The 131,218-nt window shown below is 36.1% G+C and overlaps 5 protein-coding genes and 2 pseudogenes across 13 annotated transcripts; 2 read left to right on the top strand and 5 right to left on the bottom strand.

Annotated features, from left to right (window-relative positions):
• Window positions 1-65,484: 65,484 nt before the first annotated feature.
• Window positions 65,485-71,164, bottom strand: LOC114318281 (polygalacturonase QRT3-like). Its single transcript, XM_028265129.2, has 3 exons — window positions 70,859-71,164; window positions 70,500-70,730; window positions 65,485-66,655 (listed from the first exon to the last, which is right to left on the bottom strand). The coding sequence occupies exons 1-3, from the start codon at window positions 71,045-71,047 to the stop codon at window positions 65,585-65,587; spliced, it is 1,491 nt and encodes a 496-aa protein (XP_028120930.2). The 5' UTR covers window positions 71,048-71,164; the 3' UTR covers window positions 65,485-65,584.
• A 1,559-nt stretch (window positions 71,165-72,723) lies between these two features.
• LOC114318280 (protein kinase family protein / C-type lectin domain-containing protein) lies at window positions 72,724-79,131 on the bottom strand. Of its 4 annotated transcripts, none has more exons than XM_028265127.2 (6): window positions 79,026-79,131; window positions 78,786-78,888; window positions 78,637-78,700; window positions 74,860-75,258; window positions 74,105-74,672; window positions 72,724-73,487 (listed from the first exon to the last, which is right to left on the bottom strand). In XM_028265127.2, coding segments are annotated over exons 1-6 (1,668 nt in total). In that variant the 5' UTR covers window positions 79,028-79,131; the 3' UTR covers window positions 72,724-72,955. The 4 variants fall into 4 exon arrangements, with proteins under 4 accessions (XP_028120928.2, XP_028120929.2, XP_082742197.1 ...); XM_028265128.2 differs by having other exon boundaries at window positions 74,860-75,255; XM_082886071.1 differs by having other exon boundaries at window positions 74,860-75,255; window positions 79,032-79,126.
• Window positions 79,132-80,830: 1,699 nt separating this feature from the next.
• LOC114318282 (protein SUPPRESSOR OF FRI 4) lies at window positions 80,831-91,912 on the bottom strand. Of its 4 annotated transcripts, none has more exons than XM_082886069.1 (6): window positions 91,338-91,912; window positions 90,024-90,124; window positions 82,952-83,060; window positions 82,137-82,665; window positions 81,989-82,042; window positions 80,831-81,279 (listed from the first exon to the last, which is right to left on the bottom strand). In XM_082886069.1, the coding sequence occupies exons 1-6, from the start codon at window positions 91,529-91,531 to the stop codon at window positions 81,208-81,210; spliced, it is 1,059 nt and encodes a 352-aa protein (XP_082742195.1). In that variant the 5' UTR covers window positions 91,532-91,912; the 3' UTR covers window positions 80,831-81,207. The 4 variants fall into 4 exon arrangements, with proteins under 4 accessions (XP_082742195.1, XP_028120933.2, XP_028120931.2 ...); XM_028265132.2 differs by having other exon boundaries at window positions 82,952-83,063; window positions 91,338-91,897; XM_028265130.2 differs by having other exon boundaries at window positions 80,831-82,042; window positions 82,952-83,063; window positions 91,338-91,873.
• A 5,819-nt stretch (window positions 91,913-97,731) lies between these two features.
• On the bottom strand, window positions 97,732-98,967 carry LOC114318252 (protein FAR-RED IMPAIRED RESPONSE 1 pseudogene; annotated as a pseudogene).
• Window positions 98,968-109,091: 10,124 nt separating this feature from the next.
• Window positions 109,092-113,094, top strand: LOC114318285 (phosphatidylinositol N-acetylglucosaminyltransferase subunit C). Of its 2 annotated transcripts, none has more exons than XM_028265136.2 (2): window positions 109,092-109,335; window positions 111,846-113,094. In XM_028265136.2, exon 2 carries the CDS (start codon window positions 111,942-111,944, stop codon window positions 112,851-112,853), a length of 912 nt encoding a protein of 303 aa, XP_028120937.1. In that variant the 5' UTR covers window positions 109,092-109,335; window positions 111,846-111,941; the 3' UTR covers window positions 112,854-113,094. The 2 variants fall into 2 exon arrangements, with proteins under 2 accessions (XP_028120937.1, XP_028120934.1); XM_028265133.2 differs by lacking the exon at window positions 109,092-109,335 and adding an exon at window positions 110,009-111,309.
• A 681-nt stretch (window positions 113,095-113,775) lies between these two features.
• On the bottom strand, window positions 113,776-122,789 carry LOC114318283 (potassium transporter 5-like; annotated as a pseudogene). Its single transcript, XR_014339363.1, has 10 exons — window positions 122,685-122,789; window positions 121,354-121,438; window positions 120,105-120,251; window positions 118,360-118,608; window positions 117,510-117,548; window positions 116,568-116,828; window positions 116,238-116,290; window positions 115,552-115,649; window positions 115,174-115,428; window positions 113,776-115,033 (listed from the first exon to the last, which is right to left on the bottom strand). The product of XR_014339363.1 is annotated as a potassium transporter 5-like (transcript).
• A 3,557-nt stretch (window positions 122,790-126,346) lies between these two features.
• Window positions 126,347-129,894, top strand: LOC145799030 (uncharacterized). The gene is made up of 2 exons (XM_082888604.1): window positions 126,347-126,731; window positions 129,156-129,894. Exons 1-2 carry the CDS (start codon window positions 126,554-126,556, stop codon window positions 129,605-129,607), a joined length of 630 nt encoding a protein of 209 aa, XP_082744730.1. The 5' UTR covers window positions 126,347-126,553; the 3' UTR covers window positions 129,608-129,894.
• Window positions 129,895-131,218: the final 1,324 nt, after the last annotated feature.

The following is a 131,218-nucleotide window of genomic DNA, read 5'->3' as shown; positions in this document are numbered from 1 at the left end:
GTAATTTCCTTTCGTGTCTCTATTTTCCTTTCTCAAATTCTTGATACTGAGACTTAACATTACTTTGTATTTCTTCTTTTGCAGCAACAATTATTCTGTCTTCTCCTTCAATAAGGACTTCTTCAATTTCATCTGAAGTTGAAAGACGTCGAAATGTGGAGCCAATTCAAGTAATACTCCTACTCCCTAGTCCTACATTTTTCATACCTTTCTTGAGGCAAAGCATTCCTGCATCCCTATCTTTCGACTTAACTCCATACTTTCCTCTTCTATCCTTCAACTCTACCCGATTTATTCTCCCTTCAAGCCTTGCTGCTCCTTTCCCTTCCGTAGAGAAGACACCGATAGCTCACCAGTTCCTTGTCCACTATCCCTATCTAGCTCCAGTCCCTCTTCTCTTGACTTACTGGTAGCTAAGACTATAGAAACTGCTAGGGATACTTCATCTTCCTCTTCTATCCCTATGCAGCCATCTCTTCCTCTTATCAGAGCCCTTTCTACACCAACCATGTTAACAAAAGAGGTGGACATTTTTGAAGCTAGACTAGCTAGCCTTTTTGACATGCCTTCCACTATTCCAACAGCTATCAATGAAACTGAGCCATTAGTCCTAGCTGATTCTCTCTTAGAAATTTTTTAGAGCTCTTCTTCCACCAGTATAATTTCTTTGCCTTCATTAGACTTGGACAGTTGTTTGGAGTTGCTGACATTCTTCTCGAGGATCCCCTTCGAAGCCTTGCAAAGGCCTATTATCAAGAATGGCTTTCTCCAGTGCTGTAAGGTTGTTGAACAAACCAGCATGACTATTTCAAGTCATTTATCTCAGGCGGCAGCTACCATTAACTTTTACATCAACATCTGCCATGTTGCCAAAGCTGCAGAAGAGAAATTGCTGAGAGACCAGAGATTTATTTTCCAAATACATGTTGAAGTGTCAAATTGAAAGAACAACATTTCTATGTCTCTCAATTTCGAGCTCAACTATTGGAGAAAAAAGCTCAGCTTGAAGAAGAGTTATCAGCAGTCAACCTGGCTTTAGATCGAATTGCCACTAAGCTGCAGATTACTAACCAAGAACTGGCTGATCGAAAGCAGAAGATGGCTACAGCCATTCAATTGTTCCCATCTCTTAAGAGTAGAGAGTTAATTGTAAAGGAACAACTAAAACATTATACTGACTTTTGGGCCAATCTATGGCTGCATGTATTCAGCTCATTATGAAATAAGATCTTTATTTATTATTTGAGTGTTTTCATGCTCCTTTCGTTTAGCACTTATTATATTCCTTGTGTTTCCCATACAGTTGGATAATAAGGCTTCAAATATTTGCCATTAATTTTCTTAGGGTGTACATATCCATTCAAATTTCTCAAATGATATGTTCCCCAAGGCAAGACTCTATGAACTTGATATGGTCCTTCCTAGTTAGGTGACCATTTGCCAAACTTGTGGCTTTTAATCCCTATTGGGAGTATTGTCTTCTATACCAAATCACTTTCATCAAAGCTAATGTGTTTGACCTTCTTGTTATAATTTTTTGCTACTTTCTTCTTTTGAAAAAGAATGCTATTTAATGCCAGAATTCTAACTTCATCCACATTCTCTAATTCCAAGCACATACTCTGATGGTACTGCTCAAGAACTAACTGATCCTGGCATCTTACCCTTAAGGACTTGATGTTAATTTCTATAGGTAGTATTGCATCATGCCCATATACTAAGGCATAAGGAGTGACTCCTGTACTTGATCTTGGAGAAGTCCTATAAGCCCATAATACATCCAACAGTAAGTTATGCCAATCCCTGGGATTGTCTTCCATAACTTTCTGTATTCCTTTCTTCAAAGATTTATTGGATGATTCTGTCTGACCATTAGCTTGTGCATAATAGGGGGTAGAATTAACATGGCTAATTCCAAACTCCGCCACAAAAGACTTTAACATCTTCCCATCAAATACAGTTTCATTATCAACAGTTATAGTCTGTGGGATGCCAAATCTGTGGATCAGATCTTTAATAAATCCAATAATTTCAATTTGGTCTACAACCTTATACGGTTTAGCTTCGACCCACTTAGTGAAGTAATCTGTGGCCACTAAGATGAAACAACGATACTTTGAAGAGGGTGGATTTATTTTCCCTATCATATCCATAACCCATCCTCTAAACGGCCAAGGCTTCAAAACTGCATGCAGATTAGTTATGGGTACATGTCTTATTGTGCCATGCTATTGGCATGCCTGGTAACCTTTAGCATATTCTATGCAATCTTTAAGGATAGTTGGCCAATAGTAGGAATGTCTTCGAAGCAACCATCTCATTATCACACTAGGCTGATGAGCACCACAAATGCCTTCATGAACCTCAGCCGTGGCTATCAATGCTTTCTTTGGGCCTAAACAACCAATAATAACCTGTCTGCCCCCCTTTTGTAGAGAGCATTACCATACATTATGTATTGCATAGATTGCAATTTGATTTTTCTACTAGCTTTCGAAGATGGGCCAGCTAGATACTGCATTATTAGATGCCTCCAATCTTGTTCTTGTAAGTCATTATGTGTAACAACCCCGACTCATGATTAACATTAATCCATGATTAATTATGTCTAACAGTAATTAAGGAGGAATTCTAAATTAATTTGCATGTGTATGTTGCATTATTTGTGTTTATATTTGTGAATTGAAGGCCTTATCGGCATTTGATACAGAAATTGATTTGAATTATGTGTTAATTAGAATTTATAGGATTTTATGGTAGGTTTAATTGAAATTCGTTTCGAAACGATTAAATAAGATTAATTTAATCCCACTTAATTGTCTATGACTTAAACTAATTAAATACCATTTCTTTTATAAGCACACTCACCTCTTCTCATCCATTTGCATAAACCTTTGAGCCTATTCTACAAAAAAAAAAAAAAAAAAAAAACGTGAGAAAGGGAGAGTAGAGAGAAATTGAGCTCAAACAAAGAATTGGCTAGGAAATTGAAGACAATTTGAGGCCTTTAGTTGGAATCACACTTGCATTCAACCTTAGGTAAGAACTATACTCCTAAACTTTGTACTTAAGACAATTAGTATATGAATTCAAGAGAGTTAGGTGTACAATTAAGCTAAGATTGAAGAATTAAAGCTTAATACATACATGCATATATATAATCCATGGCATTTGAGGGTGTTTTTCCAAAGAATTCTTGCATGCATGTCATAATTCTAGCTTCGTTTTGGAGATTCCCTCATGCACATCTTGAATTCACTTTGATTGTGGGAAAATATCAAGTTTTATGTTGTTTGGTAACACTTGATCATGTTTTGAGAAGCTTTGGTTCAAAGAATTGCATGCATGTCATGTTCTTGGGTTATTCTTGGATTTAAGTTGAATTTTGTGCAATTGGCATGTCATTAGGCCATGATTTCTTGAAATGATCCTCTAAACATGTTGTTTTATGAGTTTCTAAGTGTTTTCTCAAGTTTTGGCCCAGAAAAATGAAGTTTGATGCTTTAATGTTTGAGTTTGAACTTGAGGATCAAATCTGGAAATTCTAGAAATTTGATCCACGCTCGAGCGGGGGACTTCACACTTGAGCGAGCACTCTGAGTACGTACACTTCCGCTCGAGCGTCGTGAGTTACGCTTGAGTGTAAAATGCATGTACCCAGAAGTTCGTATGTTTTACAGTCCACTCGAGCGAGGGACTTCACGCTGGAGCGAAGGTCTGAGTCTCACGCTCGAGCGAAGGTCGAGCGTCCGTCAAGCGTGAAATCCATGCATCTAGTACTTTTGTTAAAATTTATAGTCTGCTCAAGCGAGGGAATTAACGCTCGAGCGAAACTTCACTTCTTACATGTTCGCTCGAGCGAAGAAAGCCACGCTCAAGCGTGGACCCTGCTTTCAGCAAGTTTTGAAAAATGTTTTCAAGTGCATTTTTGCATCCTCATTCCATCCTAGGCATTCCTAAGCCATGATTAAGACTCTATAATGAGGTTAAAGGCTAGAAATACACTTAGAACAAATAAAGTAAGTTGTGTGCGTTTTAAACGTGTGTTTCAAGTGTGTGTTTGTTATATGTTCGTGTAGGTCACGTGCCATAAACTGTTGATTAGTCTGCTTTATCTGTCTGCACCTGAAACCAACTGTGAGTAATAACTTAGTAAAGCTATGTTCGACTTTATTTATTTTTTGTATGATGAATTAAGATCTGTTTTATGAAATGATATGTTCTGTACAATGAGTGATTGTCCAATTTATGACATGTATTCGTGGCATCCTTAGCAACATGTGATATCTGTTAGCTGTTACCTGGTATCAGAGGTCCTATTATGGGACTTGTTATGTCTGTCATCTGTTACCCGTACCGGAGGCTCCATCATGGAGCTCAGCATGTATATTCTCTGTTACCCGGTATCGAAGGTTCCATTATGGAACTTATTATATTTGCCATCTGTTACCCGTACCGGAGGCTCTATCATGGAGCTTAGAATGTTTATTCTCTGTTACCCGGATCCGGAGGTTCCTTTACGGAACTGATTATTCATAACCACCATGTGTCTGCATCTTTTTTGTATCTATTCTGTTAGCGCTAAGGGATGTACCACGTATGATTAAGCATGAGCTCTGACTGCCATATTTACTTTGGACAAGAATATGAATATGAATCTGTTTTTGAATTTGAACTATGATTTCTGAAGCTGTATGGACTTCATTCATTAAAACCCTTTACTCCGTTATTATTCACTAGGCTTTCGCTCACTGTTTATATTATGTATGTAGATGAGCCGATACGTGATCAAGGCCAGAGTTGATGGCCTACGTTTCAGTTTTGCCAGCCAACCCTTGCGACTTTCGAGAAGGTTCCTGATGAAGTTTGGTTTTGTGGCTATTTTTGTAATCTGTATTAGACTATGTTTGTTTGTTAAGTTGTGGGTGAGATTTTTGTCATGTACGCCTAAGTGTGTTGTGTATATATTATGTATGTTGACTTCGCTCGTATTTTATAAAAGTTTCAAGCTATTCTATCCCATTTATGTTATCACAGCTCAATGGACCTTGTCTATTTTGTATATTTGCTTCCGCAGCCCTTATCTATATGTTATTCTATCATGAGGCCTTTGGTAATCTAAGGATTACTGGCCGGTTGCGATACTAAACCTATAGGGGCGGGTTTGGGTCGTGACAGAGTGGTATCAGAGCACATGTTTAACTACACACACAGGTCCATATGAACTTAGGTTGTCCTAGTAAGAATTAGGGACATTCCATCTGCGTGTGTGAGTGTGTGGTAATCCAAATGGATATGAAAATTAAGTATAAATCTGAGCAAATGAATTGAAAGAAAAGAATGAGATTATTCCTATGTTTATTATCATTTGATGTCTCTATAACAACATAGAGAATGTAAGGGGAAATGATGTAAGTAAATATTCAGAGGCTCGCATGAGCTGAATGGAACAAATGCTTGCGGCGCTGACTGAAGCTGTGACACAACAGCAAAGACAACAACCTTTGCCCCCTCCACCCCCACCGGCACAAGCTGAAGCAGATGATAATGACATCATTAACTTGACTCAGAAATTCATGAAGATGAAACCACCAATGTTCTTTGGTGGAATTAAACCATTGAAAGCAGAAACATGGTTGCTCGAAATGGAAAAACTGTTTGAAGTATTTCCCTGTACTGAGATTCAGAAGGTTTTACTGGCCACCTATACTTTGAAAGACGAAGCTCAAAGATGGTGGTTACTAATTCAGAATACCAATGGGAACATGATGTGGAATGGATTTAGTGAGATCTTTTATGAAAAGTATTTTCCTTAATGTTTTCGGGATCGAAAAGTGTCTGAATTCCAAGAACTTAAATAAGCCAGAATGTTTGTAGCCGAGTACGAGGTAAAGTTCACCGAATTAGCCAGATTTGCTCCTCATATGGTGGACACAGACTATAAGAAAGCTTGCAAATTTGAGGGAGGATTAAACTTGGACATATTTGATCGAGTTGGGGTATTAAAGTTGCCAACATACGTGCAAGTTCTTGATAGTTCTTTAATGGCGAAAGTCACCCTAGCCCCTATGAAGCAAAGTAAGGCCCCAGCAGCAACAACTGATTGGAGAGGAAAAAGGTCTGGGTATGGTTTCAGAAAAGGCCGCTCTCACGTAAATAAGAAACAGAATACGGGATTTACAAGCAATTCGAGCTAGACCAGTGGGTCTATTCCGGTTTGTCCTGATTGCGGAAGAAGGCATAGGGGTGTATGCTACCGAGCATCCGATGCTTGTTTCCAATGTGGCAAGACGGGTCATGTGGTGAAAGATTGCCACTTGGGTCTGAGAACACCAGCCATCCTATGATGAGTTCAGCCGGGTCCGCTTCTACAGTAAAAACAAATACAAAGGCTAATACTGGGAAAGAACCTTTGAGACAAGGTCGAGTGTTTGCCTTAGTGCCTGGTGATGTATAGAACATCGAAACTATGGTGTCAGGTATACTCCCTATATGTTTTCAAAATGCATATGTATTGATAGATTCTAGTGCTATGCATTCCTTCATATCGTATGTTTTCTCTCGGAAATTAACTAGACCACTAGAGCTTATGACATATGTGTTATTTGTTTCTACACCGTTTGGGGGTTCTATGTTATGTACTTGTGTTTATCCAGCATGCGACATTATGGTTGGTGATATGATATTGTATGTTGACTTATTGCCCTTGGACATTGATCATTTTGATTGTATTCTGGGTATGGATTGGTTGACTAAATACTGTGCTACTATTGACTGTGCGAGTAAGTCTGTTGTGTTTAGACCGCCGGGTATGCTTGAATTTATTTTTACTAGAAATGGGGTAGTTCCTTCCCCGTACCTGATTTCGTCCATGAAAGCTGTGAAATTGCTTAGGAAGGGATGTAGGGGTTACCTGTGTTGTATACTGACTACACCATCTGATCATGCTAATGTGGAAACTATTCCTATTGCTTGTGAATTTCCCGATGTTTTCCCAAATGACTTACCTGGGGACTTAGTTGATAGGGAAATTAAATTCACTATTGAGGTAATTTCGGGAACACAACCTATTTCTAAGACCCCATATAGAATGTCAACCTCATAATTGAAAGAGTTAAAAACACAACTTCAAGAACTGTTAAACAAGAAATTCATTTGCCTGAGCACTTCACCTTGGGGTGCTCCCGTCCTGTTTGTCAAAAAGAAGGATGGATCTTTGAGGTTATGTATAGACTATTGGGAATTGAACAAAATAACTATCAAGAACAAATACCCTTTGCCCCGAATAAATGATTTGTTTGATCAACTTCAGGGAGCCCAAGTGTTTTCTAAGATTGACCTCAGATCTGGGTACCATCAGTTAAAAGTTAAGGCAGAAGACATAAAGAAAACTGCATTCAGGACTAGATATGGACATTATGAATTTTTAGTAATGCCGTTTGGGGTGACTAATGCCCCTGCTGCCTTTATGGACCTTATGAACAGAGTGTTTAAACCATTTATGGATGAATTCGTGGTTGTGTTTATTGACAATATTTTGATTTACTCCAGAAACAGGGAAGATCATGAAAATCACTTGAGAACTGCTCTACAGAACTTGAGAGAAAAGAAATTATATGCTAAATTGTCCAAATGTGAATTTTGGCTTAACAATGTGACATTTTTTGGACATGTAATCACCAAGGATGGTATTTCTGTTGACCCTCAGAAAATTAAAGCTATCGTGGACTGGCCAAAACCGACAAATGTGGCAGAGGTTAGAAGTTTTCTGGGACTTGCAGGTTACTACAGGAGATTTGTGAAAGACTTTTCAAAACTTGCCATGCCATTGACCCAGTTAACTTAGAAAAATGTGCCATTTAATTGGAATGAGCAACGAGAGTCAGCCTTTCAAGAGTTGAAGACCAGATTAGTGACTGCACCAATCCTGACTTTGCCTAATGATACTAATGGATTTCAGATTTACAGTGATGCTTCCTACAAAGGTTTGGGTTGTGTGCTAATGCAGAATGGAAAAGTAATTGCTTATGCCTCTCAGGAACTCCATCCACATGAAAATAATTACCCAACACATGATCTTGAACTGGCTGCTGTAGTGTTTGCCCTAAAAATTTGGCGACATTATCTGTATGGAGCAACTTGTGAAGTGTACACGGACCACAAAAGCCTCAAATATTTCTTCACTCAGAAAGAACTGAATATGAGACAAAGGAGATGGCTGGAATTGATCAAGGATTATGATCTGCAAATTCTATATCATCCGAGAAAAGCTAATACTGTAGCTGACGCTTTGAGCCAAAAGTCAATTGGAAATTGTCATGTTTGTTGTCCAGTCAAAAAGAATTACTAGATGACCTGAAAAAGAATGGGATAGAAATTGTTTTGCGAGAGCAAGGTGGGGTTTTAGCTGTCATTTCCGCTCAACCTGCAATTATTGAAGAGATCAAAGAAAAGTAACTTGAAGATGAATATTTGAAAAAGGTTGTAGAAGAACTTGATTCAAAACCGGGGTCGGGATTCGTGTTTGAGAATAATGTATTGAAATTTCATAATCGTCTTTGAGTACCTAATTGTTATGGCTTGAGAAAGCGTGTTATGACCGAAACTCACAGCACTAAGTTTGCCATGCATCCAGGAAACACGAAAATGTATCATGATTTGAAACAAAATTTCTAGTGGCCGGGAATGAAAAAGGACATTGTGGATTTTGTGGCTAGATGTTTACACTGCCAACAAGTTAAAGCCAAACATCGACGACCCGCTGGTTTGTTACAGCCGCTTCCAATATCGGAATGGAAATGGGAGCACATTACCATGGACTTCATTGTGGGATTGCCTCGCTCTACTCGAGGTATGGATTCTATCTGGGTTATAGCTGATCGTTTGACTACATCTGCCCATTTTCTACTTATCAAAACTATTTACAATGTTGACAAATTGGCCTATATTTATATGAATGAGATTGTGAAATTGCATAGGGTGCCAGTGTCTATTGTATCTGACAGAGATTCAAAGTTCGTATCGAGATTTTGGCAAAGTTTATAACAGGCTTTGGGGACAGAACTAAGATTGGGTAGTGCATATCACCCACAAACATATGGTCAAATTGAATGGACTAACCAGACTTTGGAAGATATGCTTCGAATGTGCGTATTAGATTTCCAAGGATATTGGGAAACGTATTTGCCATTGGCCAAGTTTGTATACAACAACAGCTACCATTCTAGTATTGGAATGGCTCCTTACGAAGCTTTGTATGGAAGAAAATGCCGATCTCCGATATGTTGGGCTGAAGTAGGTGATAGAACCTTGTTGGGGCCGGAACTTGTGCAGGAAACAACAAAGGAAGTGAAACTGATCCAACAGCGTTTGAAAACTACACAAAGTCGACAAAAGCGTTATGTTGATATCCGAAGAAGAGATAGAGAATACGAAGTTGGGGACCACGTGTTCATAAAAGTGACTCCTATGAAGTGTCAAACACGGTTTGGTGTTAGGGGCAAATTGGCGCCAAGGTATGTTGGGCCATATGAAATTCTTGAAAAGATCAACCCGGTAACATATCGGGTAGCCCTACCTCCTGTAATGGAGCATATGCACAATGTATTTCATGTATCGATGCTTCGAGAATATTTGAGAGACCCACTCCATGTCATTGAACCAACACATGTGCTTTTGAAAGATGATTATACTTACGAAGAAAGACCTATTCAGATTGTGAACCGCCGGATCAAAAGATTGAGGAACAAAGAAATACCACTGGTAAAAGTTGATTGGCAGAATCATGGAGGAACTTATGCTACATGGGAAACAAAAGAAGACATGATAAAGAGATATCCGGAACTGTTTCCGTTGGACCTAATGTTGCTTCGAAATGAAGGTAATTCGAGTTTGGAGGACCAAACTATTTTAAGGGGGGGAAGACTGTAATAACCCCAACTCATGATTAACATTAATCCATGATTACTTATGCCTACCAATAATTAAGGAGGAATTCTAAATTAATTTGCATGTGTGTGTTGCATTATCTGTGTTTATATCTGTTTTGCGTAGGAAGATCTGTTCGTGTCTTAGTTTCGATTTGCGAATTGAAGGCCTTATCGGCATTTGATACAGAAATTGATCTGAATTATGTGTTAATTAGAATTTATAGGATTTTATAGTAGGTTTAATTGAAATTCGTTTTGGAACGATTAAATAAGATTAATTTAATCTCACTTAATTGTCTATGACTTAAACTAATTAAACACCATTTCTTTTATGAGCACACTCACCTCTTCTCATCCATTTGCATAAACCTTTGAGCCTATTCTACAAAAAAAAAAAAAAAAAAAAAAAAAGTTAGAAAGGGAGAGTAGAGAGAAATTTAGCTCAAACAAAGAATTGGCTAGGAAATTGAAGACAATTTGAGGCCTTGAGTTGGAATCACACTTGCATTCAACCTTAGGTAAGAACTATACTCCTAAACTTTGTACTTAAGACAATTAGTATATGAATTCAAGAGAGTTAGGTGTACAATTAAGCTAATATTCAAGAATTAAAGCTCAATACATACATGCATATATATAATCCATGGCATTTGAGGGTGTTTTTCCAAAGAATTCTTGCATGCATGTCATAATTCTAGCTTCGTTTTGGAGATTCCCTCATGCATGTCTTGAATTCACTTTGATTGTGGGAAAATATCAAGTTTTATGTTGCTTGGTAACACTTGATCATGTTTTGAGAAGCTTCGGTTCAAAGAATTGCATGCATGCCATGTTCTTGGGTTATTCTTGGATTTAAGTTGAATTTTGTACAATTGGCATGTCATTGGGCCCTGATTTCTTGAAATGATCCTCTAAACAAGTTGTTTTATGAGTTTCTAAGTGTTTTCTCAAGTTTTGGCCCAGAAAAATGAAGTTTGATGCTTAATGTTTGAGTTTGAACTTGAAGATCAAATCTGAAAATTCCAGAAATTTGATCCACGCTCGAGTAGGGGACTCCACGCAAGAATGAGCACTCTGAGTACGTACACTTCCACTCGAGTGACGTGATTTACGCTCGAGCATAAAATGCATGTACCCAGAAGTTCGTATGTTTTATAGTCCGCTCGAGCGAGAGACTTCACGCTCGAGCAAAGGTCTGAGTCTCACGCTCGAGCGGAGGTTGAGCATCCGTCAAGCGTGAAATCCATGCATCTAGTACTTTTGTTAAAATTTACAGTCCGCTCGAGCGAGGGAATTCACACTCGAGTGAATCTTCATTTCTTGCATGTTCGCTCGAGCGAGGAAGCCACGCTCGAGCGTGGACCCTGTTTTCAACAAGTTTTGAAAAATGTTTTCAAATGCATTTTTGCATCCTCATTCTATCCTAGGCATTCCTAAGCCATGATTAAGACTTCATAATGAGGTTAAAGGCTAGAAACACACTAAGAACAAATAAAGTAAGTTGTGTGCGTTTTGAACGTGTGTTTCAAGTGTGTGTTTGTTATATGTTCGTGTAGGTCACGTGCCATAAACCGTTGATTAGTCTGCTTTATCTATCTGCACCTGAAGCCAACTGTGAGTAATAACTTAGTAAAGCTATGTTCGACTTTATTTATTTTTTGTATAATGAATTAAGATCTGTTTTCTGAAATGATATGTTCTGTACAATGAGTGATTGTCCAATTTATGACATGTATTTGTGGCATGCTTAGCAACATGTGATATCTGTTAGCTGTTACCCGGTATCGGAGGTCCCATTATGGGACTTATTATGTATGTCATCTGTTACCCGTACCAGAGGCTCCATTATGGAGCTCAGCATGTATATTCTCTGTTACCCGGTATCAAAGGTTCCATTATGGAACTTATTATGTCTGACATTTGTTACCCGTACCGAAGGCTCCATCATGGAGCTCTGAATGTTTATTCTCTGTTACCTAGATCCGGAGGTTCCTTTACGGGACTGGTTATTCAGAACCACTATGTGTCTGTACCTGTTCTGTTAGCGCTAAGGGATGTACTACGTATGATTAAGCATGAGCTCTGACTGCCGTATTTACTTTGGACAAGAATATGAATATTAATCTGTTTATGAATCTGAACTATGATTTTTGAAGCTGTATGGACTTCATTCATTAAAACCCTTTGCTCTGTTATTATTCACTGGGCTTCCGCTCACTGTTTATATTATGTATGTAAGTGAGCCGGTACGTGATCGGGGCCAGAGTTGACGGAGCACGTTTTAGTTTTTTCAGCCAACCCTTGCACCTCCCCAGGAGGTTCTTGATGAAGTTTGGTTTTGTGGCTGTTTTTGTAATTTGTATTAGACTATGATTGTTTGTTAAGTTGTAGGCGAGATTTTTGTCTTGTACGCCTAAGTGTGTTGTGTATATATTATGTGTGTTGACTTCGCTCTCATTTTATAACAGTTTTAAGCTATTCTGTCCCATGTATGTTATCACAGCTCATTGGACCTTATCTATTTTGTATATTTGCTTCCGCAACCCCTATCTATATGTTATTCTATCATGAGGCCTTTGGTAATCCAAGGATTACTGCCCGGTTGCGATACTAAACCTATAGGGGCGGGTTTGGGTCGTGACATTATGACTGACTTCTAAGACTACATTTCTTTTATTTAAGGGTGGTATTACCTTTTGATATGTTGTTTGGCTTATGTTCATTTGAGTGTTATTTATTCTCTTGAAATTCGAAGCTTTCTGAGCCACATCATTAGCTTTGTTATTCAAGAATCTTGGGACATAAGTCATATTTGCTATCTGAAATTGAGAAATCAAATGTAATGCAACAACATAGTATGACAACATGCTTGCACTTTGACACTTGAAAATTCCTTTCACCTGGTTAACCACCAATTGAGAATCTCCAAAAATATCAACTGCATGAGCTTGTAATCCAATAAGTATTTCCAGTCCCATTATTAAAGTTTCATATTCAGCTTGATTATTGGAATAAGTAATTTCATCCACTCTGAAACCCTGTGTGGTTTCTACCCCTTGTGGTGACTTAATCACCACACCAATTCCAGTTAGACCGTTGGCTTTTGATTCATCGAACCACATTTGCCATGGTTCAACATTAACCATACCAAACTCAATTATCTCTTGGCTTTCTGTCTGACATGCCATGGTTCAACATTAACCATACCAAACTCAATTATCTCTTGGCTTTCTGTCTGACATGGATGATCTGCCAAGAAATTAGCTAAAACTTGTCCTTTTATTGCCTTTTGGGGAACATATTCTAGATGTAATTCTGATAAAGCTAGTATCTATTTGCCAATTTTTCCTCTCAACATAGGTCTAGAAAACATATATTTAACCAAATATGTGGTTGCAATTACCAAGACAGTTATAGGCAAAAGATAGTATCTTAGTTTCATTGCAGCAAAATATAATGCAAGGCACAGCTTTTCTACAGCTGAATATTTATATTCACAAGAATTTAGAAACCTACTAAGGTAATAAACTGCTTGCTCTTTGCCTTCTTCATTGTCCTAGGCTAAGAAAACTCCCAGTGAATCTTCTGCTGCAGCAATATACAATTTCAAGGGCTTATCACCCTTTGGTGGCATCAGCACTAGAGGCTTGGCCAAGTAAGCTTTGATTCATTCAAAAGCAGTTTGATGCTCTGCTGTCCACATAAACTCCTCTTCATCTTTTCACCTTAATAAGGAAGAAAATACTTTAGTTTTCCCTGTAGTATAAGAAATAAATCTTCGAAGAAAATTAACCTATTTAAGGAATTTTTGTACTTTTTTCTTATTTGATGGAGGTTTGGCTTCAATGATAGCTTTAGCTTTGTTCTGATCAATTTGTATTCATTTTTTGTGCACTACATAGCCCAAGAAGTTTCCAGCTAATACGCCAAAAGCACATTTGAGAGGATTAAGTTTCAACTTGAACTTTCTCATTCTTTCAAAAGCTGCTTCCAAGTGAAACAAATATTCCTCTATGGATTGGGACTTCACTACAATGTCATCAATGTAACACTCTAAATATCCTCCAATGAGATCATGAAAGATAGTGTTCATAGCCCTTTGATATGTAGCCCCAACATTCTTCAGGCCAAATGACATTTTAACCCCTTCGAAGGTGCTAATGTTCCCAGGACATCTGAATGCTATCTTGTGGATATCCTCTTTTGCAATGCAGATTTGGTTATAACCAGAGTGCCCATCCATCATTGATAAAATCTTGTGCCCTGCTGAACTATCCACCAATAAATCTACTATGGGCATGGGGTACTCATCTTTTGAAGTCGTTAAATTCAGGTTTCTGAAATCGATGCATACCCTCATTTTACCATTCTTCTTAACTACAGACACAATATTGGACAGCCATTCAACATACCTGGCTGTTCTAATAAAGTCTACCTTAAGGAGCCTAAGAATTTCCTCCTTGACCTTCTGAATCACTTCAGGACTCATCTTTCTTGGTTTTTGCTTGTATGGCTTGAAATTAGGCCTCATAGGGAGTCTATGTTCTACTAATGTCTTATCCAATCCTGGTAGTTCATTATAAGACCATGTAAAACAATCTTTATATTTCTTTAAAACCAGCAACAACTGGTATCTGTTAAGGGCATTTAACCAAGCACTTATATAGGTGGACTGCTGTGTAGAACCTTCCCCTAAGTTAACTTCTTCCAACGGGTCTTGTATCTGAGAACTCACTAATGCTTCTTTCTTAATTTCTTTTGTCTTCAAAGCAATTTCTTTGTTTTGTTCTGCTTCCAGTTCCTTTAATTCAATATCTTTGCCCTTGTCCTTATAGACAAAGTTTGTCCATAAGGCTTCTTCTTCCTGTATCTCCTGGACTTTTGTTTCGATGTCCAACATACAATATTTATCAAAGGCCAAAATCCTGACCTGTTGTTACTCCTGCTTACAGCCAACTACCATGGCTTCTTTCTCTTCCTCTTGCACCTTCTGGAATATTATTTTTATGTCCAATATTGAGAACTTAATTAAAGCCAAAGATCTGGCCTCCTAGGTTCCATCTTTTTGCCTACAACCAGGCATCATTGTCATCCTTGGTGACAAATTCTTCATTAGCACTTTCCTGGACTAAGTGTTTCAGGTGTGTTAATTCCTCATTAGCCATCACTTCGGTTGATCCATCAGGTTTTCTCAGTATACTGAGTGGTGTCATTCATTCAGTATACAATTTGGCCTTTGCAAAGTCCGCACAAGCTATGAAGGGTTGAGGGTCTGCATTGATCTCCTCTGTCTCTCTATTGCACAAGGCCATCATTATTTTCTGATGTAGAGAGGAAGACACATATTTGTTGGTGTGAATCTAATCCCCACCAAGTAGAGCATTATACTTAGCATTGATGTCGATAACGAACAATGCCGTCATGCAATCCCTAGTTCCTACACTCAGGTTGATGGGCAAAATACCTTAAGCCATCTGTTTGTCTCCAACAAAACCAGCAATGGTTGTGCTAGTTGGGATTAACCTGGTGTAGACACCCCATTTTTGACCTTCCTTAAGACTTAGATGTACTTGCAGGTACATCCAATGACAAGTTTGATTGCTCGTCGAGTACTCGAATTTCGCGGTGGAATGTCATAGGCTTAAGCTTTCCAAACCCTGTATCATTTCTGCTCTATTTTTGGACCATGTGTTGGTCCTTTCAGCATGATTCTTGTGGTGCACTGCCGGCCTTTTTTTTGGCATTGCAAGCCATCAAGTTAGCCCTGCCGGTCACAGATAGGCCCTGTCGGCCATCAATGAGGCACTGTCGGCCACCACTGATGGCCGGCCAACCACCATTATTTCAACAGATATATTTTAGATATTTTTGAGCCAACTGTTTGCAGGATAGACCATCTGCTTGCACGTGGAGGGTTGGATTGCTTTGAAGGCTCCTTGTATCTCCTATATATAGAGGTCTTCTATATGCATGCAAGGGTACAACATTTTGAGCTGAGATATTTTCTTCCCTCTCTCTCTCTAGAATCCTCTCTCTTTATCTTTTAGCCTTGAAAGTGTGTTTTCTCTTCACTTTTGCACTACAACACCTAGTAAAACACCATTACCTTGTTGTTGAGATGTTTGAGGGTCTTGTTTGGACTCAAAAAGCTGGTTTTGGCTCAAAGAAGTTGTTGTTTTAAAGTTGTGCTTCAAGGGTCAGCATATTCCTCTTTTAGCTTTGTTTTTGTACCCTCTTTTAAGGCTATTTAAACTATCTTTTTTTGGCCTTTTAATCACTGAATTCCAGAGGAATTTCAGTGGTAGAAATGTGGTTTTGAGGCTTCAAAATGGGAGGGGGTGGTCCCTTCTCCTCTTGTCTTGCTTGCTTGTGTTTTTGGCCTACCAAGTGAGCATGTGTTTCTACTTCTTTGTGGCTTTGTTCAAGCATTTTTTTGTGACCTTTTAGACCTTCCATTACTCTTTTTTAGGCTGGTTTGGCTATTGCTTGCATGCTTCTTACGCTTGTGGTGTAATTTTGCTAATTGGCCTAACATGCTTGATGCTTAACCCACCATTCTAGCTTATTTTGGCTACACTCCAGCAAGCCTGTACTCATGTTTTTCCATACTTAAGCTCTGTTTTAAGTGGTTTTGGTCATGCATGCCTTGCTTTGTATAACTATAGTGTAAAGGCCTTTGACTAGCTTTAAGTTTCAAAGTCCCTAGCATGCTTTGTATGTGATGATTGCATGCCTTAGCCTCTTTTCTCACATGATTTCAATGTGTATGGTGTAGTTACACTCTCACATATTCCACTCTTTCAATGCTTTTGAGAGATGTGCCTTATGCCTTGTTTGTGAGCCAATATGTATGCATGCTTGTCTAAGCTTTTGGGCTATCATTTCAGTATGTTTTGGCCTTTGATTTGGCATAGTTAAGCTCTGTCTAAAGCTAGTTTGGTTGTTCAGGCTATGTATTACATACTTATTGTGTAGTGCTCTTTACTAGCCTTGTGCTTTAGGCCTTCTAGCATGCCTTATTTGTGATGTTTATGTAGTATGGCATCATTTAACACATAATTTCAGAGCATATAGCCTTGTTATACTCTCATGTTTATCACTCTTTAATTGTGTTTGAGAGTTGAGCCTTATGCCTTGTTTGTGAGTCAGTGCATGAACATCATTCTCTTGCCTTTCATGCTATCATTTCAGATCATCTTGGCCACTATTTTGGCATGCATTAGGTCTGTTTGGGGTTGGTTTAGTCCATTGAGCATTGCATTTCATAGTCCTAGTGGTATATCTTTCACTAGTTTTAATACTTAAGTCTCTTAACATGTTGTGCATGCATTGTTTGCATGTTAGAGTCTTGCATTTCATGCCATGATGAGCATGTGAGTTTGCATTGCATCGTGTTCAACTGGACGTTATGTTGAACACAAGGTGGATTGGCCCACTTCATACTCAAAGTGATGAAAGTGAGTCAATCCCCTTTGTCTCCATTGCCTTTGATCACTTATGATAAGGCCGTGGTCTTAGAGTCCTATTTGTATTGCATTTATTGAATTTGTGCAAGATTGGATCTTTGGCCATCATGCATTGCATGCTTGATTGATGGTTTTTTATCCAATGGTGCCTCTCCCTTGATGTTTTGAAATGATATGGAGCGGCACAGTATACACATGCCCTAGGGAGACCCTTCATTTCCTCTGTTTTTGTGCTCTGTTCCAGAATGGTATCACAGTACACCAGTGGCCGGCAGTGCCACATTGATGGCTGGCACCCTTCCATCCTTGGTCGGCAGAGGCCCACTCTTGGCCAGTAGGTGGCCGACAGCCACCTTTCATGGCTAGCAGGCCACTGGTGCACTTCCTAACTTTGGTTTGGTAAGTTTCAGCAGCTAGTTCTTGGAGACACCCTGCAAACAGAGCCTCAAGAGAGCAAACCAGAGAGCTTTTCAGGGTGAGAAACCAAATGCGAGCATGTATGTTCAACTTCTTCAACTTACTGGGGTAACATAGTTTAAAGCTTTAATTGTTAGTTAGCATCTCAATTTGTGTATGTAATTAATTTGTTAATTAATTAAGTACTGTAATAATTAGTAATTAGTTTGCTAGTTATTCGTTTAATTTGTAATAATTAGTCTAGTTAGCTTAATTAGATTAGTTGGTTAGCTTAGCTTAGATTAGCTTAGTTAATTCATTCGGACCCTCCGTCGAGAGGGCAAATGTTGTAATAAGTGTGCATGCGTGTGTGTGTGTGCATGTCTTCCAACCTCACTTCTTTCTCCCTTTTACTTACCACTTTCGATGGTTAGTTTTAGGGCACGTTTCGATTAGCATACCTTATGCTTTGCATGTTTGCATCATTCATTTATATTGCATGCACCGGGCTCGGCGCATTATTCAAACTGCATTGTATTTCAATACTTACTTGAATACGTGTTTCAAAGCATGTTATCAAGTGTTGCATTCATATGCCATCTTAGATAGCCGAGCCTATTTTAATTGCATTTTTGCATGTGTTGCATTAGGCATCTTGACATAGTTAGGATCATGCATGATTTCTAACTAGTTTTCTGTTTTGGGTTGGAGTACACTGTGAGTGTTTACGCTTTAGCATCCTTGCATGTGTGTAAGTGTTGCCATGACAGCGTGCTTGTCATGAGGCTATTTGCTTAAGTGTTTAATTGCATGAATGCCTGTGGGTGAAGGCTTCATTACTTGAATTGGAACAATTCATCAAAATGTGAGTTTTAAGCCCACTTGAGGTGGCAAAATCATGTTTTAAAGCCCACCCGAGGGTGGCAAATCTGCGCTTTAGCCTGCTTGCGAGTAGCACTTTCAAACTATTTTCGAAAACAAACATGAGTTGTTTTGTTCCAAATCGAGCGATTTAGTCTATACTTGTGTGTTGTGCGCATCACATAGTAAGTTAGCTAATTATCAAACAAGAACACATGTGTTTTCAAAATAACATATCATGTTTAGTAGAGGCCGATCCTTTGATCAGGCGAGCGGGGGTGCTCATTTCAGGACCTTCCCCTCTCGTATCCAAGTTTCTGAGCCGAGGCAACTTTGGTGATGACGGACACGTGGCCTTAGGCACGAGTCAGGGTTTCCTAAATTTTCCAAAATAAAATATTTAGATGGCAACTCTGAAATCTGCCAAAGCAGTCCATGTTTGGCGCTTTTTGATTAAAATCGATTTTCCAAAACGATTTGCCAGATTTGGACTCTTTGGTGATTTATCAGTCTTACATTGCACTTTGTGAGATTAGATTCAGAACCGTGACAGGAGTCCGAACTGTAGTAGCTAAAACCCAATCCGCACCTTCTCCGAAAGGGGGGCGTGCGGAGAGAGTTTCGGGCGGTCTACACCTGGGGTTCGTTTTTCCTAGTTTCTTCAATGAAGATTTCGGAAGCAGGTTTACTGCTGCCTCATTATCCACCAATACCCGGTTTATTTGTATCCCATCAAAGAAGGCTTTGATATATAAGGGTTTGACATGTTGTGTCATGGATGTCGTAGGATACTCAAAAGGGTATGAGAGGTTAATACTTACCTCTTTCTCACTCTCGTCTCCAGTTTCCATTGGTGTGGCCACTTCGGACTCATCTTGCACCATGCTAACCTGTGAATCTTCACTAGAAACTGGAATTGGGTCAATCTCCTGACCTTCTTGGTTTTTATCTTTAGCCTGGAACTCCTGTGATAGTATATGCACCATATTCACTGACACTGGAGGAAACGAGCCAAATTGGACCACTGGCTGTACCTGCTTTTTTTCTAGGTCAACTTGGCCAACTTGTTCAACTACTTCAGAAACATCTTCCATGCTGCATTCTAGCACATCAGTACTAGTGACTTCCTTTGAATGGTCTGTTTCTGCTGGTTTTTCGACCAAAAATATCTGTTTAACCATGAAGGCTTCAAACATTTCATCTTCAACCATCTTCTTCTTTTGGCCTAGGCCAACTTCTCCCTCTATTTCACTATCGCTTTCTATCAAAGCCCTTTCCAATCCTGCTAAACTAGATCTTTCTTTGGCTTTCAGTTCGGAGTGAACTTTGGCCAACTGCTCTTTGCCGCAACTCCTTTTGTCTTGAGGAGTCAATTTTGGACTGTGATATAACTTTGGACTTTTTCTTCCCTCTGTCTGACCCTTTGGCTGAACCAATGAAAAACTTTCCCCACTTTCTTTCGAACCCTTCTAGTACTGTGTATACCTTCGCTAGATCTTCCTCCTTTAGGATCGAGAAATCACTGGGACCATATTTGGTTCCTTTGTTTTTGGATGCTTTAGTAACACCCAATTATTTGGAGCCACCAAAGGAGGTTTAACCATCCTACCTTGGTCTCTGACAACATTTATTTGGGTAAGTATTTCCTTAGGTTTGTTCTGCATGACAAACCAATTTGGAACTCCAGGTACCCATGAATCCACTAGCTCAGTTGCCGAACTATCTCTTTCTTCTTTCGAAGCCAGTTTCGAAGCTACCTGTGAAGGCCATTGCTTGGCCCCGACTCTCTGTTTTGGGCCTAATTCAGGCTTTCCATGAAGGTGACCACTTTCCATCTTGTGTGAGGCTAGTCTAGGGAGCTAATCTCTGGCTTTGATCCCATAACTTGAGCCCACCTCAATTCTCCTCTTAGGATGATTTCCCTCCATTCTGTAATAGTTAAGTGGTCTGAACTCATGTAAAGGTCTCTTGCCCTTGGAGTGCACTCTAGTGGCTATTGGCCCAGCCAGGAATGGCTGCTGCCTAGGGCCAGTTGGATATGGCCTTTTGTTATAGGCACTGGTTAGTTTAGGACGCCTCTGCATATCCTTGTAATACTATTTCCCATCAATTAGGAGCCCTTTCAACTACGTGTAGCTTAACCTGTATCTAGGACACATTATTTGCATGACAGCTGCCTCTAAAGAGTCATCATCCAGTGCCTACTCATCAGAGTCTTCCCTTTGATCTTCAAAACCCTGTCCATCAACTAGTGAACTTCTAGCATTTTTCTTGACAGTAGTCTGGCTGGCAACATGCATTTGTATATTAACCTCTTCCAATTCCTTCAAGGATAAATTCTGGAAGTCTGGCACAATAACATTGGCTGCAACTTCTCCTATTTTTGGGAATGGATTAGTGTCAATCCCCATAGCTTTTTCTACTTTAGTCGGGAATTTTAAACTCCCCTTTTGAATTTGTTCTTGGATCCTGTCTCGAAAAATAATATAGTTTTTAATTGAGTGAGACCAAGAATTATGCTATTTACAATACACTTTTCCTTTAAATTCTTCTGGAGAAGGAATTTTAACTCATTTTGGTAACTTTAGAAAGTTTGCAGCAAGCAAATGATCAAAAATGTCATCTACCTTTGTTAAATCGAAAGAATATTTCTTATGAAGGTCTTTCTTTTTAAACTGTTGGTCTATTGTAGTGTCCTTATGAATTAATGCTTCACAGATCACAAGCTCTTTCCTTACAATCTCTGCTGCATCAATCTCATAATTAGGATCTCTATAATACGTCTCGTATAATGCATTACTTCGATCTTGTTCTTCCTCTAGTAATGATTCACACCTAGACACCTTATAGTTTAATTCCATTAAGTCTCTAAACTCAGTTGAGTCAAACTTCTTTCGAAACCTAAACTCTAAACCATTTTGAGCCAATCTCACGAATTCAGGCTCTGGTAGAATAATCCTACATTTGTTTCGTGCTCTTTTGAATGTGGTAATAAATTGAGCAGCCTTCTCATCAAGCCTTTGACTCAACCTTGCCAAGTCTACCATGGAAACTTTCGACTCCATTTGGAAGAATTGGGCATAAACGCCTCCTCCATTTGTTGCCAAGTTTGGATAGAGCCAGGTGTAAGGTTAATATACCATACAAAAGTTATCCCAGTTAGAGAATTTGGGAACAGTCTTAACTTCATGTAATCATTATTGGTAAATTCACCACATTGGGTAGTGAATCTAGCAATATGTTCTACCGTTGACTGGTTTCCATTCCCATAAAAAATAGCAAAGTCTGGTATTCTAAACCCTCTCGGGTATTCATGTATCCTATCCACCTATTCTGAATATAGTTTCCTGTACATAGGAGTTTGAACCCCCTGAGCCATAGGTCCATACATTTCTCTAACAATATTAACAATTTGGTCCCTAAGAACCATATTTTGTGCTTATTGAACCACCATTGGAGAAACAAACACAGGATTTGGTGGACAGCCTTGTGTCTAAGGTCCTTTTGCTCCATAGGGAGGTATATTTAGGACTGGTTGTCCCTATGGTGTTGGCTGCTGTTGAGGGTATAGGTGACCCCTCTAAGCCTGTCCTGTGAAAGGACCTGCGAAAGGTGTTGGAGCAGGTGTTGTGTCTCTTCCAGTCGCAGGAAATCCTTCCAATCCCCCGGGTACAAATTCGAACAAAGGATTAGTGAACCCCCTTGTGCCAGGTATGGCTTTGAACATGGGATTTGGAAACCTCCTTACGCCATTTTCTTGTGTTGGTCCAGATCCACCAATTTGCATGGTTTCATTATTAAGTAGTGAGGTATTTTGATTTGTCACAGGCCTCGAAAGAGGCTCATACCAAGACTGAGGCGATGGTCTTTCATAGTTTTGATTACTAGTTTGACCATTAGCATGTCCATTACTTTGCATAGGCTGTTTATCTCTAGCCAATCTTTGCTAAGGGACATTTGAAGTTTTCTCTATGTGCCTTGCATTAGTTGGTTGATGGGTATTCATTCGATCCATAAAGAATATTGCCCATCTTTCCATTGTGTTAATTAACTGTTGTCCCATGGCATCTACTAGGCCTCCCCATGGATTCATTGGCTGAGTAGATAGAACAGTGGATGATCCAACTCCATGGTCTCGTCCAATATTTTGAACATGTGGTACTTGCTCCGAAGTGCTAGTTTATTCGACCATAGGTTCTGATAAGACAGTTACTTCCACAGGATGTGTTATCATATTATCCTCTGGATTAGGTATTTCTACCTCTCCTTCCACACCTTCTTCCAAGCATTCATTTTCTTATTGTCTACTATGTCTAGCCATTTCAATTAGTCCCACTGGGCATGCCAAAAATATATGTTGGTTTTTTTGGCTTCCGAAGATTAGTATTGTAATTTTAAGCATGCCAGCAAGGATTAATCAGTCTTTACAGAAGATTAATTGCCAACCAATTATCAGACGATTGTGTTTCAGTTCTTTCAGCCTCAACGAAGAGAACTTTTACTGGTGGCTTTGTTTAGGAGAATTTAGCAAATAATAATTAAATGAAGAACAATTGTAGCATTTCATTAAGTAAAAATGAAAGACTTACAATGATCTAATTCAGTCTCGTAGAAGTTTACAGCAACAAGCTACTTGAAACTACTTCTATGAATGAAGTGCAGTGCAGGAATTTGAAGTACAGAAATGTAAAGAATAAGAAATGTAAAAACTGGAAGGAAAATACAGTAAATAAAATTGGTTTCTGGATCTGAATTTTGGGGCTCCTTTCTGGCGCCTTCTCTGCTATTTATACTTCTCAATGATAACCGTCGAAATGAGCTTCTATCCGTCGAATCATCCCTCCATGATTGCTGATCATGTTTCCTCACAGTTAGCTCCACTACGCCATGTCTACAGTTAGGCTTCCCTCCTGATTTTGAATTTAAATATATGAGTAACTGTTAAAGCCACATCATCTTGCATCTCTTTGCTGATCCAGTACTATGCAGATTCACAATAACCAATACTAATTGTCACGTGTATGATTACGATTGAAGATTTGAATTGTTTTCCCGTATTGCCCTCATCCTACCACGTGTTGAATTGTGATTGGCTTATACAAAATATGTAGCTAACAGGAGAGAAAACAAATAACCCTCAAGGATCAAGTGGGTTAGGCACGTGAAAAGCCACCAACACGTAAGCAATCTATCTTTCTTTGGTAATTTTGGAAACCGTTCTAGCACAAGGAAAAAAATACTGATAACATTCATAGTTGCCTAGAAGACAAACTTGAAAGTAAAATAATCACAAACACCACCATACAGAAAGACAAATGTTAGAAGAAATCATGCATCGTAGTTCAAGTACTACTATATTAACAGTGAAATTATCATCAATCATAAAAAAAAGTCCTATAAAAGCCAGTACATATATAACAATGTGTTACTCAGAGTTTAAAGTTCATAAATAAAAAGTATTATCAGTCATTTGCTACCAAAGATAATCTTGTCCTCATTTCCTTGTTATACCATTTATCTTATCAAGAATTTACAAACTTACTTTGTTTTGCAGGTGCATCAAAAACAAAATACCAGAAAACAAACCAAAAAAATCCACAAGTTCTATTTTCACAAAACTAATGAGAATGCACGTCCTAAAACATTGAGCAAGCATCTGGCTGCATCACCATGAAACAATGCCATCGCCTCATGAACACACACCAGGAGGTCAATGTGGATGCCTTAGCAACTGTGATCTGAGGCCCTCCAAGCCACTACTACAATTCTATGTTGTGTGCACCCAAACATATTGACACCTACCCAAGGTCCATGTTAGTGCATATAAAACTCTAAGGACGTGTTTGATTCAGGTATTAAAAAGGGAAATGCAGAGGAAACATGTGGGGCTTATTGGATTATTAATTCAGTGTTTGATGATGGGATAAGGAAGAACGGATTGGAGGTGGAAAACATGTGGTACCACTAGATAATCCAATTTGGTATTTATTTTACATGGTACTAAATTTTGGATTATTTTAATACTGACACAAAGATTAAATAGAGAAAAAATAGAAAAATAAGTAATAACATAGGTGGTGTGAGAATAAAAGGATGAGCCTCTCTGAATTATTTTTGTTTTTTATTCAACAGTCAAAAATAATTATATATTTTTATTTCATTCTAATCAAATATAAGACCTCACATATTTTATCCAATCATTCATCTAATCTATTATCTTTTGGTATAACTTATCCTTCGTAATTCTATCTATAATTTTATCAGAAATTCAATTCTTTATCACATCTAATCTCATGATACAACTTATCCCAGCAATTCTAACAATAATCCTGTCATATCTACTCTTATGAAAAAATAGTCCAACAATCAAATCAACAGTGTGACAATAAAATCAAAAGATCAACAACTTCAAGAGACCCTTGGGTCAACAATGTTATATAATGCTTGTTAGTTAAATACTTAATATGATTTAAATTTTCAATTCTAATACATTAGATATTTTATCTTAATTCACATTCACTTGCTATATATAGTGGATTACAAAAAATAAAAAAACCACAGTAGTTAGCCTCTAAAGTGTTGGGAAAAACTACTCACATTATATAATTTCACATTGCATATCGCAAAATTATGAATGAACAAAACAAACCTTCAATCCCAGGAAAAATAACATGCTGAATAAAATACAGATAAAATATAAAATGGTTAAGGGAAGCAAACCGAAGCCTATGTGATACCACAGCCTCCTTAAAATAGATTCGCCGCCTCACCGTTGGGTGTTGGAGGTACGCCGGCGTCTACTTCCCAGGATACGACGATTTTTATCAGCTACAACAAAAGCACCTTCTGATTAGCTTAGCGAACGGACAACGGCAGCACTCTCTCTCAGGAAGAAAAATTATAGGAGAAATAGACTGACAATGTATGGATGTCAAGGAAAAATTCTATATCTTTTTCCAAGGAATAGGACCTCCTTTTATACACCATGGGGGAGTGGGGAGGAGCCTCTAGCCATCAAGGCTGGCAACTAATGCTAGCAAAACTGCCCAATCAATTTTGTAAAACTGATGAGCCTTAAATGTGTGAGTTATATACACATTTATGAGGTAATTCCTTATTCAACCATTTTTCTCCAACAATCCCCCACATGAATAAAAATTGACCGAATACAGCAAACGCTCAACGTTTATCAACAAAGACTCGGAAAGAGAGAGAGCACATAGACTAACCCTGCATCAGAAAAGGTAGCTGTTGGCCTTAAACCTTTCGTAGTGAAAGCCTATCGTATTTACTGGCTGACCAGTGAACGCGATGTCTTGAACTGTTCTGCCGTTTATGTAAACCGAGACAATAGACCTCACACAGGAGTTAGTCCAACCATTATTCTTGTTCTCACTGGTGTGTCCGGTATGGCCCTGGAACACTAGCCTAGTTCTGTGAGTGTTTTTAAAGAATTTGGCCTTAGGAATTCTTAAAAAAGCGGCCCCACTTCGCACTCACATAGGTGACCTAGATACGGTATTTCATTATACCACATCACTAAGGTCATTAAAAGCATTAGCTTAACCTTCCACCCCCACAGGGCATCACTGTATAAAGGAATGGGCAAGAGGATTTACCTCTTCAGTGACTCACCCGTTACTCGAAGTTAGGTTGTCCCTTTGAACCTAGATCTTGGGATCTCCAATCAACTAGGTTGGGTTTTCCGTTCCGGTAACCTTTACTAAAAGCCTTAACCCCATTCCTCTTGACGACTTTTCTACTAACTCTCAAGTTAACCCTTTGGTTAGCAGATCCGCAATGTTGTCCTTAGACTTGACATAGTCTAGAGAGACAACTCCATTTGAGAGTAGTTGTCGTATGGAATTATGTCTACGACGAATATGTCTAGATTTTCCATTATACATATTACTTTGTGCCCGACCAATCGCTGATTGGCTATCGCAATGAATACTGATAGCTGGCACAGGTTTCGGCCAACGCGGAATATCCTCAACAAATTGGCAAAGCCATTCAGCTTCTTTAGTTGCTTTATCTAAAGCAATAAACTCAGATTCCATCGTTGATCTCGAGATACACGTTTGTTTGGCAGATTTCCAAGACACGGCTGCCCCTCCGAGGGTAAACACATAACCACTAGTGGATTTGGAATCTTTTATATCAGATATCCAATTTGCGTCACTATACCCTTCTAGTACCGCTGGGTATCTGGTATAATGTAGCCCATAATCCAGGGTGTAATGGATATACCCCAACACCCGCATAATGCCCTTCCAATGAGTAGCATTAGGATTACTCGTGTATCTACTCAGCCTACTAATAGCGTAGGCGATATCTGGCCTTGTACAACTCATCAGATACATCAAACTCCCAATGACCCGAGAATATTCTAGTTGAGAGACACTCTCACCATTATTCTTGGTCAAATATAGACTTAAGTCTACCGGTGTCCTAAACATACTTGTATCTGACTTTCCAAATTTCTCAAGTATCTTATTAACATAATGAGCTTGAGAAAGTACAATACCACCAGATGTTCTGGTGATCTTAACACCCAGAATGACGTCTGCAAGGCCCATATCCTTCATGTCAAACTTAGAGTTTAACAATCTTTTGGTAGCTTTAATCATTTCATCATTGCTACCAACAATGAGTATGTTATCAACGTATAAATACAAAATGACATAACCTTTGTCAGTGTCTTTAACATATACGCACTTATCACACTCATTGATTCAAAACCCATTTGACAACATAGCATTGTCAAACTTCTCATGCCATTGTTTGGAAGCTTGCTTCAAACTATACACTGACTTGACAAGCTTACAGACTTTCTTACTTTTTCCTGAAGCTGAAAACCCCTCGGGTTGCTCCATGTAGATTTCTTCATCTAAATCTCCATTTAAGAAAGTTGTCTTTACATCCATCTGATGTATTTCTAAACCACGTAAAGCTGCTATTGCAATCACCATGCGAATGGATGTAATCCTTGTCACAGGTGAATACGTATCAAAGTAATCCAAGCCTTCTCGCTGTCTGTATCCTTTGATAACTAGCCGAGCTTTATATTTGTCAATTGACCCATCCGCTTTTATCTTTCTTCGAAAGATCCACTTACTCCCCAAGGCCTTACTGCTTGGGGGTAGATCAACCAACTCCCAAGTATGGTTCTGTAAGATGGAGTCAATCTCACTCTTAATTGCTTCTTTCCATAAAGGACTTTCAGGTGAAGTCACAGCTTCATGGAACGTTCGAGGTTCTCCCTCTAACATATAAGTCAAGAAGTCTGGACCAAAAGACTTTGTGGTTCTAGCCCTTTTACTCCTTCTTGGCTCATCTACTTCATCAGCTTGATCATCTACTTGATCAGTTATATGATCAGCTGTTTGATCATCCATGTGATCAGCTATGTGATCGTCGTCGTGATCATCTATTTCTTTCATGGAACTCGGAACCCTGTCTTAGGGACGACACGGAAATACATCTTCAAAGAAAGATGCATTTCTAGATTCCATGATAGTATTCTTGTGTATATCTGAAATATCAGACTTGTGCACAAGAAATCTATATGCACTACTATTTTGTGCATAACCAATGAAAATATAGTCCACGGTTTTCGGACCTATCCTAACCCACTTGGGTGTAGGTACCGCCACTTTTGCAAGACACCCCTACATTCGTAGGTATTTATATGAAGGCTTGTGACCCTTCCATAACTCATATGGAGTCTTGTCCACTTTCTTCCGTGGTATTCTATTAAGAATATAATTCGCGGAGAGAATTGCTTCCCCCCATAAGTTCTGTGGCAACCCAAAACTTATCAACATTGCATTCATCATCGCTTTCAGCGTCCTGTTCTTCCGCTCAGCAACACCATTTGACTGAGGCGAATAAGGCGTTGTGGTTTGGTGAATAATCCAAAATTGAGCACAAGTCTCGGCAAATGGGGATTCATACTCACCACCACGATCACTTCTCAATGCCTTGATTTTCCAGCTTAATTGATTCTCAACTTCATTCTTAAAAAGAATAAATTTATCAATAGCCTCGTCTTTGCTTTTAAGCAAATACACATAACAGTATTTAGTGCAATCATCAACAAAAGTAATGAAGTACTTGTTGCCACCACGTGATTGTACAACTTTCAAGTCACACACATCACTATGCACTAAACCCAAAGGCTGGGTACTTCTTTCAATAGAATGAAAGGAAGACCTTGTCAATTTTGCTTCTACACAAGTTTCACACTTGTGTTGTGGATTAATCTTGAAAGATGGTATGTGATCTAACTTGATTAATCTACGTAAAGAGTCAAAATTTACATGACCCAATATACCATGCCATAAATTAGGGGACTCAAGCATATAAGCAGAAGAAGAAGCTTTCTCATTAATCTTAGGGATAAGTGTCATTACATTTAATTTAAACATACCACCTGACATATATCCCTTCTCCACATAGACCCCGCCCTTGGTCAACACGACCTTGTCTGATTTAAACACCATGCGGAAGCCATGCTTGCTTAGGGGAGACCCCGAGACAAAGTTCTTACGAATGTCCGGCACAAAAAGGACATCGTTCAAAGTCAGTTCTTTTCCTGAAGTCATCTTTAGGATCACCTTGCCTTTACCCTCAACAGCTGAGGTTGCAGAGTTTCCCATAAACAACTTCTCCCCGTTTGAAACTAGTTCGAAAGTTATGAACATTCTCTTCTCTGCACAAATATGGCGAGTGGCCCCAGTGTCCACCCATCACTCCCTCGGGTTTGACCCCACCATGTTCACTTCTGACACGACGGCTGACAGATGCATGTCATCCACATCGTGTGACAATTCCTCCATTTCAGCCATATGTGCCTAGTTTTTGTGTTGGGGAGGGTTTTTCTTGTAGGGCTTCTTCTTCAAACAATCAACTGCCCGATGCCTGTCACTTCCACAGTTAAAGCATTTGCCATCGAACCTAAAAGTAGGCTCCTTTGGCTTGTAGGCTGGCCTTTTGGAGATTCTTCCTCTAGCCCCCAACTTTGAGCTTTTGCTTGTCGGTGGTTTTTTCCTCGCCCCCGAGGACTCGCCATGCTCAACCATGCTGGCTTTGACAGTGGAGGTACTCCCTCCTTTCTTCCTGTTGTCCTCTTCAATCCGAAGCCTAACAATGAGCTCTTCGACTGTCATCTCCTTTCGTTTGTGCTTCAAGTAGTTCTTGAAGTCTTTCCAGCCGTTAGGCAGCTTCTCAATCAAAGCAGCTGCCTGGAATGACTTACTTAGGATCATCCCTTCTGCATGTATCTCGTGCAGAATCATTTGGAACTCTTGGACTTGACTCAGGACAGTTTTAGAGTCCACCATCTTGAAGTCCAGGAACCGGCCGACAATAAATTTCTTTACCCCAGCATCCTCGGTATTGTACTTTTTGTCCAAGGCATCCCACAACTCCTTAGCCGATTTCTTGGCATAGAACACGTTGAAAAGTGGATCCGCCAAGCCGTTCAGAATGTAATTCCGGCATAAGAAGTCTGCTTGTTTCCAAGCGTCCAAAGCCATGAGCTTTTGTTTATCTTGCTCATTCTCCTCTACGGCTGGTAAATCTTCACTCAAAAACCTGGCAAGGCTTAGAGTAGTCAAATAAAACAGCATCTTCTGCTGCCATCTCTTGAAATTCACTCCCGTAAACTTCTCCGGGCGCTCGTGATGATTGAGCGGTCCTCCCGGAACAGCCGGAGTAACAACAGGAGGATTGACCACAGAGGTCACAGCAGAGGTTGGCAAGCCAATCGCCCCAGGGTTCGGATCCCCACCAACATTAGCAGTAGCAGTAGCAGCATCAGAGACAGTTGCCATTTCTGAAAAATTACAGCAGAATTTTCACTATTCTGTATTTCCAGAAATCAAAATTAACACTAGAAAATCCCACAATTGGAAATTTAATTCAAAACTAGTCTCACCACGCAACCTAGAATCGAACATGGTCAGGAAAGTTTCTAGGAAGACTGGAGGGGTCACACCGGTCCCACTTAAAACCCAGTTAACCTTAGACAAAACTTTCAAGAGCATGTTGACTCCTAGTCCATGGGAAACAACTTTAAGAATTAAATTTTCCAAGGGATGAACTAGGTTAAACACACCAAGTTCCAAACTGTACAAGCAATTACAACAAAATTGCTACAATAATTACAAGCAAATAAAACGTGCTTTACATATTGGTGAATAACTGCAAATGAACACTCAAGCAAACAATTGCTTCAAATATTTAGTCCAAATTAATCATTTTTCCCATTTCCATTGGTATTCCTGCAATAAAGAGTTAGCAGCAAAATACAACAAAACCTCCCTCAGCTTTTCTTTGCTTTTGGCAAAGCAGTGATTGAAGGGGAGGGTACTAGCAAACAAACTAATAAATAACTGTAAGTAAAGATTAAAACCAACCCTTAAGTTACACATCTAGAATTTAAACTAAAAAAAAATTGTAAAAAATTAATTACATAATAAACATGTAATTAACTATATAAGTTACAGACCTAAATTAAATATAATTAAACCATATTTTAAATTGGTAAAGGTTACATATGAACTTATGGTACACTAAACATGTAATTAATTGAGGCAAGTTACAAACATTTTATAACTCCTAAATACTTAAATCACATTACTAGGCAAGAATTGCAAATGACATGATTAACATGCAAATAATTCTAGAGAAATTAACATGAATTTAAATATAGGCAAGTTCTAAACTTTACAACTCCACACCTAAATTAAAGATTAATAGCTACAAGTTACATGAAAATTTACTACCTAATAAACATGCTAGAAATGTAAATTACACTAAAAATTCAACCCGAATGAACATATAATTTATATTGTAAACTAGAAGCATGTGAACTAGAAGCATGTAAATCTAGAAATACAAGGCATGAACCGGTATACCATAAATTAATAAATTAATTAGAAAATACAGTGAATTAACGTTGCACCAATGGAACTCTTCTTCCCTATTGATAACAGTGGCCTATTCCATGCCATGGGAAGACCAAACAGTAGCATACACAAAATGGCAAAATCAAAAGCTTAACCCTGTGTACATGCATCTAATAAACCAATTAACTCGCTAGTATTACCAGTGGCCAATTACATGCAAAATTATTACACACACCTATGAATCTATTAATCTAATTCTATGATAAACATCGAATCTATTTTAAGCTTGTTGGGAAAAACTACTCACATTACATAATTTCACATTGCATATCGCAAAATTATGAGATGAACAAAACAAACCTTCAATCCCAGGAAAAATAACATGCTGAATAAAATACAGATAAAATATAAAATGGTTAAAGGAAGCAAATCGAAACCTGTGTGATACCACAGTCTCCTTAAAATAGATTCGCCGCCTCACTGTTGGGTGCTGAAGGTACGGCGGCGTCTACGTCCCAGGATACGACGGTTTTTACCAGCTACAACAGAAGCACCTTCTGATTAGCTTAGCGAACGGACAACGGTAGCACTCTCTCTTAGGAAGAAAAATTATAGGAGAAGTAGACTGACAGTGTATGGATGTCAAGGAAAAATTCTATATCTCTTTCCAAGGAATAGGGCCTCCTTTTATACACCATGGGGGAGAGGGGAGGAGCCTCTAGCCATCAAGGCTGGCAACTAATGCTAGCAAAACTGCCCAATCAATTTTGTAAAACTGATGAGCCTTAAATGTGTGAGTTATATACACATTTATGAGGCAATTTGTTATTCAACCATTTTTCTCCAACATAAAGTTAGGCAAAATTTATTTGATCCTTCCGATCATTTTCCTCCATTTTTGTGAGTGATATGACATTTCATAAAATAAATAATAATTGGAGGAATAGTTAAAATAAAAAACAGAACTAGACTGAAAACATTAAAAAAAAAAAGTTGATAAGTAACATAAAATATATACATTATTTTTAGATAGTTGCCTAATAGCATTGGAGCAGATTGTTCTCCAAAAGACAGTTAATTTCAAAGCTTTTGATTGAGCAGAGCAAAGCACTCAACACTTGTTTCTGCAAGATGAAGATTCGAAGACTAGTGGGCGAAGAACCAAAACATTACTATATAAGAGCTTTAAAAAAAAAAAATCCAAGGTTTTTAAGGCTGTGTTCAAATCTTAAATTGGATTTTAAATAGATTTGTGCGTGAACATTTTCTTTTTTCCTCCAGAAATTCCTATGATCCAAACAGAGGCTAAAATTAGTAGTGGAACGAAAGAAATACAAGAGAGGAAGTAGAGGAGGGAGACGAGGAGGAGAGAAGAGAGGCCATAGACGCTGAAAATGGTGGACTAAGAAAGGAAGCCAGGGACGACACCTGACAAATTCAAATCCTTGGGAAGGTATGGGTGAGGAGCTATGAAGCACGGGTGTGATTATGGATATTGATACGAGTATGTTGATACGGTAACATTTTAAAATAATAGAATCGAGTATGGCTGGAGTACATTAATAATTTTTTTATTTTTTTTAATTTATAGTTTGAGATTCAATTTATAGATCAAAGTTCAATACCAAAACTAAAATGAGGAATTACAAAATCAGAAGAAAAATTATAGTTTAACAGCACTAATAGCAAAGCAAAGTCTATAAGTTATTTTTTTTAAGGATAAACTATCAAAGATACTAATAGTTAGATTTAATTCTCATCAAGTCCTATTTAAAATAAAGTCTTACTAAAATTGTGGCTAAAATTATTTTTTTGTGACAATTTTTTGCATATGTCGTTAAAAATTGACAATTTATGACTTTTTGTCATGGCTTTTATTAATTGTCGCTAAAACTTATAATTAGTGACGTTTTTCAATAATAAATTTTTCAAATTGTCACTAAAAGTTGAAATTAGTGATTTTTTTTGTAACCATTTTTTAAAACTGTTACTAAAACTTATAATTAGTGACATTTTTGTGACAATTTTTAAATTGTGCTAAAATTAACCATTAGTGATACTTTTTGATAGTGTTTGATAAAAATGCTATTAATTATCATAGGACCTATTGAAAAATAAATTCACTTACTAGGATGTGCACGTAAGTCTTCCCTATTTTAATGTTATTAAATAGGAGAAATTACAAAATAAAGTTTCATTCCAAAAGTAAATTAAATGAAATTTGAAAACTTAAATTTCAGTTTTCACTTCCATCAATTTCATTATTGAATAATGCATTTTTTTATTTCTGACACATCAAATAAAGAATTTATAATTTCAAGTAAATTAGAACTTTCTAATAAATTAAATGCACTAATGTCCTATAGCTTGGTATAACTTTGATGTACCAATCACATATCCATGAAGTACCTAACTGCTAAAAAATGTATAAAAAATATCCGACACGCATATAACCTTATGCGTACAAGTACTAATACCCAATATAGTAACATTTTCGAACTATCCGTGCTGCATAAGTGAAGAGGGTGAAGATGAGCGTGAGGATCCTTTAGAGTTTCTTCTCTAGAGTGATCTCTCTACAGTTAGATCCAATGGTTGATATTAAGGAATAGAAAACGACATCGTTTTTTATATTGAAAAAAAAAATCAAAAACAACAATAACAACAATCCATACGTTTGTCTCTGTTCTCTTCTTATTTTTCTTTCCCCAAAACCCAGTTGCAGAATACAAATTGGTGCCTTAAAATCATGGGTTATCTTCTAAAAGCTAAATCATCAGCAATCAATGAGGAGATTTATGTATGAAACGAGAAGGATGACCAAAAACTACAAAGCAATCTCACAAGGCAAACCCACTTCTGTTTTGATTTTTTTTTTGATTAAATTTTGAATCAAATAAAAATAAATTTTGATCTGTGAGATTTAAATAAAAAAGAAGATTAAATTAACACAAGCATCCTTCAATTTCTTCAAGTGCTCTTGCATTCTCTGCACAATCGACACAAACGTATACGAATATGTATCTCTATATGCATATATGTATATTTACAGACCTCATGTATATTTTTTTTTTTTGATCAACAACAGACCCCATGTATATATGTATATCTATATGTATATTTACAGATTGAATCAAATGAAAATGGATTTTGATCCGTGAGATTTGAATAAATAAAAAAAAAAGATTAAATCAACACAAGCATCATTCAATTTCTTCAAGACAGAATCAAAGACGATGGAGATCGGCAGTCATGGAAATCGGCGAAGGAGATCAAAGACGACGGTGCGACTAAAGTTCAGAGCGTCGACGGATCGAAGACGAAAGCAACGATAGAAACTCTTCCAGATCTCCGCGGCAGCGGTGGAGCCATGCCGGCGACGCCCTCTTCTTCTCTCCTTCTCTCAGCCCTTCTCTCTCTCTATCTCTCTCTCTCTCTCTCTCTCTTCTCTCAGCCCTTCTCTCTGTTTTGAAATTTGAGTTTTTTTTTTCTTTTTTTTTTTCAAATTACATACCAAAACGACGTCGTTTTGGTGAAGGAGAATCTCAGCCCTTTGATTGTTCACTCTAGGAGATCACTCTAGAGAAGAAACTCTAGAGGATCCTCACGCTGAAGATGAAGCTCACTCTGCCATGCTTTTTCTTCACTCTCCCTTTTTACTGCTTCGACCTAATCAAATCCAAACGACCACCCCAAAACTCAAATTGTAACAATCTAGATTTTTAATTGTTCTGTAGAATTTATACTAATATTATTTAATCTTAGTTCGGAAAATATATAATTTATTATATATTATTATGCGTGATTTTGTAAAATAATATAATTATTAAAAGTTTAGGGGTCAAAATATAAATAATAATAATATAGATAATATAAATAACAATAATAATGGGTGTGGTACTAAAATAAATAATTAATTTTTCATTGGTATATGATAATGTGTAATTTAATTAAAAATTAATTAATTTATATAATTATATTAAAATATTAGATCAAAGGGTAATTATCTTAAATATCTATTAAGGATAAAGATAAATCTATATAATTATTAATCAAATCTTTCGAAGGCCACGTACGCGCTCTCTCCTCCTTATAAAAGGGAGGCGTGTCACCTGAAGAAAGAAAGGAAAGAAAGGAAGGAAAGAAAGAAGAAAGAAAGAAAAGAGAGGAAGAAGAAAAAAATGGTGGAAGTTAAAAGGGCCTTTGACAGTGGAAAGAAAGAGTAAGGTATTAAAGTTAAGGTGAGTTATATTATACCTTGAGTCACCTAAAAATATTTTACATATGTTTTGACTTACTAAAATCTGTTTTACACAAGTTATTTTTATTAATATATTAATAAACGTTATGTTTTATAAAGGTTTCAGTTACGTGGTTTTATTTCTGAACCCTATTTGCTTAAAAAGAAATTTATGGATATGTTTGTTTTACTTTGAAAGAATATTTGATTATGACCTTATAAACAATTATGTTTTGTAAGTACCACCAAGGGAGTCCCATGCCTTGGGGGACTTAAATAACCATTGGCCTCTGTTTGGCCACTTTGTGGTCCTCTGTTTGTCATGGATCCATTGACCTCTGTTCTGTGCGGACCAAAGTGCTACACTATTGTGGGAGCCACCTCTAGAATCCGTACGAGCCACCTCTTGAATCCGTGCCTCTGTTCTGACTGTCACTTCTGTGACCTCTGTTCTGTACCGTGGTTATGGTTATATATTTACATAATATATGTATTCCAGTTTCTGCTACTTAAATGATTTGGTTACTAATGATTTATGTACCAAACTGAGTTATACAAATGTTTTGGCTATATAACTATCCATGGTTATTTCGTGTCTCTTATACTCTTGGTATAATATTTCTCACTCTGCCATGTGCTTATAACTGTTTACCAATTTTCAGGAAACATGCAATTCAGAAATATCTTTTGAAAAGTCTTAGATGCAGGGCTGCGGAATAGACACACACAACACTTTTATGATATTTTTATATATAAATATCGGCCTTTTTGGTCAATAAATTTTGTAATAAAAATAGAAGCTCCGATGATTATTTTGGTACCATTACTTAAATATTTCTTCCGCTTGTGTTTATTAATTTGTTTAAGAATTGGTCGGAGGTAATTTCGGTTACTGGCCATCACGCTACTTAACCCTTGGATACGGGGAGCGGGTCATGACACAGATAGTCGTTGAACAATAGTCAAACAGTGAGCCCAAAACGGAAAAAAAAAAAAAAAAAAAAAGACTCCTCTCCATTGGCGGATTATTATTATTTTTAAAATTTTGAGAAAATTACAACATAAAAAAAAAATCATAGAAATTGTCTCTTGTAAGAATATCTCCAATGCTTCATCAAATTTGAGTAAAAACTTGTTAAAAAGTTTGATTTGATATGATATATTCCACTATTTTCATCAAATATGGCTGATTGTCTGGCGGATTATTTGGTCTAGAGTAAATTTTCATTAAATTCATTTCAAAACTGGTTGTTCAAGAGGATGTCCGAGCGGACGTTCGGCCTAAGGGTCACTTACAAATTTGATGAAAAGATAAAACTCCCTTGATTTGATGAAAAAAGTAACTTTCTCTGTATTTGATATCAGTTTGATGAAATGGTTGGAGCTCAAGCATTTTTCATCGAATTTAAATTTGATAACAGATTTGATGAAGGATTGGAGATGGCCTAACAAAATAGAGGTTGACCTTTATGACAAAATAAAATCTAAAATTTTAATTTTATCAATTTAATTATTAATTCGTTAATTAAAACGGACAAAAAATAATATTTAAGCTATTGAACTCAATGTAGGTATATTTAAAATAATCTTTTTCGTTGAATTTAATAATTAAAAAATACTTTTTTTGTCAATTTTATTTAATAAAAATAGGCAAATACTTTAAATTGAAAATAAATCAAAAGATTATAGTTTAAATTGATAAAATTTAAAATTTATTTTGTTACAACAGTGAAACTTAAAATTTTTATTTTGTAATTTCCCTTAATTTTTTATGTTGTTTATTTTTATTTGTAAAATTTTGGAGAATTTGCAACAAAAATAAAATTTAAATATTCAATCTTTGTAACAAAATAAAAAATAAAATTTTAAGGGAAAATCGGTCTAAGATCCCTATCCAACTTTTAGTAATGGATTAGGTCCACAATCTGTTCTGTTGTAGTCTAAGGTCCCTCATCCCGTACTCTTATATTACACCTACCGTCTGCTTGGAAGAAGTCAATCAAAGTAGTGACATTTTCGTGGCCCTGGGGAACGGAGTCGGCTTTGTTGGCGAGAGATTTCTGAGTGGTTTATAAACAAAGTTGCCTCTTTATCTTCTTCCAACCTAGTTTGGAACTCTGCAGATGAAAGTTTGCATCGATGAAGCTCTAAAATCTACTCAAGAAGATAGATCGCCACCGCTGGTGTCAGTCTCCTCCTTCCGCTCCCGATCTCACTTTTCTTTCCACTGTTACGCTATCTCTCACCAGGTCTCTCTCTCTCTCTTTTTCTCTCTCTCTCTTTGTTGTTGTTTATTCGAAATTTCTATTATATATATATATATATATTTATGGTAGAGCCTTGATCTTAGATGCTTTTTTTCTTCTCTGTACCTTTTGGTTCAACTGTTGAGATCTAGAAGCCTTAGATGTAAGTTAAAGACCATCTGGAGAGAAATCCAGTCATGATACTATAGAGAATGTAAGTTATCAGTCATGTAAGTTAAAGACCATTTCTCCAGATGTAAGTTAAAGCCTTGGATGTAACTGTTGAGATCTAGAAGCCTTGGTATATGTGTAGCACGCGCGCCCGTGGGCCTCACTACAGTTCGGACTCGATTTGTGTCACGGTCCTTAATCTGAACCAAAGAGTCTAAATCCGGCAAATCGTTTTGAGAAACAGATTTTTGAAAAGAAGTGCCAAACATGGACTACTTTGCCAGATACAGAGTCGCCACCTAAATATTTTATTTTGAGGAAATTAGGAAACCCTGACTCGGTGCCAAAGGCCACGTGTCCGTCATCACCAAAGTTGCCTCGGCTCGGGAACTTGGGTACGATTGGGGAAGGTCAGCTATGAGCACCCCCTCTCGCCCGATCCGAAGATCGGCCTCTACTAGCCATGATATCCGTTTTTGAAAACGTTATGTGTTCTTATTCCGGTTATTAGCCTAGAATTACTATGTTATGCGCACAGCAAACCAGTATAGACTAGATTGCCTAATTTGGGAATAAGCATTGCATATCCGATTTGTTTTGGAAAAAGGTTTTGGAATTTGCTACTCGTAAGTAGGCTAAAACACGGATTTCAATGAGCTATTCTAATTCAGACAATCCAACCTTCACCCACAGGCATTCAAGCAGTTATATCACATAAGCAGCTAGCCTCATGGTAACCATGCTATCATGGCAACACTCACACGCATGCAAGGATGCTAAAGCGTAAATACTTACATCGTACTCCGTGCCAAAACAAAGAACTCGTTAGCAATCAATGTATGATCTAAGTCCATGTTCAAATGCCTAATGCAACGCATACGGAATGTCACTAGAGTAGGCTCGGCTAGTCTATGAATGACATGTGAAAATACACAAGTAGCATGTATTCAAATTGGATTTGAAATGCTAATGTAGTTAGCATGATGTGCCGAGCCCGGTGCATGCAGTACTGATGAATGATGCACGCATGCATAGCATAAGGTATGCTAAATTAAACATGACCTATTACTAACCATCAAAGCAGGTAAGAAAAAGGGAGAAAGAAATGGGGGTTGGAAGACATGCACACACTCACCCACACTTATTACAAATTCACCCTTGCTCGGAGGGACCAAAAGAATAGTACAAATTAACTAACTCGCAAGCTAATTAACTATTACAAATTACCTAATTAATTAACAAATTAACTAAGCTTAGAAAAGCAAGGAAAAGGGCCTCTGGAAGAGGGCTCGATGCACGTGTGCTCGGGTCTTGCTCGGAAGTCCATTGCCATACGTAAGCTGCCTCTGTTTTCCCTGCTCTGCCACTCTGAAAACTTCCAAAGTCTCAGAATTGCTTCCCTGGACATTGGGAGACACCACCGGCTGGAGAGAATTATCATCGGCTGTGATTTGGTGGTCATCGGCCACAAATGAAGCTATCGGCCACTGATGGATTGCCGGTCGGCACTCTATGCAGTCGATCGGCAAAAAGCTCCTGCAGAATCTGTTTGACAATAGCAGAGGACAGGGCTTTGCATGGCAATGTAATTCAAGCAATGTATGCACCAATCCTATCCCTTATCACGTGTATGACCCAAAGGGACATGGTCCTTGGTTCTCGGGCCATCAATCGCGCATTTCAATGCGTGATGGCCCAAGAGACCAAGTTGTGCATTTTCATGTCAAATGAAATGCAAGCCAAGTAAGCACATAAAGGCCCAACCTCTATCACTTGACTTCAAGAGGCAAGGCATGCATGTTCAATGCGATGCAACCTAAGCATGTTAGCTAATATGCAACATGGCATAAAAGAGAGCATACAAACATGCAATGCACATTAGGTACACAAACTAAGCAACAAAGCAAACAAGCATGCCACAATTATACAAACCATTAGAGTATGCAAGATGTAATCCAATCACGCGACATACTAGCAACTTGACCAATGGAATTCAAAGTGAATGCAAGTGATTTCAAGCATGTAACATGTGCAACCAAAGGATGCAAACATGGGATGATGCAACAACACTTGAATGGCATGCAAGGGATGGACTTACACTAATTGGACAGCTCTAAGTTAGGTCCAAAACAGTGGCCAAAAGCTTAAGAAAATGGGACCAAACACACATACACACATGCACATGTTAAGGCCTAACGCTTAAGCGTCAGAGGACAACTTTTAAGCAAACTTAAAAGGGAATAATCATGGACGTATGGCATGCATTATAAGCCTTGAAAATCATGCTATAAGAGGTGCCAAACCAACTTAAACAAGACGAACATTAGCATGCAAATGGTCCAAGCATTTAAAGCAAGTCAAAGGGGACTTAAACCATGGCTAAGCCAACCAAGCCTCACAAGGCCAAGAAGGCTTAAAACAGGTCCAAGGCAGACCTAGACCATGCAAAGAGACGTCCTAGATGGCATCTAAGTGGCTCAAATTCAAAAGCATGCACAAAGGCCAAAACATGGAGCATACAACATAAGCTTTCAAAGCATTAAAGAGGTGTCCAAGGCAAGCATACGAGCATATCAAAGGGACTGAAATAACATGGAAAATGATCCCAACCCACTAAATCGAAGCAAGTGATGCATGCAACACACTCATACACTTAAGGCCAACAAACCAAAAATGCAAAGGGGCTATATAATGCATGCCATGGTCGACCAAAATGGCTAAGGACAGACCTTAAACATGGCGAAATAAGCATGAAAGCTTCACAAAGTTAAGCCTAAAGCATGCTAGAACGATGGTTTACAACCTAAGGCATGTTAAGGCAACAAAATGGCATTACAAGGCATGTATGCTAAGCAAGCATGGTGTACCAAAACCAACTAAAAACAGAGGCATATTATGACATAATAAGCACAAAAATCAGCTAAGGCATGGTCAACATGAGCCTAAACATGGTGCTCCCTCAAGAGGCCAAAAATAGTCCTTTTCAAGGACAACAAGGAGAGGGGGTGGCCCTCCCCTTTTTGGGACCTCAAGGCACCATCCTCACCTTTGCAATCCCTCAAGATTTCAGTGGTGAGGAGGCCCAAACACCAAGGTCTCAGAGCTCACTCAAAATGGTACAAAATGGAGCCTTACAAGGCTTAAGAGGGGTCAAACGACCTCAAATCACAAAACACTCTAAACAAACTTTTTAGAGGGCCTAAAGACAAAACTTTTTTATGTTATACACTAAACACAAAAACAGTTGTAAGGTAGGCAAAAATACAATGCAAGAAAGGGGTAAAAAGGAGCAAGCTTCTTACCCTTGAAGACTCTCTTCAACAATGGAGCTCCAGCAGCTTTTTTAGGTTGAAACCAGCTTCAAAACCTCCAAAACAACCCTTTGGCCCTTAATAACCAAGAAAAGGTGTGATGGTGGGTGTTTGTGTGCAAAAGTAAGACCAAAAACACACTAAACTAACAAGAGAGGAAATATAGAGATGGAATAGATACAAATTCCTAACCCTAATATCAAAGCTCTCTAAAAATGTTGTCTAACCCTAAATCCAAGAGAGGAGACTCTCTCTTATAGAGCTTTCTCTTGTAAAGCTTGTCAAATAAGCTTGTCAAGAGAGATATCCCTCCATACACGTGTATGGAGGGGAGAAAATGTGGGTGCCAGCTATTACAGCTGGCACAAAATATCTACCAAAAGTAGATGAACAGTGATCGGCCATTCAAAATTGCCATTTTGGCAAAATAAATGGCCGACCGGAAACAAAGAGTGCCGACCGGCAATATACATTGCCGATGGCATAAAATCACTGGCTGGTGGCCTCAAGCCATGGCCGGTGATGTGTGGGGATGCCTCACAAGGCATTCCCTGCCCCTTCAAGGCAAAACACAAGTGTTTGGTGCAAAACTAGACACAACACGGTCGAGTCGAGAGATCTTGAGGCAAGGCGCGCAACCGAGACCTCCGGGAACTCAAGACGAACACAAACAAGGGTAATCACCAAGTGTTCCAATGGTGACGTCCAAGTCTTGAGGACGGTCAAAAATGGGGTGTCTACAGTTGCCCCTCTTTGACAGAACTCGAAAGTCATAACAATGACGGGAGTGAATGTCAAAGCCCAGAGACGACCCATTTTTGACAAGGCCGAAGACTCAGACAATCATGCAAGACAAACAAGATATGCGCCCGAAGGTAGGGGCAAAATGCAAGACAATGCATAGAGCCGGACATAACTTATGATCATGCAAAGAAAGCTGTAATGAAGCACACATGCGACAGTTTTAAGCTGGCATACACCAAACTACACTACAATGCAGAAAGGATGTAAGAGAATTATGCAATTCTCGATACGTCTTACTCGAAGGATACAATACCTGTGCGGTTCGTCTGGTTGCACCAGCCTCAAATGAACCGTACATACAATATCGTGCCTGAAAAGAAAGCAAACTTAACAGGTACAATATCGTTAGCAACATGCATGACAATGCAAAAATGAATGCAAAATGATATGCAATATATACAAAACTATGTATAAACAATGCAAATGAAAGTGCAATGTAATCGAAACAATGCAAACTACATGCAAAGCAATTGAATCATGATCCAATCATGAGCGGTTCGAAACCACACCTATGTCAAATAGATTGATAGAGGTAACAAGTCCGTCTACCATAGAACGGTCAACAAAACTATGAGTAATGTAGACGGACACAAGAACAAGTATTGGGGGGAATGACAAAGGTGGGGAAACAACCCGCTGGGGAAAGGACTACGATCCTAATGCTGGATGCAACAATCACACTACAATGTAATATATAATGAAAATGCTGGGAAAATGGCGATGGATATGGCACGCGGGCCAAACAAAATCTTGCCTAGGCAAAGCATGTACGCATACAAGCCACGTCTAACATAGAACGGTCCACTGAACTATGCTTCGACACGAGAAGTATGGGCACATACCGAACCAAGCTCAACATGGAAAGACGCAAGCCATAGGCGGAGGTGATGCAGTGAATGTATGCAAGCTACAATGCAATATCTACAAATATGCAATGGAATGGAAATGGATACAATGGATATGGCCTGCGAGCCAAACCAAATCTTGCCTAGGAAAGGCATGTACACGTACAAGCCGTGTCTAACATAGAACGGTCTATTGAAATATGCTTCGACACGAGAAGTATGGGCGCATACTGGACCAAGCTCAATCATGGAAAGGCGCGAGCCATAGATGGAAGTGATGCAGTGAATGCATGCAAGCTATAATGCAATATACACTATATTACAATGATGCATGACAATGCAATTATTTACGATGATGCATGACAATGCAATTATTTACGATGATGCATGACAATACAATTATATTTTTTGTTTTGTTTTTTGAAATGCAAATGATGTATGAAATGCATGTTGCATGGAATGCGCGACAACATGCGGCTTTTGAGATGCACGTGAACTTGGATATGCGACGACGCGAGTTGCTTGAAATGCATGTATAATGCAACTTATCAAAAGTTGTTCGGGCACGACAAACACCGAAGGACTTGCACCTTCAGAGGATTTAGGGTCTCCTAGACCGTGAAAATCCTCGATATGTCTCACTCGGAGGATACAATACCTGTGCGGTTCATCGGGTTACACCCGCCTTAAATAAACCGTACATACAATATCGTGCCTGCAAAGAAAACAAACTCAACAGGTACAATGTGATTAACAACACGCATATTAATGTACTTGAAAATGCGTGACAATGCGAAGCAAGTAGGAAGCGTAACGATGCTGTGAAGGCACAGACATGTAAGTGGAGCACGCGGTCTACGCAGGCAACGAAATTGACCATAAGTATGCGGTCTACGCAAGCAATGAAATTGAACATAAGAATGCGGCCTACGCAAGCAGAACATGCGGTCTACGCAAGTAAGACATGCGGTCTACGCAAGGAAGACATGCCGTCTACGCCAGGAAAGCATTGCGGTCTACGCAAGGAAAACATGCGGTCTACGCAAGGAAAGTACGCGGTCTATGCAAGTAAAACATGCGGTCTACGCAAGTAAACCATACGGTCTACGCAAGGAAAACATGTGGTCTATGCAGGTAATGAAATTGATTGCAAACATGCGGTCTACGCAGGAAATGAAATTGGTCAGAAGAAATGCGGTCCACGTAAGCAGAACATGCGGTCTACGCAAGTAATGAAATTGATTACAAGCATGCGGTCTACGCAAGCAACGTAATTAATTATAAACATGCGGTCTACGCAAGCAAAACATGCGGTCTACGCAAGTAATGAATTTGAAAAGAGGAAATGCGGTTCGCGCAAGCAGAACATGCGGTCTACGCAAGCAAAACATGCGGTCTACGTAAGTAATGAATTTGAAAAGAGGAAATGCGGTCCACGCAAGCAGAACATGCGGTCTACGCAAGTAATGAAATTGAACAAACATGCGGTCTACGCAAGCAAAACATGCGGTCTACGCAATCAAAACATGCGGTCTACGCAAGTAATGAATTTGAACAAACATGCGGTCTACGCAAGCAAAACATGCGGTCTACGCAAGTAATGAATTGAATGCATGCAAAATGCAATGAGATGCGCAAGATAGTGCGATTTGAATGCATGCAAAATGCAATGAGATGCGCAAGATAGCGCGATGCGTTTAGACAACACGAGTGCACAAGACAGTGCGATTGACATGTGATGCACATGGGGAAACTTTTGAGTTTCGTGAAAGCCAAAAGGATATTGAAAGGATACACCTTGCACGAATTCGAGTGCCACGCACAGAAGACACGACCCGAGGTCAAAATAGAGGCCGGTTGAGCGTCGAAAATATACTGTTTTGCACTGTTTTGAGCACTAAAGGCCCTGGACCCCACACATAACTCAAACAAGGGTGTAGAAGGCTCCAAAATCACTGTAGGAGACCACCGGATGCCCACCGGCCATCAAAATGTATCACCGGCCGTCCATCGGCCATCATACAATTTCCATCGGCACAATATTTTGCCGACCGACAAAGAGTGTAGCCGACCGGCAAAAAGTCCCTGTATCGGGGCAGTTCTGTCATTTGGCCACGGGTCTTTTAAAATAGGGCTTCTAGCCCTATTTTGTTCACTTCTTTTTGCTCGAAAATCCTCTCCCTCTCTCTCTAGAGTGTTTTCCTCCTTCGATTCTCTCATTTTCGTGCGTTCTAGCCCCCGTTTCGTTGTCCGTTTCGCGAATACCTTCGCGTTTCGAACGTTTTGAACTGAACGAAACTTTGTTTCGGTGTCTCTTTCTTGATTTTCGCCACTCAGGGCTCGTTTCCCTCGAGTTTTTCTCGATACCCGTGCCTTTTCCGCACTTCGGCTTTTCCGGCCTTTTCCGGCCCTCTTGGGGTTGACTTCCTGTTGACCTTTCACATTCTCGCCTGATTTTTCGTCTTCCGGCAATTTTCACATCCTCTTAGAGATGGCGGACGATTTTCCATAGGACGGGACCCCTCCAGAGCTTGAGATGGATCCCGAGGCCGACCCCTTGCCACTTCATATCCGGCCGTTCGACCCGGAGACCTACAGGCCTGCGGTTCATGTGATGCTCCCTGATGGACTACGCCAGTTCCGGAGCTTCGAGAGGGGCGTGGCACCCGAGCTTCTCCTGCATGAGCCTACCTCCCATCTGTCCTTCGGCGCTTCCGAGGTAACATTCTTTCTTCTGTTTTATTATTTTCTGCAATGTAGAGCATAACTGCCATTAGTTGATTCTGTTCTAAGAATGGCAACGGGGCGGGGCGGGGCCGGGGATCACCCTCCCCGTCCCCGATCCCCGATGGCCAAAACTTCCCCGTCCCCGGCCCCGATCCCCGACGGGGAACCTGTCACAGTCCCCATCCCCGTCCCCAACGGGGATCGGGTTTCCCCGACCCCGAAAAGTCCCCGATCCAACTCTGTTTCAACATTCAACACCATCAACAGATAAAAAAAAAAAAAAAAGAATAACAGATCATAAAAAAAAACATATATGTTTCAACATTCAACACCATCAACTCTGTTTCAACATTTAACATCATCAACATAGATCAACAAAAAAAAACAACAGATCAAAAAAAAAAATTACAGACCATCAACAGATAAAAAAAAAATTACAGATCATCAGATCTGAGTTGATGATGGCAGCAGAGGAGGATATTGACGGAGGAGGGCAGCGGTGGAGATCGGCGAAGGAGATCGGCGGTGGAGATCGACGATGTACTGCACTCCATCAGATCTGCCGTGGCGACGGAGAAGGAGGTGGCAGTGGCCTAGAGGAGGAGGAGGAGGCGGTGGTGGTGGCTTGGAGGAGGCTCCTGCGTCTGTGTCTGTGTGAAGAGAAGAGAAGAGAGAGAGTAAGAGAAGAGATGAGAGAGAGCGAGTGTAAGAGAGTGTGAGATGGAGCTGCTGCTGAACTATTCAGCAGGGGTTGAAATGTATATAATATAATATATAAATATAATAGAGAGTGTGAGATAGAGCGTGTCAAAGAGTGTGACATATATAATATATATATATATAAATCGGGGGGCTGACCGGAGCGGGGGGCGGGGCCGGGGCCGGGGATGAAATATGTATCACCGTCCCCGGCCCAAATGTCACCGGGGATTTATTTTTGAATACCATCCCCGGCCCGTTAGGGGTATTTTTCGGGGAAAAACCACTCTTATCGAGGACGGGGGGTCGGGTCCCCGTCGGGCCGGGTTCAAATTGCCATCCCTATTCTGTTCTCTAACTGCTTAGCCCGGATTCACCGATACACTGTGTACTGTAGTGGATTGCAAACAAACTTACAACCGATATCTGTTTGAAACTTACACGTGCACACATACTGCACTGACCCTGAATCACCCAAACACACGGCGCACACTGTATTTTACTGCATACACACTGGTACCCGGTATCGGCTTGAGTCTGAAAACATGCACACATGCTGTATTTGCCCTGAGCCACTCAAACACGCTGACACATCACACGTTGTAGTTCACTGTAAGTACACTGGCACCCGATGTCTGTTTGAAGTTGAAAACATGCACGCATGCTATATACCTGTATGCTTCTTAAAACTGCATTTTGAATATTGCCTTGTAATTGTTGTTTTTGATTACAGGGGGATTCCCATACCATCCGCGGGTATGGGAATATCGTTGCTCGGGATTGGTACTTAGAGCTTCTAGACGCGGTTCGTCACATCGTCGACGAGGCCGGTTTCGGCATCTTCTGCAGGGGGCTCTCCCGGCTCACGACTTGCAGGCCCTTGCTCGCCGCTTTAGTGGAGAGGTGGTGGGATACCACCAACTCCTTCCACTTCTCCGCTGCGGGGGACATGACGATGACCCCTTATGATTTCTCGATGCTGACCGGCATCGGGGTAGGGGGTGATCTGATCCCCTTCGACACCGATATGGGTGAGTGGGACGCCGCCCAGCTGTACCTGCTCGGCACTCAACCTCCCCTCGCTCGAGCAGGGTTCGTTAGGTACTCTTGGTTTGAGAGCCATTTTCGGATTCAGCCGACCTTAGCGGAGGAGGCGCAGATGACCCCAGAGGAGGTGGATCAGTATGCGCGAGGCTTCATCATGTTCCTCTTTAGGACGACTCTTTTCGTCGACCGGGTGAACACCGTGCCTCTATGTCTGTTGAGCGCACTGGTGGATGTCAGGCGGATCCGCCGCTATGACTGGGGTAGCGCAGGCTTGGCCACATTGTATGGTTATATGAGCTCTTCTTCCTGCCTCAGCAGACAGCTTCTCGGCGGCTACTGGCAAGCTTGGGAGGTACATCTTCTTCCCCTTTTACATTTCTGCTTCACGTTTTCTGTATTCTGTACACTGCACACACCATGGTCTACCTCTCACTGACTATATACTGCACACGCGGCACACACATACTCTGCTTTACTTTGACTGTATACTGCACACACTATATACTCTGTACAATACACTACACAACACATGGCTTTGCCATTTCTGCTTTATTTTGTATTTTGCTTTATCTGATAGTCATACTTATATCTGTTCTGTAGTTGTGGGTGTATGCCTACTTTCCCAGACTTGCCCCAGTACCTGATGTGGAGACCCCACTTGGCGTCCATTTTTTTCATCGCTTTGATGTGCGATGCGTGCGGAGACCACGAGAGTCTTTTATCTTCTTTCGCCGCTACTTCGACACCATCACCATCACCGTCGCGGAGGTATGTTCAACTTTAGAATTTGCTTAGGCTTCGCTTAGTACTGTATGTTTTCAATAACAGTAGATAACAAACTGCATTTCATTTTCAGATCACCTGGCGGCCTTGGGCTCCGTTGCCAGCCGTGGTGAGGGATCACTACGAGGGCGCAGAGGAGACTGCCCGTTGTCGGATTCTGTTGGAGGGCCTGGTCTGTCGGGCTTGGTACCTGGGCGAGCATTTCTTGCGTCAGACCCTGGGTTTACCGGAGCAGATAGTCCCGGGTCCACCTCCTACACATATGAGGCATACAGAGGGGTTCTCCCTTGAGCAGATGAGGGACTACACCGTCGGCTGGGGTGCAGAGCATCACAGAGGCGAGGGCGACTACTCAGAGTACGTTCGGACCTACATTATGCGACCCTTGAGTGGTGGCCGTCGAGTTGAGGGAGAGAGGCCAGCGGCGCCGGCGGCTAGAGCGGGAGCGGGGGCTGGAGCAGGAGCGTCGAGGAGAGCCCGAGTCCGCGGCAGGGGTGGAGTTCAGAGAGGGCGGGGGACCAGCTGGCCTACTCTGCCCACTTTACTGACATACAAAGGGCAGGATGGGGCGACCTACCAGATCCCCTTTGCTCCTCCCCGGCTGATCATGAGTTAGCCGGTATCCCCGACTTGCCTCCGGTATGCATTACTTCATTTTGCATCTTGCCTTGGCATTTCATTTCAGTTTATTCGATATTCCGCGGAATACTGATACATCTTGTACTCTTGCAGGCGTCCTCCGAGTACACCCGGCAGTCCGTAGAGTTGAATGCCTCCATGATGGGGATGCTACAGCGGACCTTCGACCTCCTGGCCCTCTATAGTATTCCGGTATGTTCTTCTGATCACGGCCTCAAACCATACTCATAAGCTGCTTCACATAATCTGGTGCACAACACAACACTTGATAAGCTGCTCACGTCATTCATACATTGTACTCATACACTGCATTCTGCACTGATAAACTGCTCACGGCATTTGCACACTGTACTCATACACTGCATTCTGCACTGATACACTGCTCACAGTATTCTGATGTATTTGCCTTTTGTGCTTTTCAGCCTCCCTTCCAGATTCCTCCAGTGGGTGGCGCTCCGGCTCGGCCCTCTATTCCTGCTCGAGGAGGGCGTGGAGACGCTACATATCCCCGTACCAGGGGGGGCGTGTTCATGTCGGGAGTAGCTCTCGGACGCCGATCCCTGATGATGGCGATAATGATGATGACGAGTCCGAGGTAGAGGCAGAGGCCGGGTCATCTGAGGAGGTTGGAGACGACTCAGACTCAGGCTCAGATGACGGTGCTGATGACGATGCCCCTGGACCTTCGTCCAGGAAGAGGGTGAGGACAGATCCCCGGGCCCGAGACTACTGATGATGATCCATATTGCTGCTTTTCTTCTTTTTTGTACTTTTTCTTTTTCTTTTTTTTTTGCTGATAGTTAGATTACCCTGTACTGCCGCAGGCAGATTTTTGTTTTCAAAGCTATGTACTCGAAAAAGATAATGAAATGAACAAACTTTTTGCTTAAAAAGTGTTATATTTACATATCTCATGTATTGCATCACATCACATCATGTTACACCTCAATGTGAATGGAATTGACCTGTTGTCTGAAAAAATTAAGCATTTGTACCGTAATGATCAGATAACCAAACGACCTCATAGCAAAACAGCCCAGGCAACACACTGCTCAAAATAAACGCATAGCCCATACTCTGTTGGGGATTAGTCTGCATACAGCCCCCTAACACCACACTCGGGTCATTCTGCACACAGCGAATCCTGAACAAACAACCCAAATCTGACAAGACGGACCATGAAGGTTGAATCCACTGAAATTGAAACATACTCAGATGCGATCTGAAAACCCAGAGGCTTCGAAGAGGCCCGTGTTTTCCTGTTCACACTTATCGGGGGTGAACCCTGCAGTTGGTATGAAGGAACCAGATCATGTTTTTGCACAAATGTGGAGAATGACACAACATTCTGAGCACAAAATGATTTTCGAAATAAAAAAGGATTTTCAACCGGGGTATCGAGCCTACAACTGAACACAGCGGGAAGGACTCAAACAAAAGGGTACACGACCTAAACACAACGAGACACGCTCGGAAAAGACCCAAAACAAAAGTTGAGGTGAACAAAACGAAAGACACGACACGCGGACATGTTCAACGAAAGACCTCAAATTTCGAGGAGCTAGTTCCTCCGGGTACATTTCTCACCCTTTCTGATTTGTGATTCTCACATCACTCGGCCCTCAGGCTCAGTTTTTTTTTTTTTTCTCTCAAAACCCTTTTTCTTATTTTTCTTTCAACTTACACCTCTTTATTCTTTATTCTCTCATTTTTCGTCCCTCCCCAAGGTGATTGATGAATAGGAAGTTGCGGGTTTATGCCCAACGTCGTTAGCTCACAGCTATTTCTTCTGGTGGGTAGAGTGCCCTCCTGGCAAGTATGTTGACAACGGGGGAAAGACAGAGCGCTTGACTCAACTGTGCCCCTAGTTCATCATTTTGACCACCTTTTTTGTCTTGGTTTTCTACTAAAACAGTTTTGATCAAGATGAGAGTCGGATTAACATACTTGTTCGATTTTTGATTTGAAAATCATGCAAGTCAGGCTATAAGCGCTGAAAATTTTCCTTTTTTGGGTCCAAGAAAATGGTCCAGTTTTGGAAAATGGAATAGTTTTCGAGAAAATAGTCAACCTCAGTAAAAATTTTCAAAAACTATTTTGCAAACAGTCAATGCTTAACGAGCATAGAACTCATTCTCGAGATGCACAACCTCGGATCGGAGACAATGGAAAATTGCCCCTGGTTTGGAAGGGGTAGATGGCAACGGAAAGTTGCCCCTGGTTTGAACGGCGACTCGCGACGACTCGTAGCAACGGAAAGTTGCCCCTTGTTTGGATGATGTCGCAGCAGTCTGCAAACAGTCTTCAATGGTGGTGGTCGAACTCTTGGACACGGAGATGACGAAGACGGTCATAATCAATATATGGACACAGTCACTATGGAAGTGTTGGCGACTGGACTTTGGGATGAAATTGAAACCATTGTATGGATTGAGATGCTATGAAAGCGTTGGGGGCTGGACTTCAGAATGAAGTTGCCTACGTATTCCAAACATGGGAATCAAGCCTTACGTAGTTCCAGGTTAAGGTACACTCGGGTATTTTAACCTTCACTTTTCAGGCTCTAACTTTTGCCAAGGTGCCCGATGCGGGTTTTCGACCTTGCGAGCTTCTTTTCATTTTCTTTCTTTTTTTTTTTTGATTTTGTTTTTTTGTATCTTTTTATTCTCTTTTTTTTTACATTTTTTTTTATTTTATTTCTCCTATTTTTTGCATTTTTTGTATTTTTCTCTTGCTCTAATTTTTGCCTGGGTCGCCCTTCCGGGTTTTCGGCCCAGCGAGCCTCTCAAAGGATAAAAGTGTAACAAGTCCATGCCAAATAGTTTTTGAAGTTGAAGCCTCTCTGTATCTAGGAGAACGGCTGTTGCAATGATTTGCAGAAGAATCCATCATGGCTGCTCCACGAGCTTCTTCTGGTGAGATCTAATCTTTTTTATTCGACTTTGGTGCCTCTTGTTCGAGGGCTGCTTCTAATCTGGCCACACAGACCTTACATGGCGGTTGACCGTTGAACGTTCTGAACGGGTTCAAGGTTCGAAACGAACGGGTTGGATCTTGAGGCTGAGAGCGATCCTAGGCTGCACAATCTCAAGAGCGATTCCACACAGGGCTGCACAAAATATTTGTTTTTGAAAGTTTTTAAGAAAGCGACAGATCGCTCGTGCCGAAGATGGTGTGGAGCCGGCCTGGATCAAGACAGGGTCCTTCCCAGTACTCATGCTAACAAGCATGATTTCATTCATTAAAGGCTTAGTATGCCTCTCTTTCTCTCAATTGATCAAATTTTTACAAAATCGGAGGAATTCCTTCCCCTTCGTTTTCACCGCAGTGTTAAAGAGGTTTTGAAAAAAAACATAGGTCAAAGCAATGATTTTCAGGGCACAAGAGAACAGGTGGAATGCAGGGCCGTTTCATTCAAAACCTCTGGCACAACTAGCCCAAAACAAACGATAAACACGGAAACATGATAGCCGCAGCTGTTTCATTCAGGTTTCTCAGATGTAACTGGCTCCACAGCAGAGACAGACTCAAAAAGAAAACAAAAAGGTTAAATACAAAAACGATGTTTGAGGCAACAACCCCGGAATCACTCGACATCCTATACAACGGGACTGACTCAGTACCACAAGACAGACCCAAAAACAAAAAGACTGACTCAAAGCAAAGAGGCAGACTCAAAAACAAAACAGAGAACTGACTCAAGAACCAAGCCAGAAGCTACAAAACTGCATTTACAAATGCTCAAAAGTGCGTGCCAGACGCCACATCTGAAATACACCGAGCGCCGCCCGCAGGTGGTCCAACCCCTGATCACATACTCACAGTATCCTCAAAGTCCAACAGCTCAGTGGTAACAGACTTTGCTGAGGTAGGTGGAAGAATGACCTCATTATCGATCAGATCCTGTACTTCATGGCGAAGGCGGAAACAGTTGTCAGTGGCGTGACCGGTCTGTTGGTGGTACGCGCAGTACAAAGTAGCATCATGTGTGAGAGGGAGATTCTTCGGGAGAGGCCGAGGTTCAAGGGGTTTGAGGTGCCCTCTTTTAGCAAGAATCTGAAGTGCCTTAGACAGAGGCATGTAGAGAGCATGAAAGATCCTGCGCCCTCAGGGCAGGTACTTTGAAGTCTGAGCATTCTTACTAGACGCACTAACAAAAGGGTCGGCAGGCACTGCCTTGGTTTTCTGGTCTTTCCCAGGTGCAGGGTTGGGAACAGGAGGAATGTTCTGGCATGACGGGGCCTATCCCGATTTTCTGACTGACTTGAACTACCCTCAGGTGGAGTGGGGAAAACATCCTCCACAGTGTTTTCCATAACTGCGGATATCTGTTGCTTGTTCATCCCCCCAGCTTTCAAAGCCTCGACTACCCGCAGTAGTTGTTCAATGGGATCGGCATCTGCCTTTATTTTGTTCTTGCCTCTGGCCTCATCCTGATCGGGGGTTTGGGTTACTACATCAGAGCGAAGCCCGGTTGCTGACACATCGTTGCTGTAGCTGGCGGCAACCTCTGGTTGGCTGAGCTCTATCACAATCCGCCCCAGTAGCGGGGGCTCCTGCGGAATGAAATTCCCGGCATACGGTGCTGCTGGCGGCGAAGCCGACATTCCATAGGCCAAATCGGCCACGGATCTCTGGAGGTCACCAATCATTCCCATCAGCTCAAATGTAGTGGGCTCGCGAGCCTGATACAACTGGGGAGTCCAGATCGGGTGTGCGACAGGCGACCTGGGCGGATACGATACATCAACATTGGTTTCATTCTACAGGGTGATCCTTTGATCTAGCGTAGCTGTCATAACCACAATCTCTTCTGAATTCTGCGTCATCATAAGTCCACTGTACTGAACGGTGACTGACGGATCAGATATCTGTCTTGCCTCAGCAAGGGGGGACACTAGCTACTCTGTATCAACTCTCTGAACCTCCTTGAACCTTGAAAGGAAAAACAAACAGCATTTCAGCCCAAACAGATCAAACACGGGTGTAGCCGAACAACTACACTCTACTACTGATCACTGTTCCCCAAAATTACTGTTCCCAAAACTGAACTTGATACCCGCAGATAACTGATTTCTCAACAACACTGATACTGGTGCCCTCGGGCCCAATACTCAAACTTGCAAACTGATATGTACTTTCCTGTAGAGGTGCACTCTAAAAGCACATAGCAGATAAGTGAGAGCCAAAACACCCCTATGTTGGGGTAGGGTTTCCCTGTCCTATTTTGTTAGGAGCTAGGGTTTTACTATGCACGCAGCAGTTTTCAAACAACCTAACATCGGGCAAGCAACCTGTCCTAGCTTGGAATGGTCACTATGGATCCGAACATGCACTAGGTCGAATGGTCAAAAGGGGTGCCCTGGTAAAATCGGGGTTTGTGTTCCCATACTGTCAGAGCCCACAACCGGTCAGCCTTATGGTCATGCCTTGACAAGACAAGCCTCCAGCAAACCGTTCAGGAATGGCAGATGGCAAACACTGTGTTCCTAGGCGCACCAATGCACATGCAATGCAAAGAAACACATAAATGAAATCAAAACAGGATATCATGAGTTCGAGTCAAGCTCTCTAAACTCCCCAACAGAGTCGCCAGAAACTGTAGCACGCGCGCCCGTGGGCCTCACTACAGTTCGAACTCGATTTGTGTCACGGTCCTTAATCTGAACCAAAGAGTCTAAATCTGGCAAATCGTTTTGAGAAACAGATTTTTGAAAAGAAGTGCCAAACATGGACTGCTTTGCCAAATACAGAGTCGCCACCTAAATATTTTATTTAGGGGAATTTAGGAAACCCTGACTCGGTGCCAAAGGCCACGTGTCCGTCATCACCAAAGTTGCCTCGGCTCGGGAACTTGGGTACGATTGGGGAAGGTCAGCTATGAGCACCCCCACTCGCCCGATCCGAAGATCGGCCTCTACTAACCATGATATCCGTTTTTGAAAACGTTATGTGTTCTTATTCCGGTTATTAGCCTAGAATTACTATGTTATGCGCACAGCAAACCAGTATAGACTAGATTGCCTAATTTGGGAATAAGCATTGCATATCCGATTTGTTTTGGAAAAAGGTTTTGGAATTTGCTACTCGCAAGTAGGCTAAAACACGGATTTCAATGAGCTATTCTAACTCAGACAATCCAACCTTCACCCACAGGCATTCAAGCAGTTATATCACATAAGCAGCTAGCCTCATGGTAATCATGCTATCATGGCAACACTCACACGCATGCAAGGATGCTAAAGCGTAAATACTTACATCGTACTCCGTGCCAAAATAAAGAACTCGTTAGCAATCAATGTATGATCCAAGTCCATGTTCAAATGCCTAATGCAACGTATACGGAATGTCACTAGAGTAGGCTCGGCTAGTCTATGAATGACATGTGAAAATACACAAGTAGCATGTATTCAAATTGGATTTGAAATGCTAATGTAGTTAGCATGATGTGCCGAGCCCGGTGCATGCAGTACTGATGAATGATGCACGCATGCATAGTATAAGGTATGTTAAATTAAACATGACCTATTACTAACCATCAAAGCAGGTAAGTAAAAGGGAGAAAGAAATAGGGGTTGGAAAACATGCACACACTCACCCACACTTATTACAAATTCACCCTCGCTCGGAGGGACCAAAAGAATAGTACAAATTAACTAACTCGCAAGCTAATTAATTATTACAAATTACCTAATTCATTAACAAATTAACTAAGCTTAGAAAAACAAGGAAAAGGGCCTCGGGAAGAGGGCTCGATGCACGCGTGCTCGGGTCTTGCTCGGAAGTCCATTGCTATGCGCAAGCTGCCTCTGTTTTCCCTGCTCTGCCACTCCGAAAACTTCCAAAGTCTCAGAATTGCTTCCCTGAACATTGGGAGACACCACCGGCTGGAGGGAATTATCATCGACTGTGATTTGGTGGTCATCGGCCACAAATGAAGCTATCGGCCACTGATGGATTGCCGGTCGGCACTCTGTGCAGTCGATCGACAAAAAGCTCCTGCAGAATCTGTTTGACAGTAGCAGAGGACAGGGCTTTGCATGGCAATGTAATTCAAGCAATGTATGCACCAATCCTATCCCTTATCACGTGTATGACCCAAAGGGACATGGTCCTTGGTTCTCGGGCCATCAATCGCGCATTTCAATGCGTGATGGCCCAAGAGACCAAGTTGTGCATTTTCATGTCAAATGAAATGCAAGCCAAGTAAGCACATAAAGGCCCAACCTCTATCACTTGACTTCAAGAGGCAAGGCATGCATGTTCAATGCGATGCAACCTAAGCATGTTAGCTAATATGCAACATGGCATAAAAGAGAGCATACAAACATGCAATGCACATTAGGTACACAAACTAAGCAACAAAGCAAACAAGCATGCCACAATTATGCAAACCATTAGAGCATGCAAGATGTAATCCAATCACGCAACATACAAGCAACTTGACCAATGGAATGCAAAGTGAATGCAAGTGATTTCAAGCATGTAACATGTGCAACCAAAGGATGCAAACATGGGATAATGCAACAACACTTGAATGGCATGCAAGGGATGGACTTACACTAATTGGACAGCTCTAAGTTAGGTCCAAAACAGTGGCCAAAAGCTTAAGAAAATGGGACCAAACACACATACACACATGCACATGTTAAGGCCCAACGCTTAAGCGTCAGAGGACAACTTTTAAGCATACTTAAAAGGGAATAATCATGGACGTATGGCATGCATTATAAGCCTTGAAAATCATGCTATAAGAGGTGCCAAACCAACTTAAACAAGACGAACATTAGCATGCAAATGGTCCAAGCATTTAAAGCAAGTCAAAGGGGACTTAAACCATGGCTAAGCCAACCAAGCCTCACAAGGCCAAGAAGGCTTAAAACAGGTCCAAGGCAGACCTAGACCATGCAAAAGGACCTCCTAGATGGCATCTAAGTGGCTCAAATTCAAAAGCATGCACAAAGGCCAAAACATGGAGCATACAACATAAGCTTTCAAAGCATTAAAGAGGTGTCCAAGGCAAGCATACGAGCATATCAAAGGGACTGAAATAACATGGAAAATGATCCCAACCCACTAAATCGAAGCAAGTGATCCATGCAACACACTCATACACTTAAGGCCAACAAACCAAAAATGCAAAGGGGCTATATAATGCATGCCATGGTCGACCAAAATGGCTAAGGACAGACCTTAAACATGGCGAAATAAGCATGAAAGCTTCACAAAGCTAAGCCTAAAGCATACTAGAACGATGGTTTACAACCTAAGGCATGTTAAGGCAACAAAATGGCATTACAAGGCATGTATGCTAAGCAAGCATGGTGTACCAAAACCAACTAAAAACAGAGGCATATTATGACATAATAAGCACAAAAATCAGCTAAGGCATGGTCAACATGAGCCTAAACATGGTGCTCCCTCAAGAGGCCAAAAATGCTCCTTTTTAAGGACAACAAGGAGAGGGGGTGGCCCTCCCCTTCTTGGGACCTCAAGGTGAGGAGGCCCAAACACCAAGGTCTCGGAACTCACTCAAAATGGCACAAAATGGAGCCTTACAAGGCTTAAGAGGGGTCAAACGACCTCAAATCACAAAACACTCTAAACAAACTTTTTAGAGGGCCTAAAAATAGAACTTTTTTATGTTATACACTAAACACAAAAACAGTTGTAAGGTAGGCAAAAATACAATGCAAGAAAGGGGTAAAAATGAGCAAGCTTCTTACCCTTGAAGACTCTCTTCAACAATGGAGCTCCAGCAGCTTTTTTAGGTTGAAACCAGCTTCAAAACCTCCAAAACAACCCTTTGGCCCTTAATAACCAAGAAAAAGTGTGATGGTGGGTGTTTGTGTGCAAAAGTAAGACCAAAAACACACTAAACTAACAAGAGAGGAAATATAGAGATGGAATAGATACAAATTCCTAACCCTAATATCAAAGCTCTCTAAAAATGTTGTCTAACCCTAAATCCAAGAGAGGAGACTCTCTCTTATAGAGCTCTCTCTTGTAAAGCTTGTCAAATAAGCTTGTCAAGAGAGATATCCCTCCATACACGTATGGAGGAGAGAAAAGGTGGGTGCCAGCTATTACAACTGGCACAAAATATCTACCAAAAGTAGATGAACAGTGATCGGCCATTCAAAATTGCCATTTTGGCAAAATAAATGGCCGACCGGCAACAAAGAGTGCCGACCGGCAATATACATTGCCGATGGCATAAAATCACTGGCCGGTGGCCTCAAGCCATGGCCGGTGATATGTGGGGATGCCTCACAAGGCATTCCCTGCCCCTTCAAGGCAAAACACAAGTGTTTTGTGCAAAACCAGACACAACACGGTCGAGTCGAGAGATCTTGAGGCAAGGCGCGCAACCGAGACCTCCGGGAACTCAAGACGAACACAAACAAGGGTAATCACCAAGTGTTCCAATGGTGACGTCCAAGTCTTGAGGACGGTCAAAAATAGGGTGTCTACAATATGAATTTCTCTGGAGAGAAATTCTGAAATCTAGAGAAATTTGATTAAAACACAGACAGAGAATTTAGAGAATTTCTCTGGAGAGAAATTTTGAAATCCAGAGAAATTTTCAGAAATTTTTCTGGAGAGAAATTCTCTGGATTGAATTTTCTCCATCAACCACTCCTCCAGTCAGTCAATGCATCAGAGGAATTCTAAGAAGGATTGGGCTAGAAAAATCTGAGAAGAATTGGACCAGAGAAATTCAAAATTTCTCTGGACTCAGCCAATGCATTAGAGAAATGCTGAGAAATTCTAGGAAGAATTGGGCCAGAGAAATTCTGAGAATAATTAGACTTTCCAGAGAAATTTGGTCTGAAATTTCTCTTGACCATTTTCTCTGGACTGAAATTTCTCTTGACCAATTTTCTCTGGACTGAAATTTCTCTGAATCAAGGTTGAGGGACCTTAGGCATTATGAAAATATTGTTGAGGGACCTTAGGCATTATGAAAATATTGTTGAGGGACCTTAGACATTATGAAAATATTGAATGTCCTTTATGCTATACAACCTTAATATCAGGGACCTTAAAAAAAAACCCCAAATTTTAATTTATCAATTTAAATTTAAATTTTTTAATTTAATTTCAATTTAAACCATTTACTTTCCTACCTTAGCTAAAATTCAGGCCTTTTTAAGTCTACCTGTTGTTTGGATCGCACCGAAGGCGGGAGTTAAGGGTTTCTCAATTATAAAAAATATGTTTATAATTATTTAATGGGTGGAATTATATTTCACCCTATACATAGATTGTGTTTATAATTGTTTATATATATGTAAATTACGATTTTTAAGTATCTTTTCTTTTTTTTTTCTTTTTTTTCTTTTTTTATGGCACACAGAAAAAAGAAATATAACAAATGTAACATATTTTTAATAAATTATTTTATGTTTACTTTTATTCAAAATTTAAAATAATGTATGGCAAAATTTATAACTAAATTAAGGAAAAATTTATTCCTAACAACAATTTTTTTACTTCTATATAAATATTTCAAAAAATAAACATGAAAAAGGTAGTCAATATAATATTATACATTAAGTAACAAAATGTGATTAGTAATTATGCTTACATAAATTTACTATAGTTTTACTTTCAAATAAAAAAAAAATTGTTTTAAAAGCATGTTATTTAACTAGTACTAAATAGAATTTTCTTAGTAAAAAAATAAGTCATAAAATTTTGTTGCAAATTTTCAAATGTCTATTGTTAAACATTCTATTATACTTGCTTGTTTGTTTACGTGTTTACTTGTTTACTTTAGGAGTATTGATCTTTGATCTTTACTCCACATTTATCGTATTGTTTTATTTATTTTTCTTCTTCTTACTTGATTTTCGTACGATACTTCTTTCATAGTGCATTTTCGAATGTATTAGTAAAAATATCATATACTTAAAATGTACAAAATTAAAATTATAGAAGAAAAAAAAAAGTAATTGCCCAGAACTAAAACTACTTTAAGAAAAAATAAAAAATAAAAAATAAAAACAAAAATGAAATTGTTTGAAATAGAAAATGATTTAATTATTTATTTATTAATTTTTAAAAATAAACTTTTACAAAAAACAAAGAAAACTATATTAAAAAACTACATAAACCAAACATAAAATACAATACAAAAAATAAATGAATTATAAGATTTTTAAAAAGTGAGATTCACAAACAAATTTTGTAAAATCTTGTCTATTCATGTACTTTTTGTGTTTATTTTTTGTGTTTTTAATCCGGAGAATGACATTGAAATAGTCTACACTTTGCATTAGGTCCATCTAATAGTTTTAACAAACACATATGTAATAAATTTCATAACACAAAATACAAACAATTGTGAGACAAAATATCAAAAAAAAAATAAAAGCAACGTCCATTGATGATATAAAAGCACACTTGACGTTTTAATTTGAGGTATAACAAGATAAATGGCCATAGAAAAGTTTATTTTTCATCACAACAATTACATGTCTCAATACATAATTTTAATGTCATTCACTCTTCCACACGTCCAATTCTCTATCAATATTAAAATGAATGCATGAACCCAAAAAAAAAAACATTTGAGAAGACAAAGAGATGTGATTTGAGATATTTGAATTGCTAAATTCTATTAATTAATAGTTATTAGGCTTTAATGGTCGGGCTTCTAATATTTATTATCCATTAAAGTTGAGTTCTTTGATTTTATCTATATTCACTTTATAATTTGAGAGTGGAAACGTGTTAAATTTTTTATTTACTTGACACATTTTGGGAGCATTATTAGTGAAATGCATAGTGTAATTTTTTTTTCTATTTTTTTTGCAATTGCAACCTATTATTTTTTAATTAGAATTTATATTTGTTTTAGATATTTTTTTAATATACAAATTATTTTTTTAGTTTTTTTATAAAAATAATTTAACAATCTCATCACTAAACATAGTGTACGGGAGAAGTTGAAAATGGTGCGGCAGTAGGTATATGAGAAGTCAAAAATGCTTGAGAAATTTAGCCAAAACCTCTTCATTGGAACCTTGTTTAGTGAAAATAACAGCCCAATTTATTTTGTTTCATAAACTCCTAAGGAGAAAAACACATAATTGAGCAAGGATAAAGTAAAATATCTTCTTTTTTTTTCTTGGACAATATTGCCAGAGTAACATATTACTGTCAAACAGAGTAATTATCAAACAGAGTAACTATCAAACAGAGTAACATGTTACTGTTACTATTAACATCAATTTCAACGGTAATAATTTTTTTTTTTTATAAAGAATTTCATAGTCAACATCGATATTAGTTGATAGATCTTGATGAGAGAATTCTAAAAATACTAATTTTATTACAAATTGATAGCTACATAAAAAGTTATATTATATTAAAGTTTAATATTTTGATAATAATCATATATGTTAGAGTTTTTAAGAAATTTTGTTTATGCTGGTTTTTAATGCATTAAAGTTTAATTACATTAATTTCAACGGTAATAAACTTTTTTTTTTTATAAAGAATTCCATAATCAATATGGATCTTAGTTGATAAATCTCGATGAGAGAATTCTAAAGATACTAATTTTATTACAAACTGACAATTACATAAAAAGTTATATTATATTAAAGTTTAATATTTTGATAATAATCATATATGTTGTAATTTTTAAGGAATTTTGTTTATGCTTATCTTTAATAAAAACAAAAATGAAAACTAATAAAAGCAAACACATATGTAATAAATTTCATAACACAAAATATCTTCTTGCATTAGGTTCATCTAATAGTTTTAACAAACACATTTGTAATAAATTTCATAACACAAAATACAAACAATTGTGAGACAAAATATAAAAAAATAAAAAATAAAAGCAACGTCCATTGATGATGTAAAAGCACACTTGACGTTTTAATTTGAGGTATAACAAGATAAATTGCCATAGGAAAGTTTATTTTTCATCACAACAATTACATGTCTCAATATATAATTTTAATGTCGTTCACTCTTCCACACGTCCAATTTTCTATCTATCAATATTAAAATGAATGCATGAACTCAAAAAAAAAAAACATTTGAGAAGACAAAGAGATGTGATTTGAGATATTTCAATTGATAAATTCTATTAATTAATAGTTATTAGGCTTTAATGGTCGGGCTTCTAATATTTGTTATCCATTAAAGTTGAGTTCTTTGATTTTATCTATATTCACTTGATGATTTGAGAGTAGAAACGTGCTAAGTTTTTTATTTACTTGGCACATTTTTTTAGCATTATTAATGAAATGCATAGTGCAATTTTTTTTTTTCTATTTTTTTCGCAATTGCAACCTGTTATTTTTTAATTAGAATTTATATTTGTTTTAGATATTTTTTTAATATACAAATTATTTTTTTAGTTTTTTTATAAAAATAATTTAACAATCTCATCACTAAACATAGTGTATGGGAGAAGTTGAAAATGGTGCAGCAGTAGGTATAGGAGAAGTCAAAAATGCTTGAGAAATTTAGCCAAAACCTCTTCATTGGGCTCTTGTTTAGTGAAAATAACAGCCCAAATTATTTTATTTCATAAACTCCTAAGGAGAAAAACAAATAATTGAGTAAGGATAAAGTAAAATATCTTCTTTTTTTTTCTTAGACAATATTGCCAGAGTAACATATTATTGTCAAACAGAGTAACATGTTGCTGTTACTGTTTACATTAATTTCAACGGTAATAATTTTTTTTTTTATAAAGAATTTCATAGTCAACATCGATATTAGTTGATAGATCTTGATGAGAGAATTCTAAAAATACTAATTTTATTACAAATTGATATCTACATAAAAAGTTATATTATATTAAAGTTTAATATTTTGATAATAATCATATGTGTTAGAATTTTCAAGAAATTTTGTTTATGCTGATTTTTAATGCATTAAAGTTTAATTACATTAATTTCAACGGTAACAATTTTTTTTTTTATAAAGAATTCCATAATTAATATGGATCTTAGTTGATAAATCTTGATGAGAGAATTCTAAAGATACTAATTTTATTACAAATTGACAATTCCATAAAAAGTTATGTTATATTAAAGTTTAATATTTTGATAATAATAATATATTTTGTAATTTTCAAGGAATTTTGTTTATGCTTATCTTTAATAAAAACAAAAATGAAAGCTAATAAAAGCAAACACATATGTAATAAATTTCATAACACAAAATATCTTCTTGCATTAGGTTTATCTAATTGTTTTAACAAACACATATGTAATAAATTTCATAACACAAAATACAAACAATTGTGAGACAAAATATCAAAAAAAAAAAATAAAAGCAACGTCCATTGATGATGTAAAAGCACACTTGACGTTTTAATTTAAGGTATAACAAGATAAATTGCCATAGAAAAGTTTATTTTTCATCACAACAATTACATGTCTCAATATATAACTTTAATGTCGTTCACTCTTCCACACGTCCAATTTTCTATCTATCAATATTAAAATGAATGCATGAATCCCAAAAAAAAAAACATTTGAGAAGACAAAGAGATGTGATTTGAGATATTTCAATTGATAAATTCTATTAATTAATAGTTATTTGGCTTTAATGGTCGGGCTTCTAATATTTGTTATCCATTAAAGTTGAGTTCTTTGATTTTATCTATATTCACTTTATAATTTGAGAGTGGAAACATGTTAAGTTTTTTATTTACTTGGCACATTTTTTTAGCATTATTAATGAAATGCATAGTGCAATTTTTTTTTCCTATTTTTTTCGCAATTGCAACCTGTTATTTTTTAATTAGAATTTATATTTGTTTTAGATATTTTTTTAATATAAAAATTATTTTTTTAGTTTTTTTATAAAAATAATTTAACAATCTCATCACTAAACATAGTGTATGGGAGAAGTTGAAAATGGTACGGCAGTAGGTATAGGAGAAGTCAAAAATGCTTGAGAAATTTAGCCAAAACCTCTTCATTGGACCCTTGTTTAGTGAAAATAACAGTCCAATTTATTTTGTTTCATAGACTCCTAAGGAGAAAAACACATAATTGAGCAAGGATAAAGTAAAATATCTTTTTTTTTTTCTTAGACAATATTGCCAAAGTAACATATTACTGTCAAACAGAGTAACTATCAAACAGAGTAACATGTTGTTGTTACTGTTTACATCAATTTCAACAGTAATAATTTTTTTTTTTATAAAGAATTTCATAGTCAACATCGATATTAGTTGATAGATCTTGATGAGAGAATTCTAAAAATACTAATTTTATTACAAATTGATATCTACATAAAAAGTTATATTATGTTAAAGTTTAATATTTTGATAATAATCATATGTGTTAGAATTTTCAAGAAATTTTGTTTATGCTGATTTTTAATGCATTAAAGTTTAATTACATCAATTTCAACGGTAACAAATTTTTTTTTTTTTATAAAGAATTTCATAGTCAACATAGATCTTAGTTAATAAATCTTGATGAGAGAATTCTAAAGATACTAATTTTATTACAAATTGACAATTCCATAAAAAGTTATGTTATATTAAAGTTTAATATTTTGATAATAATCATATATTTTGTAATTTTCAAGGAATTTTGTTTATGCTAATCTTTAACGCATTAAAGTTTAATTATGAAGGGTATTGATCAAATCTCCAAAAAAATATGGGGTTGGGAGTAATTAATAAATGCTAAAAAAAAAATTAAATCAAAAAATTAAAAAATTTGAATTTGAATATTGTAGTTCCCACCAAACTTGTTGATTAAAAATTTCATTTTCTTTATATAATATATAGATGGATAGATATAGATTTGAGAAAAAAATATTGTCTTTGGCGGCATTGAACATGCTTGTCTAAGCATGGAGACCAACTAGTTGACCTGATTAAGAAGACACTCTTTTACTAAACATAATGTTTGAGTTAAAATTTGAATCTCACCTCTATCCAATGCAGTTTTTCCTTATCCTGTTCAATTGTCAAGTGTAGATTTTTTTAAGTTTCATGGAACTCGAGAGCTTTTCTACTTTGTATATATGAGTCTAGCACTACGTTGCTAGAGTAAAGTTGTTCGAGTCTCACCAAGGTGGGATTAATGGATTCCTCACCAAAAAGAAAAAAAAAAAACAAAAAAAGGTTATTAATAGTGTCGACCATTCTTAATCCAAACACATCCTGAATAGGCAAATGCTCCTTAATAGGTAAACCATACACTGTTTTCAAAACTTCCATTCCTAATTACTTGAGTAACTTTCTTGGTTCTTGTTCAATTTTATAATTATGAATTCTTTACATGGTTTTGGTCTTCTATGCACTTTCATCAACTTCAATAACTACTAATTAATAAAATGTTAGTACCTAAGAAGAATCCAACCAACGTAGACAAATTGGTCAAATCAACACTATAGTCAAAACAAAATACTGAAAAAGTAGGTGAAAACATTTATATTGAATTCAAAATCAATTACTTCCACTCTATCATGAAACCAAAATCAATGGAATTGTACAATTTCTCTACTTCACATGAGAAAGTTTCTCTCTCCCACCATGTTATATTGATCAACTTCCATGAAAACCACCCCATCAACTGCCTTATCACTCTCCACAACCACCACATTGCTTGAAACGTTTGTCACTCCATGTCCTGGAAACCCTACAAACCCTGGAGAGAAATAAAATGAGTATTGGACATGATTTATCCAGTTCGGAAACACCAACACCGATGAAAAATCTGCCACCCACCTTGTCCCGTTCCCCGCCACCGCCAATTTCGCCACTGTCGATTTCAAACTCATCCCATTCACATTGTTGTGATCAATGACCACTTGATCAATGGATGTGAATTGTCCCTCTAACTTCACAATGGGTACCATGTTTTGTGGTGCCCCACAAAACATGTTATTGACTATGGTCAGCCCTGAGATTTGTCCTTTAATTGATTTCAACACAATGTTACCATCTCCAAGAAAAAACCCATTACTAACATGGATTTGAGATGGGTCTTCAATCACTATAGCATTGAAATCTAGGTAACAATTGTCTATTCTAGTTTGTGCAGCTTGAACTAGAATTCCAACACCACCAAAATATGTTGCCTTGTTGTAACAATGTACCCCGGTGACCATGTTAGCTTGACCCTTTAAAATAATTCCTGTGGCAGCTGAGAAGATAACAACATCTGTGATTGCGTTGTCATTGCTAGCAAGAATAATGCCAGTGCCCGAAAAATCTCTCTCCTCTTTGTCACCTCCGATTGTTGAGTGTTGTCCGAGGAAGCAGCTTGATATGAAGGTCTCGTGGCCTCTTTCGACTAGAATTCCTTCGGTGGTGAAATGGAGGAAGAAGCAATTGTTTATGCGGATCCTGGCTGAATCGATCACCAGAAGTCCTCCTCCTCGGAAGCTTGAATCGAAGAGGATGTCGCGGAAGGTGATGTCCTCATAGTAGATTCCATAGTTTTGATTTTCTTGGCCAGATAGAGGATCAGAAGAAGTTGTATTGTTAAGTGGCTGAGAATTTGGTGCCCATAGTTCAATTAGATGTCTATCTCCAGGAAATGTGTTTGACGCTCTCAAAGTGCCTCCTTGTATCTAAAAGGCAAAGCCAACTACATTGCTTAGCATGACGTTAAATGACAATATCAGAATACGTATCAATATTAGTGATACAATTTTTAAATTGATAGATATCAGACAGTATCAATATATTGATGAAAGTTGCTTAGTTGAGAGAGAGAGAGAGAGAGAGAGAGAGAGAGAGAGAGGTGGAAGCAACTTCATGAAAGAACTGAAGAATATAAAGATTTGAATTTCTAGTAAATATCATTTAGAGAGACAAATAGTTAGTATCTAAAAGGCCAAATACAAAAATTTGGAATTTTAGATTTTAATTTTTGAACAAATTTCTATCCTAAACTATGAAAAATGATTGATCCGCCAAATTTGGGCTCGCCGGAATTATCCAAATTACGTAAGCCGAACAACTTACCGGACGACCGGCATCACTCTTATCAACCATGGTTATCACCCTTGTCAATCGTAATTGTCCCCTTTGTCAATCAGTGTATCAGTTGGCATTCGCCCGGATAACCGGTCAGACGACCAGCATGCACAAATTCAAGTAATTTGAATGAGCCTAAATTTTATGGACGTAGCCTTAGTGCCAAACTATTAGTTACTTGTCACATGAAATAATTAAATAACAATCAATTTCCTCACTCAAATGAAGGCATCTAAGATCTGGGGTTTGAATCACAATTTTTCATCAAATTTTTTGCTAGAATCCAAAGGGAACTAAAAGCATTATCGGCAAAATATGCAGCTAAATGATGAAATAAAATTCCAGTTTCCTCCAAGAAATTTTTGAAAGTGGACCAGTAATTGTTGCTTAAAATAGCACAAAAAGTTGGTGTGATAAGCCAACCATTTAACGGTATACATTAAATATGACAGTTCATAGTGCCTTTAGTTAGTTTGGAAGCAATTGGGTGAGAAGCAGCAGTAAATTAGATCAGTTGGTAGACCTGCATAAAATTTACTCATCCCAAAACAGTTATTGCGTCTTTAATATGCATGTTTCTATATTCTAGGCAAATACTAATAAAGAGTGTTGTTGGGGTATTGTTTAACATTGAAAAATGTGTATTAAAAATAAGTAAAATTATTAAAATTGAGAAAAAAAATTGAAACGGGTCAAAGGAAAAAGATAAATAAATAAATAATTTAAAAATCAAAGTAAAAAAATGACTAAAGATAAAGGGACAAAGCATAACTTCCCTTTCTATATTTTGTTTGGCAAAAATCCGAAAGAGTATCTCTGAGTAATGTTTAACATTAAACATTGGGATTAAGCTAAAAAATATTTTGAAAATAAGTAAAATATTAAAATTTGTATTAATTTCACTAAAAAATTTTTTATTAAATTCAGTGAAAAGTATCTCATATTTTTTTTTGATTATTTTGGCCTATTTTGGCAATTAGGTTAAAAATTATTTTTGATTTTTTTAATTCACATCATCTCTTTATTTTTTTATATATTTTTTTAAAAAAGAATTAAAAAATTAATTTTTACGTTACTTTTCAAAATAAGCCTTTATACTATATTTTTTTTTGTCTCCGTAACACTTGTTAGCCAAATCTATTTTCTTGTACTGATCTCTCATACATTCTGACATGATTGTGCATCCAAACACACCTTAAATTTGTGGGATTTGAAGGGATAATAATTACTTTTTATGTTGGAAAGAAAAATGCTTAAGAGCTCTAGGAAATGAGCTCTAAACCATGCATTAATGACATGGAAGTGTGTGGGGTCCAGTTTGATGTGATGCTTTAGCTTGACATTTTTTTTTTTTTTTTTTTTTTGGGACTGCCAACTCAGTAGAGCTCTTTTTAGAGCTCTACTTTTAGAGCTCTATAGCATTGTTGATGTTGGAAAAGTAAATGAGAGCGTTGACAGGAGGTAAATGAGGAATCCGGATCCCCTCCTCCTTGACTTTTTATTTGTTGGGTAATTGGGTCTACTTTTAAGTTTAATTTTAATGATTTAAATTATTTATATTTTAAAATTTATTAAGTATATTATACTTATAAAAAATTAAGTTGATCGGATATCAAAAAGTATGTATTCAAAAAATTGTTTATTAGTAATTTTTTTTAAAATGGTTTTTAATTTAATAATCCGAACACATACTTTCTGATATCTGATCAATTTAATTTTTTACAAGTATGATATAATCAACAAATCTTAAAATATGAACAGTTCAGATTATAGAAATTGGGCCTAAAAATGGATCCAATAACCCTGCAAATAAGAAGTCAAGAAAGAAAGTTAAGGAGGAAATCTTGACTCGTAATTGAAAAACGAGACTTAAAGACTCATCGCTAAAAGTGATTATTAAAAATTTTGAGTAATTGTTTAGTAATTTTTGAATATAAAGAACACTAATTAGTGTACCAATTAGTATATCAACATTAGTTATGACAATATTATTGACAAACTCATTGATTACATTATAAATTTTAAAAATTTATATTAGTTAGTATATTAATGGGTACATATGGTATTATTCATAAAGACATAGTATTCTATAATATTATAATTAATAGAAAATATGAGTAAGTAAGATTGTGTTAGACAATTAAAAAATATGAACAAATATGTTGAATGATAATTAATTAAAGGGCATATACCCGTGATGTTCTGATAATTAATTAAATAATTTCCCGACCTGTGTGCCAGAAATTTTAATGCATTCCGATGCATCGAATGCCGACCAAATATTCTAGCATGACACGTGTCACAAACCCATGTGCAAAGTGAAAAGGAAGGAGAAAAGAAAAGAAAAGAAAATTGGAAAAGTTTACGAACCAGAAAAGATTTGATGAAATTATCATAAATTTTAAATTTATGGTATATATTTATTTTATTTTTTATTGTAGAGTCAAATTTGATCATTAATTTTAAATTTTAAGACTTTGTTTGATTTAGTTTTTAAAAAAAAATTTAAAAAAAAATTAAAAAAATTAAATCATAATTTAGTGAAAAAAATAAAAAATATTGCTCCATTTTATATAATTTTATCTTTTTGGAAGGAAGAATTATTTTTTAAAAATTCAAAATTATATTTTTAATATTTATTTTTATGAAATTAATTTTTATTTTATTTTTTAAAAATAGAAAAATTATTTATAGAAAGCAAACTAAACATAGCTTTTGTTTTGGGGCACTTACCAATCAATCTAATTAATTAGACTTATTTACCTACATATCCTAATTGATAAATTTATCACTATAAAAAATAAGAAATATTCATAAAAATAAGAGACTGATAAATTTATTATAAGTGAATGGATAATAAGTCTCAAAAGTAAAACTTACTAATAAATTTTATTTTTTTTAAAGTAAAATAATAAAATTATTTGCTGATGGGAGGCTCACAAGTGGACCTCACGTGGGATCCATCCTTCTCTATCTTGTCTGTGTATCATTCTGTGAATGATCTTCTGTGTATTATCGTATCATTATTATATATTACCATCCAACAACAAATGAAAAACATTATACATAATTTCATTATATGTATTTATTAATAATCAGCTCATTATCTTATGAATACATGGCGATTATAGAAATTAATTATCTTGGCATAAGTGAGGTTCATTTTTACTCTGTGTAATTTTATTATTAGTTACAAAAAGTCTAATTTCACAGAAAATCTTCACATAATGTAATACAGATCTGTAAACCATACTTATATGGATCCCACTACTTGTCTAAGGTATAAAATTTTATCAAATCCTCGCAGTATCTGCAGCCAAAATTTGAAAAAATAAAATAAAAAGGCAAAAGCAAAAGCAAAAAGCAAAACGTTTTAGAAATAGAATGCTAACGTGCACCATGTGAGTCTATGATGAGAGAAAGAAAGAGAGTTACCAGGACATTGCCTACACCAGAAGGGAACCTAATGGGATTGCTTATACTGTAATTCCCACCTTGAAAATCAATGACAACACCTCCCAAATCTTTGATTCCAGGCAACAACTCAAGCCCACTTTGCACTTGCAAGAAAGCATCACCCAAAGCATTCATTATTGCATCACTGCTATCTTGCGCCCCACTTGGGTCTGCTCCATACCCAATTGGATAGAATACTCTCCCACTACTCTAAAAACACACAATACACATACACATTTTCACAAACAAAGCCAATTAATATTAATTTAACAGTAATGCTATGCTAAGAACGCAGAATACTGAAAACAAAAAAATGAAAAACAACAATGTGTGTCAACCTTTATGGAATTTGGGAGCAGCAGAGAGGGGGACGGCATCGCGGATATGCTAGAGGAGGTTGTTTTCTTGTGTTGAAGCTTTGTTTGGAACTCACAGAGCTTTTGGTGTAGGAGAGAAGATGCTGTTTGTTCTACTTGTACTACCCAAAACATGACAAGGAACAACAATGCTGAAAATGGCTTATTCATTGTTTTTGTTGTATTGAGAGAGAGAGAGAGAGAGAGAGAGAGTTTTGTACTGATGGAGTTTAGAGAGAGAGAGAGAGAGAGAGAGAGAGAGAGATAGTTTTTTGAGAGTTTAAAATGACTTTAAGTTCTGAGATTTTTTGGCTTTGGTATTATAGTAATTGCCCATTAAAATTATCGACCTAATGTCTATGAGACGTAAATGAAACCTCAAAGTTTACGAAGAAACATATTAAGCAGTCTCGTACTAAGATACTGGTAAATATTTATAACTTAAAATTCATAAATCATTTATAACGACATGGTAAAATAATTGATTTTTAATGGTTGAATTTATAATAAATTAAAAATTAATATGTAACTTGTTCGTGTAATTGTGGATTAATTACCGTAGACTTTTAAGGGTTTTAACTTTTTTTTGTTTGTGATATTGGTTATAAATTTATTCCAAAAAAATATAAATCATTTAAGAATAAATAAAAAAACAAAAGAGAAATGTAATTTATCATAGTATTTATTCTACCTCTTTACTTCTCCTTCTGTGTAGTTATATAATAAATGTCATATGTATATGCAAAGCCAGCATATTTAAAATAAATAAATAAATAAAAAAGGTGGAATATGTCAAACAAGAACCCACATAGAAAGTAAAAATTTTGGTGAAAATATTTAGATAACAAATAGCAATCATCATAAAAATAAAAATGTGGGAGTAAGTTTTAGCCCTCGCGTCTAAAACAAAACAAAAACAAAAAATTGTCATGATTTTTACACACAATTTCATCAGAATGATGTATTGGCGATAATTTTACAATAATAAATTACTTTTACGATTCTTTTGGTTTGAAATAAACGAATATAAATTAAAAATCACAAGTAGGAATTTTGAAACTATAAAAAATCTACAGATAAATAATCCAAAAATACAAACATTATAATTATCAAAAATCAAAAACCTAATATTCATCTAGATTAGTGAGAGAAAAAGAAGATAAAGCATGCATAAATTAATTGAATAATGGTGATGTAAATTTTCAAAATCGTAGCTTTTTTTTTTTTTTTTTTGGGACAACTTTGTAGTTTGTAGTTATTTTTAAATTTTTTGCCTATCCGTTTAGGGCTTTGTTGTTTTGTCTTTTCTTGTTTTAGTGTGCTGTTTACTTTTATTTTAATATAATTGCATTACAATTTTTCTCAAAAATCAAAAAATCAAAAAATAACTTGACAAACTCATCTTGATTTTGACCATTGGAGTTGCTCCAAGAGAGATTTTCCCATTTGTTTTGATCAATGCATTTGCTTAAAATAATTTTAAATAGATTGTTGGGAGAATAATAAACGAGGCAAGTTGAGGTGAGCAGGAAATTATTTAAGTTCAACTAGAAAACTTAACAAGTTTTAATCTATCCAAGTTCAGGGTAGTTTTTTTATAAAGCTAATAACTGAGCTAAGTCGAGTAACAACTTGCTAACGACCTTTAAAATCTATTCGCTTTTTTTATTTTTATAACGAGTCAATCTTAAAAGAATTTTTAACAAGCCAAATACGAGTCAAATTCAAATAACTTAGTTCATTTATAACCCTACTCGAGTATAGAAAGTTGCCTGCTCCCTTGAATCTCCCCAAGATTTCAATTCAATGTTGCACAAAATAACATTTTCAAGCACACAAAATCGACATTAACAAGAAGAGATCAAATTTTACATCTGCAATATAGATTCTACAACAGAAAAGTCAACAATCTAAAACTAAATCAGCAATGAAAACTAGGTTAGCAAGAAACTCATGTTTCTCATGATTTTTCACCCGCATTAACATAAAGATAAGCCATGAATAATAGGGAAGAAAAAAACGCCATCAAACAATTCTAGTAGAAATAATAAACCCTAGAGCTCGCGATTGGCTGACCTGTTACTTTATAACGGGAGGCTGAGCCGCCAGCTGCTGCAGTTGATGAACAACGTGCGACATTCTAGGACGCATTGATGGGACATGTTGAGTGCAAGAATACACAAGGTCAACTACCTTTTGAATGACACTAGCTTCGGGAATCTGAGAAGACGAGGACGAGGATATGAGTGGGTCCAAGAGCTCTGGATAGCGGTGGGCCTGCACCAAGGGTGTGGCCCACTCAAATATACTTTGCCAACCCACTGAATCAACAGCCTGTGCCGGTCTACGCCCACTAACGATTTCAAGTAGCAATACTCCAAAGCTGTAGACATCACTCTTTGTGGTGAGCTCGTTTCTGTAAACGAACTCTGGAGCAAGGTATCCATATGTACCACCAGCCATCACCGTCCTCTCGTGCATCACTTCCCATGGAACAAACTTCGACAGACCTACTCCCATTAAGTGAGCACCAAACTCTTCATCAAGAAGTACGTTACTTGCACGAATATCACGATGAACGACCTGCGGTTTCACCTTGTCGTGCAGAAACCTGTTTCGATGTATGAAATGAATGACACACCAACAAAAGATTATTGGACAGAGGTCAATTAAACCGGTATGCAGAAGTTGAGATTGTTTAATTTGTCACCCATATGCATAAATCATTAAAAAGATCTATGAAGTAAAAAATTAAAAATAAATAAATAAATAAAAGCACTATGCCTGAAGGGCCTCTTAAGAGTCAAACAACAAACGCAATCATAACCTGTGATACATGGACTCTTCTATTTTTTCTGGTGTACCCATGTCCACTGGATATGATAAGGTGTGTGTGATATGTGTTTGACACTCAAATCCTCTAATATTTTATTACATTTGAAGAAGACACTTACATTTGCTAGTAAAGAAACATGTCTAGTTTCTCACACAAATAAGAGAAGTGTTTGAGACCTGTCCCAGTACCCATACCCAATTGATAAAAAAAAAAAAGTGTTTGAGACATGTCTTAGTACCCAATTGCTTTGAAATTGAGAAAAAAATATATGTTTTGAAATTTATTAATTAATGAAATGTTCCCAAAGAAAGCATAGCTTCAAAAGCATGCATGAATGTATACACACAACGAAAAATAAAAAAGTAAATAATAAAACTGCAAAATATACGTACGCTATTCCTTGGGCAAGGGTAGTGGCAACTTTCATTCTCATGGCCCAATCCAAACTCCTGCCACCCCTAGGTATATGATGTAGCCATCTGTCCAATGGTCCATTTACTATAAACTCGTAAACAATGTAGCGGTCACCGTGATCATAGCAGCAACCTTTCACAGCCACTAAATTTGGATGATGAAGCCTAGCAACCCTTCCAATCTCAGAATAGAATTCCTTTTTCCTCTGAAAACTAGACCTCTTCAACCTTTTAACTGCCACCCTCGATCCATCAGGTAGAACCCCGCTATATGTGCCACCTGTTTTGGCATCTCCAAGAAGACGGTTCCCTTCACTGAAATTCTTTGTAATTGACCTCAGTTCCTCGCTGGTGAAAACTTTCCATGATGGTGGAACTAATGCCGATGCTGCAGGATTAGAGAGTTTGCGAGATTTTCTGCGTCTCTTGCTCCGCTTAAATACGAGGAGCCAAATCACAACAGCTAATGTAGTGCAGAGAATCAGCCCACTTACAACAGCAAGGATAATAGGATATTCCTTGTGGCAGTGCATACCGTGACACTTCTCTGAAAACAAGTTTCTCAAAATAATGAAGGAAACCCATCAGCAACCAACCATTCAAAAGAATTAAAAAATGGTATGTCACATGCACAACTGTACTTGGAGAAAAATGTGAAGTCCTGAAAAAGCTGAATCGGAAATATTAATCAAGAAAACAGCTTTATGTCCACAATATAGAAAGTCATCACATACCTATATCAACCATGCATATGGAAGAATGATTCTTATTGCATCTCTCAGCCACAAGAGATGTGGTTTCATTAGTAACCAGTGAACACAACTCAATTGAGTTGTAACGTAGAGGCTCTCTTATACTGATAGATTCATTCCAATGTGATGTATTGTCCGACCATTTCCAACTAAAACCAGTTGTTGAGTTGATGCCTCTCCCACCAACCCAGCATCCAATAGCAACTTCACTACACAGCTTTTGGACAAAGCTTAGATCCTGAGATAAGTTCAGTGTTGCCAAGTGTCCACGGTAACTATTGCAGTTGGTCTCTGACTCCTCCCATGACTTAGAGCTTTCTATATAACCAAAGCACTTTGTTTTACTTGGGCTGAGAACCCAACCAGAAGGGCATGGTGCTGCTGTTCAGAGAGAAAATGAAACATTTTAAGTTACTAAACCTATGTATAATTTACACAAACTATGAAGAAATCTGTGAGTTGAGAGAGACGAAACAAAAATTTAAACAAAAAGAACTATTCATATTTTTTTTTTTCACAAAAAATATTGCACATATGAGTTTGCATATAAATGTATTTATGCATCTAACAGGTGCAATACAGAAATCAATTTTTCTCAGAACTTTATTGGTTATGCGAGTTCAGCACACAGAAGGCTATTATGGACAAATCAAATTTTGCAAATCCTTTTGCTTATGGAATCCAATAAATTTGTGGTAAGAGAATTTAATATATTAAAGCATTTTCAGAATTTTAAACATAGCTATTAACATGCCATGTAAGCCAAGTAATGCTGAGAAGAAACAACAATATTTACAGGTGAAAAATACAATCATATCCCGTAACTAAAGGACTGAGCTAAATCAACAGAAATCATGTAAATTGATTCACCTGTTAACGACAGGATCTTATCTTTGATTTAAAGACAACATAAGTTTTTAGAATCAACGGGAAAACCAAAGATAAATTTAAGTTGACCAAAGAATAAGCTTGATTTGATCAGGGAACACCATGCTAAGTTCGATGGACAGAAGCGTCTTTAAAACCAACAACCAAAAATAAGCACCAGATAGTTGTTTATGTCTTAATTATGTGAGACTCAAACTTAGCCACAATAGGAAGTAACCTACTAGCCAAGTCTTTATTACAGAAAGACTTATCGTATGATATAGCAATCGAAAGAAGATAGAAAATCATCAAAAGATTTTCCACCCTATTCCAGACTAAGCACCAATTATCGCATTCCAGAGGTAATAAAAAGGGTAACATAATACCAGAATGGGGAAAACACATTGCCTAACCTAAAATCTTGCTTTTATTATGGAGTCCTATAAGCTTAAAATTTCTCTCCCGCTTGTTAGTTAAGACAACCATATAAGAGTAATTAGCATAGAAGGATAGTCTTTAAAGTCTGAAGTATCAGCTGAGACCATTAGCCATGGGTCCATAATAAGTATCAACTATTGATGGATGTTTACTTCCTAATTTTACACTTCCTCTTATGTGACTGATGGACCTCGTTAAGGGTCGGGCCACCCCTGCCAACTAAACTGACCAAAAACAAGCACCATCATTTGCAGAGGTGGCTCAAACTTATTTGAGGCCCAAGCAAAAAAACTAATTAGGACCTTTTATAATTTTTTACATTCTCATTTTATTATTTTAAAACTACAATTTGTTATTTAAAATTCATAACATCCCTAACCTTCACAAGTTCACAATCAAAATATTTTTGATAAAGACTTCATCCTGTCTTAACTGAGAGAATGAAAGAGTTGTGATACAAATGTAATGGTGAGCCCTTTTTGTATGCAATGGAGGTTGTTTTGCTTTCTTTCTAATTTGACTGAGAGTCCAAGCTAGCTAATGAAGTGGTATTCTTTTTTGATAATTTAAGAATTAACCTTTTTTTTATTATTATTTATAGAGATTTTTGCCTACTTTTTTTTGTTTTTTTTTTTATTTTCGAGAATTATTTGACTATAACTTCTTTTTAATGTATATACACATTGTATAGTGAATATATAACAAGTGGGCCCTAGGCAAGCACCTAGTTGCCGACTCGCTTGAGCCACCACTGATCATTTGGGCACTCCAGATAAATCATTATATTAAATGCAGATTTTTGGCAAAAGCTGAAATAAACAGTTTGTTTATACAAAATATATGCTCTTAGTAGTCTAGGGAGCAGATATTGCCAAAAAAAAAAATTGAAATCACTGGAAAGGAATTCCTATTTTTGTTTTCTTTCCCAAGTAATTTAGAAGATAGATAAACAGAGTCCTTTGGTTATTAAGATCATCATCATTTCATGGGCATGGTAGAGAGACTTACAAGTAAGGTTCTTTGCATGATTTACCCACCCCAGTTCACACCCCTCACACTCACAATAATTCAAACTCACACCCTTTGGTGTCTCTCAAATACAAAAATAAAGGGGCTCTCAAATACAAACTAGTTGCAATAGCCTTAATCCTCATTGCCAGTGCCATTGGTGTCTCTCTATCCTAGGCTTCATTCACGTGCGACCAGATGCTTTATTTTGGGAACTTAATGAACCCATGCCTTGGCAAAAACCTGTGGTTGAATTTTCCCTTCATGGGCATGGTGCGATGCTTTCTCCTATTGGTGCAGGAGGACTTGGTTTCGTTGGATCTTCTTCAGCATCATATTATGTCACAGGTACTGTTGATCAAAATTTTGGAGTTAATGATATACTTGCTTACTCTGCATTTGATTAGTTAGTGTTAGTTAATCGTTGGTTTCCTCTACTTCTCTTGTTTCTCTCAATGTCCCACCTGCATAATTTTTATTTTCTTTGTTATTACACAATTTATGTTTTGCTCTGTTTGTTCTGTCAGGTGAATAGCAGATTGAATTTATCAAACTAAATTGTTTGAGTTAGTTCTCTCTCTTTTTTGGTGCAACTAGAAATTATCTTTGCTTTTATCCAAGTGTGAAAACATAGAACCCAAAAAAACAAAATCGTGCTTGTTTTTTGCACGAGTTATTAACACTAATATATTGGTGCACACCTTTACTTTGAAGCATTGAAAAATCCAAAAAATTAAATTTACTGGATTACCCTAGGTTTTTTCATAAATTGAATAGACTAATTTACGGTAGGAGGGCGACATCCAATAGAACATATAGTGACTGTTGAACCAGGATTTACCTAGTTATTTAGTTTCTTTTTTAATCTTTGAAAATTGGTTTAATTTTTCAAGTTACTTTATATTTAAAAACTCCGTTTGGATTGGAGGGTAAGAAAAGAAAAGAAAAGAAATGATTGTGATATCTCATCTAGATGAGAAAAAAAAAAAAAAAAAAGAAATGATTGAGTTTACTCACAATCATATTTGGATCGGTGAGAAAGCAAAGCATGTGAGAGAGGTATATGAGTGAGTTATTTTTCATTCCTTCGTATTTTAAAAGGCAATCTTGGTTTGTTTCTCACCAAATCTCACCAACTTTTTTTTTGGGGTAGAAATGAAATGGGCTTAGTAAGAGAATCCTCTTTCTCACCAATTCTCATCCTTTCTCACCATTTCTTACTCAACTTATAAACCTAACATGATAAAAGAGTTCACTTTCTCATCATTTCTCATCAAATCATCAACCCATACATGAATTCTTTGTTTTTCAATGGACGCTAGGTTTTGGAAAAAAATTTAAAAACAAATTATTCAATTGCAATAGACTAAATTTCACGAACACAAAAATAGGTAAGAGAAATTGAGCTCATAAATCAAATATCAGTAAGAAACAACAATGGCGCACCTTCACTACGATTTTCTTTCCCAGAAGAAGCATCCAAATGCACATCAATCGAATTGTTGGAAACCTAAAACAATTATACACCAAATATAAGAGCAAAAAACGCGTAAAACCAATCCAACAGTTCAAATATTTACATTTAATCGACTCACAGAGTTAGAAGCTGCAAAGCGAAGCATGAGACAAGCAATCAGAAGCAGAGGGAAGAGGAGAGAGATCAGCTTCCCTTCCATCATCAAACAATTTTCATAAACCCTAAAAAAATTGTAAAAAAATGGTGATTGTCGGAACACAGTCCTTCGAATTTGACTTTTGAGAGAGAGAGAGAGAGAGAGAGAGAGAGAAATTGCTAATCAGCTGATCTGGAATTGAGAGATTTTGAGAGGCCTTGCATTTACATTCCTCAGGTTTTTGGGACTGTGGGACTTTGAGCTTTGAAGTCTTCCTGGATAGAGTAGGAGGAGGACTGGAGTTATTGCTCTCCCACCTTTTTATTTTATATTTATATTTTCCTTTTTTGCATTTTAATAGCTCCACCTTTTTTCTTTTTTCTTTTTTTTTTTGAAGGAAAAAATTCAAGAAAATGAAAAATTAAATTAATGGCAAAGATTGTGGAGTCTAAAATAATTTCACTGTGCATAAAACTTTACACCACATTGTTGCAACAGGAGGAGATTGAGAAGGAGACTGTAGCGGTAAAGGGAGATTGCGACGGAAATTTGTGATGGAAAATAGCTGTTTAAGATGGAGATCATGATGGTTTGGACGTTTGGAAAGGACGATCACAACTCGCGAAGCAAGAACGGAAGTTGCAACAAGGTTTGGAAAGGTGATTGCAACGGAGAAGGAGTTAGGGGTTGGCTGCCAAAGGTGATAGTTCGGGATGGGATAAAGTTGAGATTTAAAAAGTTAAGAGAATAAAGATAAAGTATATTTGCTATTATGGTGAATATAAATAAATGAAATCAAAATTTTTAACGTTTGCGTGTGGTGTAATTAGAAAGTGAGTGGAACAAAGTAGTTTTGTTGTATAAATAATATCACCCAAAAAATAATTTAAAAAACATGGATATAAAAAATTTAGACTTGTAAATATGTATTGTTAAACTTTCTTATATAGTTGATTATTTAATGTAAATTTTATTATAATTGTAAATATTCTTTTATTGAATTAGTTCTCTATTGCACAAGTATATATGGCTAGTAGGAGAAATTGACAAAACATATTTTTCTTAGTATATTGGTAATGAAATGGCGGAATATTGGAGGAAAGTCCCGTCCCGTACAAGCCCAAATTATAAAAATCCAATGTCAAACATTCTTTTAACATTTGGATTCAAGGCCAAGTCTCTTATAAAAATCACTAATAACCTTTTGTATAAGACAGATGATGTATATAAACTCTATATGGAACTAAAAATTACAAAGAATTGAACTATCCACTATGTATTTGTCGTTTGTATAACAAACATGATAATAATAATCATACAAATTGTACTGAACATTACAACAATTACAATGATTTTTGGAACCCAAATGCTTCTCATTTCAATTGCATTGCAGAAATCATTATGATTATTATAATATCACAACTTGTATAATTACTCTATCATGATTGTTAATTATATGAAAGACAAGCATATAGAGATAACTTTATTCTTTATGATTTTTGATTCCATAAAAGGGTTTGCACAGTTATTTGTCATATAAAAATTCATTGTCCTTTTTTTAATATCCAAATTTGAACATACCATTTCCCATTTTTATTTGCTGTCTTAATTAGCAAGAAATTATCTTTACTTGATTGTTTCTTTTATTATAAACTAGCAGTGGGGCCCTTATGCACTATATAAGAGAATTAAAAATATATATATATACTATCTATGTATATATAAAATTATTTAAATATATATATTTTTTTATTTGCCATGCAAAAAAAAATCTTAATCCTATTGCCAAACAAAAATATACCTTACATAAATATGTGTTAATTTAATTTTTTTTTTTTTTTTTTGTAGAAATAAAATTAAAAATAGCAGTAGCCTCAATTTTTCTTGCTCTTCTACATAAAACCTATGTGACACCATATAATCTTATAATTTTAAAATATTATGTCACAAGAGTACTCAAAATTCACTCACTTTTTTCACTTATAGCATATATATCACACACATCAACTTCAAAAGGGCTCACAACCTTTTTCCTTGTTTTTTTGGCAAATATAAAAACTTTGTTAATAATAAAACAAAGTATATCAAAGTTTCAGTACTTTTTTTGGGGGCTAAAGAATTCTAAAATACAAAACTCAATGTAATACCCTCACAAATCCTACCAAATTACAAAATCCCATGAAAATGAAACAAATATCTTTTCTTCGCTGCCACTACCGCCGCCTCCACACTTGTTACCAAATGGTTGAAAGAATGCAGTCCAACATCCCATCTCTTTTGAAGAAAATGTAACATACTAAAACCCGGACTTGCTATTTGAAATAAATAAATTCCACCACATTTAAAGGCCTTCATTCACATCCAGAGAGAGATTCAAGTCTTGCAGAAATGGGCACTGGCCAATCTAGAAAGCCATTCGGCCAGCAAGCCGGCTTTCCAATATCCTTCTGTCGATAGCTGCATCAATTGAGCTCATCTGGAACGTTCAACCACAAAACAGAAAATTAAAACAAACCCGTTAAAAAATATGTACATAAAAAATTCACGACAAAGAACCATATATTAAAGTATTACAAAGCTTTTGCTTCTATCCAATAGATACCAAACTTTGCAAAAGAAGCTGACCTGGGCCAACTTTGAATTCACTGTTCGATCATTATAATAATACTGGAATTGGAATGAAGATAACCCTCACACTTCAAAATCAAGCATAGCGAGAATATACAACAATGAATGAAGAAAAATTCTAAAGAGCAAATACATACACTGTTCTTAACGGAGTACAATGCTAGATCAGAGCATCCTCGAGTTGATCGCAGCAAGCTTGTCAGAAATATAATTACTAACTAAAAGCAAAGATAACGTAAATACCTAGTTGCATCTTTGATGGCCACAAAATTGGTACGATTGCTTACCGGGTAGGAAAAGATAAAGAAAGACCCGTCAAACATTGGAGTCGAAAGTCAAAAACAAATTTGACTGGAAGGCACATATATTCTTAGCGCAGTGTATTATTAAAATTGTTTTTAAAGTGAATAGAAGATGTAGTACCTTTAAAATCATGTAAAATGCGTAAATAACGAAATCTGAAAACGTGGAAGGTAACACCTACCCATATGGCTATCAGATGCGCAAAGCAACTCCATTCCCATTTGAAAGAAAAATAAGAGGTACTTATGACTTACCTGGCTAGTTTCATCATGCACCTGATACTTTAGCAGAGACATTCTTCTTTCCTCCTGCAAATACCAAGTTTCAAAATTCAGTAGGTCAGGTAAAAAAGATGCATCCGGGAGACAGAGAGAGAGAGAGAGAGAGATGGGAAAAACTAACCATCGACATTGCCTCATCATCCCAAACTAAATAGACCTCATTTGTGGCTGGCTGGGTAGCAGGAATTTTGTTTGCAATTACAGGAGGTGGTCCAATTGATGGGCCGCCAGTATTTGGACCAGAAGCGTATGAATGTGAATTGACTGATATCCCAGGTGTGTGGTAATTACTTGCCACAAACGAATTGTTGTTTGTGTCAATTGAGCTTTTGAGTTCTATAGGAGAGCTTAATGGAATACTTGCTGAAAGCATAGGTGGAGAAAATGGTGAACTGGAAGTAGGTATATTGTTATTGGCAACAACAGGAAACAATGGTTGAGATACAGGAATAGGGGGGGCCGGAGGCAGTCCTGGCGGAGCGATCGGCAAAGACATTTGAAATGCAGGCGATGTAGCAGGTGGCACGGAAGGCCTCATATTCTGCACAGGAAATAGAGGTGGTTGAATTGATCCCAATGGTGGGAACCAAGGTTGGGGACGAGGTGGAACCGGCCAACCAGGAGGACGCACCATTAAAGCAGGATTGTAACTGCACCAAAGCAATGAAGAAAAATCACGGTAAGAAAAGGTTCACTTATGTGCGTAAATTATTGAAATTCGACATCTAAAAAGAATGGCAGTCGCATATAGATGAGAAGACAAATTATTCTTTCTACTCTACGGAAAGAATTCAGAACAAACCAGTCAATTAAATCAGCAAAGTAGACAAATCCAGAATGCTTAGAATATTTGGCACCGAAACATATAATTTTTTGAAAAACCGATGTTCTACAGAGGGAATCAAGAAGAACTTAAAACAAAAATAGAAAACATACATTGGCTGCATTGTGCCTAAAGTTGACGGAGGAGGAAACCCAGCGCCTAATGATCCTGGTGGAACAGATGAAGGAATCTCAACTTTGGCCAATTTCGATGGGACATCATCTTCTGCCAAAAAAAGTAACAGTGATCATTATGTCACCACATTGATATGGATGAATATCATAAGACCCATAACACATGTAAACATCTCCTCCCCACATTTCCTAAAGAGGTAAGCTTGCAATTCATATGAATTAGGTAATAAGTCAATATTAGATTAAAAAGAACGCTGCAAGAAGTGAGAAGTACTATTATTGCATCACCAGTTTCTGTATATAATTACATAAAGAAAAAATACAAAGAAAATAGTGTGAACGAAGAATGCATATCAAAAAATAAGATAAAAGAACAAAAGGAAGACAAATGATGCTAAATCCATGGCTCAATACATCTCAAATGCAAAAAGACCACTTTTAAAGTCAAAACAAGTTTTGCCAGCAGAACAAAAAATTTTGGCTCTCTTATTAACATCAAAAGCCCAAGAGAAGCCAGTGTTACACAATCTTGGGTAGAACTCACTCCCAAAAGCTAGCTATTAAGGTGAGGGTGCCCTCACACTTATATGCTTAATATACTTTAGTATTTAGGTGATGTGGGACTTCGCTTCACACCCTCCCTCACGCCTAGCGTGCTCACTCGGCAGCACTTGCAACGTGTGGACCAGGGACATGCACCCTACCCATCCTTCAGTACTCTGGCTCTGATACTATGTTACACGATCTTGGGTAAAACTCACCCCAAAAGCTAACTATTAAGGTGAGAGTGTCCTCACGCTCATATGCTTAATATTACTTTAGTACTCAGGTAATGTGGGACTTCACTTCACAGCCACATCTTCAAGTAGTCATCGAAGAATGGTGGAATAAATAATTCCTGTATATAATTTTTGATGATGTAGCATCTATTGGAGATGTGGCATCCCAAGATTTCACAGATCAAAGGGGTTCTTCATACACAACAAAATTACTAAATTCTTGAGGGACTTTATTCACACAATTTAAAGGAGTCCAAACAACCACAAGGAATTGATTTGGAAATCTTGTGTTTTGATCAACATTACATAGCATTTTCTATTTTGAGTGGTGCAACCTCAAAGTAGTACACATAGAATTTGGGCAGGTTTATAACTGTGTAGCCAAAAACCTAACAACCCCTCATTCAATTAAAAATTTATCATAAACACTACCCAGTAGTTTAAATTCCAAATAATTTTCACTCACATTCTAAAATCCAAAATTACCCGAAAGTTGAATAAAAAAATGGAAATTTTAAAATTCAAACTCACGGTAATATATACATATATATAGAAAAAAAAAATCAAGAGTTGGTCAACCTTTTGTCACATCCAACATGATCCATAATAGCATATAAGTAAAGGTGATTGCTGTGAATTATTACAGTTTATATTATTCATTGAGGATAGTTTAGTCCTTTAAGTTGTTAGGGTTTGATTCTATTAGCTTATATATTTGTACTCATTTGATTAATCAATATACAAGTTTTCTTCTCTGTTATCATGGTATCAGAGCAAGGTTCCAAACACTGGCATACCTTTCCCAGGTCATCATCGACCATCGCAGCCCCTTTCTCTCTCTTCACAAGGCCTTCGCTGGGGTTCTCTATTCTCTTCATCGCACTTCGAAGCACTACGCTCTTCCTGGTTGCTGGTTCTGATCTCTAGGTTGCGTCGGAGACCTAGGTTGTGTGTCTCACACAACCGAGTGTTCTTCAACCTGTTTCAATCCCTCAACTGGTTCATCTGGTTCGATCAAAGCTCTCTACCTCTAGTTCGATCGATTCCTCTGTGTGACTCTGATTGGTGATCTCTCTGTCTCTCCCTCTAGTTCACACAATCAAAGTAAGGTCTAACCTTGATGCTTGATCTCGTTCCAAACCCTGAAATCGACTTCGACTTTTGGTTTTAGGCTCTCTCTCTCTCTCTCTCTCTCTCTCTCTCTCTCTTCTTTGCCTTGGCTCTCTCTCTGATTGATATTTGAGGGTGATTGGGTCATAACTCTGGTTATTACAAGTTTGACCTAACTGGTTCTTTAATTATAGTAATAGCAACTGTTGTTATCGAATAGTCATTCTGCTTTTATTTTACTGTGTTGCTTAATTATAGCACTATGACTGATGATAAATTGCAAGCTATCACCACTAAATTAGATGGGTATCAATTACTCTTACTGGTCTCATGTAACGAAAATATTTCTAATGGGTAAAGGCATGTGAAACTATGTTATTGGTGTGCCTATTAGACCTACAAAATCCCAAGAAACTGAGGCCGATGTTGCTAAATGAGATAAAGAAAATACACAAATTCTTACTTGGTTTCATAATTCAATTCAAACTACCATTGGTATGAATTTTTCCAAGTATTCTACTTCTAAACAAGTTTGGGACTGTTTGAAAACTATGTACCTTGAGTCTAACTTTGCAAAACAATATGAACTTGAGATGTCTATTTGCAGTGCTAGTCAAAAAGATAAGTCCATTCAAGAGTTCTACAATGAGATGACTACTTATTGGGATCAGCTTGCTTTGATGGAACCATCAGATTTGCAGTTACTTGACAACTATACCAAGTATAGGGAGAAGCAACGTCTTGTTCAATTTCTTATGGCCCTTCATGATCAATTTGAGCCACTTCGGGGAGCTATTCTTCATCGTTCTCTCTTGCCTTCTGTGGATGGTGCTGTCCGTGAGCTTATTACAGAAGAAACTCATTTTAAAGTGGCCCATGGTGCTCCTGCTTCCCAGTTAGTTTTTGCCACTCCTCAGCTCTTGCCCACCCCACCTTCTCCTTTATTTCAGGTTACTAATAAGCCCAAGCCTCGGGTTTCCATGAATGAGTACAACTTCTGTCATTAGAAAGGCCATTGGAAACATGTTTGTCCTAAACTTTTGCAGCCCAAGGGTCGTTCATCTAGTCCACCATCCTCTAAGCCGACATCTTCGGGATCTCCCTCATCTGCCACCTTTTCTACACCAGTTCCTAAGAATGGTCCGTCTTCTAATATGCAGTCTATGTTTGAGCAGTTCAAGTCTTCATGGTAGCCAATCCAAATCTTTCGTCCCAAGCCTCCGCTGTGACTACTCAGTTAGGTTTGTCTGGCTCATCCTCTTCAGATAATATCCACACTTCGTGGATTTTTTATTCTGGTTGTTGACATCATATGACCCCTGTTGCATCTCTCCTCAGTAATTGTGTCTCTCCTTCATCTATCACTATTGCTACTGTTAATGATTCTTCTATGCGTATACACTCTATTTGTTCTATTTCCTCTTCCCATTTGTCTCTTTCTCTTGTATTTTATGTGCCTCACCTCTCACTTAGTCTTATTTCTATTAGTCAATTATCTGATTCCGATTTTGATGTTGTTTTCTCTTCTTCTCATTGTGTTGTGCAGGATCGAGTATCCAAGAGGCAAATTGGGATCAGGCACAGAATTGGAGAACTATATATCTTGGACAGCTTACATATTCCTCCAGAAGTGTCTTCTTTTTGTTTAAACAGTAAGTCTTCTTTATTTTATATTTAGCATTCTAGGTTAGGTCATCTGTGAGTGATCGTTTGAGGATGATAGTTCAATCCAGACATTTAGGCAATTTTTCCATTAATGATATTTCTGAGTGTCGTGGTTGTAAACTAGCTAAAATGTCTGCTCTTCCTTTTAATAAAAGTAGTTCTATTTCATCTTCTCCTTTTCAATTGATTCATACTGATGTTTGGGATCCTCCCTTTATAGTTACCAAGGGTGGTTCGCAATATTATGTGTCTTTCGTGGATGATTACCATCGGTTTACCTGAGCTTATTTGATGACTCGAAAATCTGATTTTTACAAAATATATTCTAATTTTCACTCCATGATTCACACTCAGTTTTTCACCACCATTAAAGTTCTCCGCTCTGATTTAGGAGATGAGTATTACTTGTTTGAGTTTGAGGAGTTTTTAGCAACTCATGACACTATTCATCAATCTTCGTGTTCTGACACTCCTACCTAAAATGGACAAGCTGAGTGCAAACATCGCCATCTCCTTGATACAGCTCACTCTTTGTTGCTCTCGTCTTTTGTCCCTTCTGTTTTCTGGGGAGAAGCTGTGCTCACTATTGCATATCTTCTCAATCGAATGCCTACTCCTTTTCTCTCAGACTCATCTTTGTATGAGCGTCTTTTGGGTGTTATTCCCAATTATTCTCTTCTTCGTATTTTCAGTTCTGCATGCTTTGTGCTCTTTCCTAAACGGGAGCGCTCTAAGCTTAGTTCTCGTTGTGTCCAATGTGTCTTTTTAGAGTATGACATTAATCAGAAAGATTATCGGTGCTATGATCCTGCCACCAAAAAGCTATGTGTCTAGGCATGTCACTTTTTTAGAAAAACTATCCTACTACACTATACCTTCCACCCATGTCCCTATTACCAATGATGAATTGGTTCACGTTGACCCATTTCCTCCTGACGTTTCTCCCGATGAGTTTGTTTTTGATCTTGAGGTCTCTACTTTGCCTCTTACGAGCACTCCTAATATCTCGCCAAATACTTCCTCTCCAACTCCCGCTTCCCCTGCTCCTCTTCTTGTTTATCAGCGCCGCAAAGCATTTCCAAGCTCGCTTGTCTCTAGCTCTACTGTCCCTCTAGCTGTTTCTTTGGATCCCGCTCCTCTTGCACATCACTTTCCAAAGTGAGACCGTCATCCTCCGAACTAGTATGATTTTGGTAATACATGTTTTTCCCTTTCCTATCAGTCTTTTTTTTCTTGTCTTCATACTTATTTTGAGCCCAGGTCCTACAAAAAAGCTTGTCATGATCCCAATTGGATTGCTGCCATGAATGACGAGTTAACTGCTTTGGCTAACACTTAGACTTGGGATTTGGTTCCATTACCTGCTGACAAGAATGTTGTAGGCTGTAAATGGGTCTATAAGGTCAAAATCCTTTTTGATGGTTCTTTGGAAATGTACAAAGCTCGTTTGGTTGCCCAGAGCTTTTCTCAAGAGTATGGGATTGATTACAATAAAACTTTTGCTCCCGTTGCCAAGATAACTATTGTTCGCACTCTTATCTCTGTTGCTGCTGCCCATCACTGCCCTTTGTTTCAACTAGATGTCAAAAATGCTTTTCTGAATCGATATCTTGCTGAAGAAGTGTATATACGCCCTCCACCGAGTCACTCTCACCCTCCTAGTGTTGTTTGTCGTCTTCGCTGTGCTCTATATGGTCTCAAGTAGTCTCCTCGTGCTTGGTATGAGCGATTTCACTCTGCTGCACTTCAGCTTGGTTTTCGCCCTAGTCATCATGATTGTGCTCTTTGTTTGGTGTACTTCTGTTGGCCTTGTTCTCCTTGTCTTATATGTGGATGATATGATCATCACGGGCTCTGATTATAGTACTATTAAAGAAGTTAAGCATCAGTTGTTTCAGGAGTTCGAGATGAAGAATTTGAGGTCTCTTCGGTATTTTCTTGGTATGAGGTTGCTATTTCTCCTACTGGGTATCTCTCTCTCAAACTAAATATGCCAGTGATATTCTTTCTTGTGCCATCTCATTGATGACAAAATTGTCGACACTCCTCTTGAGTTGCATGCTAAGTTTTCTGCTTCTGATGGCGTTTCTCTTGAAGATCCCACTTTGTATCGTGAGTTAGTTGGGTGCCTTGTTTATCTCACCATTACTCGTTCGAATATCTTCTATGTTGTGCGCATTCTCAGTCAGTTTGTTTTTGCTCCTCGTTCCACACACTAGGCTGCCTTACTCCATACTCTACGCTACCTTCGTGGCACTTTGTTGTAATGTTTGCTATTATTAGAATCTTAAGACTTGACTCTTCATGACTATGCTGACGCTGATTGGGCAGATGACATCTCTGATCTCAAATCCACTTTTGATCTTTGTGTTTTCCTCGGCGATTCTCTCATATCTTGGAAGAATAAGAAACAGTCTATTGTTGCTCATTCCACCGCTGAGGCTGAGTATCGTGCCATGGCTCATGTTCCTTCTGAGATCGTTTGGCTTTGATGGCTTTTTTTGATATGGGTGTCTCTCTTTCTGATTCGACTCCGTTGTATTGTGATAATCAGAGTGCTGTCCAAATTGTCTATAATTCAGTCTTTCATGAGCAGACCAAACATGTTGAAATAGATTGCCACTTTGTCAGACAGCATCTTCAAACTAGCACTATTACTCTTCCTTTTGGTCATTCCTCTCTTCAGTTGGCCGATTTTTTTACGAAGACTCGCACTGTTACTCGTTTTTGTTTTCGATTTCGTTTTCGTTTTCGTTTTCGTTTTTTTCTTAGCAAACTTCCGATGCTTTCTACGCTCGCATCCTCAGTTTGAGGGGGGGGTTTGAATTATTGTAATTTATATTATTCATTAAGGATAATTTAGTCCTTTAGGTTGTTAGGATTTTATTCTATTAGCTTATATATTTGTACTCATTTGATTAATTAATATACAAGTTTTCTTCTCTGTTATCAATTGCAAAAAAATTTCCCAAGAAGAACTCATAAAACTAATCCAAAAACATGAAAAGAATGAATTAAGGAAGGATCCTTTTTATTTGAAGTGTCTATAGATATAAAACACAAGAAAAATAAAAGTTTATATTAGATACTCATCTAATTTCACTGACTAATCCATCACCAAGCTCATCATAATCAGGGTGAACAAAACCTGCTAAGATAGGGATGGTAGTCGGTTCGGTCAACTTGGCCACTGTTAACTGAAATTGACGTTTCAAGCCATCCACATGCCACACCGTAGATGAACTTGACTTGGCATTCCTAGAATATTCTTTAAGATCTAGATTTTAAAAGATCTTGGATTTATCAAACATATAAAATTTTATATCCCCTTGATTTTCAAATATCTAAATCTCTGCAGTATGAAGACAACCTCCAATAAGTTGATCCGATCAAAAACAAGCTTCTTGATTAGCTTTAAGTATATAGAAATATGAATACAATCACAAACACAATGCAAAAGGTAAAATGATACGATGACACTTGCACGACAATTATACCTTCCTCCCCATAATGTGCTGCCAAGACATCAGGTGGGATTCCTTGCATTCCATATATTTCAATGTCTGTAGATTCTCTACCAGGTTTTGCATTTGGCACCCTGTAAGAAAATTATCGCAAGTCAGTATAACACAAAACATTGCAACAACAACACAAATGATCTATAGAAACTTTATTAGAAAAGCAATTACTTTTTCATACTATTTTTACCAGCTCTTAGTTGCACAATGCAGAAATGGAAACACAGATGGGACCAAGGGCAGGGGAGTGGGGGCACATAGAAGAGATGACGACTGGGAGCACCTATGGGGCGTGTATGTACACATATATATATATACAAAAAAAAATTTGATGAATATAAATAAATGTTATGAAAAGGTATAGCGAACAAGGACAAAATACGATAGAAAATTTGTCAAAGTGCTTTTAATTAAAGTGAGCCTACGCCTTTGACAAATATTGTCTCTTCCAAATGACCAAACATTTCTTTGAATCTTTTCACCACAGAATCGCAAACATGCCTCTTATTAAAGGATGACCACTAAAGTAAATACACTAAAGTAAATACAAAAAGTTGACGGCAAATATTCCACTTTACAACGCAATATAGAAGGTAAGGACCCTACTTTAGATATTTATTATCAACCAAACTCGCACAATTAATACCTGAACCTTGTCGTTTGTTTCTTTCAAATTATATCAAGATTTCACTGCTATAATTACTTATGTATTTTTTATGGGAAAGTAACCCATCACAAGATTATCTGTATATCATTCTACCACATGGCAAGCTAATAACGAAAATAACAAATCATTGCCTGTCTATTTCTCAAAAAGATTCTGTAAATGCTTTTTTTTTTAATTTTATTTTAAGGAAATGTATGCTAGAAAGTATCTTATAAGCAAAAAAATATATGCGGGAAAACAGATAAATTCGTCCCACAACCAATTACAAAATATTTTTGCAAGATTCATGGTTAAATATCCATTCACATACACACAACTATAGAAATTTTCTGCCTAAGAAAAAAAACGAAGAAAAAACACCTAGGGTCTAACAAGACCATTCTTTAATCTTAACTGGAACAGCATAATAAGTTCCTCCCAAGCTTCATTTTTTTTTTCTTTTTAATCTTTAATTAATCAATTTGCCATATTGAAGAGAAAAAAAAATCCTCAAATCAAACATGAACAAGCACAAAGATCATAAACATGGAATGGGGTTCCAAATTTCAATTAATTTGGTCACTTATGCACATCTATAAAACATATATATATATATAGAGAGAGAGAGAGAGAGAGAGTATTTGTACTTGGTGATGGACTCCTTGTGAACCTGGAGGACATGAATGACCATGCCACCAGCGGTGGAGAGCTTTTTGTGGCAGGCATGGCACTTGAAGTGCTTGGCTTTCTGGTGCTGAACCAATATCTTCTCATCATCGAACTCTCTGTCGCAGTAATAGCACCATACCTTCGATACCGCTCTCTTCTTCTTCTTCCCCATCTTTCAATTCTCAGTCTCCGCTCTTCTTCCTCTGCCGAATCACTCACCGATATCAATCTAGGGTTTGCTGCTTTACTTCTCTCTCTCTCTCTCTCTCTCTCTCTCGTGCGAGCTCGATTGAGACGTTAGGGTTTGCTTGTACTTCTCTCTCTCCCCTCTTCCAGGCAACAGCGTCTCGGCGTGTGGGATTTTCCTACTCCGAATATATAATTTAAGGCTTTATATCCCGGACCGGACCTTCCGATTCAACTGGTTTTGGATTCCGACGTCGTTTGTGTAGTGTACCCAAAATAACCCCTCAATCCGAATGACCACAAATTTTTTATTTTTGTATTGCATTCCAAATAACGAATCAACAACCTCCCCTTAAGTTCTCTCCTTAACTTTTTACTTGGTGAGTTATTTTAAAATTATTCATATTTTAAAATTTGTTAAATATATCATACTTATAAAAAATTATGTTGATCGAATATTAAAAATTATTATGTTTGGAAAACTATTTATTAATTTTTTTTCAAAAATAGTTTTCAGTTTGATGATCGGAACATGTAGTTTTTGATATCCGATCAACTTGATTTTTTACTGGTATGATATACTCAATAAATCTTAAAATGTGAACGGTTTTGAATCATCGAAATTAGGCCTAAAAGTGGGCCAAATAGCCCAGCAAGTAAGAAGTCAATGAGAGAACTCAATGAGAGGATCTTGATTCCCAAATAACCCCCAAGTCCGAATAACCAACAAATAATGGCTCGTTTGGGAAGTAATTATTTTTTAAAAAATTTTGGCTATTTAATTATTTTAATAAGTTATTTTAGTTTGTATGTTTGAAAAGATAGGTTGAATTTTTTTGAATGATTGTATTGAGAAAAGTGTTTGAAATGATATTTTCATATGAAATAACCAAACTGCCCCTACGTGTAAGATGTCATGCTCCAACATTAAGAATTAATGTTCGTGTGTTGACGTGGTCTGGAAAGGAAATTGGACGCAGCTTTATTTTATTTTTTAAAAGTTTTGAATAGAATTTGGGCGCATCTTCTAACGGCGGAAATAAGAGCATCCATAATGGATGTGTTGAATTGTGTTATATGATAAAAAGTAATAAAAATATGACTAAAAAATGTATATTAAGAGTTTCTTAATTTAGTGAGTGAATGGTAATACAATAAATGTGTTAAGGTGTATGTTAAGAATATGAGAAATGTTTTATAGCTCGAAAAAATTTTCCCCGAATGGCCCGAATTTATGAAACGACGTTGTTTTGATTTTGATTTTTTTTTTTTCTTCTTTCCCTTCCACTTCTCGTTTCTCTCTCAAAGTTTGAACCATCTCTCGCTACTCACTCTCTCCTTAGAGTCGACTCCATTCGAGCCCTTAATCTCTTCCAAATCCTCTCATCTCTCTCTACTCACTCTCTCTTCAAGCCCTAAATATCTTCCAAATCCTCTCATCAGCTACGGGTGTGGTCTCTCTACTCACTCTCTCCTCGAGCCCTTAATCTCTTCCAAATCCTCTCATCAGCTACGGGTGTGGACTCGCATAACAGATCTTCAGCTACGGGTGTGGACTCGCATACGACGGTGTCGACTAGCAGAAAAAAATGTACCACAACAAAAGGTAAACCCATAATCGCAAAAAAATTAGGGTTTGTGTTTCTGTGCTTGGATTTTTCTTGCAATTTGTGTTAGGGTTTTGGTTTTGGCTTGAATTTGTAGAACATGTTTTCCGGCCTTATCAATTAATGATTGTTAGGGTTATGATTGTTTGTTAGGGTTTGGGTATTATGGGTTTTGTCTTCAATTTTTGATTGCTATGTTGATTTTGATTGGCCATTATGTTGATTATTTGGGCATTATGGGATATGTGTTGATTGAGTCAGACATGAGTTAATAGGATTAATGAGGTTTTGATGTCTCAATTTGAGGTTTGGGCATAGCAGTTAAGGTGTCATATTAGAGCTTGGAATTTTGGAAATCTAGAAAGTTCATGATTCATTTTATTTTTGATTTACTCACTTTAGTTTGGAATTTCAGTGTTTTCTATGAAAAGAAAATCTGAGGTATTTTAATCTCCTAAAAATTTTTTGTCATCAGGATTCAGTGTATAGAGTTTAAATTTATATGCTCTTAAGTATGCTAGATAAAACTAGATGCTGCAAACTGTTTAAGCAACCAACTTTTATAAGATGTTAATATCTACTACAAAAGATTAATTGTGTAGTTTCTTTTTATTTTTATGCATTTTTTTAATTTATTGACATGTGTTACAATATCTGCGTATGTATGTAGGAATGAACATAAGGAAATAACTAGTGCCAAAGCTAGTCTGGATTTTGAACTCAAATTGTTGGAATACTTCAAGAAATTCATTGAAATCTTTTTATCCACAAATGAAAATTTTGTTATTTTTGAGCCGCAAAAAGAAAATTTGTTCATTTTACAATATACTTTGGAAATGATTGGAGTCTTCAAGTGCTTAAAAATATAGATTCCTATCTTAAAATTCCTGGCTTTTCTTAATGTGATGGAAGTTTATTGAGCCAAGGGGAATTAAATCAGTTCCCTCAGGTTTCAAATTTTAGCCATAAAAGTGAATGAATGGGCCTGTGAATAGTCATACAGGTACTTTTAAATTATACCTTCTTTGATCATGTATTTACCATAGGAAAACAGTGACCTATTAACAGAAGAATGTATGTGGTTTCTTGGAACCTACCTAGGAAAGAACACAAGATATCTTCTTGTTTACTTTTGCTTATGAAGCTGGCTGCATATTTACCAATTAAAAAAGTACAGGGTTTTAATAACATTAATAAAACAGTAGGTATGTATGTATCAACAGTAGCAGTAATAACTATGTATGTATCATGTCCCTGTTTTCCATTTTGTATGTAGATTACAAAATGGCTTGTTCCTCTAGTAACAATAGCAACATAAGATTGAAACCAAGATTGTGTGATTGTGGGAGAACAGCTGATATGCACATTGTTCGAACCAATTAGAAATGGAAATAAAGGGCGTGTGTACTTTGTGTGTCCATCGAAATATGTAAGCAGTATGAAAATTTGTTTGCAAATTTGTTTGCAAATTTATTAGCCTGATTTGATTAACTGATTGTCATGCATTGTAGATTAGTGAGGAACACTGCAATTACTTCAAGTTCGCAGATGATAATGACGACGACGTGATCTCCAATGCTGCACCTCGTAAATCTATAAGAAGCGAAGAATTTAACGATCTAAGCACAAGGGGTTTATGAGATGGATAATGAATTTCAGAAGCATGGTAGAAGGCTTCGAAGGATGGAGAAGAAATTGAATGTGATGCTTTATGTCATTGTATTTTGTATTGTTTTCTATTTTATAATGTAAATTACTGAGTTGATAGCTTTTGGGGAATTTGATGGATGTACTTATGAATTGAATGGACTTGATGAATGTACTTTATGGATTGAATGGACTTGAATGGACTTCATGACTTGAATGGACTTCTATTTTCAATTATTGTTGATAGGTTGTGTCATTTGTTGATCTTTAGTGTTGGAAATACTTTTTCAATATAAACCTGTAATGGCCTTTCTAGTCTAATGTTAGAGTTGCATTCTCACATGGGAATTTACACGAGTTCTATATAAACCATTTAAGTGTCCTCATCTTTAAGGCATTTTGTCCTCAAACTCTTTGAGAGGTAGATTTTGTCCTTATCTTTAAGGCATTCCTAAAATGCCTTGTGAGGACAGTATGTTACACAGTCCCATTATAAGTGCAATGCAAGATTCATATGTCAATAGTTTGAAAGCTGGTCCATTTGTATATTGAGGTCAGCTGAGTCTAAAGAGAATTTTGCGATGGATATGCCTCATTATTATTGTTTCTCTAATTTTCTAGTGCAGCCCAGTGTTTCCCCCATCCCCTTTAATAATCTTACATATTTTTATTTCTTTTGTTTCTCTTACTCATTTTCATTTCCCACCAAATGGAAGAAAGGATGCAAAGGGAAATATATTGGATGACAGATTAATTGAACAACAAAGGAAGACAGGAGGAGTACAGAAGTGTTGGATGCATTGACTATGTATTGCATGAGTTGAGTGAAACCAATGAATTTAATGATACTGTGCCAAAACACTTCATGCTAAGTTATCATCAAGAGAAAGAAACAATACCAAGCTCAACATGTTTAAAAGGGCCCTCACTTGCAAAAACTATATGTTCTCTAGCATGCTTGAAAGCATCAACAACAGTGCATTCAGTTGCACCAAAGTATATGCAAATACTATGTCCAATAGAGAAATTGGGAGTTCTATAAGTAAAATATGGTTAATTTAGAGGTCTTGTAAAGACAAACCATTCAATGTTAGATTTGACATAGCAAAAATGGTAGGTTTAGTATAATCCAACTCTCGCATGGCCTTAAGCACCTGATTTACATGAAGGCAATATAAACTTGTCAAATATGAAAATGTAAGAAGACACACATCTAATGAGCTCAAAAGTTGACTTTCAAGTATCCATTACACAGAGAAAATGGGACAATAGTTGTGCCTCTTTGTTTGGATTTGACATGCATTCAATCTGCTTCCTGTGGCTCTTTTCCCCAATCCATATCAAAATTAAATATTAAAAATTAAAAAATAAATCTCTAGTGTCAATCATGTGATTACAATTATGTGATTACAAACATAAAGCTGCTGCTTAATAGAGCTTCATTTTGGTTTAGCACATTACAGAGACAAAGATTCTGGCCAATAGCTTCATTTTGCTGCTTAATAAACCTGTTAAAGTCCGTGAACACAGAACATGAACTGCTGCTTCATAATATACAGAACCTGCTTCATAATGTACAGAATTCTGCTGAACCTGCTTCATTCTGCTGCTTCATTCTGGACTGCTCTGGTCGTAATAAGAAGAGGTGCTCTGTTGGAACAGAACTTGACAGAATCATCATTTACAGAACCTGTTCAAAATATGCAGAACCTATTCAAAATATATAGAACTTGACAGAACCTGTTCAGAATCTGTTCAGAATCAAATATACCCTGTTCAGAATCAAATATAACCTGTTCAGAATAAAAAAATACCATAGGTTTACAAACATAAGTTCACAAACCTGTTCAAAACATAAGTTTACAAACCAATGTCATAAATGCCATAGAACAAAACTAAAAAAAAAATGGGGCGATCGGATCCGCGTCTATATTGAAGTCCACAAAAGTAATTATCCCAAGTTTACAAACGAAAAGTGATAAATACCATAGTACGAAACTAAAAAAAAAGTAGAGCGTTTGGATCCACATCTGTATTCAAGTCCACAAAAGTTGAACCATCCATATTCGTCATTCCTGATTCACTCAAAGATGAGTTTCCAATTTTGTCCACCATTTGCAATGCACACTCTTGTGTCCCATCCAAACAAGGAAAATAGTAGGATTGAGATTGCGGCACCTTATGATACATAATAACAAAATATCATTAATAAGTTCAGACATTGAAATAAATACCATACAAAAAATAGTAGTGGACCATGAACACATACTCGATTGTACGTATTGTCTTCCATGTCGTCCGTATAACCGAAATTCAACTTACGAGATTCACATTGACCCATCTTACGACCCTATCGTAACACACATTGGTGAAAAAGTTTGACAAAAATAAATTCTGAAATTTACATACAAGTAGAAAATAACAAATATACTTGGACTTTTGCTGCCTTTTTATTCTTTCCCTTCAACCGATTCACTATTTCGTCCACCTTGCTCGCCTTCCGTTTCGTACATGGACGGCTTCCTCGGCGAGCAACCAAAGGACTAAGCATCTTGCGAGTAGTACTAAAAGGTGGCACATTACTACTAGAAGGTGGAACAGTACTACTAGAAGGTAACACATTACTCGCACAACCAAATTCATCTTTTCTTACTCTTTCCTTTATTTCTCTCAACCCAAGTTGAATGGATTTGTGTTTACCATCATCGTTGGAAGCAATTTCTATAATTTCATCCAATGTCTTGTGGTAGTTATCATATACCTTTGCATTGAGGGCAGCCCCGGATTTCATGTATGTCGTTGGAATACATGTGTACCCTCTTTCCAAATCTTTTCTCCATTTCAGCATACTGTACTTATCTGGAACCTCATATATGCACCTCTCAATGAGCACACTAAAGGAATGGGCACACATGATCCCCCTAAACTCAAATCACCGACACACACATTGCATTTCAAATTCAGTTGAATTAAAGTAAACAAGAAATTCAACTTTCTTCATTTTCTTACCCACAAGCACAGCTTTCTTGACATGATAAGTACAAATGGATCCCTCCTCTTTCACAAGAGTCACATGACAATACAGTAGTCGCTTCAATTCTACTTGAACTTCTTTAAATTTCGCATTTGTGTAGGCTGCACAAAATTGCTTCTCAAACTCAAACACCGTTAAGCAATCATACAATCTGTTTCGAAATTTGAAGTCTACTTTGGTCTCCTTCTCCACCTTACTTCTCAATGCATTGTCGTACTGTTCAACAAATTGCTTTAAAGTAGTCTTTGAGTTTACGTAAAATGCATTCATGCTCTCACTTCGTTGTGTAGTTGACATGCCAGCCCAAAATATATCTTTCACATAGGCAGGAATCCACCTATGTCGCTCACCATATAATACTCCCAACCAATCGTTGTCATGGAGGCTAAACTTTCCAATCATCGTTTTCCATTCCTCATCAAATTCATCTTTTCTGATAGAATCATAGACTGCATTTTGTAAAGCGTATTTGATGGCTTCATATTGGGAATACCCTATCAATTTTTCGGGAATTTTCTTCATTATATGCCATAAACACCAACGATGTCGAGCCTGTGGGAAGACAATTTCTATGGCATTTTGCATAGCTCTGCACTGGTCAGTTATAATATTTTTTAAAAGAGTGGCTGACATGCAATTTAACCATTCTTTGAATAGCCAAACAAATGTCTCCGTGTTTTCATTACATAATAGCCCACAACCAAACAAGATTGACTGTCCATGGTGATTAACTCCTACAAATGGAGCAAACGGCATATCATACTTGTTTGTGAGATAAGTGGTGTCAAATGAGACAACATCCCCAAATGCTTTATAAGCCGCCCTACTCTTTGCATCCACCTAAAACAAGTTTCGTATGTGACCATCTACATCAAAGTCAATTGCAGAATAAAAGTTTGAATTTTCTTGTTACATTATATGAAAATAAAATGCAACTGATTCGGTGTCTCCTATCCCAAGGCTCAACCTTCTAGCATTTTCAATGTGGTTCCTTGCATCTCGTTCATCAAATGTTAATGCCTCATATCCCCCCGCTTCAACAACTATAGAATGAAAATTCCTAGACACCCTTATTCCTGCTTCATCGTTAATTTCTAATCTTCTCTTCACAGGAGTACGAATCCTCTTTTTCATTGGAAAATGCCGTGAGTCGCTAGGAATTAAATCATGCGTATGCTCAAGCACAACTGTAATTAACTTATATATTCCATCCGGTTGTAAAGTCGCTCTTACTTTTGCTTTACAATCAATTTTTGATGAAGAAGATGGTTTCAGGGGTTTACTTCTGATCTTTTTGTCCTCTTCTATGCCCAAATACATTCAATTCCAAAGTATTTCACATTTCCATTCGCTCCAACATTCTGTGTTCTGTAAGCTATAGCAAATTCAAGATTTTTAGCATATTTTGCATAAAACTCGTGTACTTCTTGCTTTGAGATAAAACACATCCCCTTCTTAGGTTCTTCAATTTCACTACTCTCATTTAATGAAGGATTGTTCTCTGCTTCCTCAACTTCCTCACCCCCACTCAATGTAGAATTGTTTGAATCAATGTCCATTGTGTGAAACACTCTACTGTAATTTGTATAAAATCAGCAGAATGAAATGCACAACAAATCATAACTAAGGTTAGAGACATCACGATTCAAATTCAGTGATGTTAAACACCATTTAGATTCAGATTCAGACATCACAGATTCACATAAATAAGGTTAAAATGGATGTTAAACACCACTTAGAGACATCACAGATTTAGTGAGTACATCACAAATATAACCACTACAGATTTAGACAAATCACAGATTCAGCTATAGAATAACAAGACAACTGCAACTTTGTCTACATCACACATGCCAAACCAGATTCAGCTATAGACAGATTCAAATCACAGTTTGTATACACACAGATTCAACTATGGACATATCCCAAAACACACATATACATCACACATAGCAAAAGAATTATATAGCTATACATCACACACATAACAATTCTACTTTGAGTATTGCAAAGTGTTGTGCATAGAAGTCTAGAAAACATGCAACTAATTGATGAAAAAATTGGAAATTCCATTCAAGATGAGTGAGCCAAGCTATACAACAAATATGGTCTGCATTCCTTAATATGGTCTTCTAATCCCCTGTCAAAACATAGAAAACCAACAAGAACAAACATAGACCCCAAACATATTTTTTAATTGAAATCATCTACCCACGTAGACCCAAACATGGATAACCATTCTTCTAATCCCCCACATTTAAGCTTAACAAAAAAATATAAATTTATAAGAAGAAAAAAAACAAAAAAACGCACCAGCAGATTCAGGTGATTAAGCGACATTCCAACAGATTCAGGCGTGTACAATGCGTAATCCAAATTGACGTCGAAGTGGTATTTCGCTGGTCGACAAACAGCATTGACGGTGGGCAGAGTTTTTTGCTGGTCGTCGATGGTCACCCACGTCGGTAGTGTCAGCACCGGTCGATCTCAGTGGTGGTCGCTCTCGCTTATTCTTCTTCAACTGGTTCTTCTCTCTCTCCTCTCCTCTCCTCTACTCTTCTTCCTTCTATTTCTCGCGTGTGTGTCAAATGACCAATGTTGCAACTAAGCCAAACATAAAATCACCTTTTTCAAATTCGGGCGATTCGGGGGGCTCATTTTCGAGCTACATAGCAGTTCTGTAAGAATATATATATAAATAATAAATAAAATATAAAATAATTAAAAAGTGCAATGGGCCCCCACCCCGCCGTACTGTCAGTGCCTCTCTCTCTCTTTTTCTCTCTCTCTCTCTCTCTCTCTCTCTCTTTGCTTGTTAATCAGACAGCCGGCCACAAAATAATTCGGCTGGCCAAAAAAAAAAGTCAACTGGCCAAATACATTCAGAGGCTAACAGCAACGGTCTGGACGTCCGGCCGGACGATCCTATTACACTGCCCAGTGTCCTTATCTCTTTCTCTTTCTTTTTCTTTCTCTTTCTCTTTTTTCTCTCTCTCTCGCTGGTTAGAAAGCTCGCTGCAGTTAACAAACAAATTAACAACTAATACACCCCTTAGCAATTTCATTGCATCACAAAACAGTATTTTAAACTGGCCAAAAATTAGCAACTGACACTAACACACCTTTAGCAACTCCATTGTAGATGTTCTAAGGTAATTTGGCAAAAAATTCAAAGGACCCAATTTGTGAAATATACGTAAATTTTAACACTTAAAAAAAAGAATTCTAGATTTTAAAACTTGTAAACAATTATTAATTGTTGTATCAACAAACCTTCTGACATTATTTTAAACCTTACCTCTTATATAAATTATAAATTTTTAAAATTCAATAATTATTATTAATCATCTGTTAGTACACTAAAATATACCAATTGTTACATATACCATTATTTATTTGTTTTATAGTTAACTTGTAATCATAAATAAGAATGAAATATTTTTTTTTTTGACAAACTTCTTACAAATTTACCTTTTAATTCTATAAATTCCAAAATCGAGATTATTACAAATTTGGACAACTTTGAATTTTAATTAAAAAAGTAAAATATCCACACAATTACAAAATTTTCCTAAATTGGAATTGTGCTCACACACATTACTGGGTTATTTTGGCAAAAAAAAATGGCCAAACAGTTGAACTAAGAAAAGAAAAAAATTATTTGTTTGCTCCATTAATTTTGAACCGATTTGGAAGAACAGAAGCAGCCATGTTTGAGGGATAATCTGAGATTATCTACAACTTTTTCAGCAATTGTTAAAGATTATTTTAACGAATAATTTTTTTTGAAGAACTTGTTTACAAAAAAAAAAAAAAAACTCAATTTTAACATTTATGAATGCAACACAGCTATTAAAAACAAATGAAAAAAAAAAACAAACAAACATAACACAACACAAGCATGGGTAATATTTACGGAATGAACAAGAAATTTTTGAAATAGAAAATAAAAAAAAAAAAATATTTACGGAATGAAAAACCAAATTTTGGAATTCTTAGTTTTCAAAAAAAGTTAATTTATATTTTCAACTCCAAACAAAATTATTAAATTGGTAGAATCAACATAATTATCTGTAGAACAAATTGTCAAGAACAGATTATGGGGAAAAAAAAATACATAGCACAAGTAGCAAAGTTTGAAGAAAAGATTTTGACGAACTTTAAAAAAAGCAAAACAAAAAAAATAAAATTAGGCTGATATGCATAACAGATTTCCAAAAAAAATGAAAAAAGAGGGTGGTAAAAAAAACATGACAATCTATTTGATGGAGAACTTCGTGTTCTTCTGGGGTGTTTTGCCAAAGAAAAAAAATATTGAGAAAAAAAGACTATGATCAGATTGGCTTTTCTACCACCAAATGTCATCAATAGGGGGGCAAAGCACAGCAAAATCTTCAAGATCAAATGATGTGAGATTTGTAAGAGACAATCGTGTTTATTCAGTCCATAAGTGAGAGATGTGAAGATGAGAGAGATCAAATCACACAAATCTTCACTTCGCAGTGAATCCAAACTGAGAGAGTAATTTATATGTAAATTGGGCCGAGCTGTGAAATGGGCCGTTCTATGGGCCATAGTAAGAAGGGCTTAGTAAGTGGACCACAGTCCAAGTGTTAGCTCGGTCCAGGTATGGAAATGACCTCGCAAGTGTTAGCTCGGTCCAAGAATAACCACGGTCGGAGTAGAGATAGTTAGCTCGATTATACCATATTTTACAGAAGTATGTTGGCTTCTGCTTAGGACCTTGCTGTTAGATAGCTTGGTCCAAGCTTATTGTGGATAGCATGGTTTCAGACAGCCCAGTTGGAATATGTCAATCGAGGTATACGCGTAGTGAAAGAAAGAAGCGAGCTAGTTGGAGCTCGGTCTACTCTGCGGCTTTAGCGTAGCCATGTTATCTCGGTCGTATTGACATCCAACCATGGTAAAACCATCTCATTTGGTTTAAGCAGTGAGGGTGGTATTGAAGGATAAACATTATCTTTCAGGAATGTGATTCCTAGGAGAACTTCACATGGAGGAGTAAGAGTCCTACTAGGATTGTGCTACACAGAACCTATAAAAGCTCATAACATCACCTATGGAGAGGTAACACAACTTTGATTCTCGAATACTCAGAGCTTTTTGTCTATTTTGCTGACTTAGGTATCGGAGAGGTATCCGGCACACAACCGCCGGCTAGTTCACGTTTGTGTTTTCAGGGAGTAAAGCGACGTCGTACGGAGGAGCGCAGACTTGATCAACAGGATTATACGAGAAAGAATATATCTTGCTCGTACACAAACATAGAGATCTTTCCTTATCTAATCAAACTCTTATCAAATTCACTGAAAAAATGAATTCAAAAAACAAATGGAAAATCAAAATAGAAAACTCTTCAGATCGGAGTTTCGCGATCCGATCTTCAAGTTTCGTGATCCCAAAAAGGAGAAGAAAATAAAAAGATGACTATCGCCACTGGAAATCATCGTCTGAAATCACTGTCAGAAATCGCCTATAGTCGCCGAAAATCGCCCATCAAGCTTTCTCACGCTCGCCGGAAATCGTCTCTATCTCTCCCTCAAGTGAGCAATGAACAGTGTCTTACAAAATGTGATTTATATTATTGGGTTTTTGGTAATAGTTGGATATTGACAAGGATATTTAAGTAATTTAGCCTCCCTTGCCAGCTTCCCGCTTAAGCCGATTTTTATAAGCATCCCAAGAGCTACTTTGGAAAATAAGCTAAAAATAGCTTAACATAAGCTATAAGTTGTTTTGATAAGCTATGCCAAACACTCTAAAATAACTTAATATAAGCTAAAAATTGTTATAAGCTGCTTATAAGCTTAGCTAAACAGGCACAATGGAAGATGGGGTGAAATGGGTTATGAGTTGGGTTGAAGACTTATGACCAGTTCAAACAGTTAAAGGGTAAAACAATTATTTCATCTTACAACGCAACCCAACTGTACTAGCCTCACCAACTAGAGTTTTTTTTGGCTATTTTCAAAAAGGATGCTACAATAGTCGATTGGACCATTTCCCAAACAACGCAAATATGTTTTAAGTTTAGTTTAAAATTTAATGAATATTAAAATATGTTTATATTTAATTTATTAATTTTTTGGGTCAATCTTAAACGAATTTTTAATTTTTTATAATGTATATAATTAAGTTGAGTCAAGTAATATGTTATTTACATTTAGATTAAGAACTAATGAGTTTTAAAATATTTTTAAAATTGAATATTTTACATAATAAGAAAACCTCAAACAAGTTTTTAATTATCTTAACACAAATTGAATTTGAATAATTTAATTTATTTGATAGTCTTAATCACAAAAATCATTTTATTTTGACCACCATTTTTTAAGGGCATATGTTGTCTTCAATTCATGCTTAAACTTGGACATTTAAAAAATAATAATTTGAATTTTGTTTATTTAGATATATTAATTTTATTTAGATAAGGACTTTATCATACCATAAGAATTTTCAAATTTTTTTCCTCTTGCCCTGGGTCGACTTCCAAATTCCTAGGGATGACAATGGAGATCCTACCCTACGGGTATCTATGGAGATCCAATCCAAATATATGAATTTTTTCTCTTTTTTTTTTACCCATAAGATTAATTAAGTGGGTTTTTTAAATATCCATGGGATATGAGTGGGGAATGGGTACCCGTCCATTTCCCCATATGTTGGGGTTCTCTTTCTCAATCTCACTCTCACGGTTTCTCATTCTCATTCTCACTCTCACTCTCACTCTCACATAGCAGCAAAGGCAACAATCTCCATAGGTTTTGCAAAGGCAATGATCTAGCGGCGGCGATCTCCGTCGGCGTTACCATGGTGGTTCTCCGGCGTGGTGAGTTTCTCTATCTCGTTCTCTCATTCTCTCTTTCTCTCTCGTTCTCTCTTTCTCTTTTGTTCTGTCTGTGTTTACAAATTCATCTATTCGTCACTTTCTCAACTTCCAAACAGAGTTGTTGCTTCACAGAGTTTTTGGCACTCTTTTGCAATTGTCGAAACCTGTTGAAGAGACTTACGCATCAATCAGCAGAAAATACGGTTAGCTTCACAGAGTTGTTGCTTTGATTCATGGAAATTTTAACTTAATGTTGTTTAAAGCTATAGATTTAAATCAGTTGTGAATTCTGATGCATTTGGAAATTGTTAGCTTTGATTTCTCATGTGGAAGACGAAATTGATTTACTGTCTATTTATTTTCTTGGGACTTTGCTATGTTTATGTTATGTTAAAAGGGTTTAGGGTCAAAATGGATTGCATAAAAGCTTTGTTACAAAAATGGCAATTGCCTCTGCAAATAATAAAGATCAATATAGCTACTCCTTAAGTTTTTAAGCAAATAGGTTATCTCTGTTTTGATGATTGGTTGCTTTATATAGTCAAAATAAAATGAGTGTTTTAACATTTCCATTGAATAAGAAGAGAGAGAAAAGAGAATGTTGAGTGGAAAGTTGATCCCTTTTAGCTTGTAGAGACAGAAATAGGGGTTTTTAGAGAGAGAGAGAGTCTTGGGATTTTAGGGATTGTTTCAGGTACTAATCCAATCTTTCAATTTTACTTTCATCAATTATTGATCAATACTGTTGAATTTTCACTTTGTTGTGTTGATCAGCTGTTGAATTGGCTAATGCTCCTCTGTTCATGTAAAACTAATAAAAGAATGGATCCATTCTCCTAAGATCTGAAAAAATAAAATAAAATAATGAAAGAAAAGAAATAATAAGCCCCATATTTTTAGTGTAATTACACCGACATCTCTTTTAGTAAGGTAAAGTGATTGGAATTAATGGACATAATGGTGTGAAGACACAAATAAACAAAGTAAAGAGGGAATTTGACATCACTATCTCAGACTATGATGATCAAGAAATTGCAGAGAACATAGCTCATAATTGTAGAGTTAATGGAATTTCTCCCGTCCTTCCTCACATTAAGCGTGAGTTCTTTTTCTCTTTCATACGATAAGGAAGATAGATCCAAGAAAATATTGGTGAGGACTATCAATAAGATTTGATGCTTTTGACCTTCATTCTCATGATTGGTGGAATTTCTTTTTTTATTTTTCATTGTAAAATTAGACTTAGGGAATGAACAATATGACATGATAGGTATAGTAGATCCCTCGTTTGTATGTCTTTTAAAGTTGCTCAATTGTTTGATGGATTGGGATCTGGTTATTGCTAGCGATATTTTATTGTGTAAGTTCCTAATCTGAAATTGGCTTCTAAACATTTGGAAATGTACTTTACAATGAATAGGCAATCTGACTTTGACTTAATACACCAGTATGCCAGACATATTTTCATCACTCTATTGTTAATGGAAAGACATTAAAGGATATAGAAAGTTTGGAGAAATGAGTTATAACTTTAAAAACAACATCGGGTATATATTTTTCTCTCAATCTTGCTGTCATTAGGTGGGCTGCAAATAAAATGAGTGGTTGTAATTTTTTTTTCAAACTTCCACGTTCTTCCACATTTTTTTTTTCAATTACTAAAACTTATTTGATTGTCTCAAAATTATATATTTGATTATTATAAAATAAACTTTTTAATTAATTAATTAATGTGTATTTGATTTTGTTATTGAACCAAATAAAATAAAATAAGATTGAATGTATATTTTTAGCTTTTGTTGTGAACCTTAAAAAAAATAAAATAAAATAAATTTGTTAACATTAAATATATTATAAAAAAAAAGAAGAAGGTATATTTAGCTTTTGTTGTGAACCTAAAAAAAAAAAAAAAAAAAGAGATTGAAGGTATATTTAGCATATGTTGTGAACCCTTAAAAAAAAAAAATGGGGATTAAGTTGGGTTGGGGAAAATCCAAACCCATTAGGAGATGGAGGAGGGTGGTACCCATGAGGAATGGGGAATGTGAAAAATTTATTATAGAGGAATAGGGATGGAGAATTAATATCCACCCCATTAACCCCCATTGCCATCCCTACGAATTCCCTTGTTACTGCTCAACGGGAAAATAATGGGTAGTGATTTATCTATTTATAAACCCAATTTTAAATCAAAACAAAAAATTTGCTAAATAATCTATTTGGCAAACAAAATTTAACTATTTTATTATTTATTAAAAAATATTGAGATGGCGCACAATTGGGCCGAATATTGGTTCTCTTTGTAAATAAATAGGATTGTGTAAAATATGGTTTAATTTGTTAAAATCGTATTAATTTGCATTAATTTATATCATTCAATTTGTTAATTGTGAATTAAATTTTAAGTTTTATAATCTGTTTTCGAAATCGCTCTGCTCCGTTATAGTTAATACTAGGGGTGTGCGCGGTGCGGGTCGGTGCGGTTTAAGAGAAAAATAGAAACCGTATGGCGGGTGGCGGATTGATAAAAGTGTCACTAGAATTTGCTATTTTTCTTATAAAAAACAGACGGCTCGGTTGGCAAATAATGGCCGATTTGCCTTGACGGTTTGGGCGGATTGGCAGTTTATAAAAAATATAATTCAAATTACAAAACTTAAATCAAAGAGTAAAAAAAAGACGAGAGATACCGTGATGTTAAGCATCTTGCGAAATTTTCTTTTGATGCAACAACATGATAATATCAACGACTATGCCATCAGTTCATTACAAGCATCTGTGGAAGTTACAATGATCAAATACAATACATAAAATTCCCCTCGAGCAGTAATGCAATACTATATTCTAAGGTATAGAACAACAAGCAAACTTAAGTAAAAAAGTATTTTTAGAATCTTATAAAACATGATTTAATAGCGGTGCGGGTTGGTGCGGTTTGGAAGAAAAATAAAAACCGGCGGATTAATAATAGTGTCACTAGAATTTGTCATTTTTCTTACCAAAAACCGGCGGTTCGATTGGCAAATAATAACGAATTTGTCTTGGCGGTGCGGTTCGGTGCGGTTTCGGCGGTTTCGACAGTATTATGCACACCCCTAGTTAATACATATATATTTTTTAACATCGAATGAAATACCAAAGTAAAAATAAGTGCGAGAGAGATTTAAGATGTGAAATTTGTTATTCCTACAAATTAGTAATAACATATATGAAAAATATTATGCAAATTCTTAATAATTGGTTAGAATACTTTTTAATCTGTCAATTCGCTTAAAACAACCCAAATCACAAATTTTCAATCCATCAATCCGTCAATCCATCATTCAATTTATAATTTTACTTTTAAATCGCTCGAACCGCACAACACAAACTCCTATAAATTAGCAGGGTAAATTATACTTTAATCTCTTGTGGTTTGCCTTAAAACTATAAAGTCCCTATAATTTTATTTGTAACATTTAAATTCCTTATACTTCATATTAGAGTGCAATTTGCGATGGAATTATTTGTTTAAACAAAGCATGTGTTGCATAACCATAAATAATGAGTGGGGCAATTTTTCTCGCTAAAAATATATGACAAATAATCAAAACATTCTTATTATGATATATATATATATATATATATATATATATATATATATATATATATATATATATATATAGATCAAGACCCAACAACATAAAACAATGGGGGGTGTTTGATGTGGATTATAACTTATTTTAATTTGAGAATCTGTGCCAAATTATTTAATAGAACTTCTACTTATAACTTAAATAATTTAAAAATTAAGAAAAAATACTAAGGCTCTGTTTGGTTGTGAATTCAAAATGTAATTCCACATGTGTATTTCAGTATGATGTTTGGTTGTGTGTTTGGAATCAATTTTTCAAACTTCTGCAGAGAGCTCTGTATTACAGTCGCATTTTTTGTTCAAATTTTGGCCAGGGGAAGACCACGCGGACGTCCTTAGGGACTACCGCTCGGACGTCCATGGGGACATCCACCTGGATGTCCTCTGCTGTACAGGAATTTTTTTTTTTTTTTTTTTTTTTTTTGCAATTGATTTATATAATTGGAAAAAAAAATTTCTGAATTTTTTTTAATTTTTAATGTGCTTTAAAATAATTTTGAGTTGTATATTTAGTTATGAGTTGTAAATTTTTGTATCACATATCAAATATCACATCAACAATTCCCCACTCAAATCAAACATCTTTTCCAAAACTATTTTCAAAACTCTTTACCAAACAAATTTTCTACACTCAAATCATAATTTTACAACACACAAATTCAAAATACAATTCATACTCTCAAATCACATTTACAAAACACAACCAAACGCAACCAAAATTTTTACTTTTGATTATCACATTTAACCTATAATTAGCTGCAGCAGCACTGTAGAACCTTAAACTCAAATTGTCCAAAATTTCCGAAAGTTGCCCAGATTGGGTTTGAAGAGTTGGGTGTGGCGATATCTCAGAGAACTAAGACAAAACACACCGAACGAGCGAGCGAGAGAGAGAAGTAGATATACACCTATCTCTGTTCTCACTTCTTGTGGGTTGTGTTAATTTGTTCACCCTAACCCCCTTCTTCTCTCTCTCTCTCTCTACACCATAATCACAGCCTTCATCTCTCTCTTCCTGGTAAGCACTCTCTGCCTCTCTTTCTCTGTGTTTTCTATGTGTTCCTATATATATGTTTCTATAATCGCCTTCGTTTTTCTTGAAAAAATGAGGATTTTAGGGTTTGGGATGCAGAAGATGAAAATAAGAAAATTGAAGAGATTTTGTTTCCTTACGTGTTTAATATAAGAAATAAGGATATATTCATTTTTTTTCGAACAGATGAACAATTTTATTTTTTTTGATACTTGAACTGCTTGTTAGCTTGTTTGATTGGTTCTTGTAATGCTTTTAGAAAATAAATTTGATTTTATTACTGTTTTGTTGAATGTTAGCTATGGGTTTGGTTAATCTATATACTTAGGGCTCGTTTGGAAACATGTTAATTTAGTAATTTTTTAATTATTTAGCTAAAAAATGAGTTAAAAAAAATTGGTATGTTTGGAATGATTTTTTGATTTTTTATGAACCCTGTGTTTTGATTGAGTGATTTGGAGAGAAAAGAAAAGAAATAGAGAGAAATGTATTTCTCTTTCTTGTTTGGTTATCTTAAGTGGAGAGAAATGGGAAGAAATAGAGAGAAATGGAGAGAAACTCATTTCTCTCATAACCCTTATTTTCAATCTTCCCAAAAGTGGAGTGATTGGGAGAGAAAAGAAATCCACAAATGTTTATATTTTTATAATACCAATTTTACCCCTATAAAAATAAAAGAAATAAAATGATTGAAAATATAAAAAGGTTATTTTGGTAATATAACATAAAATAATTTCTTTTCTTTTCTCTTAATGAAATCTAACCAAACAAGAAGGAGAGAAATCACAATCATTTCTTTTCTTTTATTTCTTACTTATCCAAACAAAAAGGAGAGAAATTACAATCATTTCTTTTCTTTTCTTTTCTCTTATTACTTAAGTAATCATTTCTTTTCTTTTCTCTCCTAAGTTACCAAACATAGCGGAAAAGATGTGTAAAAAGTAGAGAGAAAAGAAAATTTTTGACTTTTTAGTATGAGTGGTTGGCTTATTAATTTTTTTAGTAACTTTTTGACTAAAAAAGTCAAAAAAAGTCACTTGCAAAACAAGCCCTTACACTATTATAATGGGAAAAAAGAGTCAGGCTTGAAGCTCCTTCACATTTTCATTTGGTAAAACATGACCATAAAAACAACACGTTTTGTAAACCTATTATTGCATTTGAACTAATCAAGAATAACAACCACACTACCCAACTCTTGTTTTCTATATCGTCTTCCTTGCCCGAACCTTATTTGCTCGTCCAGCCTTTACGGGTACCCGTGTGTCTCTACCATCTTAAAATGGCTTCTTCTTTTTTTTTTTTTTTTTTTTTTTTTTTTTTTTTTTTTCCAGATTTTGATTTATGATTCCTATTTCTGTTTTATATGATACAAATTTGGGGACTCTGCCTCTATGCCTTCTGATCCGTCTCTATGGATTACCCGAAATCTATCAGCTAACATATAGAAATTTATTCGTTTCTTCGCTCTTCCTTTTCTTCTGATAGTGAAATTTTTAAGTTTCGTGTTTTGTGGGTTCTCAACATTAGACTGTATTAGTCAAATGAAAGGAAATGACTCAGGGATGTAAAATATCTAGGGATATTTATAAACTTTTACAACTTCAGTTATGTCTGTCGCAAATTGCACTTTGTTATGAAGTATGGGGGGTTTAAGTGTTCCAAATGAAACTATAAGGGGCTCTATGTTTTTTAGGCAAATCACAGAGGGTTAAAGTATAACTTACCCAAATAGATATGAGCGAGAGGTTAACCTGGTGAACCAGTTCCGGTTTATCATATGGGGCCGGTGCACGAATAGCTATATATATTATTCCAATTTAGGACTAATCGGCTAAATCTATCTGCTTTCTTGTTCACAAAGAAGCTCTCTCTCTCTCTCTCTCTCTCTCTCCAATCTTCTCCGGCGAAGATCTTCGGCTTTGGCAACCACCGCCGGACAGCGGCTACAGCCTCCAGGTATCTACCACCTCCTCCATTATCCTCCTATTTCCCTCTAATCTCTTCTTCTCCTCCAATTTGTAATTGCTGTGTAATTTGATTTATGTAATTATAGAGCCCAATAATTTCTATGTAATAATGAGATATCAATGAACGAAATTCCCTGTGTAATTATTTGCCTCATTTTTTTTGTTTACACTCTGTTTGGATGGTGAGATGAGGTGAGAAAAGAAAAGGAATTATTGTGGTTATGGGCCAAAATTTCTAGTTTCTACAAACTATGTGGTGGTAGTGTTCATTGTAAAATTTTTGATTGATTGTGGTTTAGTTTAGTAGGATGCGCGATGATTAGAAACTAATTGTTTGATTAATATGAATTGTCATGATTGTAGTTCTGAGTTCTAAGTACTAATATGAATTGTTTGATTAATATATTCTTTTAGATGGTGAGATGGTTAATGAATGTCAAAAGTACTGTGCAACGATTTTAGTATAATTGTTATAGTAATTTCATAAATGTTGCGTTGACCCTAATAGCATGTTCAATTGGACAGGGTTAATGAAACATTCTTCAATCAGAGATCCCTTGAAATTCGATTGTCGTTGAAAATCTCGAGTACAATGTGGTCATAGTTGTTGCAGTGCTGGTGATGGAGACGGAGATCAATGGAAACTTGTCACCAACACAACCCAAATGGAGAAAAGTTGCATATGGAGGGATGCAACTTGGGTTTGATGACAATCACACCGATGAATCTTTCCTTGAAGATATGGTTATGAACGCCAATGTTGTCAGACGTGAAATGGTAAAGGTGATGATTGACTCTGTTTCCATATCACAGTATCTATGCATTGTCACTCTTGTTGTCTTGGTTTGGACCTGTACACTTGGGTCGTCCATTAATGAAAATTCTCTCTTGCTTCTTGATGCAAGCCTTCTCGGATTAGGTTTTTTTGTTCTACTCTTAACTTCAGAAATGCTTTCCTTAAAACAACTTCTCAATTACGTTTTCAAAATCTCATTTTTTATAACTGGGTTATATGTTTTATCTCCTATCTACCACACTCTTACCCAGTCTATAAGCTCCGACTCCATATGGGCTCTAACGGTTTCACTTATCATCCTCCATCTCTTCCTACATGACTACTCGGGTTCTACTGTTAAAGTTCCTGGGGCTCTAGAACATCCAACCTTGACGAGTAATATCTCCTTAAATGCTTCTATTGTGGCCTCTCTTTTGATTGCTTCTCGCGTTCCATCTAGGCTTCATGTTTTTGCTATCGTGTTGTTCTCCTTGCAAGTTTTCCTCTTTGCTCCATTGGTAACATATTGTATCAAGAAATACTCATTTCGGTTGCACCTCTTCTTCTCGTTGGGGCTAATGTCTGTGACATTGGCTTTTGCTTATCAGTTGCACAGATTTCTGTTTGTGCTATTGTTGAGTTTGTTAGTTTTTATTACTGTGGTGTGTCCTTGTTGGCTTATAAGGATTCAGGAGTACAAGTTTGAGATCAATGGTCCTTGGGATGAGGCAAAGCTCTGTTTTAATATAACAGAGTGATAAAATCTCTCTCTCATTTTCATAGTCTTGTATTCTTTGAGAGAGAGAGAGAGAGAGCCTTTTGACATGTACTTCAACATATGAATTTTATTTGTGGTTGGACTGATAGGTTTTGGATATAATTGTTTGTCGAGTATTGTAGCTTAAGATTGGCTTTTTAGAGGATTTGTTTGTAAATTCTGTGCGTTTATATATAATAGGGGACATGTGATTGTTTTTTTTCAAGAAAAATATGAATTAAGTGACCACATGACTGCCTGTCATTGGATAAGTTCACCACCACGTTGGAATTCCCAATCCACCTGTTGATCTTGTAACTAACAATCATTTGCAAAAGATTGCTTCACATGATCTTGACAAATAAATTCAAGGTTTTGTCATACTTGATTTGGAGATTTCATATTTTCAATATGCTTCCAAACGTCTCATGTGTTATTTTTTAGTATCTTCATTGCTTGTTCATTCTTCTCCTCTTGAATTTTGCTGGACTGTTAAATTTCGAAACTTGTTATGACACCCCACCATAAATTGCATGATTGAAGATATGTATGAGTTTTGACACTCTAAAAAAAGTTGGTGAGCACCAATTTTTCACAATATGTTATATCTATTGGAAGAGAAAATTTAATTTCTTTCCTTTGGTTAATGCTTGCTAGCCACTAATATTTTTTCTTACCTCTTTTCGTCACAAGGCCAACTTGAATCTTTATTTGTGACCTTTCCTTTTTTGATGACCAATTCATGAAAACAACTGGCTTTGATAATATGTTGGAATTTTAGGCAAGGTATAATACCAAATTGGTTGAGGGCAGTACAAACATAAAATAGAAATTGTGCTGGTGGATGTGAGAAGATATAGACATGTACAACTATAGGATACATAAGAAGAAGCTCTTAGGACAAAAGAATTCTTTCTTGAATATGCCAAAATATTTTTATATTATTGATCTTATTTCACTTTGAATAATCGACACGTAGTATTCTTTATATAGGACTACATAGAACATTCCAGTTAATATATCTTGTACTTGTAAATGATATTGCAGATTGTTATGCAAAATTGTAACGTAGTTTCATACTTTTTTCTATGAGATGAATGTGTGGATTACATTTTTCAACAAAATCCCGTGTGTCATATCTCGTATGTCATTCCAACCCTGAGAAGCTTACTTGGAGGGATTCCTAATACTTTCTCCCCTTGGCTAAAGTTTTTCCTGAGGAAATTATAAGCATGGTTGACAACAATCCTCTTGAAGAGGGATGAGTTCTGTTCAGCTCGGACTTCTGCTTCCCCAAAGAGATAAACAACGCCATTTTCCATTGCTTTCTGCGCAAATTGCATCTCCTCTCCAGCACCTTGGATGTGTCCAGAGATTATTCTGTTGGGAGAATTAGCGACATTGAATGACTGTATGGATCTAGATCTCGGTGATGACAAATGACTTGTTGGGTGGTTGTGTTGTTGTAGTGATTCTCCTTCGACTTTTGCATCCTTGTTAACTATCACAGTAGAATGTTGAATGTTCACTGGCTCAACTACTTCTTCATTAGGCTGTTGTCTTTCGCGAATGAAGTATTCATGCCGAATGTACTCCTTCAAGTGATCCAACAGATGCCTTTCAAACACCTCTGTTACGTCAATCACATCATTATATGCATATCTCACTACACAGCAAACATGCGGTAGTCTCTTGGTTCGACCAGCCAGAATAAAAATCTCACCTCCATGTCCACTTTGCTAATGGGAATGGACTTGATAGAGACAAACACCAAGACTGAATGGATGGATGGCATATTGGTGAAACGGCGGAATATTGGAGGAATGCCCTGCACAAGCTCAGAGTATAAAGGTCCAATCCCAGGTACCCTATTGATATTCGGATTCAAGGCCAAGTCTCTTATGAAACCACTTGAAACCTTGTTGTTGAGCTCAAACATGTATCTCTTTTTGTGTACGTAATGCCACACCCCCATGATCAACATTAGAACAACTGAAAAGGTTAGTGGAAGGTAACCACCCTCGATGAATTTGAATAAGAAGGATGACAAGTATAAGCCCTCAATCGAACCAAAAATCACGAAGAATAGAACTATCCACCATATGCTTGACTTCCATATGACAAGCATGATTAGAGTCAGCATACAAGTTGTGATGATCATTACAGCAACCACGGCAATTCCTGCACCAAAATGTTAGGTGTCATTTTCCTTAATCAAAAATGATATTTAGGAAAGAATAGAATAGCAACAATCTTTAGATTTAGTATGCCAAAACTAAGCTTCCATGTCCAGAGTTAAGAAATGAGATTTTCAAGCTTACCATATGCATTGCCAATATTTGTTGTGGCCTTGAAGGTAGCAGTTACGATAATACAAGTGATCATTAGTAAGTAGTTAATCTCCGGTGTGTAAACTCGACCCTCGTACTTAGCTGAAGTGTGGACAACTTTTACCCTCGGGAAACAACCTAAACTTAAGGATTGGGAGATAATTGCAAATGCTTCGGAGATCATAGCTTGGCTAGCAATAATGGCAGCAGCAACAGCGATTATGAAAGTTGGCCAGTACAATGGATCTGTGGACCGGTAAGCATAGATGAAAAAACAAAAATAGTGATAATAACAACGATGATGATAATTAGTTAAGTGCGATGATAATTTTGAGTAATCGCAGCGAATTATTTTGGTTCTAAACTTGCCTGGAATCGAGGCGTAGAAAGTATTGCCTACGTCGCCAGGGAATTTGACAACTGTAGGCAGCTAGTAAGGTAGGAAACACAATTCCAGAACAGCTGATCTGCAATTCAATTTAAAATATATATACATATATAATTAAATTAAATTAAAGCTAGCATTCATTCCTTGGAATGAGATGGCAATATATCTGAATTTGCCTTCTTTTATTTTTATATTTATTGCAATTTTCTTTTTTTTAAAAAAAAAAACTTTTCCTTTGATTTTCTAATTGGATAAAGAGAGAATACTCCATCAGCAAATCTAATATTGAACATATCCCATTTCCCCTCAATTTTTGGGGATGGGAGAAAGAAACTGTATAAAATTCGACCCGAATTTCTTGAAGAATTTTGTAGATGTTTATGGATTAGTCCTTCCTAATATGTCTCAAATTCAACTTGACTTATAATTATGCATTGGTGATTTGCCTGATCTGATTAATGAGCAAATGGGAGGTTCAGCCAGATTATTATGCCAACTCATTATAATCTATACATTCATAGTAAAATTCAGAGTGTGCATTGTTATTTTTTTTTTTATTTTTATTTTTATTTTTATCGGTAAAATAAACTTTATTGAATAAGAATTAAGATGAAACCTTATATTGAACATCAATAAAGTAGATGGAACTAAGTGCACTGTTACTTACTCGGACTGCTCGAACATTGAAGTGCCCTAGATCCGCAAACATGGCTTCTGTCCCTGTTTCATGCATTTAATGCTCATTTAAAAATTAGACTGATATTAAGGAGCAAATACAAATTAGAACTATATGGACTAAATTGACCCAAGAAGTGCAGTGACTAATAGTTATAATTTGCCCTTATTTTGTGGCTAAAACTATCATAAAAATTGGCAATGGCAGCTTTGTTGACGCAAAAAGATTTTGCGACCTCTCATTTGCTGCTGTCATGCTGTCGCAAATCCTTTTTGCAGAAAAACAAATTTTTTTTTTTTCAATAGTGAAATTTTATCTCACCTGTAATGCAGAGAACAACTCCACCAAGAGATACCCATCCTTTCCTGCCATTTCTTTTAAAGTAATCAACTATGTATTTTGGATTGAAAGCCTTTAAGACTCCAGTATCATACTTGAACAAGTTATAGAGTCCTATCCCACTTATGAACAAGAACCACACTATGATGATTGGCGCAAATGAATATCCCACTTTATCAGTCCCAAATCTTTGAACATAAAATAGAACTATCAAGATTGCAATTGAAATACCCATTACAGCATCTGCAAAAAAAAAGAAGATCAATCAACATGTAATTATTTATGTAATAATGCATAAAATGAATATGAATACATCATTAGTCCACGTAATTTAAGCGTATATAGTTTTAATTTGAATAATTGAAACCTCATACTATTAGTTCTGTTATGCGCAGTTAACATCGGTAATCTCTGTAATTTTTTTTTGAATTCTCTAATTTTGTATGTGATCTTTTTCTATTCATAATTCTAATAGTAAGTAATGGGGGGACCACATTGCGATAAAACTGAAAGTGTAAAGTTTAAATTGTTCAAATTGAAACTGCAAAAACTAAAGTGAAATTTTGCTCAAACTAGAAGGACCAACAACATAATTATAAAAATAACTAATAAATGTAATGTAAATTATTCTACACTTAAAAATAATAGTTTGTATAGGCATATATAAGTGTATAATTTAATTGATGGCAATTATACTTAAGTACCTGTAATTTTCTTCTTGTGTCAATTTGATCATTATTGTTGCAATTCTGATCACTCCAGCTACCCCTAACCCTTCAACCCTTCTCTTTAGCAACTCTATACCCTATCCTCCTCCTTTTATAAAATAGTTGTCTTAAAAACTATACAATCATTTTAAACTTTGTTAACCAAACTTTTATCAAATGCCTTAAACCGTATTATATATAAATGTTTTATTAGTACCTTCATGTAAGGCCTTGATCCCACTCACTGCAGAAAGGACTGCAAAACAACACCATTCATGGTTTCAGTTTATCTTTGTATAGAAATATATCTATTCATGTGTGTGTCAACTCTACAAGTCAAGAAGACAGTGAACAAAATACTTAGTATGAGAAACTGCATGAAATTAACTGGTATAGGGATTTTAAACCTTCGATATTGATATTCATCAATATATCAATTGATACTATCTGATATCAATTGATATATATGTCAGTATTATCAGTACCAACATAAATGATAGACTCAAAAATTGTACAAAGGAAAGTAAAATTTCTATTAATTTCGAAGGGTTGAAATAATAATTTCTTTTATAAATACTCAAGATTACATATACAAAGAGTTTTATTTTATTTCATTTTATTTTAAATTTAATTAAAATCCTCCTTGTCTACTAATGATAGATATGCATTATGATATTATTATTTAAAATGAAAAATGAAAAATATACTCATTTTATAGACTCATTTTCTAAATTCAATAATATGTTAAGATGAGAGGTTTATTATTAGAGAATAAATGAGAGAGAGAGAGAGAGTCGACTTAGATATTTTAATAGACCAACAATGATTTAGAGTACTAATTTTAGTACTCTAATGGAGCACTATTGACATGGTAAGGAGAGAAAAAAAAAAATCAAAAATCAAAACATCACATCACAATGGGTGGGACTCAATTAAAGCTGGTTTTAGAACTCAAGAATTAGAGTTCCAAAGCATTTTTCTTAATAGAATATCACATTATTAAATTTAAAAAGTGAATTTAATTTTTAAATTTATATAACGATATTGATTTAAAATTATAAACTAACCAGAGATGCATGGAGTTAGAAACCCATCCCCAATGACCATGGAAGTTCCCAAGATGGTGACAAGGAAGAGCACCAATTGGGCAGTTTTGCTATTCTCCAACTTTTCTTTAATCTTTTGAGCTCTTTTCAATTGGTTGGATGGTAGTTCAAGTTTGTAGTTTGATAATTGTCTATCCTCTGGCTGTTCATTTGGTATTAAGCTCACCTTTGCATATCTAAATATCAAGGAATAGAGTGCAAATGTACCTCCTATATATACCAACATACACATCCATCGTTACTATTTATTTATTTTTTTTAAAATAAAAATAAAAAATAAAAAAAAGATATATATAACCGGATGAATATCATCATCGTGTATGAAACTCATCACCAATAAATAATGGTGGGTTCCACTATTTTCAGATATCAATAATGTTTTTTATTTTTTTTATATCTATCAATGATGATCTTGATGCAAGAAGAGCATCCACGGCTCTAAGTAGAGAGCGATAGTTAGATTCAAGGTGTTTTAAGAAAATAGGTAAAAGTTGATTTTTGATTTTTAATTAAGGCTTTGTTTGAGATATTTTAAAAAAGTTAAAAAGTCAAAAAGTCACTATTTTATTTAAGTCACATCATCTTATTTAAATCACATCACCTCTCTACCACATTACTTCAAATTCAACCCATACCCAACCCATATTTCATAAAAAATCAAAAAGTGCACTTATTTATATCATTCCAAATCACCCCTAAGTTTTTTGACTTTTTCAAAAAGTCATTTAAGAAGTTGGTAAAAGTTATTTTTTGATTTTTTTACTTTATATTTGTTTATGCTGTCACATTATAATTAAATGATCAAAATATTCCTATCCAATCTAGAAAATAATCACTTCCATCCATGTGACTCATTTAAATAACATGGAGGGTACAACTGTAATTTCACAAGCTACCTTCTCAAATGGTTTGATGGCAAAAAAACCGAAGGTGCAAAACGCAACTTTTTTCTTTTGTTCCTAAATGTCACCTCAGTTAGGATTAATACAAGTTGTATGAGTGAGGTTAGACACGGGGATGATGTTGTGCTCTGTGAAACTCGTGAAAGTTTATTTTGGGTTTATTTTAATGATTCAAGTAGTTTATATTATAGGATTCGTCAAATAAATTATTAAAAAAAAAATAGATTAATTAGATATATGTAGTTCTATAACAAAAGTACATTTGTTTTTAAAAAAATAAATGATTAACATGGTTTTAATAAATTTTTTAAAAACAATTAGGACTTGATCATGGGTTTATGAATATCCGAGGAACAATTTAGATTATCAAAATAAGCTTGGAATAAACTTGCACAAGCCCTCACAAGAGGGTTGCTATGTCTTTGGGCACAGTAGCAATCCCGCCCCCGGTTAGCATTAGTGATTCAGTTGTAAAAAACTAGATATTTTGTATAAATAAGAGCTTTGCTCATCTTGTTCATTAATGAGAATTGATCTTAGCTTTTCTACACTCCAGCTTGTGAAACTTGAGTCTAACTTGATTTATTTAAGGTTTGAGTTGTATATTTTTGAATTAGATGTTGGTTGAGCAACAATTCAAAAGGTAGAATTAAATTTCCGAGTTGCACCCTAATGTAATCACTCCCAAACAAGTAATACCCTAATTAAATGGTTTTACCCTAATTAAATGATTTTTACTTTAATAGTATAATTTTTTTTTATTAAATTAGCATTAAAAAGAAAAGGAAAAAGGAGGGCACTTACCATCACCATTATCGTTGGCCCACGAGACAATGAAAACATACTTAAACATGGGAATGAGGAGAAGAGTGTAGATGATGAGAGACAACACTCCTAGAATGTCTTCACTGTGGCTTATCCCATCTGGGAAAGTGCTTGAAAACACATAGGCTATGTTTGTTTGGGCGAATATGAGCTTGGGATTGGACTAATAGTCCAATAAAATTATTAATCTGATATTTGGTTAAACAATTGAAGTTCGAACTAATTATTTTAAACTTGACTATTAGTTAAGATAGGATACATAATCCAACGAATTTGTAGTCCTAGGACTATTAATCATGGAAATGCTAATCCAGTCCGTTCAAACAATCATGGCCATAGGGTGTGTTTGATTGGGGGATAAAAGGGGAGACTATTTACTGTGCGGATTGTAATCCGGAGGAAGTATCCAATCCACCGTTTGTTTTTTTTTTTCAGTCCGCCGGACATGGAGTCCGGCCGGACTCCTTATCCCCCATATGGAGGACTATTGTGTCCTAGGGGGGGGGTGTGGGACAATTTTGGGGGACAATCCACTGTTGGGATTAGGTGATAAAATGATCATTTTGACCCTCTACTATTTAATTATGTATTATATTTAGTAAAATTCAATAAAATTTAAATGTCTCAATTTAAAAATAAAATAATTTTATTTAACTTTTTATTGATGTTTTATTTATTTAATTTTTTTAAATAATTTTTTAAAGATATTTTGTTGATGTTTTATTTTAAAATTTTGTTTATATTTTATTTAATTTCATTATTTAAATTTTAATAGATGTTTTATTTAATTTCATTGTTTAATTATTATTATTTTTAAAAACAAATTTATTTAAAATTTTAATTAAAAAATAACATATACTTTTATTGATATTTTATTTATTAAATTTTTTTAAAAATAAATTTATTTAATTGTGTAAAAAATAAAATAAAATAAATTTTTATTTAATCTAGATAAAAATAATTAAAATATTAAAGATATGTTTAATATTGTTATTATTTAATAAACTATTGGAAAAGGGTAAAATAGTCTTTTGGTCATTTATCCTATTCAGTCGGTCCAACCAAACGTTGGATTCACTAAAAATAGTCTTTTCCAGACATCTAATCCCATGAAAAAACAAACACAGAATACATATCCAATCCAACCAAATAATTTGGGAGATTCATAGTGCCAGGACTCAAATCCGATGAATTCTAATCCCCTTTTATCAAGTCTGTCCAATCAAACATACCCATAGTGGAGAAGTCCCAATGTCTCCATATATTATCCCCACACTTTGAAATGCCAAAATCAAACACTCTCCGTATGCACTCTGAATAATATGTCCACGTGATAAAGAGATTTAATTCAAAATTAATTAGTAGTGACTGAACGGACTTTTGGAATAGTTTAGAGAGACGATGTGGAACAAGTATAACCCTCGTATTTGAAACCATGGTTGTCAATATAGGCTTGGTTTGGAAAGTGGGTTGGCTTTTTGGCTTTTTGGCTTTTTTGGTTATTTTAGCCTGGGCTTAAAAGCTTGGTTTGGGAAGGGCTTTTTGGCTTTTGGCTTTTTTGAGTTTTTTTGTGAGAGAAGAATGTAATGATTATGGGTTGGATGTGATGTTTTGTTTGTTATGGCTAAAATAGCCTATTTTGTTTTTTGTGGCTAAAATAGCCAAAAAAGCCTCCAACCCCACTTGCCAAACAGAGGCATAGATATCATGATGGGTGAAAGTGAAGAGGTGGTGTTTGGGAACCTAGGTTCCAAATTTTTTTCTCATTTTTTTTTACTAAAAGACAAACTTTTTACAAAATCAAAAAAAAACACATCCAAACAAAATATCACATCCAACCCCCTAATCATTTCACTTTTTCTCTCACAAACATCACATCTAACCACATAAAAACCCAACTATCTTCCCAAACACCAAAAATTTTTTATCCAATAAAAACCTACAACTAAAAAAACCTACATAAAAACCCACTTCCCAAACACCATCTGAGTAGTGGGCAGGAATTGGTTTTACTTTTTAATTCTTACAATAATAACTCAACAAAAGTAAATATGTGAAGAAATTACATAATCCAATCTATCAGTCTTCAAAAATCTCAAAATGATTAGTATCACTGAACTCTCAACTCTTACCATAATTACACATATAAGAATTTTAAGGACCAAGTTTTTTTATTTTCAAAAATAAAAATTTTGTTGTAAAAAATATTTGAACACTAATTCTTATTGTTGTGAGGATAGTCGATAAATGATTGTCTTGAAAAATTAAAAAAACAATTTTAACGAAATTTTTTTATAAAAATGTTGCTAATAAATGCAAGATACAAAATAATTTGGTGCCAAACAAATTTATTTTGTTACACAAAATAATTCAATTACAAAATGATAGTAATTCATCATTAAATGTCAAATTTTGTCATTAAAAATATAATAATGACACTTTTAACAATTAAAATATTTCTTTTTTAAAAAATAATTTTATTTCTACATTTTTATCCTTAAAATCTTAATTTTCAAAACCAATTTTGAAAATAGAAAAGGGAGCAGAAAGAGAGCTGACATTATTATTGTGGCTGTGGATTCTAGAAAAAGTAACTTTTCCAGCTTCCAAGTTGAGTGAGTCCACACGACGTAGCTTTGTCGATGACACCTTCTTTTCTTTCATATTAGTGCTTCTTCTTCTTCTCTCATCTCCTGAGCAGCTTCTGCTTCTGCTTTTCTTCTGCTCTCTACCATATTTCAATTTGCCTTTTACCACTATGCCATTAGCTATCTAGGCTGGTGCTTAATTTATAGCTCATAGAGTCGACTTTTAGTTTGTTCCTTGACTACATTATTCAATTAAACTGCATTTTGGATAATAAATGTGAGTAGAGATTTAGAAAGAGAAAGCGAAAATGTATGAAAAATATAAATGAGATATAGTTACATTTTACATAATTTTTCTCATTTTTCTTTTTAAATTTCTACATAAATTTATAAACCAAACACATCCTCAATATACTACATTATTGATTTTGTGTACATTACCCACCCACCAAATTTTGGAGTTTCCTAGGTTTTCTTTACCTTAGTCTTACGCTTTCTTTATTCTTTTGTTATCGTATAGTTGGGACAGATGCCACTGAAATCATCTAATTGGAGTCTTTTATTATTTTTTTATAAAATAAATTATATATTTTAATTCTTGTAATTTGGTCAAAATTTTACTTTGATTATTATAATTTCAAGAGAAAATTGTATTTTACTTTCTAAACTATGATTGAAAAATCAATTCAACCTTAATTCTTTTAATAATGATGTGATGAGGGTGTTAAAATTTTATATAGTTGAGTGTGTGATAAATAAAAAATTAACACTTAACCTAACATATCCTTATCATTATTAGTTAAATTAAAAGAATTTTATTAAGAGTTTCAAACATTTTTCTTTTCTATTTTATTATTTGAACTTTTTTTTCTATTACGATAAAAGATCTTTCTTTGATCTTTATATTACAATCTTGATAAAAGATCTTTCTTTGGTCTTGACTGAGAAAGATTTTATGGCTCAAAAATCTTCTTGATAAAAGATCATTTATTTTCTCAAACCTCACGATTCCAAGAAAGAAAAATAAATAAATAAAAGGAAAATGTCTCGTAACTCAAATTTTGTGGCTCAAAAGTGGCTCAAATGGCCAAAACGACGTCGTTTTGGCCATTTTTATGTTGTTCTGTACTCAAAACGACGTCATTTTGGCCATTTGAACCACTTTTGAGCCACAAAATTTGAGCTACGTAGCATTGACGGTCGCTTGTCCAGTACACAACCAACTGGCAAATGCTAAAAATTTATAATTTTAAATTCATAAATTCTTTTTCAAATATAGCAGTAAATTAGATAGTAAGGGCATTTTCAACGATGTATCAATTTTTTTTGTTCAATTTGAATAAAAATTTTATTTGATATTAAGTGCTCCAATGAAGGGTTTTAGAGTTTCATTAAACCACCGGTCGACCGGGTGGACAACTGGCGGGTCGATCGGCCAGTGTAATTTTTTTTAAAATTTTTGCCTTGAGGTGGTCATCCGAGGGAGACGACCGGACGGACATCCGGTGGTGAAAATCCAATGGCAATGAACAATGATTTGATAAAAGTCACATTAGTTCAGAGTTTGATGAAAGAAAAATGAAATCTTGAATTTGATACGTATTTGATAAAACCGTCGGAGCAGGTTTTGAAGCTATTTTTCATCAAAATTAAATTTGATGACAATTTTAGATAACCATTGGGGATAGTCTAAGTCAAGAAAAACAAAAATTTTCCTCAGATAAAATATGATATGAGTTAGGACGTAGCAAATTAAAAGTTAATATTTGTTATATTATATTATTGGGGTTAAATTGTAAACTTTTTATGACTCCGTTTGTTTGGGGTTATAAGAAGGGGATTAAGACTACTAATATCTTAGTATTACTAATACCTTGTCTGTTTTGAGAGATGACTTTAGGACTACTAATACCCTTAGGCCCCGTTTGTTTTAGGCTATAGAGAGGGTATTGGGACTAGTAATACCAAGGTATTACTAATGCCCTTGTTTGTTTGGAGAGATAGCCTTGAGACTATTAGTCCCTTGGTATTACTAATACCCTTGGAAGGGGGACTGGTAAGGAGGAGGTAGAAATGGTATTAGAAAATAGTGAGGGGATTAGAAATTTTTTTATTTTTTATATATTGGGAATTTTTTTAAATATAATGTCTAATTTTTTATATTTTTTTATTTATTTTATTATTTTATATAAAAATAATTTAACAATTTCTCATTATTAATCCCCTCACTATCAATCCCCTCCATTCTATTTCCCAAAACAAACAGGGCCTTAGGCCCCGTTTGTTTGGGATTATAGGGAGGGGATTGGGTTTGGTAGTGAGGAGGAGATTGAGAATGTGGTGTTTGTTTTGAGAGATAGGGAGGAAATTAATAATCCCTTGGTATTAGTAAGGAGGAGGAAGGGAGATTGGTAAGGAGGATGTAGAGATGGTATTAGAAAAATAGTGAGGGGATTAGAAATTTTTTTATTTTTTATATTTTTTATATATTGAGAATTTTTTTTAAATATAATGTTTAATTTTATATATTTTTTTATTTGTTTTATTATTTTATATAAAAATAATTTAACAATTCCTCACTATTAATCCCGTCACTATTATTCCCCCCACTAACAATCCCCTCGCTATTAATTCCCTCATTATGAATCCCTTCCATTCTATCTCTGAAAACAAACGGGGCCTTAGAAGGGGGATTCATAGTGAGGAGGTAGAGATTGTATTAGAAAAATAGTGAGGGGATTAGAAATTTTTTTATTTTTTATATATTGGGAATTTTTTAAAAAATATTAATGTTTAATTTTTATATTTTTTATTTATTTTATTATTTTATATAAAAATAATTTAACAATTTCTCACTATCAATTCCCTCACTATCAATCTCCTCCATTCTATCTCTGAAAACAAACAGGGCCTGAGTCTTAAATATTTTCCTTCACTTAATAATAAATAATGTGGACAGACAAAAATAGACCTAAAAAAAAAAAAAAACTGAGGGAGGGTGATTCATTTTACTGGAAATTTATTTCCTCCCAAACTGTACTCCTATCAATTTCAAACCCAAACTTTGATATTGTCAACTTATCCAATCACCTATTTAAATAGTGATCAATTTGACTCCAAGTGGGAAAAAATTTAAAAAATTATATTTTCACTTCAAATTTTAAATTATAGATCCAAATTCACTCATTCTTTTTTCCTCTCTCATCCAAACCACCATCTCTCCTCTATCAATCATACAGCTATCACCATTGCCACGACCACTGCCATGTCAGTGTACCACCTCTGCCACCACCAACCATTCTGAAAATTAAGAAAATTTATCAAAGATAAGATATATATCGATTCACAACAATCATACATAAATAATAAAATTCACTAATTCAAATTCAATAAATCCAAACAAACTAATTCAATTCAATTAATTTTCAAATCTATTTAATTGATACATATATATACATGATATGTGAACAATTTTTTTTATAGATATATATATATATATAGTAAATTTTCATTTTAATTTCTAACAAAGAATAAAATCCTAATTCAACTAAAATATTTTCATTTTAATAGAGTCATTTTCTAAAAGTGACACCTCCTGATATTGAAATTAAATCAACAAAGGTTCTCAAAAAAAAAAAAAAAAAATTAAATCAACAAAGAGACAAACCCTATATAAATGTGTATGAGTAGTATCCAGTGTTCTTCGCATTAACATCATCACCTAAACCCCTCACAGTTCATTTCCATTTCCATTTCCCTTTTTATCTCTTATCCATTATCGCCCAATCTACGACAACAACAACAACAATAGTCAAACCCCTCATTGTGATACACACTAAAATGGCATCATCTTCTCTAACTTTCCCTTCTCTGCAACTACAATTCCCTACACGAAGATCATCAAAACCATCCTCTCGTGACTCATTGTCCGTCCGATCACTGCCTCCGTGTCGGAAAAACCATCTGCACCGCCCACTTCCCCAACTTACTACCAACCTTTCGATCAGAAAAATCCCGGGTAACTACGGCTTCCCCTAACTTGATTGGTCCTCTCAAAAGATCGACTCGATTATTTCTGCAATCAAGGCAGAGACGGGTACTTCAAGTCTTGAGTCCAAAAATACCAATCAATGCTGTTTCTTCATATATTTAAAGTTTTGTTTTATTTTAATAAATTATTAATTTTTTATTAAAAAATATGAAAAAAATAGAGAGAGTGATATGATAATTTATAATAATTTTTTAATTAAAATGTATAGTTAACAAACGAGACCTTAGTGTCACTTTTATAAAATGGCTCTACTAATTCAAATATTTGAGTTGAATTTGTAAGAATATTATGGCCCATATGTCACATGTTTGTTTTATTTATTTATTTATTTATTTATTTATATTATATATATTTAATTAGTTTAATAGTTAATGCGTAACTGACGTCTGTTTACTATCTCATATGGTGGTTTCATGGGACCTTACAACTTCCCTGATGGTGGAAAGTTATAAGGAGTTACATTTGGATATGGGTCTAAGCCTATCTATATATATGTTTGTGGATAGAATATGTGATAGCTATCAAACACTGACGTTGTTTTGTGAATAGAATATGTGATAGCCATCAAACACAGGCGTTATTTTGTGAATAGAATAGGCTTGAAACTCTGTTCCTTTCACTTTTCCCATATGGTTCTGTAAAAGTGTTATGTGAATGAGATTTGTTTATACATTTAAGATTTGATCATTCAAGGATAAAGATTCAAAGGCTTGAACATCATGGCAGGAGGTATTCTTCTTTCTAAATTAAAATTATTTTAATTCTCACAATTGGTATCAGAGCCTCCTTCTGTTTGTTGTTCAACATTACTGTAATTTATGGAGGCCAAATCTTGTTAGATCACATTTTATTTTGTTTTCGTGTATGCTATCCATATAATATAATGGCCTGATCACTAGTACACTACTATGGCATAAGGAATTAGAGAACCAAAATTATTTTCAATTATTTTTCTCAATTTTAAAAATTCATGAAACTTGTTTATTTTAATTCTGCTGTTCGAAATTGATTCTGCAAGTGTGTAATGGTTTGGGGCATTTAGATTGGTTAATATCTATATGGGTATAAAGCATATCTTGTTGCGTAATTAAAAAAAAAAAAAAGGCAGAAGGAAGGATTGAATCACCGAATTGTTTCTGGTTTTTATTCATCATCTCTAATAATAGATTTCCAGTGGGATCAACTTTATTAAAATCTAAATTTTATTCTTTAAAAATCTATTTTTCTTTCCATTGATTTAGTGAATTTATATGTATAATAAACGTGGAAAGTAGCAGATGATCAACTTATATTGGGTTTTAATTGTGCAGATCACATTGATTTATAATTACTTCCTTTATTTTTGGACTTTTGTGATTATGGTTTTACTGTTGATCAAATACTATGCATCAGACAATTAGTCCTGTATATGTGGTTATGAGTAGATCAATATTTAGCCTTAACCTTTGAAACCTACGCCAGTTTAATTTATTGTTAAATATTATAGTAGGAATGACATGTTATGAAAGACATTTTATTGTAGTTGCATGTGAAAGTAATGAGCAAATTTAATTGAATTTCATACAGTGAATTATAACATGTTCTTTTATAATTTTTATAATTTTTGAGATTCATGGGCATGTTATCTAAAATAATGTAATATTATATTACATGAATTAAGGTAATTATTTATGCACTGAAAAATTCATGTGAAATAAGAGCATGTATACACTATGTGTTGGGCTTATGGAATTTATTTTAGTCCAATTTTTAAGCAAAATCTAGTATAAGGTTGAATTACATGTGTTTGGTCTTGGGATTTTTCATATGTTATTACTCTGATTGTATGTATTATACATCATGTGCATTAAAAGATTATGTATTTGTTGTGACTATAAGGATTTGCTCACATTAATAAATTATGCCATATTTAAAAATCTTATTTTGTTTTAAGAGTAGCCACAGCATCTTAAGACATAAAGATGTGATCCTTAGTATTTTGATCACATAAAGTTAAAAATTAATTTGGCATTTTTCATTGCAATTATGTTTTATAAATAATTTCTTGATCCCACAGGAAAGTAATTATTTATGAAATTTAATTAGAATAAGATAATGGATTGGGTATTAAAGGGATTGAACAATCTAAACCCACAGGTATGAGTTTTCTTTTTCTTAAATATTTTGGAACCCATTAGTCTTATTATAAAGTAATAGCAAATCTAATACAGTTTAGTGACCTCTACCCACATGAAGGTTTAGATTTGTTACTGAATTTGACATTGGTTGATTCAGACTATAACTATTGTTTCAAAGCATTAATAATGTTCTTGGTAATTGCAGTGATTTCTACCTCTGTACTATCTAATGAGTCTTCTTGTATTCCATTCTTGAACGGTGATAATTTTTCAGACTGGAAGGACAAAATCCTTCTAACATTAGGGTGCATGGACCTCGATCTGGCACTCCGTGTGGATGAACCTCCTGAACCCACGGACGAAAGTTCCGCTGCAGAAAAGAGTGCTTATGATAAGTGGAAGCGATCCAATCGCTTAAGCCTAATGCTCATAAATTCACATATTAGCCAGAGCATTAGGGGCTCAATCTTACCATCTGATAAGGTCAAGAACTACATGAGGGGTATTGAAGAGCAATTTGTTAGTTCTGACAAAGCATTGGCAAGCACCCTAATGAACAAACTATCAGGAATGAAGCATAACAATTCTAGGAGTGTGCTTGAGCACATTATGGAAATCAGAGACATTGCAGCTCGTCTTAAGTCCTCAGAGATTGAGAAGAAAGGTAATCTCATATCTCTTGTGTGTTATGAATCTAATTTTGTTAATACTCATCAATATGATTGATGGATTGATTCGGGTTCTACAATTCATATTGCTAATACCATGCAAGGCTTCCTCAGCCTAAGGAAACTGACGGGAAGTGAACAAGGCATCTATTCGGGCAATGGGATACGTTCACACGTCGAAGCTGTTGGAACTTTCAGACTTGTTTTAAAAAATGGCTTTGTTTTGGATCTTGAAAACGCTTTTTACATTCCATCTTTTTCAAAAAACTTAATTTCTGTTTTTAGACTAATACCATTTGGATTTGAATTTCAGTTTGTTGGTGCAAATTTTAGTTTGTTTAAAGACTCTGTTTCTGTAGGATTTGGTACTTTAATGAATGGTTTGTACAAATTAAATCTAGATCCTGTTTTTGAACAAAATCTTTTGATCTTGCATGGTGATATTGGCATTAAGTGTAATATTGTTGATGAGTCCTCCTCTATTCTTTGGCATAGGAGATTGGGACATATCTTTATTGAGAGAATAAAGAGGTTGGTTAATGATGAAGTCCTTCCGACTCTTGATTTTACCAACTTTGGTACTTGTGTGGACTGCATAAAGGGAAAGCAGACCAACAAGACCAGTAAAGGTGCCAAAAGAAGTGAGGAAATTCTTGGAATCATACACACTGATATTTGTGGACCATTTACTCCACATTGTCTGAATGTTTAGAGATATTTTATCTCATTTATTGATGACTTCACACGATACATGTATCTCTACCTCTTGTTTGATAAGGCCGAGGCACTTGATGCCTTTAAAGTTTATAAAACAGAGGTAGAGAAACAAACAGAAAAGAAAATTAAAATTGTGAGGTCAGACAGGGGTGAAGAATATTATGGGAGGTACATAGAATTGGGACAATTACCAGGTCCATTTGCTAAGTTCCTTAAGGAAGAAGGCATTATTGTACAATATTCAATGCCTGACACACCACAACAAAATGGTGTTGCTAAAAGAAGGAACCGAACACTTATGGACATGGTAAGGAGCATGCTTAGTTATTCTAATGTGTTTATAAATTTATGGAGTGAAGCTTTGAAACCGCTGTGTATATCTTAGACAGGGTTCCATTCAAGGTTGTTCCCAAAACACCGTTTGAGTTATGGAAAGGATGGAAGCCAAGTTTAAGACACCTACACGTTTGGGGTTGTCCAGTTGAAGTGAGGGTGTATAACCCACATTTAAAGAAATTGGACCCCAGAACAGTTAGTGGTTTTTTCATAGGCTATGCGGAAAACTCCAAGGATTACAGATTTTATTGTCCTTTAAATTCACTTAGAATTGTTAAAGCCAGAAATGCTAAGTTTATTGAGGAAATTGACCCTAGTGGGAGTTACCCTTGAAAGATAGAGTGGAAGGAATCACGGGATCCGAATACAACACTCATGAATATAGGTGAATTGGTTGTCTTTCAAGATAATCAACCTGATATCCTTGAAAATCAACAAATTCAAAAACTTCCACCACAAGAGGAACAAGTCAACATAGAGCCTGTAGCTCAAGTCCCAATTGAGACTGCAGAATTAAGAAGATCCTCACGAGTCAGAAAGTCAGCAATTTCTGGTGATTATTTTGTATACTCAATGGAGTCTGATTTTGACATCGGACCTAAAGATGATCCTATTT

The sequence above is a fragment of the Camellia sinensis genome, chromosome 9 (assembly GCF_055761805.1).
Source record: "Camellia sinensis isolate YWXY chromosome 9, ASM5576180v1, whole genome shotgun sequence".
NCBI classification, from domain to species: Eukaryota; Viridiplantae; Streptophyta; class Magnoliopsida; order Ericales; family Theaceae; genus Camellia; species Camellia sinensis.
The sequence above is the reverse complement of the archived record's forward strand: the minus strand, read 5'-3'. Positions and strand labels throughout refer to the sequence as shown.

Bases quoted from the DNA above. Each gene is read 5' to 3' on its own strand.
- LOC114318285 (XM_028265136.2), top strand. From the start codon at position 111,942: ATGGAGACGGAGATCAATGGAAACTTGTCACCAACACAACCCAAATGG.
- LOC114318281 (XM_028265129.2), bottom strand. From the start codon at position 71,047: ATGAATAAGCCATTTTCAGCATTGTTGTTCCTTGTCATGTTTTGGGTA. The intron at 70,731-70,858 runs GTTGACACACAT...GTGTGTTTTTAG, and splicing joins TGCTCCCAAATTCCATAAAG to AGTAGTGGGAGAGTATTCTA. The intron at 66,656-70,499 runs GTAACTCTCTTT...TTTGCCTTTTAG, and splicing joins CTGGTGTAGGCAATGTCCTG to ATACAAGGAGGCACTTTGAG.
- LOC145799030 (XM_082888604.1), top strand. From the start codon at position 126,554: ATGGCATCATCTTCTCTAACTTTCCCTTCTCTGCAACTACAATTCCCT. The intron at 126,732-129,155 runs GTAACTACGGCT...ATAATTTTTCAG, and splicing joins TTCGATCAGAAAAATCCCGG to ACTGGAAGGACAAAATCCTT.
- LOC114318282 (XM_028265130.2), bottom strand. From the start codon at position 91,531: ATGGGGAAGAAGAAGAAGAGAGCGGTATCGAAGGTATGGTGCTATTAC. The intron at 83,064-90,023 runs GTATAATTGTCG...TTTTTTTGGCAG, and splicing joins AGCACATTATGGGGAGGAAG to AAGATGATGTCCCATCGAAA. The intron at 82,043-82,136 runs GTTAGTTTTTCC...TGGTATTTGCAG, and splicing joins ATGATGAGGCAATGTCGATG to GAGGAAAGAAGAATGTCTCT.
- LOC114318280 (XM_028265127.2), bottom strand. The intron at 75,259-78,636 runs GTGCGCCATTGT...CTCTCTGAACAG, and splicing joins GAAAGAAAATCGTAGTGAAG to CAGCACCATGCCCTTCTGGT. The intron at 73,488-74,104 runs GTACGTATATTT...ACATCGAAACAG, and splicing joins ACCCTTGCCCAAGGAATAGC to GTTTCTGCACGACAAGGTGA.